We start from the raw sequence: 144,179 nt of genomic DNA, 5'->3' as shown, positions 1-144,179 counted from the left end.
CCAGATGAATGCCACACAGAGTTCTAGCAGCAGACCCATCTCTAGAACAACTGTTAAGAGGAGACTGCGCCAATCAGGCCTTCATGGTCAAATAGCTGCTAGGAAACCACTGCTAAGGAGAGGCAACAAGCAGAAGAGATTTGTTTGGGCCAAGAAACACAAGGAATGGACATGAGACCAGTGGAAATCTGTGCTTTGGTCTGATGAGTCCAAATTTGAGATCTTTGGTTCCAACCGCCGTGTCTTTGTGAGACGCAGAAAAGGTGAACGGATGGATTCCACATGCCTGGTTCCCACTGTGAAGCATGGAGGAGGAGGTGTGATGGTGTGGGGGTGTTTTGCTGGTGACACTGTTGGGGATTTATTCAAAATTGAAGGCACACTGAACCAGCATGGCTACCACAGCATCCTGCAGCGACATGCCATCCCATCCGGTTTGCGTTTAGTTGGACAACCATTTATTTTTCAACAGGACAATGACCCCAAACACACCTCCAGGCTGTGTAAGGGCTATTTGACCAAGAAGGAGAGTGATGGAGTGCTGCGGCAGATGACCTGGCCTCCACAGTCACCAGACCTGAACCCAATCGAGATGGTTTGGGGTGAGCTGGACCGCAGAGTGAAGGCAAAGGGGCCAACAAGTGCTAAACACCTCTGGGAACTCCTTTAAGACTGTTGGAAAACCATTTCAGGTGACTACCTCTTGAAGCTCATGGAGAGAATGCCAAGAGTGTGCAAAGCAGTAATCAGAGCAAAGGGTGGCTATTTTGAAGAAACTAGAATATAAAACATGTTTTCAGTTATTTCACCTTTTTTTGTTAAGTACATAACTCCACATGTGTTCATTCATAGTTTTGATGCCTTCAGTGAGAATCTACAATGTAAATAGTCATGAAAATAAAGAAAACGCATTGAATGAGAAGGTGTGTCCAAACTTTTGGCCTGTACTGTACGTCTCTCTGGTTCTCACCCTGAGGTACGTCCCATGTGAAAGCAAAAGTCAACTACAATTTAATGGAGCAACAGGTATTTATTTTAACCAAAAACATGATTATTTTCACCTTAATAATAATTACGCCTAAGCAAGTAATTTTGTTGCCTAAACCTAACCACGACCTCTTGACAATGTTAACAGCATACCACAACATATGTGTTGCATGGGTGGGGTTCATTGTAACAACCTGGAAGAAGTCTGTTTAACAAATGAATTCAATACAATTCCATCAATATACTGTAGGTTGGTAGTGTTTATGGATCTATCTGTGATAGATATCCAACCATCTGTGCATCCCTCGTCTAACCACCGATGCTGCATGAATGGAAAGATCAACTCATTGACGGATATGTAGTATATGTGGATGTTAAATACTTTTCTCTTCTCATCTTACTATGTTGACTAAAACTCTGTCTGTGTGTCTGTTCCATGTTTTTCTCCTCACTGACTTGGTCAATCCATGTGAAATTTGGCACAGTGGTAGAGGGTCATGGGAGGATGCGAATGAAGCAATATTACATCAATTGGCCAAAGGGGGGCGCTATAGCAACCGATTGAAATTGCAAATTTTGAATGGGCATATCTCATGCCCCGTATGTCGTAGAGACATGAAACTGTGAGGAACATGAGGAACAAATTTGCCTCAAGAACCCATAACTTCCGGTTATAGAGATTTTCCGGCATTTTGAATTTTTTGAAAAACACTTCAAATCGATCTCTTCCTAGGAAGTTTGACCGATCTGCATGAAACTCGATGAACATAATCTAGGGACCAATATCTAAAGTTCCCTCTTGGCAAAAGTTGGAAAACTTACTAAAACTGAGCTTCTATAAGGCAATGAATATTGCGGAGGGCGTGGCTCATCACATAAAGGTGTATAACATCTCAAGGGTTTCACCCATCACCACGCAACTTTGTAGGCATATGACCACACATAATCTGAGGGGACCCCTCCATTATTGACCCCATCAAACAAAATGGGGGCGCTAGAGAGATAATTTCTTATCTAGGCCTAACGGCCATATCGATTTTTACTAAACTTGGTAGATATGTAGAACAGGACGCCTCAAGGTGACTGGAGAAATTTAACTCTAATTGGCAACTGGGTGACGCTATAACAAGTAGCTAAGTCATGGTATGTTATGCTGTACATAATCACGTAAACTGTCAGTGTGTCATTCTGTCAGTCAGTCAGTCATTCTGTCTGTCCCATGTTTTTGTACTCACTGATGTGGTCAATCTATGTGAAACTGCACATAGGCATTAAGGATTGGCATATGTAGAAGGTGACAAAGCTACCAATGGGTATGGACTAGTTTGTGATAGATTGATGGATAGATGCATATAGATATCTATCTCTCCAGCTACATCAGGGGATAGATGGGTATCCATACAGCCATTCGTCAGTCTATCATCGATATTCAGTGTTTGGACCAATACATGTGCATAGATTGGGTAACCTACATCTACATGTAGAAATATGAGTATTGAATGTAGGAATATTGATAAGACTGTGAAATTGTGTGTCAATAAGACACCTGACAAATTAAAAATACAAAGTATAACACATTTAATTAAGGACATCTGTGAAGAATTCCCTCTGTCTCCGCTGACCGTGGCTGTGTCACAGCATGCTCCCCTTCATTGTGCGCTCTGCCCGGATGCGCAAGGCGCACTGAATACAGCCATGTATGAGGAGGAAGCGTAGGAGAGCCGTGACTCATATCCTTCTATCTTGTCCATTCCTAATATATTGACTGACCGATGATGCGTTAGGTTGTGCCCCACTCTCCTCTACATAACACATTAAAACAGGATTGATTTGGAAATCAAAGTGTTAACTGAACCATAATTAGTCTCTGCATATCAGAATTTGAAATAGTAACTGCAAAATAAAAAACCCAGGTATATAAGTATGCAATTCCTTATCCCGCATACTCCCACAGAGTTCAGCTAGCTTATATATTTAAATGGCATTATCGAATTCCTAAATTTCAGTTTTAGCTTTGATTTAACCCATCTGGCCACCCATGTGAAACATTTCTGTGGGCACCACTGCTTTTATTCAGTTGCAACAAATGCCACACTATATTATAAGATCACATAAACTAGCAGCCTGGTAAAGGTACCTGGTTATATGTACCAGTGACCTCAGTGTTTAAAGCCATAGTCTTTCCCTTCTGTTACACTGATTCTGTTCACGCACAACTAGTGCAAAAAAAAAAAAAGTGGGAAAAAAACAGCAGCTTGAGACTAATTACTACTCAGGCATAATCCATTTTCTCTGATCTCCCCCGATTTTGGTTTAATATATATATAACAGGAAGGAATTATTCAAATAAAACTGCTCAGTGGAAGTCTGTTCTGTACCTGCAGGCGTTTGGAGGGGGGCAGGGGAGGAGAGACGAGGGAGATAAATTGGAGGAAAGTATTGAAATGGCCTCCAAGGTTTCTCTCCCTGATATTTTCCCTCACACTCACTTCTCTTACTTTCTCTCCTGTCTTCTCTCTCCCTCTCTCTCTCTCTCTGCTTTTCTTTTTCCCGTATGTTGGTGGACATCTTAGCGACTTTAGCTCATATCCTAGCTAAGCCTGGTAATTGACTCTGGGCTGTTTGGGTTGATCTCCTAAATCAGACACAAGAGCAGAGACCTTCAGCCTGCCGAGCTCACACCCTGGCTTTGAAGTAATAACTGATAGGCTGCTGATAGTCAGTCAGTGCGGTAAGCATTCATTTGTAGGGGCATCAGACCAACATCAACATGGCTCAGGACTCGGGCATGTCAACAGAGATAAGTAGCTCCTGCTAAACATGCAGGTATGTGCATTATACAGGCAGTCTGCTGTGGAAGGTAAAGGTGTCATTTTATTGTGTTACCACTGACATATACACTGTATAGAAAATATAACTTAACCTGATCCTGTAGCCTAGCCTATATAGAATTATTAATAAAACCGTTCTTACAGCAGGGCCGGATTAACTCCACAGGTGTCCAGAGGCAAAAATATATAGGCCTATACAATATCATACTAAAAATAAAGTATTAATTCTCCATGTACTGCAGGTCCCACCTTAAAGATGCAGTTCAATGATCTAAAAAAAGTTTACTTACTCTGTTGAGTACTACTCAGTGCTATACTATTCCACATTAAGTCTTTAGTACATTTAACTTTCTTAATGTTGTGTTTGCCATTTATTCATTCATTGATATTTTTATTGATTCATTAATTCATTCAAATAAAATAGGGCAGATACAACAGTTGATAATTGTGGTAAGACCAGAGGTGGGGCACACCCCCTGCACGGACCAAAAAATCAAGCCCTATCCCAGCCTCAGCTCATACTGTAATACTGACACCAATATACCTTCTTCTTCTTCATTCTCTGAAGCGCTTTCTCTGATGCACACAATCACACATAAACAAACACAGGCTGCTGTGCCTTTTGCATAAACACGCACAGCGTCTCTATGGGGAGACGCACTTATCGTTTCTGCTGTGTTGGGAATGCTGCAGCAGATACAACTGCTATCTGGGCATCACTAATATACAATATACAACATGATGTTGGCTCAATGCTGGCTACAATATCTCTACCACCTGAACAGTATATATGCTGTATAGAGGACATCATCTCAAGAGCATTTTACTATGTGTTCTCCCACCTGGACAACAACACCTACATGAGAATGCTGTTCATCGACTTTAGTCCAGCATTTAACACCATTATCCCCTCCAAACTAATCACAAAACTCAGTGACGTGGGCATCGACACCTCCCTCTGCAACTGGATGCTGGACTTCCTAACCAGCAGACCCCAGTCTGTTAAGTTATACAACCACACCTGCTCAACCCTCACCCAGAACACTGGCATCCCACAGGGCTGCGTGCTGGGTCCTCTCTTCTTTTACCTCTTCACCCACAACTGCAGGGTTGGACATTGTTCTAATACCATTATTATGATCATTATTTCATAAACAACACAACAGTGGTTGGTCTCATCAACAACTAGAAGAGTGCTCTCAGAGTGTAGATCTCTGCCTCCCCTCACCTTCCTGAACAGTATTTATAGGTTATGTCTGAACTGCCTACCATGTTCATACTGTATGTATCTTAGCATATTTTTACATACAGTTGATACTGTTTATACTGCTCATATTGTAGATCAAGTGTATTCATACCTCTAACTGTTTATTCCACATTCTATTTTTTCCATATTTTATTCTACATCTGTACATTTGTCTGCACTGTACTGATTTTTGCACTTCTGGTTAGATGCTAAACTGCATCTTGTAGTTTAAGTACCTTTACTTTGTCCAATAGCAATTAAGTTGATCTGATCCAATCTAAAATAATTTACTTATCCTCACATTTGTTCGGTAAATAGTGCATTTACTGCATGAATTCAATCTGTCAGTGATCCATACATTTATTATTTAATCCATTTTTTAATCTATGGTTAAATCTATCCATCATGCTTTGATCCAGTAAATTCAGTACACTGTATATTAATTTATTAAGTCTGTTTGTAATTCAAACATTTCAGCATTTATAATATATTATCTACCATTCATTCATATACCATACTTTATTGATTGATTGACTGATTGATGAACTTCTTTGTATATATTTTTGATATTTATTTTTTATATTATTGGGTAGACAGACTTTCAAGCACACATTTACACACCAATACAATACAGCACAAAACAGTATACACCTCAGCCAACAATCAAATTTGACTCATGACAAGACTATCATATTGGAATGCCTAACTTCATACAGGTGTTATTCAGTGCGCATTTGTAATTATTTGTAATTATTTGCATAGTTTAACATTACAAAGACAAAATTGTTTTAGTCAGAGGGGAAAATACTGTATTGTGTGTACTGCGCTCTCCAACCAGCAACTAACAGTAACATATGTACACACAGCTCAACACACAGATAACTGGTCATTTAAAACCTGCAGTCTGTTCGTGCAGCTGTGTGTGAAGGTGGTGGAATGCTGCTTCTGCTGCTGCTGCTGCTGCTGGGTGCATGGCGATGATGCTGGCAGTCAGGTACAGTGATGGTACAGCTGGAGAGTCCTACATAATCCCTCAGTGTGAAAAGCCCTGCCACTGGCAGCTCATTTTGCCTCTGTGGTATCAGTTTGTGCTACAGCCTCTCTCTGTAAACTGCAAACTGTCCCTCCAAAGCTGTTTATACAGGTAAAGCAAGTGGCAGCACAGCCAGACCTGGACAGGATCGAGGCAATCTAGCTAACGGCATGTACTGTATATGCTGTCATCTTTTTATTATGTTTTATGGTGTTTCAGCAAAAATGAACAAGGAAAGTATCTGACAAATTAACTACTTAACAAGCGCTGTCCCTTGTCAGCTTTTGTTTTCTGTATTCTTAAAGCTTTTCTGGGGAAAGAAGTGAATTTTTGGAGTAACATTATATGAGATTATCTGTGTTTCATTGTGGACTGAGCTGTACAAACTGTACTATAAATCCACCATGTATAACTTTGAGATTTCTGGCTTCCACCCCACAGTGGTTGTAATCTGAAAAATATGTGGCAGAAAGCAACACATTCCACTTTTAATAAAGGGGTTTGTCTGTTCACCACGGGGTGCATGTAGACCACATTTACCCTGTGGTGTTTTTATCAGCTGCTTTTGTGATAGTGAAAGACGTTTCATACGGCCCCTACAGCTTTTTTGCAGCAGAAAGAAAAGCTCAATCTAAACCCAAATAATTATCCAGAGTGGTATTGTATGCTTGCCTGTAGACATATTTCACATTTCTTATGTTGAGCTGACCTGCAATAAGAGTCTTCAGGTTACACTAGCAATTAAATGGAAGTGATTAATTTAAGTGTAGCAGTGTCTTTTTTCCCCTTTAGTTTGTACAAAATACACAGCTCTTTCCAGGAAATACATTAGAATATGTCATATATTGTATTTAAGGCACAACCTGCAGCACTATTCGAATGCACTGCATGACACACGTCAACAACAAATTCATTGTATGTCATCAATATATGTATACCACACCTTTCTGATCAACTGACTGATTATTTTTTGTCAAGTCGGATCCTTTTTTTAATCAGTGTCTCCACATTCAGATATGTCAGCAATTACTTTGGTGAGTACAATGTATCACATTGATTGACATTGATTCACAATTGATGTTTAAAGCCAAACAAAACTTCACATAAACCATAGTTTTCATTTAACATATGTAGTTTAAACAGTGTTTACTGTGCATTTGGTTCACAGGTGAACCTTTAAGCCCAGTCGCCATAGAAAAATGTTGTCATTTTGCGTTTCTGCAAACCACGAAGTGACGCAGTATATGAACTGACTTTGTCATCGGGAATAGAATGGGATGGTGGATGATGAGACACCTAGGCAAGATGCCTGCCGAGCTTCAGACCACTGCAGACCATTGTTTGAGACCAACAAACAGCAAAACCAGTTGCCTTAAGTGCTATATCATAGGCAGCTGGCTTGAGTTTATTGAAGACGTTTCACCTCTCAACCAAGAGGCTTCTTCTTCAATAAGAGGTTAAATGACTTTAGGAAACTCAAAGTCCAGTTGCCTATGATATAGCACTCAAGATTACCATGACCTGGATGACTGAGAATCTTCACCAACAAAAGCAGTTGTGTTTGTTGCAAGTCATCGCTACATTTTTAGTGACTTTTTAGCCACCAAACATGGGTAGTGTTCTGCAACTGGTTTCTGTGTTTACACCTGGGATAGTGCCACAAAAAGCAGTTGTTTTTTTACCAAGACATCGCTGCATTTCCTGCCAGGACAGTGAGCCCGTATACATGCACACAATAATCAGATAACTAGGAATAATCAGGTAATGGTAATAATCTGATCTGATGCGTTTACATGCACTTCAGTAATGCAATAATCAGAAAACCCTGGTTTACATGATTCAGTCTGTTAGTCGGATTTCTGTCCAAGTACATGACGTAAATCTCAAATTTCCTTAACGCTGGTTGCCACTCGCCATAATACCGAAAACCACCACCATGGCAACGCTACACAAAGAAGAAGGCGACGCTAACGGTCAGGGTTGTCCTTATGTGGAAGCTGTTAAGCCTGCAAAATAGGCTACACACTGCTGCTGTCCTTCGCTTATTCTCCATGAGGAGAAAATGACGATGGGTTTATGTGTCTCTCGTTGAGCATGAATTTTGTTTCTTCTTCACTCCAAAAGTGACTTTTGTTAGTTTTGCTGATGCTCCCATCTCCGCTGCTGCTGCTGCTAGCCATTTTTTTGTTGTCTGTTGTACGTCACATCCGTTTTCTACAACTTTTCACACATGCGCAGATGTAAAAGAACGAAAGATACCAGATTAATGGTATACATGGACCGAATAAAACGGACTATTGGGGAAAAAGCTAGGTGTGTTTATCCGATTTCTCATAATCGGATAATGGCTTTTATCTGATAAAGCACATCGGATTATGCTGTTTACATGACCACTTGAATAATCTGGTAACTCCAGAAATCAGATAATGATCGGTTTATTGTGTGCATATAAACGGGCTCACTGTCATGACAAAAAGTTGTTTTTCCAAGACATTGCTGCGTTTCCTATTGGGATAGTGCCACGAAAAAGTGGTTGTTTTTTACTGAGACATTGGCATGTTTTCTGTCAGGATATTGCCACAAAACCTTTTTTGTACAGGTAAATTGCCATGATTTAGCATGAATAGTCCCACAAAACGCTGTTGTTTTTTACCATGACATCACTGCATTTCCTGCCAGGATATGGCACCAAAAGCGGGTATTTTAAGCCAAAACATAATCTTTTCCCTAACCATAACTAAGTTGTTTTTGTACCAAACCATAACCATATATTAACCACAGTGCTGATGAAACATAAAGAAATGTCACGTTTCAATGTATCCACCACATAATACACACATGTAGCTTGGTTTTTAGAAATGTACAATGCCAACATTTTTGCAGCGATTAAGTTGAGCCTTTTCCCAGATGGAAAACAGCTTCAGCTGATAAAATGAACAAAGGATAGGTTTGATTTAGAAAAGCTAATGCAAGCATTAACAATAGTCAGTATTGTTTGGCATTGCTTGTTTAACCGCCACAGCTTAATAAAATCTTTCCATTATTGGTTTGATTAGCTGCAGCTTTGATCATGGACACTATTTTTTACCCTCACACACCACCATCTCCACTGTATCTCAGCCCCAAATAACTGCTCATTCAGTGTGCTAATTACACTGGTTATTAATAATACTGCCAGCCACTATCTAGAGCTGTCTTGCAAGTGCCAACCATGAGAATTATTCCCATCACTACTTTTCATCGCAAATGGCATGAACATAGCACAATGTTACTCTCTCATTTCACATGGGAAGGGGGTGGATGTCATGTGACTACTGCAGAATGTGAATGGAAAGATGTAATATACTTAAGTAATGCTGAGACCTCGGAACAAACACAAAAGTTTTAGGTGCCCTTTTCTGTGCTGTCGACATGACACATGATTTTCTACTTTAGTTTATAATGTATTTTTCATCAGTATTTATCATGTCAAAATGAAACAAGAGGGAGGACGGTGACTTCCCAGACATTAATCTCGATGTGATGCCAGTGCTGAGAAACAAGGGAATGAACTTCCTTTGGAAGAGCTGTCTAGCAGTCAACAAATAAAAAGAGAAAACAAAGCTGAGGCTGAAACCTGCTGCCAGCACTGAGCTTTACTCAACCTGCCAATTAACTGATTGTGGGCAAGTGATCAGCAGTGGCTGGCACGACCACTTCCACCTCATCAATGTCAGAATCGGCTCAAATCTGTTCTTCCCTCTGCAAATACAGGACTCTAGTCAAACTCTATTTTACTGCATGTGTCTTTTTATTTTGGTGAATAAACCAAAGCTGCTGTTGTTACCCCCATCAACTGACAGAAGAATCTTTAGTCCAGTAATCATCAACATATGAGCATCTAATGAGTGCATGTCCTAGAAATACTGAGTAATAAGATAATGACCGGCAGGTGGGTGGTGCTCTGTTTCAGCTGGTCTGATTCTAACATGGCGGCTGGGTTACAAACTTTCTCATTTTACAGGTAAACAGTGCACTAAGCTATGTTTCTGAAAATATTTGAGGTAAGAATCTTGATTTCTGTTTGATCAGCTCTACCGAGTTTGACAGCAGTTCACGAGCAGTGACTGACATGACTGTGCTGAAGACTCAGCTCTGATGGTTGTTTTCATTCGCATGTGCTGCATTTTCGCAAATGCTACTAGAAGCACTAAGAGGAGGCAAATGAGGAACATTATCATTTTACAGATAATCTGTCTTATGTACTGATGTGTGGATGTAGTGATAGTTTCAGCAAATATGACAAACGTCAAAGTTAACACTACAGCTTTAATCAGACCTGTGTGGGTGTGGTTTTGTCACTCTGGACTAACCTACAGATTTAATTTGATTTGATTCAAAGTTTTGCTAAATTCTGATTGGTGCACTGAATATCACTATATCACTAAGCAATGACTGGCCAGCTCACTCAGAGTAAAAGTCCGTAGTATAGGCAGGCAATCCAAAAATGCATCCAAGGCACACTGACTGTGGGAAAAAAAGGGACTCTTTGCCCCATCCTTGGAGAGCACCTGATTTTCCTACAGCTAACTACACAGAGCCTTAACCCCGCGCAGTGCTCCCTATTTTTTATTCATTAGCACTTTTTTTATGCCTCTGTGCCACTGTGGCCACAGGCATTATTTTTGTGGTTAGTTCATCCATCTGTCCATCCCATACTAGTGAGAACGATATCTCAAGAACGCCTTGAGGGAATTTCTCAAATTTGGCACAAACGTCCACTTGGACTCAAGAATTAACTGACTAGATTTTGGTCATCAAACATCAAGGTCATCACTGACCTTATATCTGTCACATTCTCATAAACACAATATCTCAAAAACACTGAGAGGGAATTCCCTCAAATTTGGCACAAATGTCAATGAACTGATTAAAATTTGGTGGACAAAGGTCACAGGTCAATGTGACATCACAAAACATGTTTTGGGCCATAATTCAAGATTTATATTAGCCTGGAAATCCAGACCCAAATCTAGAAAGATTAAGGGTCTGGCTATGAGTAATGCAACTGGCCCAACTCGAGGGGCGGCACCAAGCATGCATTTGTAAATATCACTGCACGCAATTGGATAACACCACGACCAATCAGAACAATACACGGGGTGACGTATCAAGAGCGCTACCAGCGGAGCTAACTGGTAGATTAGACTCGCCATATCCGGTCGGCAAAACAGCAAAATCGTCCTTCTTGCAAAGGAAAGACTCGAGCGCCATCTTCTGTTCCTCTTTTAGAGAAAAAGCCAAGTCTAACTCGTTCATTGTAGCGGCCAAAGCCGTTTCAAACAACTGGTGTTCATCCGTAGCCATCTTGGAATGTTTACTGACTGATTCCGGACTTCGTCGTCGCAGCGCTGTCGTCATCTGTTTAGCTCGCCTCTGGCCCGCCTATATCAGATACACCGATGTGATTGGTGCAGCTCGGCTCCAAGGGCATGGGTAATGAGCATCATTACTGATTGCCAGAGTGACTCGCTGAGCAAATTCAAATTGTGCTCTCGCAAGAACTCTGGATTTCCAGGGTAGATTTATATGCTAAAAATGTCTAATCTGATAAAATGATGACATTTTATATCCAAAAGGTCAAAGGTCAGCTTCGGTGTGACATCATAACATTCTGCAGAAACACATTTCTGGCCATTACACAACATTGTATCTCAGGAACAGAAAGGGAGACATTTGGTTTAATCTGAATTGGTGACACCAATCTTGGGTGCCCACTTTGAAACTGTGTAGATTCTATAAATTATCTGTGCTGCTGGGTTAAAGAAGTGTCAGGCATCCATGTTTTTTAAATTTGCAGCAACATCCATATTTGAAGCATTGTCTGCTGTTCTAGCTACACATGGGTCTGGACAGACATGGATGTACACTGTAACTGCAACCAGACTGGTCCACGGAGGCACAAGACGGTAATTCCAGCTTTTTACTGAGTCCTGCCTCTTGAAAACCAGCAAGAGGAGCACAGAGAACATTAAATACAAAATCCTCCAATTTGAAATATCCAAAACAGTTTTAACTTTGGCAGAATATTGTGAGTTCATGCATGCTCCCATCACTTATAGTGAGAAGCTGATTGAGAAAATGTGTTCTCAAGGCCTTTAAGATGTGTGGGGGCAAAATCAGTTCTGCTCAGGGAACTAAAAAGACTTGTTAACAGAAATATAAACATTACCTAGTGTATGTGAGAAAGCAATTTGGGCCACAGATCACAGGGAGAATGACTCAGTGGGGATTTTTTATGATATTTCATGCTCTGTTTGCATGTTTTTGCATGTTAATACGATAGGAGTTTGCTCTTTATTTTCTCTGGCTTACATCAGCCCCTGTGTTTGCTGTTAGTTTTACTGCCCTCTGCAGGACAGCTGTACAGGGCACACCACATGAACACACATATACACACACACACACACACGCACACACAGGCAACAACATGTGCCCTTTTGCCCTCTTTGAAGTGGTACACACACATCCTGTGCAGGGTATTTGCAGTTGGATGACAGATTTAATATATTAAATCACCTGCATTAGTGTTTAATGACACTCTGCCGATCCTCTTACGGGCATAGATTAATAAACCAATCAACACAAGCAGCACTCCTGTACTCAGTTAACACGCAAACACACACACACACACACACACACACACACACACACACACACACACAATACACTTTCCTCTCTCTTTTAGTTAGTCTCATTCAAAGTTCTGCACAGAGCCATAACAATTAATCACACAATGCAACATAACACACCCTGCGTGGCGTTCCTTGGGCCTCTAAATGGGGTAAATAACCCCAGCACTCACCATGCAGGGAGACATTTCGTCAAACAAATATGATCAAAACAAAACTAATGACGTGTAAATTGTTTATGATGTATTCTGAAATGAGCGGGCCCGGCGCGCTGTCTGGGAGTAATCATAGACATGAGAAAGACATAATCAGGAGGAAATGAATATGAACATAGCTGGAGCGCGCTTTGACACTCGGCGCTGTGTGTTGGAGTGGTCTGAAGGTGTGTGATGCAAATGTGTGTTTTCCTGGCAGCAGGAAAACATGTGGTCTCTGCCATTTGCGCTCGCTGAGGGGAGAGGGAAAAAAAATGCCGTTTGAAGAGTGAATGACTGACACAGATATGAAAAGTGTTCCTCCATTTCATAAAAGAGCAATCACAATACTGAATGAAGTGTTATTTGTAAGAGAGGGGAGCTCTATTGAATTTCCTGAACTGGCTGCTATTGAACAGTGGTTCAATAAATGAACTTAGACGGCATCATTACGCTACGTTTCAATTAACAAACACACACACTGGTTACCAACAAAGGTTGAAACAAATTTGTACATCGTAGTTACAGACATGTATGTCCTGAAACAACCACTGTATATCAAATGCATAATAATGTTTTATTAAATGACAGTAATGAGTCATTTTCCCTTCATAATGATATTAACAATCATCATCATTTTTATTATTATTAGTTGTTATTGTTATAGTAGAAGTAGTACTATGCCAATAATTATTATTTTTAGCAGAATCTTTGCTAGACCCCCCAACAGGTAAGAGTGAGGATATGTTATATAATTTTGTTGAACTGACCCTTTAAAAAGGGCCAATATTAAGTATTGATTGGCTATGATTTTAGTTGTTCTTGTTGCTGTTTTTTACCTCTTGAAATAAAAAAAACTATTTCCTGAGACACAGTCACATTACTTAACTCGCAGAGAACAAACACGCTCAGAAAGAAGACGAATGACAGGTGGAAAATAAACCAAAACGCATTAAGACACATGATTCCCTGGAAAAAGTTTTTTTTTTTTTTTTATGTCTTAATTTATTATTAATTTTTTTACATTTCAAATTATTTTAACTTCCTGGCTAAATTTACATAATGAAGTGTTCTGTAGTTCATTCAGATTAATCTGACCACATTAATGCCCTTTTATGGAGTTCTGTCCTTTACTATACATGCCAAGACGAACCCAATATACGCAATGAACTGAAAAAGATACTGTAAATCCCTATTAACCAATATTGCATATTTCCTACTAATGAACATGAAACAAAACTCTTTTAGCTTTATTTACATTTCCTTCTTTTAAAGACCAACCCTGCACCTTTCCAGAGGGCGATATTTTAAAAAGGAAGCTGGAATGGTGTTGCATCTTTTTAGGACAGAGCATGAAGGGAGAGTATGGATATAAGAACTTCAAAACTAAAAAGAATTTAAAACGTCTGTAGAAATCTAGAGGTAACAGACAGTGCAGGCAGTGCAATTGCACTGGGGCCCCTGGGGTGGAGGGGCCCATAGAGAGTGTGGGCCCTTGCAAGTGATTCAGACTGCCACCTTGCAAATATACCTGTGTTCAAAGATAAAAAAATAAAAAAAGAATATTATTAATTTAAAAACAGGCCATTTGCTGCTATGTATCTCTTTTTTTTTACATTCATGTCTGAAATAGTCAGTAGCTTTCTAAAACAAAATGATATGTTTTTTTTTCTATATAAGCTATAAAAACTATAAATATACTATAAAAACTATTCAATTTAACCACTGATTTCTTGCTTTCTTTGATATTTTTTGGTAGATATGCAGCGATGATTGCTGGGTAATATGAATCTTGATGTCCAATGTCAAGTTTCTATTTGTGTCAAGACTATCCATGCATGATAGTGTGCACTGGGGCCCATCGTAACTTCGTAAAGCTCCATGGGCTTTTATGGAGTTAAAAAATAAAGTTTATTTCTGCACTTTGTTACATGTTGACATGAAAAAATGCTTTTTACTCCTTACTTTACACATTTTGCGTTTGTAGGAGTCAGAATGTGTATTTAACCTCTGTTGTTTATTGTTTCTTTAGGCTGCATACATTCCTTTGGTCACTTTCACATCCAGTAGTTGTAATTGGCACAGGGGTGTTGTTTCACATTATTCTATCTGCAAGTTTTTGGCTCCAATATTTTCTGTTGACCATAATATCACATCACTTATCATTTCATTTCATCTCATTTTGCCATATTTATCTCAGTTTTTGTTTAATAAACCTCCATAAAACACATCTTTTCAATTAATTTCTTGGAACAAGTCACAGTTACGTGCCTACTCACCTTCTTAGCAGCTTGCACCACTCTTACTGTATTTGGGCAAAGTTTCTTAATCTATGTGATGGCCTGAACTGTGGCAACATGCCATCATATGTTACTTTAAGTAAAAGTTAGTTTTTATTTAAAAAAAAAAAAAAAGGTGTCTATTTGTATTAAAAAGCCACAAGGTTTTAGAATATTTTGATATTCATTTTGCTTTGAGGTGTGGAGCAGATATCGGGGCACTGTTAACGCAAGTTTGAACCAAATCCAAACAAAAGGTTAAAAAAAATGACCTCCTTCTTACACCACCATCTCCAGTGTGGTTTTCCTGTGACCTTTTTCGCCTATGGGTGCAATATTTTTGTCACGACCATCCATTTCATGAAGGGAAAATATCAAAATGTACCCCCCAAAATCAAAATTCCGGTCAGTTTTAGTGGTGATATTCATTCCGTAGCCAAAAATTTAGATAAATTAAGTTCAAGAGTCAACAGTCCCCTCATGCAACACAACCCTCCTAACTCACCAGTCACCCAAAAGTTGTCAGTGCATGTCAAAACCAGTGCCAACCTTTCCCCAATAATGCCAGGAATATAATTATGTGTAATTCTGAAGGAGAAATATGTTTTATGCTCAAAACAAATGTAAACATTTTAACTCTAAATAAAGGTCATTCTGATGCTTTCCTATGATTGTAGAATGCAGACTGCACCTCACGTCATTAAAACCTCCACCATCCCTGAAACACCACTGAGGACATGTCCTCTTTGTCCTTAATTCTCGCTAAGTCCCTGGAAGTAGTAGTAGTAGCTTTAGTGTTATTTGCCAGGCACCGTGGCCAGCCTATACCTCCACTGTGGGCACCCTTCCACAACCAAATCAGTGTGGCACTGCAGCCGCTGTGCGACATGTGCAACCAAAGCCAGTCCCTGCCAAGGCAGTGCATTACCAGTGCTAATCCCACAGGCTGAAGCTGAGGATCTTACATCAGAGAACAAAAGCTCTATTTCAAAAGTCTGACGGAGGCGCGGAAACAGCAGAGGTTTAGCGGAGACCTCAGGGTGCTGCCCAGGAGGGTTTAGGACTGGATGAAGGTACAGACACACAATGTTTTTGGGAGAGATGATAAGAAAATACTTTGGACAAGGAGAGCAAAGGAAAAGGGTGGGGAAGTGGTGAGTGAGATCTGGTTTATTTGTTCTAGCTTTGTCAAGTAGTCACATTATAAAGGATTGAATGACCCTCCCAACACACCTCTGAGGGTAATAAAACTTCCATGACAATGAAAAAAAAATGGAAGAATACTTAGAAACAGTTTTAAAATAAAAAAGATGTATTCAGCTCGAAGACTGGGAGCAGGGAAAATTGTTGATTTTCATCAGAAAGTGAAAAATACAACTAAAATGTTAGCAATGGAGCTAGTCAACTGGATTCTGCTGACATTAACGTTACAGTGGTTTTTGTTTAAAGAATAAAATAATAAATAAATCCACTGCAGCACATTACCTCACTGCGTCTGTTATTTACCTTTCACAATAAAAGACTGACTTAAATTCCTCTTAGCATATCGCTAAGAAGCAACTCAACAAAATGGCTTACACAAGTCACAAAGATGAGTTGTGGAGCTCCAGGTGTCCACAGATGATGACGGTAAGTTTGTTCTCCATTTCTTATTCTCTGTAACATCAGGAGACTCTCAACCAAATCTCAATATTTGTGTGTATGCATTGACTGTGTCTGCAGTGGCACTGTGCAAAACGCTCGCTTCACATTCAGTGTGAACACACCATAAACCACAATATCTACATATGGTATACATATTAAAAAAAAAAGATGCAACATATAAATGAGAAAGCACATTTTTGCTGTTTTTGTGGAGCTATGCTTGCACTTTTCTCCTGCCTCCAGTCTTTTTCTAGACTTTCAGACTGTTCCTTTAAAATAATTGTTCAACTTTTTGGGAAATGCAGTCATTTGCACAACATTTATGTCAATTACATGTCTGTGTGTTAAATACAGAGGTGGAGTCTGGACTTGTTTAGCCTAGCTTAGCATAAAGACTATATACACAAGGCTCTGTACAAAGTTCAGAATATTCCTATCCGCCTTTTATTCAGCTTCTATAGAGAGATAATTGTTGGTTAAATAAAAGTGCTGCTGCTCTCAGTCAGTCTAGAGAACCACACATGAGCGCATGTTCAAAAAGAAATATTTGACTCTCTCTTTTTTTTTTTTTAAGATTATTTTTTTGGAGCTTTTTGCCTTTATTGTACAGGACAGTGTGAAATGGGGGGACAGAGGGAGTGAGGGGGTGACATGCAGCAAAGGGTTGCAAGCCAGGTCGAACTCACAACCGCTGCAGCGACGCATCGCCTCTATACATGGGGCGCCGGCACTATCCACTAAGCTACTGACGCCCTATATTTGAGTCTCTTTAAGCAAGAAAAGTTAAGGTCTGCCCAAAGTTGCGGGGGGCATTTCAGAAAAATGTAACTAAAGGGGTCTTAGAAATTGCCAAATGTAGGAAGTAAGGACTAACATGGCAACACTGGACCGTGTGTGGCTTCACAAAGGTTGTGTATAGAGTGTATAAACTGTCAAAAAATATCATATTTTCATTTTTTCTATTAGTTTCTTTCTTTGTGTCTCTAGATGGAAGATACAATAGCCCCTTTCCCACTGCACAAAAAACCCACTAACACCTGTTAACATCTGGCTTTCGTATTTAAGGGGAAATGGCATTTACACCCGGGTCATGGGTATTTACTGGCCCCAGCTTCAATCTGCAGTGATGGACATACAACACCAATGTGACCACGTTAATTTTAGCCCCTATACCAGCGAGATGCAACGACACACCACTACCACCACCACAACATACCGCCTGTCTCCGCCCAAGCTGCACTTAAACGTTTCTATTTAGTTACAGTCAAGTTTGAAAGAGAGACTGAATAAGTTATAGATATATATGTAAAGAAGTAACCTCTGTAAAGTTTTCACAGGCCTTCATGCTGCTTTCTGACATCGAACATGACACAACAGAAAGGCATTCTCATTTACAGCAAAGCCATGTACACAGCTGTGATTTAATTTAGCATTTTTGGAATTTAGCAGGTTTTCCCGTGTTTAAAAAAATCTGCATTCATACGATAATTTTGGTGGGAAATGGATATCTGTTAATTAATTAGCTTAAGAAGGGCTGGCAGGTATGATTTTGACTTTAAATGTCTATTTCTCCCTGCTTGCACTCTTTATTCTACAGTACGTTAGGCTAAACATGTCCTGACTCCAGCTTTAAACATAACACACAGACATGTCTGATATCCATATATCTTTTTTGCCTGTGTTTACATCTGAATGATATTTATGTATTGTGCTGTAGGATGATGGTGCATAAACATTCCAAAATGCATTGGTTAATGTGTCTGAATAATTCCATAAGGGATGGGTCATGTAAATGTCCTGACACAAAAATAAAATATTCATTCATTCCATCTGAACATCTCACTCATGGAAAGAAAGCTAATGAGCGTATTTTTCAAACATTTGAACGATTCCTTTAACACTGGCTACAAGTTAAAAGTGTCTCAGTTTCCACTCTCACAATATGGAGCCCTTTTCTCTGTGCTGCAGAGGGAGCACAATGATATTGGGTGTCCTTTCGCTGAGAATTTCAATGTCCCAAAATCCAGCTCATGTTATACTTTCATTCTCCTCTCCTGCTCATTGCCTGCCTATCTTCACAAAGGTTCGGGCAGCCCATAACAGAATAGCACAGTGTTGCCTGGCAGTTCTCAGAAAACATTTACTCTAACCCAACACAACACATTTCTATTAAATCATATTTGTCGGACGAACTCAGTGTTTCCTTTTTCAGCACTGTATAATAGAACATCCTCCTTATTTCACAGGAAATGTATCACGTGCAGCATTGCCAGAAGTTAATTTACCATGGCGCAGATATCCTGCACTGCTCTACCTGTTTTGATATCGATGTAAATGTGTTTGAGGCCTTGAGGAAACATGATTTCTCCATACAATCTCTGGGCATAACAGATGGATTTTCCCCTCCAGGAGCTGAATGAAGAAAAAGAACATTCAATATGTAATTACCTTCCATAGACATCGTCACGGTGTTGTCAGGAATTCAATATGTACCCATGACACTGGCAGTGTAACGCAAAGGAAATAAATGTTTGTTTGGCTTTGTGGAGGAGGGCAAGAGCCACCTCAGCTGTTCATCATGAGAAGCAGGTCCAACCCCCGTCTGATCCTGTGAGATGTCTCACGATGCCAACGAGTTCCTGTCGAAAAACACACACACACACATACACACACTCCCCCCACCAGCTACGTCTCTATGTGGTATTTGTAATGATTGTGTGAGACTCCGTCGCAATATATTTTTTATTCTTATTAACTGCATGGGTGCAATTTATTTTCCTCTCAGGCGATGGAGGTGGTTGGGAGAGAGGGTAACTCTGGTCAGAGCTGATAAGCCGCTGCTCACACACAGGCCTGCTGGAGGGACCAGATTTACCAGGAAGACAATGTCCACGAGGTCAGACGCACACATGCGCAAAAATACAAGCATAGACACATAAACCCTCGTTGTGTAATTATACTTGTGAGGACATCTGCTGCATTGCTACCACAACCTCTAACCTTTCCGTTAAATAAAATATGCCGTTTTTGTTTTTTTAAACTGGGTCTTGGATGAAAAACAAACATATAACTCAGCAGCTGCAGTGCAGAGATTTTGGAGATGGAGACTTGTTTCCCACAAGGAGATAACTTGGAGGAACTGGGGACAGGAAGGAAAGAATTTGGAATAAGTATCAGAATAAGTTTAACTGTATATTACTATTAAAATCAGATGAATTAGAGATGAGGGTCCTATCACAAACTTTAGTCCAATACAAGTTTAGGGCTGTAATGCACAAAAGATATGTAAATATTTTTCTTTTTTAAATTTATTAGGGTTCAATTGACGTGTCAGAATCCTACTGAGTTTGTGTTCGTTCATGAGGGTTCAAACCCTAAAGTGTAGGGTTTGACTCCAATCGATCAGATGGTGGCACTGTAACTAATGTCCAAAAATGCAATTTGGGAAAGGCCACGCCCCTCATATAGTGACTGAATGATTTGAAATTTGGCACATATATCCAACTCAATGTGCTCTACAAAAGAAGTCCACCATGATGGACTTTTCACATATTTCAAAATGTGAAAAACAGTCAAATAAATAGATTTCTTTGGATTTTAACCATACTGACACCAAATTTGGTGTACAGTTTTGCAGGATTGAGATACAAAACCCCACTAAAAATAAGCAAGGTCGGTTAAAAAACATGGCCGTCACCAATCAAAAAGTATCTGGAAAAAAAGGCGGAGCTTAGCAGAAAATAGGTCATAACTTGAGTTGCCTTGGGGCAATCCTGATTAAACTGGATGGAGACATCACACACTAAGTCCTGCACATTCCCACCAAGTTTCATTCACATGCAATATAGGGGAAGCAAAAGATGGGATACTGAGTGTGCAATTATTCAAATGCTGCATACATTTTGATGATAAAACAGCATGTGATTGGTCTCGCTGCTTCTTTAGACCAAATTAAACCAGCTGAAGTGACTTGGCTCTGCTGTGTGAGGCCTGAAACCCGCTCATTGCTCCTTGTGGCTTTGATTACAGCAATTTAGCTACTTCATTCTGCTGGCAAAGTAAGGGCTTGAACCCATGATAGCTGCTTGCTGAGACACCAACTATATTATGTCATAAAACTGTGCCATTTTGATGTGCTGCTTGGATGGCAGCTGAGATAGAGCAGTTCTTATATCACAGTGCTTCTAAGAATGAACTTGTGCAACTGGCTGGTTATGTGTAACCCAACGAATTACACAACTTTGAGTTGTATCTGCACTTTGAGTCAAAGTGCAGATACTCCTGGTTAAATTACTTTAATGCAAGTGAAAAGTTGCTGAGATAAAGTACTGGAGTACTTGCTTTTAAAAAACTTTAGTTTACAAAGTACTTTTTTTATCTCAATGCATTGTTGTGTGTCAGTGTCCTCAACAATATCCATATTTGAAGTATCGTCTTATGTCATGGCTATGTATGAGTCTGGACAGTCATGGATGCAAACTACAACTTGACTGGTTAGTGGAGGCATACAACTGCGAGGCGGTAATTCTGGTTTACTATTAATGCAGGTTTTATTTTCCGATTTCTGATGTATGGTTTGTTATTTCAGTAGATAACAACGTCCACTTTGGCGTCTACATTGTCAGTGCAAAAATATGTATGATCTGTTATTGCCCTACATCTATGTCCTGTCTAAAGACGTTTCATAGTTAAGCAAAACCTGTCATAATGGCTGTGTCTTTACATTACTGCAGAGGAAAAGTTCTATAAGCTGGTGGAGCCAAGTTTGGGTTTGACATTGAAAAATAGCCTCTGATAGGACAGACAAAGCTTTCTAGAATGAGATGCAAAGTGGTGTATTTGTTGGGGCTGAGACAGCTGTCAAGATGGAAGCACCGTCCTTACTTCAATCCTAACCCTAAACCTAGATCCTTTTTCCACTAATCCTGATGTTTACACCAAATTGTTATCACTGTTCTTATTGTTCATTTAAACTCATATACTCTTTGTTTGCTTGCACTCAAACAACTGACTCCCTAACATCAAGAACACGTTAGTAATTAACATTTCTGATGAGGCAGTGACTGATGATGATTACCTCACATGGCATCTGAGCTCCATCACCTGAGTTAAACCCTCCCAAAGTCATGATTATTCAGTTGCGCTGCTTGTTTGTTTATATGAGGAGGCCCGGAAACAGCAGTCTAACGATAAGGGAGAAAAACTACAGCTTGCAGTGCACAGTCAGGAGCACAGAGACGTCTATAAAGTAAAAGAAGCACTGCACTGTCGGAATATGACAGCCAATCCATCAGAGAAATGGAGGCTGTGTCTAAAGCGCCAAGGAGAGAGTGCCTGTAAGTTTTATAAATAGTTGCAGCTTTTAAAGGAAATTGGAAGTTGTCAGACACATGCCATCTGCATTTTTTTCAAGAATATCTCCAGAAGAGGCACTTTTTGAACATGACTGAAACATTATAACATATGAAGTGGCAGAGCTGAGAGCCTATCTGGAAACGATTGGATCTCCTGCTGCACTGAGAGCCTTCTATTCAGTGCCCAGTATCACAATGTCAAGGTGCCAGAGCTAAAGAATAGAGCTGTCGTGACATCTATTAACCTTGCTTACACTTATCATGTGTATGTGTTTGTGTGACTGAGTGTGTGTTAGTGTTTTTTGAATGACTATCTTTATGAGGACAGCTGATGAAGATCTTTTAAAGGCTCTGATTCTTCCTCTGCAAAGAGGACCAGTTTGAGACTGGGACCTTGAGGCTTGGGGTCAAAGTACTGCGAGCTTTCAGTGAAGTGGCCACTTGACTTTTATCATGGCCTGACAGGGTTAACACAGAGAATGGTTGTTTGAATTAAATTTACATGTGTTAGCCTTAAAATGGTTGTCTCATGGTTATTATCTGTCTTGTATAACGGTGTTTGTTGTCCTGTCTCCTGTTTATTTGTGCACTTGGACTGATTTTATGGGGTTTTATACATTCACTGAACTATTTCATGCAAAAATGTTCAATGGTCGGAGCCCAATATAGGGCGTAGATTACTTGTACTCCTCTTTTACCACAGTTCTTAGTATTGATTGTATGACACAAGGTATTTTTTACACAGGATACATGTGAGTACATAGCCAATAATTAAGCCCTCTCAGTGCAACACTGCTTCATCATTATCACCAATCTCTGATATTAACCACAATCACTGTGAAATGAAAGGATATTATTAAAGATTCCTCGCACTACACAGGCCATCAGGAGTCTCTCCAACAGCTGCTTTCCTCGAGCTGCTACAATTATCTATTATATGCCCTTCAGAAAATATGATACATGACCTAGTTGGTTAAGCAATTCTCTTTAGTATTATATATTTTAAATCTAATCTAAAAATGCTTTTTGTTGGCTGGCATATGGTTTTAGTATTATATTATTAATGATATGTTTTGCGATGTTACGCTTTCATGCTATGGAGACAAACTCCAGTACATATCTGTATATTCAAAGTAAAAAAAAAAAAATCTAGAGGGAAAAGACTACCACACGATCACATGCTCACAGAGGAGGCAGATATCTAATTTGACCTATCTTCCATTTTAATATAAACCCAGAGCTGGTCTAAGGAGACGCCTCTTCCTCCTGATCTCCGCTTATTCTTCTAAAAGTTGTTTCCACCATTGCTCTTATTCTTTCAGTTCTGGGGCCTTGTTTTTCACCAGTGTCTTAAAATAACCAGACTGGCGTCACTCCAAACTCGTCAAATACCGAGGCTTGGTCAGTGACCCTCGGCGTCAGTCACTGATGCGCAGAGGCACCCTGAGCGTCTGTATGATACCAACCATGCATCCATTTTCGTAACCGCTTATCCTCTTGAAGGTGGTGGGGGGGGCTGGAGCCTGGGCTGGGCTGACACATAGAGACAGACAACCATTCACACTCACATTCACACCTACCGACAATTTAGAGTCACCAGTTAACCTGCATGTCTTTGGACTGTGGGAGGAAGCTAGAGTACCTGAAGAAAACCCACGCTGACACAGGGAGAACATGCAAACTCCACACTTCATTTCAACTTCATTTAGTTCCATCGCAAAGTATTAATAATGCACCATAGCTACATACATAGCTGCATCTCATCCATATGTGTCCATAATTTTGCAATTCTTGAAACTCCAGAAGGAAAAATTTACTTAACTAACTTATTTTTTTAAACCCTTCCCTCCACTCCACATCCTGAGTGGCTTAGGATGACCTGTGATATCCCAGTCGTATAATAAAAAGAGTGACAAGAGTAGGGGAAAAAACATACAGGGATTAGTAAGACAAGACCATGATTAACTAGACTAATTATAATAATGATAGTAAGAGGACTACCACTAAAAAATCTACTAGTTGTACACATAGCCATATAAAACACATCCTCAGTACATGTATGCACACATCACTTCTCCCCCAAATGTAAAGAACATCCAGAACCAAAAGAATAATGACCAGCCTGACTCATGTAGGTACATTTTGCCTGATCTTCTCCATTCAAAGCTGAAAACTGCAGGCGTAGTACAAAGATGCATGTACTTTTGTAGCTTAAACTTAAGGAAGTAAACCTAATAACAAAGATTTTCACCTACATTGTAAGTTTATTTTGAAAAACAATGCTATGCATGTAATGAACGGAAACTTTATATTTGCTATGAAAAGGAAGTGTATTTTGAAAAGACACAATGCATGTATTGAGTGTACATTGACATGCGCTCCCTGGGCATCCAAAACTGATACAGGAGGGTAGGTAGCATGTCATATTTTGAAATGTTGGGCCACTGACTTCATTTATCCTGCTTTTATTGTCTTATGAAGCACTTTGTAACATCTGTTTTAGTGCCTGTAGATGTATTATTATTATTATTATTATTATTATTATTATTATTACTTTTAGTAGTAGTAGTGGTATAAAAACTACCTTTGAAATTTTCTGTCAGCACATCAAAATCCTACCCTGGAAATCCAGAGTTCTTGCAAGAGCACAATTTGAATTTGTTCAGCGAGTCACTCTGGCAATCAGTAATGATGCTCATTACCTATGCCCATGAAATCGAGCTGCACCAATCACATCGGTGTATCTGATATAGGCGGGCCAGAGGCGAGCTAAACAGATGACGACAGCGCTGCGACGACAAAGTCCGGAATCAGTCAGTAAACACTGCAAGATGGCTACGGATGAACACCAGTTGTTTGAAACAGCTTTGGCCGCTACAATGAACGAGTTAGACTTGGCTTTTTCTCTAAAAGACGAACAGAAGATGGCGCTCGAGTCTTTCCTTTGCAAGAAGGACGTTTTTGCTGTTTTGCCGACCAGATACGGCAAGAGTCTAATCTACCAGTTAGCTCCGCTGGTAGCGCTCTGGATACGTCACCCCGTGTATTGTTCTGATTGGTCGTGGTGTTATCCAATTGCGTGCAGTGATATTTACAAATGAATGCTTGGTGCCGCCCCTCGAATTGGGCCATTTTCATTACTCATGGCCAGACCCTAAATCTTTCTAGATTTGGGTCTGGATTTCCAGGCTATCAAAATACCATAACCTGATGACAAAAACATAACATTCATGCTTTTGGGACGCCACTTGTTCAGACAGAGCCAGGCTGGTTGTTTCCTGAATTATTCCTAAAAGAAAAAAAAACATGGAGGGAAAGAGTAAAAACCAAAAGCCCTTCAAATAAGAATAAGTTCATAACAATACCAAACACAACTAATTAAATTGGTCTGGGTTGCTTTTAAAAGACCCAGAGTTTGGAACAAAATATCTACTAAAGATTTGTGTTTTCAATTGTGCTGAAACAAACATTTAGACAATGCCATTGTATAACGTTAATTAAAATGTAACAGACCTCTTTTGTTCTGTTAAAATGTTTTGGAACAGCTTGGTACTAAAAATGTCCAAACTGGTTCAGATTAGATTCTTTTGAGTTTCACCATTAAGTCTTGTTTTGTTTGTTACTTGCTGCAAAACATCTTTTGAGAACATTTTGACTTTCGAGAAGTCATCCACTCTCTGTATTCAGACTTTCTTTGGGATTCATGCAGAAATGGGAATGCTCCTTCAAAAAGGATGCGATCGCATAAAAAGGTACTTTGGCTCATTTTGAAAATGAGCTTTGTTTCTATTGTCCTCCACTGACTTTGCCAGTTTAGCAAATAAGAGACGATTAAAATAAATGAGGTGAGATTGATCCTGATACATGGTGAGGGGAAGACTGATGGCGCAGGCAAGCAAAAGGGATGATTACAACTGTCCTTGCTTGATGACAAATGGCCCCACATTGTGCTGGAAAGAGGTAGTTTTTTATCAGCTTGCATCAAAACACTTTGGGGATATCACATTTGCCATCATGGTCATCATCACTATCAGCATTTTAATCGTTTTCTCTTCTGCCCTGATTTGATCAACGCTGAGCCGGTGATGCAGACAGATAGTGTTGGAGGGAATATGACAAGTGCTGGTTCTGAAATCGCATTGGTCAGTGTGATAATGTTACTGAGGCCAGGTGTGAATTTAACAGACTTACACTCACTGAATCAGAACGCTGTCCAGGCAGATCCAAGTTTATACAATTCCTGAGAAGTACAAATGGATCAAGGGCAGTAAAGTAAAGGCTACACTTCTCAATGTTCAGTCAAATGTCACATTTAATTCCACACAATGTGTTTATAGCCTCCACTGGGCCTCCCGAGGATAACATATTTGAATAAGCATTGTACTAAATGAACATGTAGAGACCAATTTTTTTAATTCAAACATTTGATCAGGCTCAGTGTCAATACTACCTTCCTCCCAAGGAAATTAATAAGGCTTAATAAAAGCATGAAGCAGACTCTAACAACAGAAAGTGAGTACTCTTTCTATCCAAGGTGCTCCATTTATATATTTTACATAAGGCTAGAAAAACGTTCTCCTTGCTGATTTTGGCTGCTGCATTCATAAATATGAAAACGGAGCTCACTTTGAACTTGAGTTGCCTTCATGAGACCAATTAAGCCAAACTTATCTGGTTAAACCATTAACGCTTCATGAGTCAGGATGCAGGATTATCACATTAATATGATTTGCAAACAGCGGCGCCTCCCGGGATTTTTCATGGGGTTGGTCAGAACATCTCAGGTTGGCACACCACAACTAAAAGCCATGACTGAATTTTGATTACGTTGTTGAAGTATATATATTATATGAAGACTGTGTGCTTTGGTTTCTTATTTTACAATTAATATCTGATGTGCATAGACTAATACCAGTGCACTTAGCATTTTGAGTTCCATAAGGATCCTCTCTGGGTGCGCTGACCTTGATATAGGCTGCCACTTGATCCTCAGGCTGCAAAATTCTATCACTGGAGTCCTCCACATTGGTGACAAATGTGACCATGGGGATAAAGGTTCAGGTTTGTTTCCTACCGTGGTGCAGGACTCTGTCACAAGATACCACTGTCTTTATGCTCATCAAAGAAGAGCGCACTACATCCTCTTTGACTTGTTTATATGTTTTACATGGGCCTGAACAAAAACTGCTTCTTGGCTGCAGCATTAGTTGCTACAGAGACCGAGCTTAGTTGAACCTCAGCTGTTAGAGGGAAAAACCACCTAAATTAAGAATTCTTATATGTTATTTCCATGGCCTATGAAAGTTCAATCAATATTTGTGAACATGAACTGCTCTCTCTCAAAGCCAGAAACCAGAGAAGTCTAAAGAGTATAAAGTCTGGAGCTGCTCCATAGACAGTGAATGGGAACCTGATTTGATGGACTTAGAGAATGTTTGTTTCCCTTTTTATATTCAAATCAACTTTATTCTATTGTAGAGTTCTCAGTGCTGAAACAGAAAATGCTCCCTCGTAGTGAGAAGATTGCCTTGGGTGCTCTCACTGTCATCTACATCTTTCCCAATTGATTGTTAGTGGAGCAGCACTAGACTTTACACCCTATGACATCACAAATTTGTGTTTTAGCACTCTAGTCTTAGATTCTGCAGAGAGCTATTGATGTTTCCAGATATATTTACACTGTCTTAGACCACAGGAATAATATTTTTAAATTTTGAAAATGGGCGTAGTTCCCCGTTAATGAGACCAATAAAGGCCAAATTAAGCTGACTAAACCAACTGCATTTCATGAATCAAGACGCAGGAGTATCCTGTTCACACACATTATCTGCACATGTAGACATCACATCCTGGTCACACAACACCATGATACGTTCTGTGGCTAGGAGGCTGTCTCACAGCTTGTTCACACAAGGACATGTTTCTGCTTCATTTAGCTGTCCATCTCATCTGAGTCTGATGGAACAGATACGTTTCTATTTCAAACATTACAGTTGTCTACACGGGCCACAGAATGGCTCTTGTTTCCATCACACAGCCATCACCAGGAAACGTCTTTTAAGGTATCAAGTCTTCTGTTTTGCGTGTGTAAGGACAGTGATTCTGTGTTGGGCTCTGAGTGCTGCCAAAACACAGGTAACCTGTCATCAATACAGCACCTAAATGCATCCTGTGTCCTGTGAGGACGAAGTAGCTGCTGCTGCTCTGTTGATTTGCTGCTTTCACTACAGAGCCTGTATAGACTCAGTGCTTTAGGTTTACGTGGGCTGCTCATCTGGTTGTGCAAGGTGTAAATTACAACCAGCCCTTATTGTGATCAATGGACAAATCTGATTGAAGTGTTTCACACTGTGAGACCAATTTACAATATTACAATAAAACCTTTTCCTGACTTAAATCTACCTGCAATTTTCCCCTAACCCAGGAGTAGGCAACCTATGGCTCTGGAGCCACATGTGGCTCTTTAGCACCTCTCCAGTGACTCTCTTTGGTTTTGACAAAAAGAAACATGGAAATGACTAAAGGCATTTTCAGTTTGGATTTTTTATTTCTTATTGTTGTATTCCTAAAGTGATTCTCATATTCCCCAACTGAAAAAAATGTGTCGCCTACAGACAGACTAAATATATTTTCAACATTTCGTCAACTAAAATCTGCATCAGATGCATAGGCGTCATTTAGGTATGGCGAGGTACGGCAGCTGCCATACCTTGGAATCGGGAGAAAAAAAAAGAGAGAGGTTCTGTAGTCATCTTACTCGAGGCGCACTGGCTGGTTGTTTTCATTGTATTGCACTTAAATATGTCAATAATATGCTCATCAGTGAATACGAGTGTTAATGAATATGATTGTTATTGAATCAAATTGTTCGCCACTTCGCTCCTCCGCGAGTTATTAGTTTTGTGAGTTATCTGTGTGTTGTAAAAGCATTTTGCTCTGCTGCTGTAGACAGCCTGTCTAAATGATGTCTTGAAGCCTGTCTGATTGTATGTGGGTTTTTTCTTCATGTCGGCGTGTTGAGCTTGTATTTTCGGTCTCTGGAGACACTCCAATAAATTCGCCTATACAGTATTTTACCAAATTGGGCTTTGTTTTACTGTGTTTCATACACCGGACCCCTTGGTTATCTTCTACAAATGAGCTTATAATTAATTTATTTTCTTTATTTTCTGTGAAGTTAAACACATGACTAATGATAATTAAACGTCCGCTCGCTGTCCGTAGTGCTGAAATATGCGCCGAAATAGGTCCGATGTTTTCACTGCTCTCACCAAGTCGTGCATTACATGCAGACATGAGGTATTATGAATGTGAGAAACAGCTTCATGTCCTTTGAAACAGTTTTCAATAGCATAGTATGTACTTCTGACAGGTCAAAGACCAAAGTGAAGTTTTATATAAGTTCATATTTTTGAAACTCCATCATCAGTAGCTCTGTGACGTCATGTCATATTGCCATACCTTAGCTTTTGCTGAAACGATGCCCCTGGGTTGTCTACAGCCTGGTGCCTTTGCTCTTAATTTTGACAAACCTCAATAGCAGTGGCTACTCTTGAGTTTCCCTAGGTAGGCTAGCTATGGATTCCAAATCTGAAAAGGAACAGTCTCCAAGTAAAATAGAGAATTTGATAGTGTGTGACAGATTTGCTCGCTTTAACTGCCAAAGATGCAAACTGAAAGCACCAAATAATCATAAATAGCCCACTGCAGAGTTACCACTTTGTGATAAAACATAACAATCAAGGCTCATTTAGAACTTTAAGTGACGTGGTGTGGTGGCGAAAAGGCCTAGAAATATTTGACCCCTAAGGTCAAGATAGATGCAAAACATGTTTACTTAGATTGAACAATCCTGAATGGTCTCACTCCGGGGAGAAGTCAAAGTGCAGAGTGACCTGGCAAACATTGTGATGGTGAAACATTGTGATGGTGAAACATTGTGATGGGGAAACAGATGTCGTTGGCAGAACAAAATGCGATAGAACGCCAAACACAGTTCTGGAAATGGCAGGAAATCACACACATACACACACACGGAAGGTTACGTATGATGTTTATCTGAGGAGGAGTGTAAGAATGTTTGGTGAACTGTTCTACGGTGATGTCTCGTTGTTGCGGCATTTGAAGCTGTAAGCTGTATCTTCAATAAAATATCCCGCAAGTCTGTGATTGACCCCGTGTTATACAAAGTATTTTTTCAACAGCTGACAGGCTGATTTAAACTTAGTAAGCTTTGTTATCTTTATTTTAAGCTACAGACAGATTTTTTTGGGACCGACAATGGAGCTTTTGATAGTTTAGGCTGCCGACCCCTGCCCTGACCTAAGTCTTTTAGTAGCATAACCCCAGACAGATGTGAATGTGTCAAATGGAGGATGGTTTGAGCATCTCATCTAAATCAAAAGCACAGAAAAGGCTTGGGTTGTTTAGAAGGGCTGAATGAGGTGTGCAAACATACTGTATACATTGAAAATTACCCTCAACCCATTACTCCGAGGGGTAGAATGAAATGCGGCAGACGATGAAACTAGATGGTGGTGACTTTAGTGAAGTTTGATTTAAGAGGAGCCGTAGCAAAGGCTGTGCAGGCTCAGAGTAGAGAGCTGAGATCTTGAGAAAGTGTCCTACCACAAATATCAGTCAGCTTGATGAGCCAGAGGACAGAAGCAATTACATCGAGAGCAAGAATAACACAGGGTTTAGGAAATAAAAACATTACTATAAGGACGCTCTATGACAAGTAAGGTTTAAAACCTCATTTGAAGAGGAGTAATTGCACTGCTTGTTATTTATGAATCCTGAGGTGAGATGTACCAAACGTCTGTGTTGATCTACATGCGCAGCCTCCCTCCACTTCAAGATTTTGCATTTAAATTGGAATATTTATCCATTCATATGGCGTAAATCATGTGACGCCATAGTCTTGATTTATCTTCCATGAGACTGCCTTTGCATTTCAGTCTAGATCCGCAGAAGATGAATTACAATCAGATCTCTACAGGAAGCACATTCCAGAGTCTGGGAGCCGGATCCCCTCTGGTCACAAAATTGGACCTGGGAACAGCAAGAAGTAGCTGATTAGATGATCTTGGAGCACACTCAGGCTCATAGGGTGTTAAGAGATCCATTATATACTCTGGGGTCAGTCCAAGTTTTGCTTTAAAGGTGAGTAATATAATTTTAAAAGCAATTCTAAAATGTAGAGGAAGCCAGTGCAATGATGCTAGGACAAGTATAATGTGCTCCCCTTTGTTAATGCCCATTAAAGGCCTGGCAGCAGAACTTTGAACCAGTTGTAGCCACGACTAAGAGGTAGGAACACACATTGCAATAATCAGTTCTTAAAAACAATCAATTTATACCGTTTTATGCACTTGGGTAATTTATGACAAGGAGCACTAAATGTATTCTGAAGACTCGAGGTAGAATAAAACCTTACTGAGACACTTAATGAGTTTTTTCCCTTAGTTTATCAATGGTTGTATTTACTATCTAGAACAGCACCAGACTGAAGTATAGTTAAGTAATCTTTGGGGAGCCAAAAATGCTTCTCTTTGTCATTGTTTGTACTAAGCTTCTTTGCAATACTTTTATAATTTGTCCTAATTTGAGACCATGCTTATAAAGCAGCAATTATGTGAGGTGTAATTGGTCTCAGCAGCAGATGTTGTGGGTTCAGCTGTCAGTCTACACAGCGAGGGCTGTCTTACTAAATAAATGCTTCTCCTTTAAATAGCCTACCTTGTATATATCAATGCAGCATTTATTTATAAAAAAAATAATAAACTCAATTAAAAACAAACACATAATTTGAATTCTTTTAATTTACTCCTCTTTCCTGTCTATTCATTTCTCTGTAACATAACCATCCTCATCATCTGTCCCCATGGCAACAACATCCAGTCGTCTACACGTCACAGCTGTGTTTTTCATTGTCCACATAACATGCTGCTAACAGAAGACCTTCCTTGTTCCCTATAGTAAATACAAACTACAGAGTGAGTGTTGCTATCCACGTTGTCATTTTCCTCTAAAATTCAGCATGATTTTGTTAAGTTGCATTTGCTCGCGCTCTGGTTAACCAACGTTATTTGCTGTGACGAAGTGCTAATTTTCAGCTAGCCGGCTAAGCTAGCAAGTAAGCTATGCTTTGTGGGTAGCACTTGGCGTTGCTAACAATGCTAACGGTGCTAATACTGGTTTGTTTTTAGTGCAGTTTGGCACTTTGTTCGGGCTATTATTGTCAGTTTAACCGGAATGTTACCTTCCAATGCTCGACTCACAATAATATCAGTGTGAAGCAGATTTATAATGTGATTTAACGTGAATGGCTACAGCTAATGCTAGCCACATTTAGCTACCTAGCTTGTTAGACAGGGATGTGAGGTGGCGGCACATCTGCAGTAAATGTGTCACTGAGGCTGTTTGACGGAATTACCGTCCACACCAGATCTTATTAGGTTAAAGAGAAGCTGTGTGGTTAACTACTGACCAAAAGAGCAACACTTTGTGTCGGTATTTTGTAGCATTTTGAAGCGGCGCTGCGGTGCATTTGTTTGCTAGCACTTTGCTAACAGCTAACGCAGTGTGCACGTGAGGAGCGTTCATGGGTGTTATGTTTGTCCCAGTTTCAGCATCAGAGTTGTCTCATAAAGCTGTTTGGCTGAATCCAATTAAACCTGTGTTTCGCGTTTCTGTTAACGCAGCTTGATTCAGTCTCAGTGGTCTGTGGAAAGGTTTGTAACATGTAAACAAACACCAGTCGTGGGGCCTGAACTCAGATAAATCTGAAACACAGGGTGATGTGAAGAGCAGAGCAATAGTTACCTCAGTTAACCCTCTTGAAGTGGCAAAAAGCTGCACATGTTTTTCTATTTAAGAAAATCTTACAGGTAGCATTTTCCTCTGCAATATCAACATAGAACTTAGACCAGTAAAGTGCTGCTCAAGTTGCAGGGTACAGTGAGTCTAATGTGATGGTAAAGCTAATGCCAAGATCACACTGTGACACACAGTTTCACTCCTCTGTTCGTGGCATATTTGGATTCCCAGTGGTATGTCATTATTAATGATTGGTATGCCGCTGCAGTTTTACTGGTACATAATACGTCCCACTGGCATATACTGATTTTTATGATATGCCACTACTCATTACGGTACGTGTCTGCTATGGGCCACTTATGCTGGCAGATGCTGCTCTCCACTGACATAGACTGGTGATTTGGCACTCATGTTAGTGTCATATTCTAAATTGTTGGTGGTACGCCACTTTGACAAGTGTAATGCTGCTGCTTGTGTTTTCTTCAACAAGTTTCTGATACTGGTAGAGATTGTTGTGCAACACCTCTAACATGCTGCTCACCATGATCACTGTTCTCGGGTGAATTATTAAATGTAAACATGATTACATGGCAGCAGTCCCCTCATGTAGGTAGACAAGGCAAAATAGAAGTTACCTTCCTACTGTCGATTTGTGTCACAAAGTAAAGTGAAACAGTGACTATGGGACAATAACTAAAGCACAGTACAACCTGATCACTCAGCATACACCTTTCTAGAGTTGTGGGGGTGCCATCAGTGGGTGAAATCCAACACTGAGCTAAAATTTTAAAATCTATGGCTCCTGCTAGCCCTTCGGGTCAAGCTTAAATCTGGAATCAAGCATTTAACACTTGATCGAGAGTGGTACAACACTGTCTACTTTTCAGGCTTGATGCTTAAAATTTGCAAAAACATGAAAATCGAGCTAAGCTAGGTTATTCTCCACAGTATCCCAGGCTACCACAAAAAAATGAATGAATTCTTGTTTGGCTAATATGATACATCTATAGAGTTAAAAGCTTACTCAAAGTTTTGAAATGATTTACACCTTAAGGAACATCACAAAACACACTGGTCAACCTCAACTGACACCTAATGCCTCAGTATAAATGTAGACATATCAGTTTTTGATAAGCCACTTTAGGGTGGCAGTGGTATTCTTTGGATTAATCTGCCTTTGACTGTGTATTTTACATTATAATTATCCATCCTGAGCACTGAGACTGGATCTTCTTACAATGTGTGGGTGTTGTATTCTTTACGCAACACATTAATAACAGGTTTTACATGTTGTATAACAAGATCTCTCCATTTATCTGCATTTTAAAGAATTTTTGTTGTACTGCTTTTTACTGCACTGATAAATTCAGATGTGTTATCCTGCTGTATAGACATCAAAGCACACTCAGACTTTGTTTTCATGTGTTCTATTCTCTGCTACTTTTCGTTTTAGTGGACCGCAGTTTGAAGCGCCGGCAGGTGAAACCCCTCGCTGCCTCTCTCTTAGATGCCTTGGATTATGACAGCTCAGATGACAGTGACTTTGAAGTGGGAGATGCCTCAGGTAAGCACAGAATTTTTAATGTGTGCCTTATATAATTGTACATCCTAATTAAACAATGTTAAAAAAGATCCCAAACTGTAGGATTTGTTGCAGGCTTGCTGAGGCTTCAGTGTGTACAGCCCCCAGTGTGTAAGGAAAAACTTTGTTGGCTAGTGACCTCTTTAAACAAATCAATATCTACCTGTGACCCATTTTTGGAAGCTCTGGCCTTAGTCCTACATTGTTTAATGTAACGGATTTTTGAATGCTTAAGCGCTAAAACTATCAAAAAGAGACAGTGTATGTGGAATGAAGCTACACTCTGTAGTACCACCGTACAACCAGAGTGGACTGAGTGTTTTTGTAGTTCCAACAACTTCCAAAGAGCAATTCGTCCTCTCCCTACCTGATCGCATCACATCAGTTTCAGGAGTCACATTTTCCCACTTAAACATTCCTCAATGTCATATTAGTGGGCTGATTTAATCTTAAAAACAAAATGTTTTTGAACCAAGACCTCAGGTTTTGCATTAAGATTTTCAGATTAAGTGCACTACAGCTGTTACTTCAACATGTCATACTATTTAATCAACATTTAAGTAAATATAATGAGCTGAGAGGACTCACAACATCCTTACGTCCTCCACTTCTCTAACTTGTTAGCAGATGACAAATTGCTTGATGATGGTAATCACACTGATGGCTCAGAATAAATTGAGACTAATGTTGTTCAACAAAATCAAACAAGTTGCACAACTCCTCACCATCATACAGTGCTTCATTAGGGCCAAATTAACCTTCAGGGGTGCCCTGTGGCAAAAATTACTTTTGGTTTCATACTGGTATCTGCACAGAGCCCCAGTGACTTGCTGTCAGACGAATCAGTAGGTACTGTGTGTATAAATCATTGTAATGGGGCAGTTTTTCTGCTTTTTTAAGCAGTTTTTGATTCACCACACCTCTGTTTGCATTCATGTTTATTTAAAAAAAGAATAATTCTCCTCCTTTTTAACTAAGCAAATATAAACTATAATGGTATTAAAGCACATTGTTCCATTTTTCAAAACAAGATCAAACAGTTTTTGGACTTTTTTGGAAACAAGTGACCCTCGACCCTCTGAATGGGTGTTCCCAGTAGAAACAGGGTTGCGTATCCTGTTACCACTGTTCTCTGATAATAGTCTGAGGATAACACTGAACAGTCAAACTACAGTGAAACAAGAGGACAACAAGTTAATGCTGACTACCATCTACTACAGGTCATACACTGACAATGTAGAAATACCTCATACAACCTCACCTCAAAAAATCTGCACCATCCCTTCAAATTAGGGCTGGGTGATATGGTTAATAAATAATATCTCTGTATTGATTTTCTCCTGAGAAAAACCGCTGAGCCTTCCCCCAAGGTGGCCTTGTGGTTATTTGAAGGAGTCTAGCAAGTTTGTTGTGAAAGTCTTTCCTGGTGTGTGTGAGAACACCTAGCAGCACTTTGCTGCAGTGACTTACAAGTTCGTGCTGTTAGGGGTAGATATGTTGAATTAGTCAGTAGAGTTGGGCGGTATCCAAATTTTTTTACCGTTAAACCTTCCCCACATTTTCCCAGGGTATACGGTATTACCGTGACAAATTAAAAACCACTTTAAAGGGCTCACCGGGAGTTGCCAAAATGTCGGCTTGTGCCTATACCATTCAGAAACATGATAACAAACATTACATAGGCCTAAGAATACTGAAAAAATAACAACAAAACATTTACAACAATAACAACTTTTATTAATAAATATTAAAAAAAAAAAGGTGCAAATGCAGCAGTCAAACAGAATGAAATAACAACACTGTCTGTGGGCTACAGTCCACTTCCAAAAAAGTATCAATAAATAACAACGGCGGTAACAATAATGTGTGCTATACAGCGTATCCGACCGCAGCGGCTACTGTCCGATGGTTTATTTTTAGAACCTATCAACATAAATCAAATACATTAAAAGCACAGCTCTACAGCATCCAGTACTAGGGCTTATCAAATAAGAAAAACAGAACAATAAATAACAAGGCATGACTGAAAATGGGCATATATAATCCTATCCTGAGAAGCAACGGGAAATACTGTTCGTTAGTTTAGTTTGAAAAGTTCACCCTCTTCAAGTCCCGACTGTTTTGACCGTCAGAACAGGCTACTCCTCATTGAAAATGACATAGAAACAAAGTATAATTATAACTATAGCAGCATCCTATGCTTCAAAACTATTCAAGGTTTTTTGCCAGAAAAACCAGCATGTTTACTTTTTCCAGCTGGAGCAGGGCACGTAGTGGATTGACAACTTTGGCCATAGTGCTGAATTTGCGCTCCGATGGAGAGCTCGTGGCACAAACTCACAGGTACTTTCAGACAGCCCTCGACATCAGAGGAAAACGCCTGGCTCCATCACATTTCCACCTGAGAAGGAGGCCTTCGTCTCCCTGAATAACAGGCTCACGACAACCGGCAGTTATCTCTGCTCCTGCTCGCTCCTGTATGGTGCCGACCGGACCTGCCGCCGCAACGGCTTTTCTTTGAAGGAGACTGCCCACAGTCATCTGTTTTTCAGTGGTTCAGGTTGCGCTTCTCCTTCCTCCACTCTGATGGAAACTGGACCTGCTGCTGCTGCTGCTTGCAGAAGTTGTAAAGTTGTGGGGTTTTTGGGGACCAACTCTCTTGATGCGCAGCTTGCCATCTTCTCTTTCTCACGTCTGAGCTGTCACGTGACGACGTCACATCCGAAAACTTTATCAAATGTCATCTCCCGATAACATTTATGAAAAACATTATAGCCTATTATTAGTTTTAAATTGTAATAGTATTAAATTGAAAACTCAACCACCACACATACATAAGTGCTGGACAAACAGTCATTATTTAGACATTAAATAAATTATATTTAATATTATATCAGGCCACTGTAGGCCTATATGGGCGGCAGATTTTTTTAATGACGGTAATGAAACTGATACTGTTGCTATTTTTAGATACCTCGGGATACCTTATTACCGTATTATCGCCCAACCCTATTAGTCAGCCACGTGTGTAGATAAGCTTGGGTTGCAGTGTAGAGGTTATTGAAAGGCTGTGTGTTGTGTTTGCTGCCACAAAAAAATAATTAAAAAGTCTGTGTTAATGTAACGTTACTACGGCCATCTTCTTTTACTCCTCACAGCAGATCGTTAAAAAGCTAGTTAGCTGATAGCAGCTACAAGTCAGACTGAGGTCAGTTAGAATATCCTAAAACCAATGGTCTCCCAAATAGGGCTGCAGCTAATGATTATATTAATTTTCACTGATTAATCTGTTGATAGTTTTCTCGATTGATAAGTTGTTTGGTTTGTAAAATTTTAGAAAATAGTGAAAATGTCGACCATTGTTTTGAAAAACCCAAGATGACGACCTTGAATATCTTTTTTTGTCCACCACCCAAAGATATTCAGTTTAATCTCATAGAGGAGTGAAGAAGCCAGAAAATATTAATATTTATGAGGCTGGTATCAAAAGAATTTTGACTTTTTATTCTGAAGAAATTGCTCGGATCAGTTAATTGATTATTAAATTAGGTGGCAGTTAATTTGATAGTTGACAACTAATTATGATAGAGTTACACAGATGGAGTAATAAATATGTTTGCATAATTGATTACATGACATTTAATTTTTTTGTGTAATTTTTTAGATATTGTACATGGGTGTCATGACAGCTCCCCAAAGGTGAAGCCAAAACATCTCGATCCCCTGTGATGACAGGCTGCAGTATAAGCCATAATATTATTTACACCCATGACCAGTGGAAACACTAAAAACTTGAATATGACAAAATGGTCATCGCACATTAATTGATATTTGAAAATAATGAATATATTCAATGTATTGCCCAGTCCTACTTTAAGTAGGAGATACTATCACTTATGAAAAATAAATAACATTTAATTTCTTGCATGTGGTTATTGCAGTTTTAAACAAATATGGTCAGAATTACCTTATGTTCACCTTTTTATTTTGTTTCTGTTTTGTGTCCTGATAGGATCAGACGGCACAGGCAACGGCAGTGATGAGGAAGGGTCTAAAGCGAGCGCTGCAGGTTCAGAAAGTGACTCAGACAATGCTGGTTCGGCGGAAGACGGTATAGATGAAGAGGAGGCCAAAGACCTGGCTGCTGAGGACAACTTAACGGAAGATGAAGAGAAGACCAAACAGCAGCCTTCCTCAGACAGCTCCATCAAAGACACCCCCGCTGTCTCCCCACCCAAAGGCCGACGCAAGAGCAAGAAGACGTCCGCTCCGGAGCCTGAGCCTGAGCCCGAGCCTGCTGCGGCCCCCGACACTGAAGCTACTTCAGCATCAGGGTCTGGCAACACGAACACAGAAGAGTCTCAGGCCGAGCCTAAGAAATGGAATTTCCGCAGGAACCGCCCCCTGCTGGACTTCACCACAATGGAGGAACTGAATGAGATGGATGACTATGACAGCGAGGATGATAACGACTGGAGACCCACAGCAGGGAAGAAGAAAGGCAAAGCAGCTGCTCAAAAAGGAGGGACTGAGGAAGAGGGGGGTGGCAGTGCTAGTGACGATAACGATGATGACGACGACGATGATGACGACGACGACGACGACGACGATGATGAAGACGATGACAAAGAGGATGGTGATGACAACAACAACAACAGTAGCAGTGACAGTGAAAAAGAAGCGAAGAAGCACAAGAAGAAAGTGAAGGGTACCAGTGCTTTTGATGAAGAGCTGACGAATGACAGCATGTCCCAGGGAAAGGGCAATGAGGTGAGTGCCACTCCTTGAGCTATGCATTTACACGCTGCATGTCGTGTTGAAACAGCGGCATCATGTGACTTATTTTTGAAAGTATTTCTTGTGTCACAGAAACCACTGAGAGTGAACGTGTGTTTTGGATGTCAGCATACAGTTCGTGATGTGTCAGTGTTTTGTTCTGGTGCTCTGCACAGATCTGACACCTGTCCGCCCGCCCACCTCTTCTCATCCCCATCTCTCTAAAGCTCAGTGCGCTGGTGGGGCAGCACAGAGGTTCCCAGGGACCACTTGTAGACATTATCTTGTATTTTAAGGTTCAGAAAATATTCCCAAATTTACAGATACGTAGGGTACTACTACAAACTTTCCTGTTATCTTACACCGCAACGTCTGCCGTGACAGTAGATATTATATTCACCCATGTCAGTGACAGTGGTGTTTTATTTTCCAAGGGATACGCTGCGTTTTTTCCCCTTGATAATGCTACATTATGGTAACGTGATAATGCGATTGTGTAGATGATTCTGATGCTCTCTAAGCTCAAGATAGGACAATTATTTAATGTTTTCTTCATAGAATAGTTTCCCGGTGACCCACTCAAATGAGCACCTGTGAGTCCTGGAGACTCACTGCACTGAGAACCTATTAACATCACTGCATTTAATTTTATGAATTTAGTATGCATGGGTTATTCATTGTCTGGAATCTATGTAAGCAGGGCAAACCTGTGTACTTCAAAATATGGTTATTTATCCTAAGTCATATTGTTATTGCAATGTTCCACAACAAATATCACGTTTGCCTGATATCATACAGCCCTAGTCAGGAAGCATTTTGGATTCCACACCATAGATAAATGGAAGACATTTCGTGTTTGTTAAATTTAGTTTGAACTTGATGTTTTGATGCTGAATGGTGCAGTCCGCATTCAACACCACTGCTGATAAATAACCTGGTCTTATTCAAGGCCTGGTCCACATAGCATGTTCGCTGTTCAGAGTCTGGGAAACAAAGTTGTTACAGCAAAACCGGAGCAGCAAATGAAAGATTTCTTGAAGGTGTAAGAAGGCAGGTTTTGAAACATTTTCCACTTTTAGTTGACGACATAGTGTTGTGGTTGCTGAATCATGGTTGTAAGGTACCAAAGGTTGGCACTGAATGCTTGATCAATTTCTTAGTCTTGTTTTCTTATTCTCTGTTATGACAGTGCCTGATTTAATCAGAATCAGCTTTAAGTCATGATTGTCTTATTTGTGCTTGTGTTTTTTGGACAAACTTCTTGTGAACTCTGCTTTGTGCTAATTGTCAAAAAGGCTTAGTGAGAGAACTGCTACACTATTGAGCCTCTGAGCATCGAAGCAGATCCGGTCTTCCATCTTGTACTAGTTATGTAAACCACTGCAGATGAATTAGGTATTTGGCCTGCTCACTGGCTTCTTTGTATGGCACTCCATAATACCAAACAACAATATGAGTCACAGAGTCACCATATAATCCAATGAGAGGTTTAGATGGTATCAGACTGATTCCAGGAGAATTTCTGCCTTTGTTGTCATCGACTTAGCGCAGTGTCCATGAGCATTGTATGTGGGATTTACTAACTGTCAGTTCCTGGATCTGTGGTCAGATCAGAGGGAGTGGACGTTGATAAGTGGCTTAACAGTGCCTCTGTTTCCTGATTCCCCAGGATGCACTGCTGGACCGGTCCCAACCCTGGAGCACTCAGCACATCCTCATCTGCTGCGTCTGTCTGGGAGACAACAGCGAGGACGCAGATGAGATCATTCAGTGTGACAACTGTGGGGTGACTGTGCATGAAGGTAAGATGCAGACTTAGTACAATACACAAGTATGTCACAGAGGTACAACAGACTCATTCATCTCTATTAATTCATAAATGATACTCCTCTGAACTGTTGAAATCCTAAATCCAAAAGTCCAACTAACTGAAAACAACTAGACTCACAAGTCAATCTTTAGACGCTTTGCTTAACTAAAGACTGATGTCTTTCTCCCTGATTTTGTGTTTAGATGGGCGGATACAATTTCAGAGGTTAAAAAAAACTCCCTACATTGCAGAACCAATAGTAAATCTGCAGGGCGGCCCTTCGGTGGCTCGCTGAACTCTTGTGCTCGTAAACATAGTCCGACTGCGTTAAAAGTTTTAAACAAAGTCGCTCTAAGTCCTTCATTTCCACAATCTTGTGGACTGAGCACACGTTTGATAAAACGGAGTTAAATCTCTTGGCATCCATTTTCAAGCTCTCTGTGTGTTTGTTTCCTTGCGGACGAGAAAAGGGGGAGCGCACATTTCCGGGAGGGCGTGTCCTTTTCAAAAATGCAAGAGGCGTGGCTTTGTTGCCGGTGTTAAACACACTTTAGAAAGGAGTGTAGGGTTAGCTAGCTAGCTACTGAAGATATAGCCTACTGAATGTATACACATGCTGCTTTTGCTTTTTAATGATTATAACAGTGGGAAGGGAAGCAGGGAAACTTTGCTGATATTCAGCCAGCTGTGTGTCATCACATTGTGCGCAGATGGACGTAGTTTAACTTCCCCTGGAGATCCCTGCCCATCCGGCGGCGGAGGTCCGGGTGCTGGCAGCGGCATGGGGGTGAAGCCAAACACTGTTCATCTGCACACACTGCGATGCCACACAGCTGGTTCAATATCAGCAAAGTTTCCTTAATAATTTATCAATTTATATTCATTGTCTTGTGTGGCGATCAGCAGTGATGTGGTGGTTCACTTTTACACTGTGATCTGTAGCCTATAGTTCGGCTTTAGCTTCTAACTATCTTTGTCTTTTTAACCTGTTGTTGCTCCTGAGTCAGTTTGACATCCTGGATATATCCTTCAAACACAGACTGTAGACCCCTTCTCAGGGGGTGCAGTTAGTTACAGTGTGGGCTCCGTGCTTACTCTAACAGCTTGTCGGACCATCACAAAGGGGCGGGGCTTAGTGAAAGGTCAATCGCATGACTGAGGACTGAGACCATGACAGAGAGACACAAGGATTGTCTGTGTGATAGAGACAGTTACAGAGAGATGGGAGCAGAACGTTGACCATTACATGCAGTGTTTCTGTTAGTTATTAATAACTTACTCAGGATGCTGTTTGTTTTCACTGTCTGCTGCAACCTGTGGTTTTTATACACCAGTGAATTTAAAAAGAAAAAGACAACTTTTTAATCATGATGGTGGGCTCAGTGGTCGATGACTGACTACCATCAGCGATGGATGATGGCATCCTCCATCGACCCAATCCTAGTTTAAACCTGTGTAGTTTTTTAGATTTTGACAGCACCGGTAGTCAGACAGTCAGTACTCCCAGGTTGTGTGTCACTGCCAACAAAGTCTACCAGATAAAATTCATTTTGCACTTCATTGAGTGTGACTTTATACCACTGCAAGATAAAATGTGATCACACTATTTGTTTTTAGTATCATCACTTTTTTATGTAGTGGTAGTAAGACTTAATTCATTGTAATCATCATCATAGAGAGTAGTAGTGCCTCAGTGAGTCAAATGAAGTGCAAGCCATTGACATCATGTCGCTTTCGGATGTTTTGGATGTTTTGTTAGCATTTGACAGTCATGCCTTTCATCAGCACTTTCTGACTGGCTGAGGACCATTACCATACAGTTACATTATGACTAACCAATTGGCAATCAGTATGTATCGCTGTATAACAGGCTATTCAGACAGCATTAGTCCTCAGGTACTCACCATCTCTACCCACTAACTTACCCACTGATTTCTGAGTTCTGTTGTTTTATACTGGTGTTTTTGAACAAACAATAGTTATATCCCTGGAAGCTGTGTACTCTCACAAAACAGACTGTGTCTGAAAAGAGACACATGTTTAACATGAGATCCTACACGCAGCTCATGTGATGCACCATGTGTAGATACACATATGTGTTATCTGAATAACAACAGGGAGGAAATTTGTATACGTCAGCCTTATCTGGTAACATGTAAAATTGATTCCCTTCTCAGGCATATTCTGTAGCAACCTGTAGGATCATGTGTTGTTGTATTACTACATCAGGAACTATGTCACAGGGGTTGAGGAGGTAATAAACCTCCTGTTTCAAATTTATGAGCACGGTGAGTGTGACTGCTTAGAAGCAAGATCAATGACAATGTGAGTCATCTCTTTTGGATTACTGCTGTCCCAGATAATCCATAGTTAAGGCTGGCCATGCGAGGTGGATCTATATGACACCAGTAATTTTAAATCATGTAATTTATTAACTTTTTTCTCTTTATACTAAATTCAAAGACAGATTAAGAAGAGCTGTCTTTTAAAACCCGGACAGAAAATGTTATATAGTACAATAGGTTACAATAGGTTCCACATGCCAGTGCAGCATGTGCCATTCAACAAAAAGTGTACTGGTTTTTAATTTTAATGAGGATATTAATTATACTGAAGTGATTAATCAAACACTTGACAGAAAAGGATTTAATTTAAGTCTTTGTTAAGTCTTTAAATGGCAGACGTTCACTGATTCCAGCCTCTCAAATGTGAAGATTTGCGGCTTTTCTTCATTTTGTAAATTGTAATTTCTTTTGTGTCATTTTTGGAATATGGGTCAGAGCAGAAGTAGCATTACATTTTCTTTATATCCAACATTTTGACAAACAAGGTCGTGAAAATTATAATCTCTTATCCCACATCATTTAATCAGGGGCATTAAGAAAAAAGATGACCAGGGATACTGACCATGCAAGGACATTTCAGACACTCAGCTGCTGCTACATTTTGCAGTGGTATGTAGCAACATAGCCTACTAATGCGATGGCTAAAACCAGCTAGACACTTGAGATGCAATATGCACACGACAATAACTGGACAGGGGTGTGAATCCTTAAAGTTACAGTAGATTGCCCTCAGTGGTTGACATTACCTCTGAGTCAGAGCAAACAAGCAGTTGGAAGACTAGTGATCATCACTGTCCAAAAATCTTTAGAACAAAAACAGATGACACATGGTGTCATTTGACGCCAGTAACACTGGATGTGCCACACAGAACTAGTCGTGATAGCTGAATTATGCAGGTCATTCATGTAGTTTTGTTAACACTCTTTCTTTCATTATCTTACCTTCATCAATACAGCTAACCCAAGAGTACAAGAAAAACTAAGTGATTTTCTATCATTATATTTACACTACAGTGCAACTACAGAGCAATCGTCTCCAACTTAACTCCTATACCAGCTCTCTGTATGTGTCAGAGTCCTACATTTCACCTGTATGACTCATGTTGTACTGCCTTAAATAGCATCTAACATCATCATCATCAAGGATCAGAAATAAAAACTAAAAGTTCACTAATAAAATCCTGAAACCTTGTAAAGCTCTTCTTCTGATGCACTGCCTTGCCCTCCTTTCTATTCACTCTCAGTTGTTTCCAAGGGAATTTATTTTGAATTGCCTTTGTAACCAAAGTGGAAAAATCCTCCGGTGCTGTATGGCAACTCAATGTTCAAATGGGCCTCCTTGATCAGAGATTCAACCTATTAGTGTGTAGGGGGGAAGCCGCTTTTGACAGTGGAGTATTTAAAAAATAGGTGGAGTGTGTCCTGACATAGAAAACAGAATTCACAGATGACATGCATTATGTACTTTTGGTGTGTTTCCCTTTACACCTCACCTTGTGCCACAATAATTTGTATCCTCCAAGGCAAACTAATGCACTTGTGTGGGGTCACCATTAATTGTTATTCCCCCTGACATAGTTCAAATAAGGTGCAGTAATTTATTTATTTGGCACATTTAATATACAGTGTTTTATTTGCAGCAAAAATGTTATAATAAAGTAGCACTGTAATATTGAGCACTGAATACTGGCAGATAATTAGGTTACATAATCAGCTACTGTATTTATGTACGCCAGTAATCACATATAACACACATAAAATCACATCACACAAATTCACAGCATGCAATGACACAGTCCACTATCACTGTGATTGGCTGAACTGTATCAGGGTTAAGCCTGAAGCAGCGAACACCTTTGAGGTGTGAGCAGGACTTGTTAGATTATCTCAGACACTCTCTTATGACATGCACACACACACACACACACACACACACACGCACACAGACTGTAGGGTGGGAACCATCCTAATCACTGATTCTCCATAGGCAGGCACAAGATATTAGGAGCAGGTCTTAAATTTATCTTGTTCGTTTGGTTGGTTGATATTTTCTTCCTCTGAGACATGTTTAATCTCCCTGAAAAGACACAGAAGGGAGACTAAGTGGTTTGCAGAAGAGGCTCGAGAGAGAGGAGGCAGTGGCAGCGCTTGCGGCCAGTTCCTATCTTACTCTCCAAGGACATAATGGTCTCGGGCAGTAAAATATGAAACTTAATTTGAGCACTAGGTTTTGGGTTGTTGTGTACTTTTGTTAAAAATAGATAGATCTGTTGTGCTACTGGAGGTTTAATTTAATCGCTCATATATATTTTGTTACAACATCTGATCTTATCTTTGATATTTACAGCACAGAACTTTATCTCCAGGATTTCTAGTGTATGAAATTAACACCATCCACAAGCAAATGCTGGTAAACAATGCAAGCAGCTGGGAGATTTGCTTCACTTTGCAGGCCACGCCCCTAAAAAAAATCTGAAACAAAACAAACAAAAAAACTGTGGTAATCTATTGTAAAATGTGACCAATTACAGCCATTAATTTTGCACCCTGTGTGTAATGGTTAATGACTAGATTCAGAAACTAGAATTACTGCCTCACGTTTGGATGCCTCTGCCAACCAGTCTAGATGAAATTTACATCATGTCTTTCAAGACTCATAGGCTTTGTAACAGTAGAGGATGCTTCAAATATGTTGCTACAGATAAGCCAAAAATTCTAAAACACAGATGCTTCACACATATTTAACCCAGCAGCACCGAAAATATATACAATCACCCTAGTTTCAAGGTGGACACTCGATAAGTGTCACAATCAACCAATTTATTATGTGACCAAATGTCTCCCTTTTTGTTCCTGAGTTTTGATGTTGAGTAGCAGCCAGAAAAGGGTTTTAGCAGAACATTATGATATCACAGCGAAGCTAACTTTTGACCCTTTGGATATAAAATGTCATCACTTTGCATTTTATCCTATCAGACATTTGTGTGAAATTTTCCTCATAATAAGTGTATGAATTCTTGGACAAATATATGTTTTGTAAAATAACAGTGACTTTTAACCACCGAAATCTAATAAGTTCATTGTTGCATCCACGTGGACGTTTGTGCCAAATCTGAAGAAATTCACTCAAGGTGGTCTTGAAATATAATTTTCTGAGAATAAGACGAATGAGAGATCACAGTGACCTTTGACCACCAAAATATAATTAGTTAATCCATGAGTCCAATTGGATGTTTGTGCCAAATTTGAAGAAATTCCATCAAGGCGTCCCTGAGATATCGAGTTCACAAGAATGGGATGGACGGACAGACAACCCGAAAACCTAATGCTTTCGGCCACAGCTTTTGCCGGCACAAATGTATTCCATTTTCAATAATCACACATATTAATTGAAATGTCACCAGTCATGTTAACGTGTAATTATCCAGTAATTGCTACCTTACTTTGGTGGAGGGATTTGTGTACCTATCATGACCTGGGAGCTGTGTTGTCATGGTAGAGTCACCCAAATAACAGTTTCAGTTGAGGTGGTAGAAAAGAGAGAACAAGATAAAATGTATTTAAGGAAGATTCTGTTTATTCACTATCACGGTAAACTACCCTCTTAAGGGTAACTGCTGACTTACTGATGCATGCAGATAGTGGCATGGGCTCTGTTTCACTAGAATTATTTGAAAACAGATGAAGACATTTCTCTTTGTTGGTCAAAATAAGGAAGTACCTCAAGGTAAAGAATCAGGATATTGACAGCTCTATTTTCTTATTTGAATACTTGCATGCAAAGTGAAAGTACTGATGTTGGAGATAATATCATGCACCTCTGCTCTGAAACTGTACTCATAACCTGTTAGCTCATTTTAGAGATCACAAGTACCTTGTTCAAGGTTAAGATAAGGTCAAACAAGGATAGACTTTGAGGCAGAGATGAGAGATGAGCTGTCAGTATCTGGAGCTCCTACAAGTCAGTCTTGCTGCTCGACTTCACTCCTTCTCTTTGTTCTTGCATTCACACCACTGTCCGGACACCATCACTCCCTCTCAGATGAGAGGAGAGACTGACATGAAAGGTAGGCACAAGACCTGTGAAAGAGATCAAAAGTTGGAATAAGCAGAAATCCACAAAGCAAGCATCTACACAGAGAACATAGAGGAGTCCTGTTCTTACCAGCCTGCCTTTTGATTATCAGACTCTCGCCAGTCATACAGACATCATTACCATACCAGGAGTTCCTTTTTTTATTGCCTTGACTGTAAATGCCAAAGAATACCCTTTTTGTCACATCTTCTTTTATTCAATAGTCTGTACATCCAGGCCCCTTATTTTGTCATTAAAGGGCAACAGATTGCTCTTACCAAGGATAGGTTACTGTAGAAAAGGTAAATGTTAATAATACATCACAATCAAGCTGTCATCTTTTTCTGATCCACTGATGTTAAAGTAATGTTGAATTTTACACTCAAATGTGAGTTGAATGTACTGTAAATAAAATTATTGCCTCAAATGTGCTCAATTCACTTATGCTGGCAACTTAATTGTTCAGTTAAATACTAAGGAAAGTCTGATGTTATTCTATATATTCTGAAGTAGACAGTAACCCACATGGACAGACAAAAACCAACATGTTAGGTCTTTCAGTACTTTTGGAGTTGTTGGTCTAGATTGTGACTTTGCGCCTGCTTCTGACTAGGCGTAAGATTTACACCCAGTCTTAGTGAGAAGAAGGCTTAAATCTAGATGGTGCAACTGACAGAACTATTAGGTCGTGTTTGAAACCCTAATGACCAGCTTAGCATAAAACAAGGCGTAGGCCCTATAGGTGCAACCCAAGCAGCTGTTTTTAAAGTAGCCTTCTTGACATTTTGTTTACATTGAATGAATGATGCAACAAGTATAGTAACCTCAGTTGGAAGGCTAATGACCAAGGCAAAATTTGATGATGCTGATGGTGCTTCTTTACCTTATACCGATATAAACCAGGGTCTACTGATCAATGGCAATCGCTTAGTCTGTTTATCTTTGTACCGATTAATTGTTTAGACTATAAAATCAACAAATCAGTTAGAAAACACTGAAGATGCAAATTTTCCCCAGAGTCAAAGTCTATATACAGTATTCAGATTGAGTTTACTATCATAGAAGACGCAATGCTTAGATTTGAAAAGCTGGAACTAACAATTGTTTGTGCTTTTGTTCTGTTAAAATGACTTTAAATAATTGATTAACAAAATTGTTTTTGTCTTAAAATCAACTATACATTTCTGATTTGGTGTAATAATGGACACACAAATGGAAATCCCTGAATAAAGTGTCTTATTAAGGTGTTTTGTTGCCTTTTCATGGATGATCTAACAGTGGAAAAATTCCCATAGGTTGAGAGAGATGTGGTGACTATAGAGGCTGTAAAATAGGAATCACCTCACGAATCATCCTCCATTCAGTGACCATTGTGTCCTTTATGGAAACATCTGCATTCATTGTGTTTCATCACCCGTGTATTCATCGTTTTCTTTTAATTGGTCACCTATTTGTGTTACTGGGTGTGTTGAGCACTAGCCTATGCATGATAAGTAAGAGACTGCTGCCAAGTTGAAATGATGAGCCATCAGTGTGCTGTCAGAAAAACAGATGGCTGGTTTATTTACTTGAGGTGCTTTTTTATGGGATAAAAAAACCCATGGGAACCTTCTTGTGTTACCTTTACTGTATGTTGCCTCACACACAATTCCATATTCTTACTCTGGGATGCATCCATTCATTGGTTAGCTTTTGTCGCAGGCAAGCAAACAGTAATTTCTATTAAATCTCAATACAGTTAAAAGTACTTCTCCTGGTTCTGTCAACTCTACCTTGCCCCTTCTTTTTTTCCTGCCAAGCTCGTCATTTCTGACAAGGATAATCTTTCCTTCAGGGATTATGAAGATATCCTGTAGTCATCACTTTTTGTCAGCTTAGCTCATATTAGCCAGCAACCCGTGGCTTAACAGTCTGAGCTTTGTATCTCAGTTCAAAAGGAACACCGAAGATTTGTGCCACGGTTCAGCCATAAGTCGGTTAAACCAGCATGGTGGTCGTTCACCACCCCCAGTTCCACGGTTCAAAGCCCAATCAGTGAAGATGAAGCGCCCAACTGTTGCCAGAGGTATTTCAGTAATACCTGTCTTTAAGAAAATCAACATTGAGTGGAGCTATATTGGAGCTAGCAGGACTTAGCTGCCTGTCCTTGCCACATGCTGTTGAGAAAAATGAAGGTAGGAAAAGGCAGTTGTTATGTTCACACCATAGGTAGTTAGATTTTGAGTAGTTCTTCCATTTTTGAGGTCAAGATGAATTCCAGCTGTAACTTAATTGCCCCAGTAGAATAAAAAAGTAGCTTGATTGGTCTATCCTGGCTTTGAGTTGATCTCAAGAAGAAACCAGAGGCCTGTAAAAACAGTGGATATACCCCACCAGCCTCTGAACAGCAGTTCAAAATTAGTGATTCACCATGACACACAGCAAATGGTCTCGCAATCAGAAAGGACATGGACCTACCAAACAAAGTGTAGAGCTGAATAAACAACTCCATCTGCCCCAGTGTTTGCTTTCGATGGGCGCCCGACTCCCCAGTGTGGCACACAGTGATGGGCATGCAGAACATTGAGCTTTTGATTTGTGAGTCTTTCCCATTGCTCAAAAAGCCCGAAGGCTGGTTGACTGAATTAGGAGTTAGAGTGTTATCTCCCCAGTGGAGGCAGAGTACTGATTGCTGCCCTCATTGGTAGTGAAGAGCACGTCTGCCTGGTGTAATAGCTGCCATAGAAACCACATCAGCCAAGTAATTGTTTAGGCAACCTCAGAAAATTAAGAGGACAACATTAAAATTCTTTTGCTTGGCTTCTTCTTGCTTCTCTGGGGCTACATTTTTTATCAAATGTTCAATTTGAGGCGTTGCAGCGTTACAGTAGATTGACAGCTCTGGACCAGAGCAGACCAGGTCTATTTCTTACTTTTTGTCTTATACTTGGTTCTCAGTGTTTGAGCAGCAAACTTCAGGCTTTGAATGAAAGAATGACATCACTCAAGTCTGCATAATATTTCTTGAATGTGTGATGCCCCCAAAGAGGAAAACCTGCAGTTGAATAGTTTCTGTCTGTGGCAAATAATTAACTTCCTACATACAATTTGTAATCAACTCAATTACAGTGGGTTTTATAAGTTGTCCGTTATTTCTTGCAGAAGTACCTTTATGTTTACTATCTGAATTCCAGTTTATGACAGCCTAGTTTTTATATTTGTAGATCTGGCCATTGTTTCTAGTCTTTTTTTTTTTTTTTTTTTTTAGGGCATTTTTTGCCTTTAATTGACAGGGCAGTGAAGTGTGAAGGGGGGAGAGAGAGAGAGGGAGAGACATGCAGCAAAGGGCCACAGGCTGGACTCGAACCCAGGCCGCTGCGGCATCGTTTCTAGTCTTAATAAATTTTTACATCATGTGAATTACTTAGAGCTTAGATCTGGAATGTGGCCTCGTTGCTAAAAATAAGTCTGACGGGGCAAGAAAGATGAGCAGTAGACGGTGAGAGAGGTTTTAAAAGGTTGTTAGCCTTGGAGGTGAACATATTCGAGAGGGAGATCGAAGGTCAACTTTAAAATTATTACCCAAATTGTTTGTGGACAACATCCATCAGAGATAACCCACTTCCTCTGGACCCTATGCAATAGTAAATCATTGGTGTAGCCCTTTAAATGCTGTAGCCTAAATGGAATAATTGCAATATAATTAAAAAAAAGGATTAAAAATAGTTGGAATTATAAACTTTACAGAATAAATAAACACTAACTGAGCTGTCAGCACTGAGAGCCATGAACAGTGTGTGATGTTTACACCACAGCCCTTTATGAGAGGCAGTGACATGGACATTATTATTATCTTTAATGAGCAATATAAAATTCCATACTGGAAATCTTTTTCTGTGTTTCCAGGATGTTATGGCGTGGACGGTGAGAGCGACTCAATCATGAGCTCCGCCTCAGAAAATTCGACAGAGCCTTGGTTCTGCGACGCCTGTAAGAACGGAGTGACTCCCAGCTGTGAGCTGTGCCCCAACCAGGATGGGATCTTCAAAGAGACGGATGCTGGGAGGTGGGATACAGTAACACATTGACCCAGTGCGCTGCTGCCATTTACGAGAGGCAACGAGTGGAACATGTTCAGAAACAAATAATGCCCAATGACCTTAGCTGGTTGAAATGCTGAAGGCAATATATGTACAATTTAAACAGTACATATATTCAGTAGTGGAGAGAAAAGGAAGTTGGATTAAGGAGGAGAGAGAGAGAACTGGCAGAGGAATGAGAGAAGAGGATGGAGGGAAGAGAAGAGATAGAGGAAGAAAAGGAGTGAGAGAAAAGAGTGTGTTATGTGAAGCGTGGAGACTTGAGCCACGTTATCGCTGATAGTGCTCCTCAGCCAGGCTGCACCCGAATTTACTACTTCACTAGAGCATGAAAAACACAGCAAATTAAACTGTGAAGCGGTTGCTTGCTAGAGATGGATATCTTTATATTGGACTTCGGATTCTCTTCCCTAAAGTCCGCATTTGAAATTGTGTCACACCAAACTATAGCTAGAGTCTGGGGCTACATAAATCTATGAATCCATTTCTTTTTGATGTGTCTGAGCAACTCACTGCAGCCAATTTCATGATATGAAGTTTCTTATTGTCTGCAGTAATTCACTACACTAAATGCAAAAATAACTACAGCCATAGATTTTAATCAATTTGATGGCGCTGCTTGAAGTCAGTGACCGGAAATCAATACATTTTAAATGTCACCTTTTTTAAAACTACTTTTCATCTTGAAACATTCTCAGGGCATGATCTTCATACTAATGTGTTGTAGTTTTTGTTTTGTTTTTTCTCTTTAACAAGCTAGTTTATCAGCCAATCAGATTTCCCTCCTCTTCATTTCCAGATGGGTGCATGTGGTTTGTGCACTTTACGTTCCCGGAGTAGCATTTGGAGACATCGATAAACTACGACCGGTGACGCTCACAGAGATGAATTATTCAAAATACGGGGCCAAGGCAAGTACTCTCTTTACATATTGATGCAGGCTGGATTGAAGGTTCATGTGGATTTAGGTTTTACTCACATGATGAACACCCTGCAGGAGCTACTTTTTGGATTTTGTGTTCAATCAGTGTATCCTGAATTAATATCCAAATATACTGAATATGTTTCATCATCATTTCTGCTTAGTTGTAGTCAGTGAGAACCAGGGCCGTAATACCCTTTGTAACATTTTTGGGGACCATTTTTAATGGACGCCTTCTTTCTCCCAGGAGAAATGTTTTGAAACTGAACAGCTAAACAAACCATTTTTGAACATTTTGAAACAAAATGCCAGTTCTCTGAAGGAAATTTAGGATTCTCACTTCCACTGAAAACACTTTAAAGTGTAACTTTACAAAGACTGTTTAAAAATGTTAATTTTTGCTTGTGAAACATTGTATAAAAGATGAATTTGAAGCTGAGGCACTTTAGGAATCAAAGCTCTGAAAGGGTTCGAAGTGTCAGTGGAAGTGTTAGGATTAAAAGGCGTTAAGGTGTCAGTTGAAGGTTAATCACCACAATGAGCTGAAGTCTCAGGTGAAGTGAAAGTGCTGAAAACACTTAAAATCCCCGAACACAGTTGAACTCTTGTTTGAAGAATGAGATTAAGTTGAACTTTAGGTGAAGAGTAAAAGATAAAAGCAGTTGAAATGTCAGTGTGAGAGCCTCAGGAAGTGGGATTGTCAGTTGACGTTAAAAGCGTTGAAGTGTAAGCGATGAAAGCAGTTGAACTGTCATTTTGCCCTTGAAATAACGGTTGAAGTGTAAGTGCAGGAGAGTTGTTTTGCATTTATAAGTGTCCAAAAATAATTGTGTAAGTTGATATGCAAGTTTTGACAGTAGTTTGTATATAAATAAGTGTTGCTTGATGTTGTTGTTTGATGCGATGATGTGAAAGCAGTTGAAATGTCAGTCAAATGTTTTCAGAAACATATGTAAGTGCATCGTTTAGCCGTAAAACGAAAAAGTTGGTCCAGCATGTGGGCAGTGTCTTGTGTTAGCTTGACTGTTTTCAACATGGCAGCCAGGTCACAAACTCTCATTTTACAGCTTTACAGTACACTAAAATATGTTCCTGAAACATTTGAGACGAGAAATAGATGAAACAGCAACAGAATCTTGATTTATATTTGATCTGCGCTGCCTAGTTTGACATTTTGACCACAGTTCACAAGCAATAACTGACCTGACTGACAGCTGCTCTCTCTGAAAATGACCTGTAATTAGAGTTTCATAAGTCTGAAAAACAGCTAAACAGAGGTACAGAGGTCTAGTGTTCTCTCAGACCTCTTGAATAACAATGAGCTCAGTGTTAATTGTTAGAATTAAACTGCCTACAGGAGCTTTAACACACTGTAGTGCCACTGGAAATCATTGCCTTCAGTGACCAGTGTTCGCTTTCTCCTTAATGCTGCTACAACTTTAAGTTATCTTATTGTATTCTGTTGCATTTAGGAGTGCAGTTTCTGTGAGGACGCTCGCTTTGCAAGGACCGGTGTGTGCATCAGCTGTGATGCAGGAATGTGTCGCTCCTATTTCCATGTGACCTGTGCACAGAGGGAGGGACTCCTGTCTGAGGCTGCAGCAGAGGAGGTGAGTACATTTCTAAGGGGTGAAAGACCAGAGTTGTGAACTGTGGATGGCACTCTTACACTTATCCTTCAAAAATGGCTGACTCACTGTCAGTGACGACACATTCCCATCCCCTTTAGCTCACCAAGCTAGGTAGGTAGCTAACTCAGTCAGCTCAGGAATTTTGAGTGAAGAAATTGTAATTTTATGATACCCTCAGCTTCATTATTTTACAGGATGACTTGTGATGTATTGTGTGAGTATTCAACAAGAACTGGAGCATTGACAGTGTCATTTTGCTGGACAGTTCATTTATGCACCAGAAATCACCTGCCTCTGCCCAAATAAGCATCCAGAGAAGTGCCTGCCCACTGCAAACCACTTAATCCACTCAGTTGCACAAAAAGCCTCCTATCAACAAGTCAACATGCTGATAGCATCCATAGCAACAAATTAGGTTTAAATGTTTCCAGAAGGCCAGCAGCTGGAAAAACTGCCTCTGTGTTTTGTATTTTTTCCTCCTGCGACAGAGCGAGGGATGGAGAATGCATAGTTAATGCATGCGTCTGTTTTTGTCTCTTCAGGATATTGCTGATCCGTTTTTTGCGTACTGCAAACAACATGCAGACCGCTTTGACAGGAAATGGAAAAGGAAGAATTATCTGGCCTTGCAGTCTTACTGTAAAGTGTCTCTGCAGGAGAGAGAGAAACAGCTTACACCTGAGGCTCAGGTAAGTTAAATAGCCTCATATCTATAACTGTTAACATGTTATTGTGTCTCTATTCAAATGTGCTCATGTGACTTAAAAGATGAGCTAATGTTTACTTCTTCAGTCTTGGATTACAATTAGGATTATATTTAGGGCAGGAATGAGATGAGTTGAGCGGCACACAGTTTGATATATAAGTATCACTATTTATTATTTGATTCTGTTGGGAGTACGTCAACATGCATGTCTCCCACCGGCAGGCCCGAATCACTACCCGCCTGCAGCAGTACAGGGCAAAAGCAGAGCTGTCCAGGAACACTCGGCCTCAGGCGTGGGTGCCCCGGGAGAAGCTGCCACGGCCACTGACCTCTAGTGCCTCAGCCATCAGGAAGCTGATGAGGAAGGCAGAGCTGATGGGCATCAGCACTGACATTTTCCCCGTGGACACATCTGATGCCAACGCCAGCTTGGACGGACGCAGGAAACACAAACAGCCTGCCCTCACAGCAGACTTCGTCAACTACTACCTGGGTGAGGGAACTTGTATTTTCAGCTTCAGTCACTGCAACTGTGTCACTTTATTATTCTCAGAATATATACAAATATATATTAAACACTTAAAGAGGGAAAGTGAGTTAAAGAATGACAAAAAATAAACTAGTATTTCCAAATACTGTTGATCTAATCTAACCTTTAGGATCAACTAAGAACCATTAACTCTTTTCCTGCCGTTATTTCTTTACCAGTTATTTTTGTGTAACAGTTGGTAGAGACACATCCATGTCTGAATGGACGGGGAAGTTCTTCCAGATTAGTCCAGAATACAACAACTTGGAAGCTCCTTTTGAGTGAAATCAATGTGTATAAATGAACAAGTATGCGCTACGATCAGAAGCCTACAGAGCCCCCCCAGAGGTCATTAGTTAAATAAAATGCATGCACATCCATGTGCTAGGGCTGCAACTAATAATGTTTTCCATTGCTGATGAATCTGCCCATTACTTTTTCAATTAATGGATTGTTTTGTTAATAAAATGTTAGAAAATAGCGGCACATGCCCTGTGACATTGTTAAATGGTGTGTCTTATTTGACCTACAGTCCAGAAATCTAAAGCTATTCAGGTTATTTTCATGTATAGAGGTATTAGTTTTGGTTGATTTTGCTTGAGATAGCCTAACACTCATAAACTGGTACTAACTGCTGAAATACAAAAGGACGCTTTCCTTTTAGTCTGGGACTGAAACTCACCAGATGGAGCACCAGACTAAAATGAAAGCACCTATTTCAATGTGCTTTCCATTTAGAGATTTGGATTTAGAGATTCAGAGGTTTGTCATGTAAATGTATTGCCTTTTATTTTCTAACACTTTGCTGACAGACAGCCGGCAAGCCTTTTAAACATGTGGAAACATGTTGCCCACTGCTCACCCTCCAGTCCTCATTAGCTTTGGCCGTTCTGTACTGTGCACCACAGTTGGGGTGAGCTAGCAAGCATTGCCACTCATTCAGCTTTAACTGCTGGTGACGCCATGATTGAAGAGTTAACCCTGATCATGTATGACAGAGAAAAACATCAAATTCTTACATTTAAGAGGCATAAAACCAGCTCATTTGGCTTTTTTACTGAAAAAAAAAAAAAAGTTTAAAATGTGTGAATGTTGTGTGTATTTTAGTCTATTCTATGTTATGATCATTTCTATAGTGTCTCTGAGTACTATAATAAGCAATATATGAATAAAATGTATTATTCTTAAAATTATTATTTGATGATCAAAATAGTTGCCAGTTAATTTTCTGACGATCGGCTGATCTATTAATTGACAACCATTGCAGCTTTACCACGTGCACAAATTGGTGAAAAGAAAAAAGAAAATGAATGTAATTTACACACAGCAGCTGAACAAAAACACAGAGTATTATATGTGATATAAGTAATATAAAGCCTGGGGGTGGGGAGTTAGAAAGAAGGGAGATTACCACAACTCTGTAGCCCACTCCTCCTCTCTGCTAGAGGCTAGCAGCTCTCAGGCTACATCAGCTGCTACTAACAAACCCAAATCTCCAACCGAACTGTCAGCAGTCGTGTTGGATTGTGGGAAATGCAGGCACCAATTTTGACAATGAACAAGAACTTGTGGAATAAGACCGCTGCATTGAGAGGCTTTCACTGAGGTTTTCTTAAATAAAAAAGCAGTAGGTTCAAATGGTATTTTCATGCAGTTCTTGCATACAATATTCATTAAATATTTCTTTAATGTACCATATATACCAAAAGCAGCAGTGACACTAGCAGCACTGTTTTTCTTTTCGCTTCCTTCATTCTCTGTCAGAGCTGCCTGAGGAAGAGCAGTGAGCTTAAGATATGATGCTTATCTGTATTTGCGAACATCCCCTCTTATGGGTGTCCTCTGCTGCTGTAATTTATAGATATGCATTTAAAGCATCAAAAGAAATTATAGGAAGAAACTTTATATTATCCGGTTTTTTGTTTTTTTTTTAGATCCAAAGTGTAGTAATGATATGTGGTATCATGATTGTAACTTCAACAAAGCTAAAAGGGTTTTAGTATTTACCTCCACACTGGTGCACAGGGTGCTTAAGTTATTGTGTGAATGCTGTGTAAAGGCATTTTCTCCCCAAATAAATGATTGTGATGCCAGATGTGTGAGACGCCACACCAGTAACCTTGAGCGCATACTCCATTAGCCTGCAGCGGAGAGCCTATCTGCCATCAGTATACTCTCTCATGTGCTTTTTCCTGTATATAGATTGTGATCGTGCTATTGATTTTCCTCCCATTGATATTCAGAGCGGAACATGCGAATGATCCAGATCCAGGACAACATCTCCGAACAGAAGAACTTAAAAGACAAGCTGGAGAGTGAGCAAGAAAAACTGCACGTGGAGTACAACAAGGTGAGCAGCACAATCCACACTCACAGAGAATGGGTCGTTTCTGGGGACGGGCTGGTTCATGAATGAATGAATGAATATATATTAGGTTATGTTTCAGGCTTATTATCTTCAGTTTTGTGTTAAAAAAGGGGTTTAATCTTATTTATCTAAAGTTAGTAAATCTGAAAAAAATCCATGATGCAAAATCAGGGTGACAATAGAATTATAGCAAGACTAAAGGCCTTTGCACACCACGTATGTGTTTTTCACACTGAGTCCGATGCATTTATTGTTTAATTGTTGTGAAAATTTGCAGTACGAGGCAAAATGGAAAGACATATTTGCTCCCTTACCTCTCTGCTAGGATGTTGCCACTCTCTGCCAATCTTTTCAGCACCACGGCTACCTGATTTATGAAATGATACTGTGCAGCTATTAAACTGCGCTCTGCTCTGAGCATCATCATTGCAGTTGTGCATTTCTGGATAGGATAACATCACCATCTCTTTGTCATGGAGGATTTCAAGACGGACATACCTCCTTATATTTTCACTTCTTTTTCTTTCTAAAAGATTCGGTTGGATGTGAAAAAATACATAAAATTGAACCTGTTCTAAAAACTTAAATGATGCGTGAATGTTTCGGAGTCAGTTTAAAAACGCATTTGATGCAAAGTGAGGTCGAATTTTTATTTAAACGTGCAACAGTTTCAGTCGAAAAATATGGACTTGGTGTGCGAAGGCCTTAAGAGTCTCCAGCCATGCTAGCAGCTGGTTGAGGTACAGTAGTGCTTTGAGCTAACTGCTAACATCAGCATGCTAACATGCTCACAGTGGCAGTGATTTTTTTTAGCAGGTGTGATGTGTAGATGCTATGGGAATGGCAATGTTTTCACTTTGCATTGATGGTAATGGACCATTGATCATTGAATTGATACATCGATCCAAATCAATTGATCGTTACACCCCTACTGTCTTTACATTGACAGTCGGCATGTCTTTTGTAATGTTTCTTGTTGCTGTCAGCTAGCTGAACTACCTTTCAGCAGTGCAACAGTGTCAGCATCAGCAGTGGTTTTTACATGTGTTCAGTTGAAAGTGCAAGATTAAAGCAAATAATTTAGTGAGAGAATGTGTCAAAAAATGCAATCAATATGTGAGTTTCAAGTTGTATTTCGTAAAACTGTACTTTTTATTAAGTAGGTGACCCTCCTACCGCATTTATTTTTTTATGGACAGTGTTCACGTTAGCTTGTACAAGTATGTCACCACATTAGATATGGACTTACCATGTTGCGTGATTGAAAAAAAAAAAGAATCCTGTGTGAGCCTTTCTCTCGTCTCCTCAAACATGTGACCTCTGAAGAGGCTCCCGCTCCATCTGTCAACACGAGGAAGGGAATACAGCAGCAGAGTAAAAGTCACAAGAGTTAATGTCGCGTTCAGTCTTCTACCGTGCGTGTTAAGCGTTATTAATGGAGTGTGTGTTGCTAATTGCACTGCATGAGTTGCTCTTACATGACTTTGGCCTTGGAGAAAATGCCAGTGGGGGGATGTCATTACTAGTCTGGCTTTGACTGCCAGTAAAGGCCAGTACGAGGTTTACTTTATGACACAAGGCTCAACTCTTGCAGATCATGTGAAGTGTTAACATTAGCCAGTTGCACTGACTGCAGAATTGAACCTACGGCAACATTAGTGGCACAGCCGTGCACATTGTAATGACTATAAGGCTGGGTTATAGTCATCCAAACTGTGACCTGTCCCACTGCTGTTCCACCAAAGCTAGGGAGAAGCTGTTTATTAAATATGATATTGATTGACCGTCTTTACATTGCATACACAAAATAAGAAGGATCAGTGCAGTGTGTTTCTCCACTGTCTGGATGGTTAGCAAGTCTAGTAAACTTAATTGAGCTCTAGGAAGCCAAAGTGAAAGCAGAGCTTCCAGGTTCTGATCCAGATGTAAGAAAACCTAATTTAAAGACACAAAATAACAGAATAACATTACTGTTTATTTAACATTTCTGCTTGCTGCCTTTAACCCTTAATTTGAAACCTGCGCAAATTGGCTTGATTTCTTTCAAACACATGGGAGGAAGGCAATGAGCAAGGAAAGAAGCAATGACCCAAAATAATTCCAAGTAATTATTCAAAAGAGAAAATTCAAAACATGAAATTTAGTTAAAAAAAGAAACAAATATGTCATAATAGTAATTATGAATATAGTTTTTCCCTAGCTTTTTCCTTTTTTCCCCAGTTGTTATTTTGTTTTTAAATAATTTTGTAGTCTATTATTTTTTTGCAATTTGTGGGACATTTCTTTCCAAGTTGCTTATTGCCTTTTTTTTCCCATGAGTTTGAAAGAAATCGCACACATTGGCTTAAGATTCGTAGGTTTACATACTTGCGAAAGGTGTCTGAAATAGGGCTGCAACTAAAGATTATTCTATCGAAAAATGTGTTAAAGTGCTGAAAAATGTCGGTCTGTCTCTCCCAAACCCCAAAATTATGTCATCTAATGTCTTATGTCGTACTCACGCCAAAGGGTTTTAGTTCACAGTCATGGGAGAGTGTGTAAAGCTGCCAATATTTGAAAGTAAGAAGCTGCAATAAGAGTATTTTGGGGTACTTTTATAGTACTTAACTATGACTCAAACCGATTAGTCGACTACTAAAATAGTCTATGATTATTTTAATAGTTGATTAGAACAGTTGATTGAAAGCAGCATGAAAAAAATTGATGCCGCTCCAGGTTTCAAAGGGAAACAAACAAACACAATTTACCTTTTTCCCTACAAATCCAAGACAGTTGCAGGTTACAGGAATTCTGGAAAAATGTGTATTTGCTTTAATTCCAAGAATAAGACAAAGGATTGATACCACTTTCATCTCAAAGCCAGAGTCTGGACGAGGTTGGTTTAGCTCAGTATAAAGACAGGGAGCGGGGAGAAATAGCTAGGCCGAGTGTCTGACATTTAAAGATACACCTACGACACCTCTGAAGTTCATTAATTAAAGCGCCATATCTCATGTGTTTAATCCACACACAGACAGAACTGTTAAAACAATGTGTTGCAGCTGGTTGATGCACATGTGCAGCATCTTTGGCCACAGTGTACACAGTGAGCACAGGTCTTGTTATAATGTAGGTCACTGTACAGACAAGGTGGTAACCAAGCAACATACTGTGACTGTTGTTTGTCAAGAAATTAGCTCCAGAAAGCATCCTCCACCAAAACCACACATATTTATTTTGATATTTCTGATAGCTACAGACTAAAGCAAACAAGAGACAAATTTGAGGACTTAAGACTCAACATGACAAAATCAAAACAGACACAACTTGACTTGGACTTCCAACAGCAATGACTCATGACTTCACTTGGACTTGCGCCTTTTGACTTGAAAGTATTTTATATCTTTCTCAAATGGGTTTGAGTAGAGACTTGTATAATTTATATGCTGTAGAAGATCTGTGTGTGTGTGTGTGTGTGTGTGTGTGTGTGGGTGAGTGGGTGCTACGGGGGCAGAAACTGTGATGCCTTCGCCTTATGTTGTCTCCTCTCCTCTTCTCTGCCGCAGCTCTGTGAGTCCCTGGAAGAGCTGCTGAATGTGAACGGAGAGCTGCGGAGTGAGGGCCAGGCCATGTGGACTCTGCTGGGGGGCATCCTGGGCCAGGTACCACCACCATTACTGCTTCTTCACACACACACCATCTCCTCTTTCTCCCGTCACTTCCAACCATCCTGCTCCCCACACGCAAATTAGCTGTTGAGAAAGTTTACAGAACATTCTTGCTTATAGATTTCCTTTTTTAGCGTGGCAATGATTTGTGATGGAGAGTTATCCAGATTGCGAGTAGCAACCCACGCGGTGATACTGCGGTCTGTAATAACCCTGCTTTTTATAAAATCCTTTCATTTAGCACTAACTGATTGACCTGTCATTTGCAATGAAGTCAGACCTGACTGTGGGGAAGTAAAAGCTGTCTACCGCTTCTCGTTCCTATGGCGACCAATTGCCAAGATGTGCCACTAATGCTGATGGGTTATTCAATAAATGTGAAGTGCAATCTACAACACAGGACTGAGAGCACTTGTTTTTTTCTTGAAACAGACTAAAACTTGGATTTACAAACAAACTCATTGTGAGAATGTCCCCCAGAAAAAAGTAAATCTGTTTTTTACGTTACACTTTTGTCACATGAATATGGAGCCCTGAAGTGTTCAGTGTAAAGTAAAAGAGACATCATGAAATAAATAATCAGATTAATAAATTAGGTAAATACATAAATTAATTAATATGTTGTTTAAGTAGCTGTATGCTCTGTAAATAGCACTAACAACAGCAAAAGTGCTGACAGAGTAACATTATTACCTGGCGGGGAACCAAAGGATGGTTGCTACGCTTCCACGACCACTCCGCTCTGATATCAGCAGTAACAGTTCCCCATTAGCTTCCCGGTCACAACAATAACTTGTGTCTTGACCTCAAAGATAAAGGAAGCAGCTAATTCTGACCCTTCACCTAAATTATTCAAGAAAATTTATATCATACCCAGTGTGGCGCCTGGCACAGCAGAGTCACTCCTTTGGGGTTTTATGTATATAAGTACCAGCTAAATCCATAAAAAGCCTTATTAAAAGTATGGTCGTGGAGAGAATGAGCCGTGTAGATAAATGGTCAAATGATGTTAATGCAGTGGCGAGGCAGCAGAATGGACAGGAACTAGAAGGAGACTGGCAGTGAATCTGCAATGACCACCATAAATCACCTAATTATGAACACGCACGATTTAAGTAGCAACATCAGTCACAGCACCGCATGCTTTTGTGTCATCTATCTGCCACATTTTCATCTCCTATTTGTCATCCTGCCCGCGCATTTGCCGAAATTATTGATGTCCCCAACTGGGACTCTCATCCCTCTTCCAGTACACAGTCAGTGCTTTTGTTCCTGATGCTCCTGGAAGTTTAGCGCTCTTGGCAACTTCACAAGAAAACACTCCACCGGCCTCTATAAAATGCTGTGAGGCTCAAACAGCTACTTGTTGGCAGCTGTTGTAACAGCGATAAATGTCACAGTTTAGTGTCAATCAACAGAAATGTAATTGACAACTAGACCTGCAAGCAGATATCAGGGATCCAAGCTCATGGCATAGGGGATGCACTGATTGGAAAAGCCTATACAGATGCTGAAAATAACAATTAGGCCAATGGCCAGTAAGCCAATATTAGTGTTTGTTTTTGTCGTTACATATACCCCATTTTGTACCAGGGAAACAGACACTTCTTCATTATAAAAAAAAGATGCATGAGATAAGGTTTCATGTAAATTTTCACATGAAAAGCATCTTTTTAAAAACTGCTTCGAAGACCTTTTTACTGTTTATAATGCATCATATTTCCCTCTTTAATATCTGTCTTATATTGCTGTGTAAACATCAACACATTTCTCCTTAAACATCTGTATTTATTCAAGTTTCTCGACAAAAACGACATTTTTATTACATTTGAACACATCATGAGAACGTTATAATCAATGCATACTCATACTCCGCGCAACCTTTGTTAGCTGTTAGCTCCGGCCACTGGCTGCTAACACCTAACACCTAACGTTAACAAGGTTTTGTTGTTTAAAATGTGTCATAATTAGGGAAACAACAGGAAACTGATGCACCGATAGTGAGTTTACTGCATCCTGTGGTCCTGAAAGCATCACGGGGAAGATCTCTGTTTATAACAAAAACATTTTCTATTGTCCCTGGGATGTTGTTACTCCAGGGTGTCTGCGGGGTCTTAAAAAGTATTAAAAGTTGATAAATCAAATGTCGGAAAATGAAGGCCCTTAAAAGTATTAAAAAGTCTTAATCACAATTTTATTAAGTATTAAATTTTCTTGGCATTCAAGCTTTTTTTTTGGGGGGGGGGGGGGGGGCATTTTTTGCCTTTAATGAAAAGGACAGTTAAGTGTGAAAGGGGGAGAGAGAGGGAGGATGACATGCAGCAAAGGGCCACAGGCTGGACTCGAACCCGGGCCGCTGCGGCAACAGCCTTGTACATGGGGCGCCTGCTCTACCACTAAGCCACTGACGCCCCGGCATTCAAGCTTTGACAAAAAGTATCCATGAATGTATAATTTATTTTCCTCCTCGCAACTATTACAAACAATGATGTGTAGGTAGGCACACTCGGACTGCCACCCAGCGCTGTGCGCGTACCTGTGCGAAATCACGTGACAGCGCACCTCCAGGCGCCAAACAGAGGAGCAAAAGACAATAAAAAAAATCCTTCTCATCTTATCTGAGTTCTTTTGTATGTTTGTGCTCCATAGATTTAATTGCAAAGTACAACTGTTTAGTAAGTTAAAGATGCGTTGCTGCTAACGACAGCTTGAAGTGGCGATGAGGTCTTAAGGTTTTTTTGGAAGGTCTTAAAAAAGTCTTTAAAAGGTATTGAAATTAATCTCACGATTCCTGCATATACCCTGTACTCTCAAGCCCTACTTTTTAGCCTGCACAAAACTAATGTGACACAACAGAAAACATCGTCCACTGCCATCATTTAGTGTCATCTTGTTTGCTGTTAGGCCAATGGCAGTCAACAAGGTGAATATCAGCCGATACAGATGTTGTCAGATAAATTGGTTCATCTGTCTGGCACAATTAGGAGCTGAAGGTGCTATGAGGGCGCTAAGGGCGACCAATAGGCCAAGAGCGTCACTGAATCAGTCTTAAACAAGTGATTGTTTGTAGGCTTGGGCAATGCACACAGCTGGTTTTTGTTCCAGCATTGAAACATCGAAGGGCCTTGGCCTTGAAGTCCACAGCTGCACTAAAACTATCCTCAATAAATCATTCTGCACCTGAGTCACAAGTGTTGAAGTATCTGTTAGTTAATGTTCTGTTCTCTGCTACACCTTTACCACAGCATTATGTACAAGTATGGTTATCATCTCCAAGATAGAGTAAAATATTATAATGTGCAGAATGGAATGTGATTATGCAACAGTATAACCAGGAATTACACAAAAGTCACACACGTAATCTGTTGCATGAAATGAAGGGAATTTAATAAAACAAAAAGGAATACATACCGGTCTCTGAGTGAAGCTGAAGCTGAGTGGTAATACCAGATTATGTAGTGGAATCAGTGGATCACATCTTCCCAGTAAAATGGTGGAACATTTAAATAATCTCTCAGCCCAGAGAAAGAATAATGCACTTCAGCTGATGTTAGCACACTAACATGGCTGCAGGTTACGATTATTTTCATCTTCATTTTACAATGAATCTATAAGTTGGCCAGAAAACAAAAATCAGAAAAACAAAACATGCCCATTATAATTTCCAGGCATAGCTGCAATACTAGTTAACCTGCGTAACAGTGGAGCACTAAGGCTCCGGATTAGAAGCTAAGTTAGTGACATGCAGTTAAGCCAATTTAGTGATATGCAGTAATAGGACGTGAATGTTGAAACGCAAATAAAGAAGAACCAACTTTTCAGAAACTGACGAGAGTGAGAGAAAGAGAAAAGTGGCTCGGTGTATCATAGGAGGTCCCCTGGCAGACCAGGCCTATGTCAGCCTGACTAGGGGCTGGTACAAGGCAAGCCTGAGCCAGCCCTTTCATTGGTCAAAATGGTTGACAGCTATTTTTTTTGTGAATCAACTAGTCGATGAATTGACTAATAGTTTCAGCCCTAAACTTTGTAAGTCTGTGGTCTGCTTGGTTGTGAGCCTGGGCCCTTTGAGGTTTGAGTTGTTGGAGACTGGTAAGGTTGCAAATATGAGCGTAATGACAAAACGGATGGGCTTCCTTCAGTTGTTGTAAAACTTATGCTGAGTGAATGTGGCTTACTGAACATAAACATCATGACTGAGTTTAAAACAGCTGGCTGTTCTGCTGACTGGTGGAAGGAGACAGCCTGCAGAAGGCTTTTCCTTTAGCCAAGACAAATCAGAAACAAAAGTCTGAGATAAGAGGTAAAAAAAATGGAATCACGACGCACCACAGCTCCGATTGATTGTGTTTAGACTTTGTTGAGAGTGGCTGCTGTTATTATGAAGGCTCTTACCTGCCTTTATAGAGCTTTTACAAACAATGTTTTGTGCCACAACTTCATTGTTTTACTGTATTGAATATGAGGAAAATGCTCAGCAGCAGAAAGTGCCCCATTTGCTCCTGCGCTGTAACGTATTGATGCTTTGAGTTTCCCCGGAGGACACAGCAGTGAGGCAGGGAGCCAGAAGCTTGTCTGTGTTTCCACTCACTATTTATAATGTGCGCCTTTAAACTTCTTCATCTGTCTGATAAAGCATGTTAACAATGTTGAAACTGGCCCTTATCGGCAGTAGAGACACTTCCTCGTGGTCAGATGCAGGCAGGCTGCAGTCCAGGTTGAGGAGATAGCCCCAACAGCCCCTTGTGCCTTGGTCACCCTGTCCCCCCATCTATCAGGCCTCCCCGCAGGGATGCTCCCTCGGCGCCGCAGGCAGAGTGAGCACGCCCAGATTAGAGCTTCCTCAGGGGAAACCTTGTCTGTTTAGTGACAGACTCGGTCCCTACGAGATAAGTTTTCTAATTAACCTGCGTGGCAGCAATGCACCTGAGATACAGGGGAGAATAAACTGGCTGTCTGATGCTTCTTTTCAGCTGCCACATACAACAAGTTCCCTTTGCTTCTCCTCACAACTCTGGTGTGAGGGAACTTTTACAGCCCTGCTTTGGCTCACCTTTTATTTGGACAGTCTAAACTCTCAGCCGACACAAAGCAGGTGTTCAATGTAGTGTCGCTGGTTTTCAAGCTTAACTCTGGCTTCAAAACTAGCCTACAGTTTCACTTCTCTCTCTGGGATGTGTTAGATTTGGTAAAATTGGACAGACTATTAGATGATTGATTGTTTGCTCTTTTACTGTAACAATGAAATTAAGTCTTCCTAAACCTTATTGGATGAACAAACAACTTGCTTAGATGTAATTGCACTGTACTTTCAAGAAGATGGCAGCTGTCCCCAAAATGTTTCTATTACACTATCCACCAAATTGAGTTGAACATGAACACTCAACCATCCAAGAACAGAAGAGCTGATATGGTAACATACTACACTGAAATACACTGAAGTATGCTGGTTTTAAATATATGAACGTTTGATTGTAACACAAAGTCATTTTTAGCTCAAATTAAAATGGCTACAGTAATTGTTATTAACAGATTAACACAGATGTAACTGTGGTCTGCGCATCACTAGTTCAGAGGTTATGTGAGTCGGCTAACCAAAACAGATCTGTGAGATTTTGGGATGTCTTTCTAAAACTGCGATAAACTTGAAAACCATTCTGAGCCTGTAAGCCAGTAAATGACTTTTGAAATGCATAATCTCTTACCTGCTATATAGGCATGTGTCAGCACAAAAATGAGAGTGGGATGTCAGATACTCTTTTTTGATTTAAAAAGCACGACATTCAACAATATTATACATTAATATTATTTGTATTTCTTGTTTTTAACTTTCTCTAACTTTACTCTGAAAGAGGGGGCAGCAGTAGCTCGGCCCATTGGGACTTGGATTGGGAACTGGAGGGTTGCCGGTTCAAGTCCCCGCACAAACCAAGAATGGAGTGTGGACTGCTGGCCGGAGAGGTGCCAGTTCACTTCCTGTGCACTGCTGAGGTGCCCTAGTGTAACTGTGCGTTCAAACCAGAAGCTTCCAAAAAGGCAAAGTCTCTCGCGGACACCCAAGAAGCAGGACTGTCAAAATATTTGTGGCAGCTTTGGTTGCTCTAGTCGCTCATCACGTGAGTCATTCGAACGTTCGATCGTGCTTGCTAATATAAAGGAGCTGCAAAGTGGAGTACTGGCTTGAAAGCAGCGTAGTTGCTGCTTGCTGTTGTCCAGTCAGAAAGCTCATAGTTGGCCAACAGAAAGTTATGTTTGGTCAATGAAAACAAAAAACATGTCATCCCATTCACCAAGCAGGGAAGACTTTTGTGCTATGTCGCAACATTAGCCTGCAATTCTCTCCTCTATTACTAACATTACACACTTTAAAACTCACCAGACCAACCAACTACCTCTGCGACACGGTCCTAAGCCTCGTTCTTTTTATTTTGGTCTCTGTAACTGAACAGCGACACATTATAAAGGACTGAGTGGGTGCGAACGCAAATAATAAACTTCTCGATATCCATTGTCGGAACAAGTGTGCTGTAGGAACCAAAGTTACATAGCTTGTTCTCTGGGACCTGCTTCATCAAAGCAGGTCAGCATTCTGATTGGTTGTCGCCGAACCGCATCAGAGCTCATTACCATAAAGTTAAACGAGTTTTAACTCCCCTCCGGTCGCTTTAGTCGCCCAAGATGCGCGGCTGACGACCAGGTCGCTCAAGATGCTGGGCTCTCATTGAAAATTAATGACTTCCGCCATTTTGGAAGCACTGGTCGCTGTTGGTTTGAACATACCGTAAGGAACCAAACCCCTAACTGCTGTGGCAATCAGTCATTCTAACATCTCTCTGCATTTGATGCATGTGCCTGTGTGTGTGTGTGTGTGTGTGTGTGTCTGTGTTAAATATATATAACAACAGACAGATTTACCCAAGGGGGAAAGAAAGCACATTATTATTATTATTAGCTCTACCATCTTTTGTGTTACGGTTGTAATGAAAGCTACTTCCTACAGAAGGAATCGATCCCTGTAAAAACTGTCTTACAGCTGGATTAAGGGTACGGGTGTAGGTTGGGACAGAGTCATGTTCTTTTGGTAAGACATGTTGCTGCTCATAGCTGAAACATTTATGCACCTTTTTTTTTTTTTTCAGAAACTAAACACCCCAGCTGTTCTGAAAGCCCCAAAGGAGAGGAAGCCCAGCAAGAAGGAGGGAGGAACACCAGGGAAGTCATCCAGCCTGCCAGCAATCCTCTACAGGTGAACACTCAGTGCCCTGAGAGATGCTGAGGAAAGATTAGGATGGATTAAAGATGGAGTTAAATGATAAAGATAGAGAAACCAGGGTGCTGTTGTGTTGATTATGTTGTATTGCAGACGTCCATCACTGTTTTAAGACTATTTGGGAATGAGTGTGTAAGTTTACATCTGCTGTAAAATTCTTCTGTATATTGTAAGAGAAAACATAGAAAGTGTCTCTGTCACACAGTTTCTCAGACACCACTGAATTATGTAACTAACCAATGTGCTTCAGCTGTTTCTCATTCCAAAATCACCAGTAAGTTGTCTTTCATATGTTTTCCTGCAGCTGTGGCATCTGTAAGAAGAACCAGGACCAACATCTGCTGGTGCTGTGTGACACCTGTAAGCTCTACTACCACCTGGGCTGCCTGGAGCCGCCATTAACACGCATGCCCAAGAAGACCAAGAACAGCTACTGGTGAGAGACACGGAGACATGTGGGGGGTGGGGAGCTGGGAGCTGTAAGGACACATACTGAAACTATGGAACCATAAAGCTCTCCACTGAAAACAAAGGAGAGTAAATTAATGTCAGTGGCTGAGAAGTTACAACAAGGTATATTGTCTGGACTCATACAGGCCACAAAATCACTGTAAGCCTGACAAACAGGCAGAAACTCAGACTGCCTTAGGGCCGTTAGGAAAGGTTACACAGTTCAAGCTTTCTCAGGAGGAATACCTGTAATTCAGTGTGCTACTTTCAATCCTGACCGCCTGCTGGCTGCAGAGGTTCCACTATACATGGCACTGTGCCTCATAACATGACTCAGTATGATGGTATGAGAGGAACAAGACAGGTAGAGGCCACTGAATGTATCTTTTTTCTGTCAGTAACTGAACATATGCAGCTGCAGTAAAACAAAGACTGTATTAAATATGGGCGTAGCCACAGTGACGTCACCCATTTCTTTATGGACTCCCATTTTCGAGTTTGGGATTTTGGCGTTCGCCATCTTGTTTTTTGGTGCCAGAAGTGACCGTGTTTGGACAAGACTTGCAGAGCAGCCCCGCCCTTAATTTTGCATAATTTTAAACCTTTGCAATATTTAAACATCCAAGGAGTAGTTAACCAAATTTGGGTGATGTCTACTCCTACGTGCTGTGAGCGTCCTCATTGTAAAGCCCTATTCTGGCAGGATTTGTTTAACGTGGAGAGGTGGAGTAAAGTAATTTTTACCAGGGATTTTAGTCCCGTCCGAACGCGCCATGTCTGGGAGACCAATCAGAAAGGTTGAGAAGAAAGCACTTTTCAGAGCCACAAGACTTCTGGTTGTGTTAGGTAGGCCTAATATAAATCCATATTGCTAATCGTTGTGTACACACAATCCTGATCATGGGCAATATTTCATATTAGGCTAATCATTAATTATTATTATTCTTCAGCTGATGCTTACAGGAAGCAACGTAGCACACACATGCCGACAGGGAGGTGACGCCAGGGCGCAAACTGAGTTACCACTCCCATCTCTGGTGGAATTACAGAGTTTTCTTGTCCCGTGCGAGTCGGACATTTATATTACAGACATCCTGTGGTAAACTGACATTAGTCCACATCCCTATGTAAAACTAATCCTGTCTGAATAGTACTTAAGTACAACCAAATGCTAAGCAAGAGTTTTTTTGGTGACCAAAATATTTGGTTGACCAATTAACTTTCATGAACATAAACACACTGAAATAGCGACAGCTACGGCTACACGATACTCTGTGAATCTGGGGTCACATTACCTAAACAACATTGTCACAGTGTTCGCCCTTAATTTTACATAATTTTAAACCTTTATAATATTTGGATGAGAAGTACTTCACCAAGTTTGGATGATTTCTGCTCCTATGTGCTGTGAGTGTCCTCATTGTACCACGTCAGCTACGTCAATGTAATGTAATGTAAGTATTTCAACTTAATTTCTGAGAAAGCAGTTTTGTTTCTGTCAGTTTGCTGTGGTGCGCAGGTCTATGTACTACAATAAACATGAGCCTCGACTGCCATTGATATGTAGAAGAAGCTAGCCACAGGCGTGAATCAGAAAAGCTGAAAATTCAGATATGCTTCATTGGTGCAGTTGAGAACAAAATATGGCGCCATAGTCTCAGAATTCTTCCAAGAAAAGCAGATTGTGTTTTGCTTGGCGTTAGTGGCACCTGTAACAGAATTTGAAGCTCTGTGATTGGAGGTTTCTTCCTGAAATGGACCTTCGGAGCCATAATTATTGTCTTTCCCAAAGTTTTTATGTACACAGGCTTTTGTCTGTTACCTTTTATCAAATAACAAGTTTAACCAATTATTTATCTTTTGTACCAGTGATTTAACTGGGAGAGTTCAATGCTGAAACAAGATGTATAGGTGCTCCAACTGTGAGACACACAACATTGTCTGTGGGAATGATCAGTGGGAATTTTACTTCCAGAACCACAGGCAGCATAATAGCTCCACTTGGAAAATCAAATTGTGAGAGATGGGTAAGTTTGAGGACTCTGTAGGGCCATCACAGTATGAACTGTGCAGCAAACTGCTTATCCATTTTTTCATAATCAGAGAACTAATACGTAAAGAAAAATCAATACTTATGACAGTCCTACTTGACAGTGACCTCATAAAACACCTTCATAATGTGAATGAACAGGATTCCTTCTCATATTCATTCTCTGCCTGCTGCGAGCACTAACACATTCAGATCCAGAGTTTGTTTATTCATATTAGTTCTGGCATTTGAGGCCAGTCTGTGGCAGCAGGATTATCAGATGACGGATGCGAAGATGGTGGAAATGTCACAGTCTCTTCTCTCAACTACTGCAGTTGCTTATCTAGAGAGGAGATTTAGTGCATCTGTTTTTTCACATATGATAGTTCTGAGATATTTGCTGCATGCTTGATGAAAAAAAAATGAAGCTTTTTCCTTTTTCTCTGGTAAATGAAAGAATTGCAGAGATTCAGCTGTTGTTACAACACAGGACGTGTTTGTGTTTGTCTAACACAATCTGTCCGTGACTGGAGTAATTCATTTAGCATTCATTTTAAGCATGAAGCTCTTTTGCTTTATTGGGTGAAAATTAGAAACCATTTGAATGATAAAAGTGTGCGAACGCAGAGTCCTCACTAATTACACAGTTGTGCACATAGGAAGCCAGAGAGACTCCAGGGCTTTTGTACAACATGCAGTGGAGGCAAAAGCTGCTTGTTTTTGGAAGCTGAACCCGTCTCAGGTCTAACTTTGACCTGACGCAGTTAATATCAGTAGCATCTAATGGGATTGTGTGTTGTCGAGGACTTGTGATAAGGACTTTTTCAAATGCTGAAACAATTCCAGAAGCTGAGGATTTCTCTTCACTGAGTGTCAAACTCCTCTTGTCTGTAAATGGGGATGTGTTTTTGCCACATTGGAATTTACAAGAACATTTTTTTTTTTTTAATCAGAAATAAATCAAACATATCCCTCTCTATATATTTTTTATTCAGCCCTCTTGTGTTGCTTATATTTTTCTCCTTTCAGTTGAAACTATGAAAGCCTTTTTTCTTACAGTAAAGATTTGGGTCTATGATAATAAAATCGATACAGTTCAGTGAGAGGAGCTCTCTCCCTTCTCCTCAGGCAATGCTCCGAGTGTGACCAGGCCAGCAGCGATGAGGCCGATATCGCCATGGAGACGCTACCCGACGGCACCAAGAGGTCCAGGAGGCAGATCAAAGGACCGATCAAATTCATCCCACAGGAGATGTCGCCGGAGCCCAAGAAACATCAAGTGAGAGGCACGGTGTGTATCGACACACTGGAATTTTATATTGTGATCAGTAGAAGTGTATTTTAAAGAATTGCTATTGATACTGCAGGAATAATACAAAGTTTGTGTGCTGAACAGTGTAATGCATGCAGTTAAAATGACAGGTTTCAATAGAGCTAACATCAAAAGCAAGCTAGCAGCAGCCATCGCCATATACACAAATGACAAGAATTGAACACAGTTTTTATACGCACAACAATATTTTTCTATGATCGGGCTGAGAAGCTAGAGAAGGTAGAATTAGCAGTGGGCGGAGACAAACTGCTAATTATACATACGTAACTGGATGTCTTTGCTAGTTGACTGAGAGCCGTGATGACCAACAGAAACAAAAAAATGTAAATGAAAGCCAGAATGAGAAAGGGTTGACCTTTTCAAAATTCATACTTACCTTAAGGTTATCAGAGAGTTGCTCAAGATGATAACGTGTTCCTGTGAGCAGAGTATAAACATCTGTAACTGAAAGGACTTTAGTGCAATCACACACTCCAGAAGCCCTTACAGTTTTTTGTGAATAAAGCGAGCCTTTAAAAGTGATTTATGAAAATGGTCCACTGCCCTGCAGAGACATTGTCTCTAGACGGTGTTTTAGTTTTAAAAGTAATTTAAAAGCTAGAAAAGGCCAATAGAAATATGAGGAAGCAGAAACTGCTAAAATCTCCGCCTGCAGCTCAGTGAGGTAACAAAGCATCAGAGCATCAGAAAGAGCAGAGTCAAAGCACTGATTGTCTGCATCCACTGTACAAAGTGATGTGGAGGTTCTATGGTGGAGTGGTGTTATGAAAAAAATTAATGAAGTGTGCACTTGATGGTCATTAAGATAAAATCTCTAGAAAAATTAGCATAAATACAAGATACAGTCCAAACTTAGTAGCAGTTAAAGGCTACATTTTTATCACCCATGAACGCACTAACTAAAATCAAACAATAAATAAAATGAGAACATCAATAGCACAACCAAATTTTAGTCTCTTGTAGGGCACTCTCTAGACATTGTGAACAAAATAAGCATGAAATATTAATCTTTTTTAAAAGCACTTGATTGTCAGAATTATTAGCATCAGTGCTAATAGCATGGGAAAACAGTTATTTGTCCAGAACTAGCTATAATTGTTTTATATTCTGTCTTTTAATTGTCGTCTTTTAAATCACAAACACAAAGATGTAGTTTTATAAAAACAGATTAATGCCCAAAAACACACAGACAAGACACAAAAATAACAGACAGTATCCAAAATAAGGAAGCCGATGCCAAAAGCTGCACATGCATGTCTTACAATGTGTCTATCTAAGGTCTAAGGAACGTATGTTGTGTTAAATGTATACTTACATTGAATTTTCCATGGTTTGAAATCCACTTCCTTCCAGTATTCAGTGGTCATGGATAATCATAATTTATATAATTTAGCAGACGTAGCTAAACATTCTTAAACTGAGTTTAATGGCACCCTACTGAGTAATATTAATTCAACATTAGATACAAGACGCCTTTAGTTTTTTTCTCATGTTATTTTATCATAGAATAGATTAGGGCAGGAATGCGTCTTAAAATGTGGAAATTAGTTACTATTTTTACACTTCCAATTCCCTTGTTGTGAAGTTGGTAATTGCTTTTATGACTTTTTTGTTAGATGCCTGAAATAAGGTCTGCTGTCGACACAAGCTTAAGAGATATTCAAGTTTTGTTCTACGACATAAAATATGTCAGTAAATACCTTGCTTGTGAGGTTGCATAGTGTGGTTCGTTTATAGCATAACATAAGCTTTTTACTTTCAACTGCAGTAATCCAAAATCCAGTGGAAAAAAACCCATTGGCTTTTTGGCGAGGGAACCAGGCAAGGTTAAATTCGGATTGGCCTACAGAAAAAACATTATTCCAGTTCAGGATTGGATAACCCTAACATATGACTTGGTAAAGCATGATGATGAGACAACTAATAAACAATAGATGTGTGTATTGTTTCATTAACGCCCAAGATTAATGTTCAGATGTTAAGCACCAATGACAGAAGTCGATCTTCATGCAGGTCGAGAGTTTTAAGGCTGTGTAGGTCACGACAGTGTTGCCATAAACCTTCTAGCTTTTTTCACCACCTCTTTTTCTTTGTCTATAAAAGCGCAACAGTATGTGGACTGTGTCAGCTCGTAGTGTAACATTTTGTGTCAGCTGTGAGAGGGAACAGAACCCTCTCACCATCCCTCACTGGATCCTACTTATCTGTACCGACCATGCTCTGATCCTGCGATACAGAGCAGCCTCCCCGCTCCCTCAAGAAACACTCCAGATTGATATCTGACAGCTTGGTGGTGTGGAGGGTGGCTGGGGCTGTCTTTTACTTCCCTTTTGTTTTTTCCACTGTCAATATGTGACCCAGTGCCACTCACCTGAGACTCAGGGGAACTTTCCTCTTGTGGCTGTGGATGCTCACAGCAGAGTCAATTCCACCGAAGCTGCTCCTGACTACAGTCTCTGTTACAAATAGAGAAATGAACAAAGAAAAGGAGGAGTGTCTCGGCTACTTCTCCACTCTCTGCACTCTATCTGTCTTAGAGGGGAAATAGCCGAGTGTCGGAGCACAGTGGCAGTCTGGGTTAATGTGTTTTTCTGTTCAGGTTTGGAAACCCTGGGCCCAGACATGTGCCGAGGACCCTGCTGGAGCTCTCAGGGATTAAGCAGATTTCTGATTTTTCTCGCAGCCACAGCCACTCGGGCGAGGCACTTCAGTGCAGCATTTATCTTCAAATGCAAGGCATGCAATGGCAGACGCTAAAAGGGCCCTGCTTTGCATTTTTAATGCTTTTACCAGGGCACCCAAGCACTGGCACTTCTCTAAAGCCATATTTCAATTTATCAGGACTGGCTAATCAACCTCCTACTGGCCTCTGAGACTGGGGTGTGTGTCTGTGTGTGTGTGTGTCTGTGTGTGTGTCGTTGAGTTTGCATGTCAGGAAAGAGCGTGCACATTTACATTTGGCCAAAAGGGCTACCGTGGCCCAGCACCACCTTGATGAAGCTGAGAGTCTTGTGGCTGTTATTCATAGCCTGTAGTGGATGCTGCCTACTGGAGGAAAACCTTTTAAAGTCAACCTGTGAGCGGAATTTTATTTAGCATGTACATAATGTCGCAGCTGTAAAGTTAATGCTCCATAGCACACTGCCTGATTTTACACAGCCCTGCTTAAGACAGAGACCCTCTTAAATATTCTTCTCTTCAGATATAGTGGAACTAGATGGTACATTTAAAAAACTCATAAGCAGTCTCTTTCCATAAATCATGACCTGGTTACTCAAGATAATCCACAGACCTTTTTGTGAGCAGCTTCATGTAGGAACCATTCTCTTTTTACCAAACGACACCCACTATAGTGAAGCGTGCATCTACTCATGGACAAGAGGCTCGTGCTTGTGACAGCTGGAGACGTGAACATTAATGCCATCCTCCTCGACTGAGCTGTGACGTTAGCTAGCTCGGTGGTGCCAGGTGAGCTAGCAGTAGATGGAGCTGTGCGATCATACAGCTGACAGGTGTAGTGCAACTTAAACATCCTAGTGACAGTGGTATCTCTGACCATGCAGTCCATGTTCGTTGTTAATAAAAATCTACTGAGAAATTATATGAAAAAAGACACTTGTTATTACTTTACATCTTGCCTAATAATCTTCATCTTTCATACGAACACATCGACGTTCTCTCCTGTCCATACATACACAGATATGCACATAATGCTGTTTATTATGGGCAAAAAACAATTTAAATCAAAGTTTTTTAAACCTTTTTGACAGCTGTAGTACCACTTACATGCCAAATCATCTCATATATGAGTCGCCTAACTTACTCTGCAAATAATGGGATATGGCATGCCTAGCTAAGGCATGTAGTGACTATGTCATGGACGTTAGAAAAAAGGGAAGGAGAAGGAACAAGGTTAACATTTGTGGAACCCATTCCATTTACAGCAGCCACCTACAGTGCGTGAACATGCAGTTGGCCTATATTTGAGCCAATTCAGGGGCAAATGGTAGTTATGTCAGAAAAAGTGGGGGTGGGCGATATAAAATAATACCACGATATTTCAGGGTATATTTGTGATAGCGATATTCTTCATGATATGACAAATTAGTAAAAATATTTTTTTATTATTAATGTAAGAAAATAGAATTGCAACAAAATAAGTGATACAGTTTTACAGTTTGCCTTCAAATATTAAAAATTAAAGAAAAATGATCTCTCATTTCTTTAGTTTGTGAACAACAGTAACTCAGAGTGAGATTCAGATTCTGTTACAATATTAACAGTTCAACAAAATAAAATCTACCACAAATTACACATTTAAACAGCTCCTAAATACAAAAAATGTCCACTGGGATCTATATACTGTATATATAAATTAAGAAAAAAAAATTTCCCCACCTGGACCTTAATGTTCTGCCATTTCTCCTCTAATCATCACACTGTAACCTCTGACAGGCTGTTATGACATCAGAACTACATTATGCAATTTTTTTTTTTTTTTTGAGCCGTTAGTGTCACATAGGTTTACATTACCATTTATGACAAAATCACTTGACAACACCGACTCCCTTGTGCGCACAATGAGAGAGGAGAGGGAGAGACACTGTGCTGCTGCCAGAGGAGCCGCTGAATGAGTTCCCTCTGAGTGGTAAGTCACTAAAAGAGTCTGAGAAGTCCGGTTCATAAAACATTCAGGACGCCACAGTTTATTCCACACTACTGAAGCTGCTCCTCTTTTTGGAACCACCGTGGAGTCAATAATAATTTCACTTTCAGCCATGCTTGTTGTCGTGGGTAACAGTGTGACATCAATATGTCAACAAGCCGAAATATCGCAAGTATTACGATATGAATTTTTCATATGATATTAAAAAATATACTGGTATTATCTTGAATGAGATGATATGGTACAGCTCTACTTGACAGTTACCGCCAAATGATATGGAACACAGGTATGGCACGATAGGTCAGCCACGGCATGCTCCCATTGCTCAACTCTATTTTTGTGCAACTCTATTTGACCCATCTGTGCGCAGCTCCACAGCCTCCAACAGGTAAAAACTGTGTAAACTGTGTAAAAAATAAGCAGAATCTGTTTAAATATGATAAAAATGAATACCTCATTGTACTAGAGGCAAGGTGACACAGCAGAGCAACACTGTGTGTTTTTACATTAAAGTGTATTAAAATAAATCAATACATCCTGTTGTTAAAATGATCTGGTAATTAATTCAATAACAGTTACTAAAGCATATATGCTTCCAAACCCTCCGTAACCAACTGCATCATCACTCGGCAAAACTCAATACACACAGTGAAGCTGGCAGCAACCACCGGCTGCAGAGATGGAGACATTATGGCAGGTAAAATCCCCACTCCCCTACACCTACGTGATGCTTGGTGCTCCCAACATCAGAATTTTTCTTCAAACAGAGAGAGCACTGGAGTAACACCAGAGTCTTGCATCATGCGTTGTTAGTAGCCTTAATGATGTTAAGCGCTAGTTTCAGTCATTATCTAAGGGGTTGTTTACACCTTGCCTTTTTGGATTCTTTCAGTCTGCCAAAAAGATCCTGATTACTTCCACTGTAGTTATATGTTATTAAAAATAATACGCCAGAAAGTGCTCTGTATTTATTTGATGTAATGATATAGCCATTTTCGATCCTTAAAGCTAATTAAGGGGAAGTTTAAAGGGGAATTCAGGGTCCAGAAGCTAACTGAAGGCGGTAATAAAATGCTGCTCCTAATGGGACATGATTTACTGCTGCCTGCTACCACCGCAGTGCTAACATTAAAACCTCCAATATGAACATATGCCATTAATCAGTTGGAAATTATGAGAATTAAGTTAATATATCTAGTTACTACCACTTCCTATGCTCTGTTAATTTCTCTAATCCTGTGTGAAATGATTCATGGTTGTTAAAGATGCACTGATGTACTTAATTAAAAGATTGATTTTGCCTGGGACTTATAAACTGCCTGCAGTTTTAATTTCCTCACCTGAGCAGAGCCTGAGATTAGCAGTGCTGTACGGCTGAGTGTTTTTTAGCTGAACCAGCTACTGAACTGCACCCCTGCTCTGCCTGGCCTTATAGATTACTTTTCAGACACTATGCAGATATAACTAAATAATGTCAGGCCATTGTTTGGTGGTGTAGTCGCAGGAGAAATAGTGAAGGTCTGTAGAAGCCAATTGGCAGCATTCTTGCAGTTAGCATTCTTAATGATAAGTGCTCCATCTGGTGAGTGGTGGCGAGCCAAAGGCGACAGATGGGATTGTTTTCACAATCTGTTTAAATATGTTGTCGATTTTTCTTCCCCTTTTAAAGCCTCCCCAGCAGCTCCAACGCTCACTTGCTAGCAACAAGAAGGGGATGTTTGATTTTTCTTTCCTTTCATGCTCTGCTCAGTCTCCTGCGAGGCGAAGGCACACTTCAGACCTGTGTAGTAGATGGGAATGTTGCTCGACGTTCATCCGGCCTCGTTTAGCTTCCATAGAAAATAGATTGGTGTCCTGGCATGTTCAGCAGTCACATTTACTGCCACAGCATGACTAGTCCAGGAAGTGGGTAGCCAGTATTGCTGTGACTCATGTTGTACTGAAATGAAAAGATTAGTGCTTAGGATACAGAGAGGGCACTTAAATCGATCCACTCAGCCCCCTCCCAATCCAAGCTACATCTGTACCGTGTTTCGAACCCTCTTTACACCTTACATTTAAATGCATTTTGGGTGACCAGATTGCAATCGGATAGAGCTTGAAACAAGTTTAAAAGCACCTGAAACACATGAGGGACAAATGCAATATGATCAACATGCGAGAGATGGTCAGGGACGCATTGAACACAAGTGTAAATGCAATTGCATTTTGAATCCACGTACAACAACAAGCATGTGACTGATTCAAACCAGCAGAGTAGCAGCCATTAACCAGTTAGCAAGCCAGAAAGCAGCAGGAACACTTGTAGATATAAAAAGCTTGATAACCAGTCTTGGTCCATAAAGGTTGCCAGGTCTTGATTGCGTTCCCACATCCAGATCGTCCTCTGGACAGTGGCGGCACTGACCACAGCTGAAATAAAAGCAGCTGCATGATACTGGTTTCCATCTGCTTTCCTTTTTGGCATTCCACTTTGGGAAGACAGCTTCTTCCCCTGCTTTGATAAGCAAGAAAAAGTCCATACATTTTTGTTGTTGTTTTGTTTTTTGGACCTGCAAAAATGAGAGGAGATACATGTTGTTGTTTGAGCTGGACTGAAGACACATATTAACATTAGGGAAAAATGTTACTAGGTTAAATCACATCTAGATCTGGATACGAGACCCATTTAATTCGAAGTGTAAAGGGGGTCTCAGTTGTTCTATAACTGTTCTTGTGGACAAAATTCCTTTCGCCTTTTCCCATCTATTAATTGATTGGGATGAGTCCCCCTGTGCAAAGAAGTAGATTTGGTTTTGGGTGTCTTTAGTTAATAAAATTCTCAGACTCTTATTTAAATGTCAAATTGGGATCGGTGGGGAAAATACACGACATCGCCTTCTTCCATCGATGCCATGATTAATTTCAAACCAGTGAGAAAAGCAAGGATAAAAATAAATACGCATACATCTTTCATGTGAAATAAGCAGAACTGTTTTAGTGGCAGAAAATTGTGTTTTCAGTCATTTAACTAACAAAGATGTTAGTGAGTAAAAAAATCAAACTGAAACTTTAAAGGCAGGAAATGACACTGTTGTTCTGATCTCAAGAAGTTGTTGAGCCTCTCAGAGGAAAGTTGACTGAAAACGTGCATTGTGTTTTTGATCACAGCTTAAAAGTCAGGTGTTTCTGTTCTGCAGAGAACCAGAGGGCAGAAGAGGAAGAGGGTTCCCATCTGTGAAGACAGAGAAGATAAAATTGAGGTTTGTCACTTCATTCTGCTCCAAAAAAAACTGTTACTGTTGTTCTAGTTTACATGCTAATGACATATTTAAATTCAGCTTTGCTCTTAGCCTTCACTGATATTTACTATTTTGACCCCTTAACTTGTTTTAGTGAGTCCTGTATCAACTTTTTTTTATATTTGCCAGTATTGTTGATTTTATTAAAATTAAATTATCACTTAATGGATTTCATCTGCCGCTGACATCTCCATGCTCACCCTCCTCACAGTGTGGATTTAAGTCTAGAATTTATATGGATGGTAGGAGGCTTGATCACGCTGGCAAGAATAAACTTCTAATAGAAAAAACAATCAAGAGATCCATTTATTTTTACAACTCTGTGGTAATAAATGGATTTGAGAATATTTCGTTCAGTCAGCAGGAGAGTTACCACTAATTTTCTTTAAATCATTTAATTCATTAATTCTCAATATTCATTATGATTCATTTGTTAATCGTTAAGAAAAAAACAAAAAACAATAGGATATGCCCATCAGAAGTTTCCAGAATTCAAAGTAATGTCTCACTTTTTCCAGCCAGCAGCTAGTGTAACATTAATGGAATAAAATGACATTTTTGTCACTTTTTATGAAGATATACAAAGCAAATGTTTGGTAGTTTTATCTGAGAAATACTTTTACTATTTCACTGCTGATGTGCTGGAGTGGGAAGAAATAATTCAACATTTTGTGAACTTCCTTTTGTTGTTGTTGTTTGGCACCATCTTGCTCCTTTCAGAGACCAAAACCAAAACTTGTACTCTTTGTCTGTATCTGGCAAGGTGTATAGTCTCTAGCCTGAGACGTACTCAGGAAGTATTTTCAACAAATAACTCAAACTAAAACCATAAATTGATGTTTTTACCCTTATCTTTTTGTAGAGGTGGAACACATGAGATACAAATTGTTAATTTGTGAAGTGCAGAGATTTGATAACCTTTTGAACAGAGTCATGCTATCTGTCTTAATGCTAAACTTGGGTCTCCACATCCTGACTCCAGATATGACATAAATGTTGCTCTTTTCATCTCTCTCTCAGAATAAAATCACAAGTTGAACAATTCCTTTTAAGCCTTTAACTGACGTTTCACATACTGGGACAGGTCTTATTGGGATTTTTTTTCCGAGAAAGAAAAACTTAGAGCATGTAAAAGATGAGAAAGACGCTACAGTCCCATATTTTACACAACTCTAAGTCCAGAAATGTCACCTGTGAAGAATCCACATTGGTTTAATCCTCAAAGTCACTTCAGTTGTACTCAAAAAATGTTGCTCTTGTGTATTCCCCATCTCGCCCCAGTTTAACAATACATTCCTTTTTAACATCCCAACGACCAACAAGTGCCCATACAGCGCTTGATTCTAATCAGCCGTGTTTCCATAGGAACCACTGCCTCGGGAACGCCGACAACGCCAGTCTGCAATGCAGAAAAAACCCAAAGCTGATGACACGAGGACTGAGTGTACAACCTGCAAAGGACCAGGCGACAATGAAAACCTTGTGAGGTGAGGGAATGTGTGTGTATGTGTGTGTGTAGCTCAGAGAGGAAGCAGAGGGGGTGGGGTTATTAGACATGCTCTGTGTGTGTGCGTGTGTGTGTGTGTTAGGGGTCTCGTGAGGCAGCCATATCCTCCTGATGATTAAAGTTCAGTCTTCATTAGGCTCCGGCCGCCTGGGCTCTGCAGAATGAGGGGGCCAAGGGTATCTTCTCCATAGGCCCCCTGTATTGACCTGCCACATACATTTGCACAGTTCATTAAGGCGTAATGAATAGCACAATTTATTCTGCTCCTTTCCTGGGATTTCAGGTGTCAGGCATCTAATAACCAGGATTTCTCTTTGACATTGGAATTCTGTGAGAAAATAAAAAGGTGGATCACAGCAGGCGTCTTGTCAGAACATCGTCATGTGATGAATCTCTTACATAAAACATTTCTCCATTCTATTATGACCAGTATTCTACAGAAGCCCTGGGAGGCAACACAGAAAAAAATGCACGCAATGTTGGCCAAAACCTAAGTTTATCTCCTGCACAGGAGATATTATTGTACAAGATATTATCTCCTATATGCAGCAACTTCCCTCTCATAAGATGCTAGGACATTTCTCCATAGAATGTTTCCATAAACGGTCTTGGCCGGCGGATTGATGCATGATGGTTTCCACGTCAGAGCAAGCTCCCATGTGGCAGTGCGTAGCTACTCCGGCAATGACTGTGTGCCATGACAGCCAGACCGGAAGGTCACCTGCTGTACAAAAATGAGCCAGCAATTGATAATTGTATCTTGAAGAGTTCATTTCCCAGAACATATCGCTCTAATTGTATTCATTTTTATTAGTCATGTCTCTGTTTTCACGTATTTCAGATGAATCAGTCAGACTAGTGGGCTGATGCAATCCACCGGCGAACAGCCATAGAAACAGTTCAGTTCATAGAAACATTTTATGGAGAAATCCATCATGTTTCACACAAACGTTTGTTCTTCTTTTAGTTAACTAAAAAGGTAAAACCTTTTGTTTATACCGCATACAGCTGAACTCTCAGTGCCCTTTGTTCGTAAAGTGCTTCACTCTACCCAGTGTCTCACTCTCAGAATAGCTGAATTTAGTCTATCCTAGTATCTCTTGAGAGGAAAGGAAGAATGAAGTTTTAAACAATATATCCTGCATAGCAGATATAAGCCATTACGTAAAAAGATTTCATCCCAAACAAAGGAGGTATTATCCTGAACGTAAGAGATAACATCTTGTATGTAGGAGGTGATATCCCATACATAGAAGATAATATCTTCTACGTAGAAGATATCCTGTATTTCTAAGTGCTGTATCGTAGGCAATAGGGCTGTCAACAAATATTCTAAATTCGAATTTAAATTCGAATTTGAAAAAAAAATGGACCTTCGAATGTGAAAATTGATGTTCAATTGTGGAGGAAAAAAAAAAAAAAACACCACCGCAGCTGTCCTCTTTGCGAGTGGGCGTTGGCATCAGACGCGCATTTCTCCAGCCTGGTCGACAAGCGGTTCTGCTCCCAGCTGTTGTCTCCGTCACCCGGCTTGACACAGTCGCTCGCGGCTCGCGCAGAAAATAGACCAGACGCCGAAACGATCGCTGCAGGGCGCGAGCTGGTCATGGTCCGGCGCTTCGAGGCTATTCGCAGTGCTTCCGCGGGCGGTGTGGCCACGGGTCAGAGAGGGGGGACGAGTGAGAGGTCCGCAGTCGTTTATAACGTAATGTTATAGATAATTGTTTTATGTGTTTTAATGTGTAGGTATGTAAATGTTTTCAAAGACGTTTATGTTGAAATAAAATACCTACAAGTAGTTATGTTTCCTTGTATTAATACATATACAAGTATGTTTCCTTGTATTAGTTTGCCCTCTTGTGGAAAAAAAAATATTTGAATGGTTCGAACCTATGAGTTATTTTTAGAAGGAATATTCGAACGTCATTTTTGAGCAATTTTGACAGCCCTAGTAGGCAACTGGACTTGCTTTAAGACATTTCACGTCTCATCCAAGAGGCTTCTTTAGTTCAATCCAGTTGCCTACAATATAGCACTAAGAATTACTATGACCTGGATGACTGGATATGACGAGAAAGCCTGTATGTAGGAGGTAATATCCCGGATGTAGAAGATATTCTCCCATATATCTTGTACGTATGAGATAAACTTTTGCCCAACATAGCCTGCCATTTTTCACCATGCCTCTCAGGGCTTCAGTAGAATTCTCTCTCATTTTCACTTGAACCAGTTTGCGACTTTTTGAGTTGGCATGTTGAAACATAGCTTTCCCCCTTTAAAGCGTAACACTCTTTCCATCTTTTAACATTCTACCAATTCCTTAACTGTGTGTTCTCAGATAGTGGCTAGAAAGACATTCATTTCAGATTGTTCTTGTTTCGAACCATATTCCATCATTTTAGTTTCATCTCCCTCAGCAATTTTTCTGCTCCTGCTTCAGTTTGCTGTTGATACAAATTCAACACTTCCTCTGTCTTTACCTATTGTCTCCTCATAAATTCAGATCCAGAGTAAAGTATATTCCATCGCACTAATTCAATTACTACAACAACAGACTCTGCCGTACTCACCACTTTGGTGCTAGGTTTTGTTAAGGATTTGCCACTCCCTGCCTAAATCAACATCTTCTACTGTACTTTGCTGTTTTTTCAGTTGCTGTTCAGCTATTGTCTGTGAAGCTTAACACTTCCTGTATGGGTGTTTCACATTGCAGAAATGTAAATAATACAGTCCATCTAGAGCTTTTTTAACAGTTATTTAACGGGATCCATCGATTGAGAAGCAGTTCTCATTTACAATGATGACCTGGCCAAGAGGCAGTGACAGGAGGCAAGTCGATGCAATTAGTCAGTCAGTAGCAGATTACTTTGCAGCTGTTTTGATCATTGTGTAATCATTTGTCTTTTTAAAGCCAAAATGCAAAACATTTTGTGAAGATGAGCTCGAGATTTTATAATCCAAACAGCTCATCAATTGACGAAGATAATGATCACAGCTCTAAATCCCTCACTCTATTGGTAGGATTTGAATGTAAAGCATGGGCAGGAAGTGTTGCTCTCCATTGACTTTGACATTTTTTTTTATCCCTCAACAGTGATAGAAAAAACAGCAAAGTAGATGCTTTTTGAATCATAATGTATTCTTATTAAATAGACAAACTCAGCAGCAGAGTGGTGAGTATGACATGATTCAGTTGTTGTCCTGGTGCTGTCAAAATGACCAATATGCTGAATTCACAATATAAGGTAGGTCATCTCACCACCCACCATACCCATAGTGTTTTGTATCCACCCTTATTATTTGACGCTATTGAAGAATTTAATGTATTTTCTTTTGTTTACAGACCAATATGTGTAGACCAAAAGCATCACAAAAAGCCAGTGTAGAATAAAATCAGCACAAGAAAATTAATGCTTTCATTTACATTAGTGTAGTGATCTTGTACAGCTTTCTGGAAATGATAGTATGTCCATGGCACGAGCAGTATCATGGAAATATATGAGAGAAAAATCTCAACCCTTCAGTACCAAAGTGTCACTGTTTTATCTGTCGTGCTCTTGAGGCAGCATTTAAGTTGTAAGGGATGCTGGTCGGGGTGTGAGGTGTGCTGCCCTGACTCTTTCTATCTTTGCATTGCACAGGTTGTGAGAGCCGGGGCAGCCACCTCACCTCCCATAAAAACTCGGGACAGATGACCGTTGGCTTAGAGACAGAGAGAGGCAAATTGAAGCGTTTGAAGAATGGCGCTCGAGTCAGGCTGAAGAAAGAGACCGTCACGCCACCCCGCAACCACCCCCTGATCCAAACTGGACCAACAACTGTCCAACGAAAAATTGAACGGAACTGTCTGAATCTAAAACATGGACCATAAGTGCTTAAGTGTTGTTGGAGTCAGTATTTTTTTGGTTAATGTTGGACGTTCAACTGCTTTTACACACTATGAGTAACATGGTTGACTCTTTTTATGACCAGTTGTGGCTCAAGTTGCATCTATGCAATTGTCAGCATCCACAAAGTTTTGACCAAGAAAAAAGGAAGTTTGGATTTATACAGTTTATGTTAATTTATGTTATTAACCATTTCAGGCTATCTCTTGTGCTAGTTAGGTAGCATTTAACAAATATAAGTCACAGATGTCTGAAGAGTTGATCATCGAGCCCACTGATCGATACGACTGTTCTGAATTTAATTTGTAAGACAATGAGTCCTTGTATCTTTAAAGATCCCATGAAATGGTTTGATTACTTCCTTAATGTGATGTATTTTCTCTATAAAAAGGGCATTAGACAGTGAGGGATGTATCTGCTATGGAGTGGAAATCAGTATGATTTTATAGGACCAGCAAAAAGACAGGATTTTTAGTTTTCTAATGATAACAGTACGCCCACTAATGAACCATGAAGACCACTGAAGAGGCGCTGTTTTCCACCAAGAAGCAGTTTTCTAAAAAACTCAAGTGCCCGTTTCATGAGATCTTAAAGATTGGGTTCAAATCTGGCTTTTGAGTGCAAGAACTTCGTCCAAAGCCGACAAGCTTCTTGATTGCTCACATGGCAGCTGAGCGTCCCTCTGTTGGAAATGAGTGGAAGACTCTTGGCTTGTCGATCATGTTGCTCGCAGTGTGGAAGCACAGTAAAAAGCTCAAAGTGCAATAACAGGCAGAAACCTGCTGCACTCAGTTGATTTGTGCATCATCTGACTTAGGACGCTATACTTCCTCTCTATGCCTCTAGGTGCTCACCTGCATCCAACATGTATGTGGATTATTTTAGATCAACTTTTTTTTCCATTGGTACCAGGCTTGTGCCCATACAACTTCCCATCAATACCAACCAGTCTTATTTAATGAGGTCATTCAGTGTGAATGTGGTTAATTCCAGACACCCTTGGACCCAGGCTTTCCCAGACTTGAATGTTGTGTTGTGTTTTCTAAGTAAATAGAGGACCAGAAGTAATAAGACAAGTCAGTGTTGTATATAGAAAAGCCAACTGTTCCTGGTGTACCAAGTGTAGCAGTAAATACATGCTGCTATACAGCATCTGTAGTAGAAACAAACTAGTGTAGTTAGTGGTAATAGCACTTCAATATTAGTCCAAGTGTCTTCAGGCATTTAGAAGTTTTCCTCTGTCTCCATATCTTGAAGTGACAGTTAAACTGACACGTCCTCAGAAAGAAGCCCAGCTTTGTCTCCATGTCCCTGGTGGCCCGTAGTCAGTGCTGTCAAAACAACAGCTGCTTGCTGCTCTGTCAGGGCTCATGACAAGTGTCACATTCTGCCCTCATATGTCAGTCTGTTGCCTGTACGGGGCCCTATATGCATGCTTTTGGGAGCAGTCAAACCCATGCAGTTTACTGCTTTTTTGCTTCTCTGGAGTGTGTCCAGAAACAGCAGCACACTGGGTTTGTCTTTAGAGATGAGCTCTCGGAGCAGAATGACTTGCTGACTCCTGACCAGTCCTTTCCCATCACTCAAGACTGCGTGTCAGTTTTACAATGCATGTCTATATCTACTTATCCAGACCTGTACAGTAATTTAAAACTGAAAACACGTGATGTGGTCCAGTAGAATTTGAATGCCAGGTAGCTATGTAGTGTGACAATGTGTACAGTATTTATTGAAGAGGCCAAACTTACATTTTTGTGCCTGCATACTTGATTATATACCATAAGCTTGTGTTGTGAACAGAGTTGAACTCTGATTTGTGACGTAGTCTTAAAGTGACTACCATATTTTTTTTTTTAAATTGCCAAACATTTGTTCTCATTTGTTTACAGCCATGCCTTTAAGGGAGTATTTCTGGTTAATTGTGTTCTGTATTACTGTGATAATGTATGAAGTAAGAATGTGAATGTTGCTGCTGTTGTGTATGTGAAGTGTCTCAGCCTCTGGCCTATAGCTCTTGAGAATTAAGCGGAGCTTTAATAAACTCTTGACTTTTTCACCTTATTGCCGCAGTGATAAATGAGTGTCAGCCAGCTAATTAATTGTTCTAAAGGTGCGGCAGCGGCAGTCCGTTTGTGCGTGTAATGCCCTCTGTCATCTGTGATTTATCACCTGGGAAGTGGCCTTCTTGGGGGAGGTGCTGGCTCAGACGAGATATTCCTTCTCAGCCCACACATAGCACTGCCTACAGCTGATCTGCTGGATTCCCTCACCGCAGTCACTGACAAGGTTTAATAAGCATTTTCTTTAACAGGGAAAACTGTTAGCACAAAGTATTACAGCTGCTAATTGCTAATATCTTGACCTTTAATTTGACCATTTCACGTCTAAACATACAGAAATTTCCAAATTCTCACATCTGCTAAAGACCCAAGATCATGTGCAGTCTGGGAAGCTGTCAACCGTAAGATAACCAATGAAGCTTTGACTAGTTATATAGTTAGAGCTGGGTAATATATCAATATGGTAATATAATGAGACTAAATATCTAAATATTTTTCTGGTCTTAAAGGCTGCATTACAGTGAAGTGATGTCATGTTCTGAATTATTTGCATTTACCCACTTAGTCATTACATTCACATTACTAATAATTATTTATCAATAATCACATTGTGTAAAAATTTGGTTTAAGTATCACTTGTTAGCCTTAAATTATCATCACAATATTGAGGTATTTGATCAAAAATATCTGTATTTGACCCAGGGGTGGAAATCCCGGGGGGGGGCAGGGGGGACATGACTCCCCCTTCAGTGAAGCTGTACCCCACTAGAATCATTTGAGACACAATTAATAATTATTGAACAATGCAGTAGTATTTATTGAAAGCACAATGTAAGCGGTGCTCATTATAATCACGCAATAATGTGCTATTTAAATCTTAAAAGATTTAGTCTCCCCCTCCCATTCCTAGTAGTGGTATATCCCACACTCTTTCCAACGGACGGGGCTACTTGGCAGCAGTAGCAGTGTGTGGCTGGAACCGCTACCCACATCGCGCATTGCAGGGTAAGATGTTCACTTACACAGACACAGTTTAACATACACAGGTTACAACACATCCCATTTACTGTTGTAACAAGCCCCAGGCCCAGGCTGATAATATAAACTGTCTGCAACATTTCTCCTGCATTGTTCAAAAGCCTACTCAATTACGAGTGCTGCTAAGTTAATAGCTAATGATTAAGCTCAGAGTTTAGTGATAGAGAGGATAGGAGAGAAAGAAGAGGGAGAGGACAGGACAAGAGCAGTCAATGGCGGAGCAGCTCGTAGCTAATGGGTACCTGTCTGTAGGCTCTCCACCTGTCAGTGAGATAAACATAAAAGACGTGCAGTCTAATTGACGAGGAGCGGTCATTACACGTGACTATTACGCACGGTTGTGGCGGAGCGGCTCATATGGGTACCTGTCTGTAGGCTCTCCACTTGTCAGTGAGACAAACATGAATGACGTGCAGTCTAACTGACAAGGAGCGGTCATTACGTGTGACTATTACACACGGTTGTGGCGGAGCGGCTCATATGGGTACCTGTCTGTAGGCTCTCCACCTGTCAGTGAGACAAACATGAAAGACGTGCAGACGAGGAGCGGTCATTACGCGCGACGCAGCAGCAGATCTCACAGCGCACTGTTTATAAACCAGTTTACCAGTTTAATTGCAGGAAATGTTTAGTTTTAGTTTAGTTAGTATAGACATTCACTCTGCCTGTTGGAGAGATAGAGAGAAGATTAAAGTGTCAAATTGCGGTAAAAGATGCTGTATAAAAGACAGGCTACAACTTTTTTCCTTGCCCCCCCCCCCCCCCCCCCCCCCCCGGAATTATTCTCTAAAATTTTACTGTTTATTGTCCCCCCACACTATGAAATGGGATTTTCGCCCCTGATTTGACCTTCTTCATATCGCCTAGCCCTATGCATAACTTCTACACATATAAATGGTTTCAAATACTTCATATCAGAGCTGAACTGCACTTGGGATTTTTAATAAAAGAATGAAAGTTAAAAAAAACAGTCATGAAAAAGAACATGAAAGGGTTCATAGCTTCAGCAACATGAATATGCTCAGCAGATTTCACCATGTCTCAAGTTGACATCTTGGGCTCAGATTGGTGCTAGAAATGTAAATGGTTCATCATGGTTCACGACTGTGCTGACTGAATTTCATTAAAGCCTGGCATGTAGATTTTGTGGCCTCCATCAGAGGATTAAGTAGTTGTGATGTGGATAGTTGACTTGTACAGTACTTCGTGACAACTGAGAAAATTCTATCCACTGATGAAGGCCACAAGTTGTTGGTGAAAGCCCTAGGAAATGTCCAGTAAAGCTGAGTTCACTGCTGCTGTTCTCACTACACAACTTGCATTCTTGTAATCCAGAGTCTTGAAGTCGTTGTGGTTTTCACCCTACATGATTAATCAGCAACAGCAGGTCAAACTACAAGATCTGGCACCAGGAGGAATTCCATCTTACTTGAAAATACCAAAGTCAAAAAGTGACAAAGCATCATTCCAAGCAAGGTATACAGAATCATTGCGTGTAACAGTCCACGTTCCACTTCTCTCTTTACTTTTTCCCTCTTCACACTTGGAGAGTGCCACATTGTCCCCTGTCTCCGTCTCATTGGCTTGTAGCTTGCTGACAATTATCTAATCATTTAGGCAGGTAGATATTTGTGGAGCGTCTGCAATCCATTGCTGAGCCTCTCAGCTTGTGTCTTTAAATAGTTCACACGTAGCATTCGGGCACCAGTTTGCGAGCACCAAGCCAACACCAACTGGCCTCTGATATGGAGCTTTTGTCAGGGAGCTCCAAAAATTGTCAGCGAGTGGAAAATCAGGGCTCAAGTTGTGTCGTCTTAACTAGGCATAAGTGGATCTTGTGCTAAGATCTTTTTATGCCTCTGTGCCCGCAACAGCCACAGTTGGAGGCATTGTGTTTGCGAGCTGTCTGTACAAACGTCCCATTCTCTTGAACCCAATATCTCAGGAATACCTTGAGGGAATTCCATAACTCAGGAACAGATTGTCTACTGTCAGTGCCACAACTTTGTCTTCCATCTTGTTCCTTTGGTAGTCAACCACAAGCTCTTGGTTCTGATGATATCAAGCTTGGGGTGATTATCGTTGCACCATGTGAGGAAGCTCTCTATCAGTCCTCTTTACTCCTCTGTAAAAACAGTCTGTAGGTAAAGGACATAACTTTCATCTCTCCAAATAATACAGTCAAAGCCGTAATTAAATTTATTCAAAGTCTTCACTACATATGTTATAAAAGTCTGGACAGACATGGATGTAAACTGCAACTTGACAAAGGTATAAAATGCGAGGGGTTAGTTCTAGTTGTCAAATTGCCGGTGGTTCTTGACAGACAAAAGAGCAGATACTGCCGTCCCCAGTCGTATGAAAAGCTCACATAAAATATAGTAACATACTCCAACAAAAGGCACTTGTCTGAAGGTGGATGGGCAGCCTTTGTTTTTTCAACAATTGTAGGAGAACACAGAAAGAGACACATTTTGGTTTTCAACATGGCATCTGCGAGCGATGGAACCAACTCACTGTGGTGAACTGTAGCTGCCCCAATCCCTCATCCTCGACCCCAAGGGTCCTCGGGGACCGAACAGCAGCCGGCAAACCAGAGATCAGCTCAGCTACAGCTGGTTTCTGGTTAGGGGATGAGACTGGGGCCAGGAGGCACAGGAAGGGGAGGGGCGAAGAGAGAAAAGCTAGCAGGGAGGTTTCTGGAAAGCAGTAACCTTTCCGATGATGAGTGCGTTTCCCATTACTGCTCTGACACCGGATCCGGGGAGATGATTTAATGGCGGCATTTTGTTTTTGCTGACTTCACCCTTTTTCCCCCCTATTAAAACAGAAAACACAAGAGCTGGGACTGGGGCTGTGTGGGAAGTGTGGCCAAGCAGCTAAAATCTATTACTCCCCTGCTTCTTTCCCTGTCTCTTTATCCCACTGATTCCGCCACAGTGTGGGTCCGCTCCAATGCTTCCTGAGGTACACGCTTTTCCCTTTCCTCCTCCCTAACTGGTTTCTGTCTTATCCTCTTTTAACTGCAGTGTTGCCTCCTACCCCATTTTTTAATCATTACACACTGAACACGAGCCACAAAGCCCTATGGGTGCCTTATATCTTTATTGATTACCTCGTCATAGACTTGTTTAATGGAGTTGCACTTGGCTACAAGCTGTTCGCATCTCTAGTGGAATTTCCGTAGCAAGGTACCAATAGAGGAGATGGAGTTTCTGGCTGGGTTAGATGCTACAAGGCTCGAGTTTCTCCCACAGAGGTGAGAGCGCAGACCTGCAGCTGAAATTGACTCTTCTCCAGGGTTGTACCCAGTTCACTGGGGCCCCCTGCTGGAAATAAAAGAAACATGCCCTCAGCCACACACAAAGCACCAGGTGAGAGTGGTAGAGCTCACTCCCCTTCCCTTTCCATCCTAGCTGTGAATGAGTTGTGTCCAGACGAGCTAATAAAGGCAGCTGCTCTGACTTGGCTTTTTCCATAGGTGCAACTTCAGCAGTCCATTCATTTCTTCCCCCCTCTTGTAAAACAATGGCTCTTTTCTAATGTTGCAGTGACCCAACAGTTAATCAAAAAAGTAGGAGGCTGGCAAAGTCCAATAATCTACTCCTTTCTATGGGAAGGCACCGGCGCACTTTGTCATGGATGAGAGTCAATGGCCGAGCGCTTTGTGTCATATTGATTTCTGTCACGTGGCCACTCCCAAGGTAATTGCATTGCCCACTTGTGATAAATTCATTGCCTTGTTTCAGCCACTTGGGCTCAGACAGCAGCACTACTGGAGAGAAAAGAAGTTTCTGAGGCCACAAACCCACTGTCAATACTGTGGGTACAAAGCAGGTGGGAAGCAGCAGCCATCAATAACCCTGCAGGTTCTGTCTCATCGTTAAGGTTATTTAGCTCAGTGCTTCATTTGTGTTTTTGATTTTTGTCATTGTTTTAGTAGTCTGGTTTGGTTTTGATAAGGAGAGGAGAACATGGAAGCCAATGCCTTCCTGAATATCTACTTGTCGAGGGTTAAGCCACAAAAGAGGCAAATTTATGCAGAATGACAATGTCCTAAACAAGTAAACAACACAATATATCAACATTTAAAGCCCGACTATGTCACATTTAAAAGAAGTTATTTGTCTTACAAATGAAAAGTGGAATTCAATTTTACCTGCACATTTTTTTGCCGCATCATTTGCTGTAATGTTCCTTGTTTCTTGACACATCAACCGCTGCAACATTTTCCTATTTATGACACTACAAATACATATGATATATCAATGTTATACTGTAATTAATGTTGACTTTCCCTTTAATTTTCTCCAAAACTGTACATTAAAACAACTTCATATTTGACATGGTCATAGTCAGGGTTATCCAGGATTGGGTTAAACATTTTATCAAACCTCTGAAAAAACATGTATTCTTTAATTAGTGAGAGGTTTAAAATGAGGCCATCCTCAGTACATTACAGTACCATTCTGTACATTAATACAGTAAAACAAATTTAAATTGTGTATGGTCACTTTCAGCAAGACTCATTTAATATATGATATGTAATTCTTGCTTTAACGTAAGTCTTTATGTATCGTTTGTGGCCGCTCCAGCTACAGGTACTGTCCCAGCACAAATAGACATTGAAATTCATGAAAATAAATGACAAAATTTTGATGTCATGGCAGAAGTAGTGCAGGACATTTCAAAATCTCAACAACAATTCTATAAGTGTGAATCTATGGTTTCTCACTTGGTTGGTGGTTCAACAAGATCAAGACTTGGCCTTGGTGTCTTGACACATTTTGACATTTACTATCAGCACATAATTGTTGAATGTGGCCTCAGTGACAAAGGGTCAGAGTTAAGGCCAAGGTATTCTTCAACTAAAGTAGTCGTCCGGGCATGTTATGTGAAAATGTGTGAAGACAAAGTATTTAAAAGGGCCTGCCATTGTAGAGAGGGCCAAGGGTGATAATCCTCTACCAACCGGCTAACAATTTTGGACAGTCTTTGGCGGACATACAGTACTTGTTGTTGCACTGGATCGTACGCATGGAAAGTGATGGAAGTAGTTGTGTGATGAAAGGAAAAGACCCCCTCTACTTTCTCATACCTGGCCAGTCAGTACAGGAAGTGAGCAGATTGATTTTTGGACTCAGATGTTGGTACCACAAAGCGTACTGACCCTTTTGCTTGGTCTGGTATGACCTATGTTTGCTAATTTTACCCAGCTTTATGGAGATACAGCTGTATAGGCAGACATTATAGAATTAGTTTGCTGACCCTTGACTCTTGTCAACTTATACTGTAATGCTCGTTTTGCCATTATCTCATAATTGCCACATATTCTCTCAGTGACAGGGTTGGGTCAGGATCAGTGTTGCTTTTGCAAAAGTTATATAGTTTTGCTTTTGTGCTGGTTTCTCCAGTGTTATTTACAAAGCACAGAGCTTTGTGCTGATCAACTGCCAGAAAATTCCACACTAAAGAAATAAAGGCTTGAGATAAATTAACACAGATAAAATTCTGAAATTAGCTCACAGACGTAACATAAACAGTTATATTATGTGACATTGTATCTTGGTCTACATATGAACAAAACACAGACTGTTTTTGATAGATAAGCTTCACTCTGTTAGACACTACAACACAAAACCCAGCACGTTTATACATAAATCCTTTTGGTTGGAGTTCTGGCTACGCCTTCGACATGGTTCACTTAAAGTGAATTATCTCACTACATTCCCACGTCCAAAGAGCTCATATCTTTTCACATAATTTTCTATTCTATCCAACTGACTCAGTCTAATATTGTGTCACCAATGTTCTAGTTAGTGCGATTTATTTAGTTGTGGCCATACGTCGTGGAATATTTCTGCAGCCTCTGTGGATGAATTGAGGCTCTTTGCAGATCGTCGAGCGATGAAGCTTCCTCTTCACAACACCTGGACAGCAATGTGACAGCCATTTTAAAGAGGTGGATGAGATCAAATGAAGTCCGTTTAGATTTGTGGGCCATGAGGCCCCGCTTCGCGAGGACGGGTCGTAGCGGAGCAGGGGAGGGAGGGGGGTCTGAGAACTTCACACAGAGATTAAATACCAGATGAAAGTGGACACGAATCGCCAACCGAGAGCAACATGTGTAGCAGACAAAAGCAATCAATCATGTCCCCTCCACAACCTCACCTCCAATAAGATTAGATCAATCAATAACCTCTCTTATGAGTGATTGGATTTTGTCTGCTTCCAAAGTGCAAGGGAGGGGGAGGGGGGCTGCTCAATTTTCCCAATGATTAAAGCTGGGCCAAATTGCTTTGATAACATCAAGGACCTTGCTGTGGCGGGGTGTGTAAGGGCAGTGTTGGGAGCAGATAGGCTGGTGGTAGCAGGTGACAGTGAAGAGACTGAGAAGAACACTGGCTACATTACGTAGATCAACCAGTGACGGTCCAGAATCATCTTCCAAGACACCAGTGCTGCTAGATTTAGACTTTAATGGATCAAACACCTGCAAGAACATCTGCTTCCTCACTAGTTAATCAGCCTAACACTGGCTAGAGTCGCAGACTGAAGGGAAACATGGATGGTCTGTGATGTCACAAATAGTGTCTAAATAGATGTTTTATTGATTGACAATTTGTTTGTCATTGCAGTCACTCCTAATTTGGGCCCTTTCCCAAATTAGGAGTGACTGCATTGAACTAAAAACTATGTAAAGAGAGCAGAAAACAGAAATCTTGCACACTGTGGCCATTAGCACTTTTTGGAATTTAATGGAGTAGAAGTAAACAACAGTGTGGGAGACCTCAGATTTCTTTAAATCTGAGTTGTCTGTGGCATCTTAAGGCACTTTGGCATAACCCTCAGTGTCAGCCATAGTGTCATAGTAGTAGTCGAGTATTCTATCGCTTTTTCTGGCAATTATTCGAGGAATCAGATAAGAAATACTGTGTGAGAATGTGCTATTGTGGTATGCTAACTCCGTTTTGCAATACACGCTAGACTTTTTTTAATTTTAACCTATAATGATTCCACACCCTTGACACTTTTTGGTGTGTTTTTTTGGCGTGTCTCTCGCTCTTTTCTTGTACTTCTTCCGCCATCATTTTGCAATCCGCATCTCACATCCATGTTACAGCTGCGTAGGCTATCAACAGTGAAAGTAACATAAGCGCCTTTTGTAATAGAAGCAACCATCAAAAAGCCTCAAGGCAAAAAATTACTGGAATTATTCGAGTTACGCGAGGAATCATTTCAGCCCTAGTTGTCGGGCCATTTATTTTTACCAGCCACAGCAATGTTGCAAGGCCTGGTATTGTTTTTAATATGTGTGTGTGTGTGTGTGTGTGCATGTGCGTGTGTGTGTGTGTGTCATTATGGTGAAATGTGGTCCAGGTGACGCAAAATGTAGCAGGAAGTACCAAAGAAGCTTATATGTCTGTCTGTAGCATCACAACCATACAAGATGCAGTCATGAAACTTAACTAGTGGGTAATTGAGATCAAAATGAAGAAAGATGGATGTGATCCGAGCAAGGGAGCTGAAAGAGTTTCAAGAGAAGAAAGATACCGAATGCTTAAAGGAAGAGTCAGGCATTTTGTGAAATGGAGAGCAGTTAAAACTAGGGATGTCCCGATCCGATATTCAGATCGGTATCGGCCGCCGATATTAGCAAAAAAACGTGCATCGGATCGGACTGCATGGAAAAATGCTGATTCAAGAACTCCGATCCAGTTTTTCATGGAGTCCAATCCAGCCCAGCGCTCCGCGATTCAAGCAGTCTATTCCAGTGATCCGCTCCAGCACTTACTATCAATCCACCAGGCCAGCAAGCAGACACACAGGAAACAGCAGCACCAGGCTGGCACTGACACTACAAAAATAACTGAAAAGGAAAGGCTGCATTGTTTGTTAAATGTCAACAATGTCTTGTGGTGTTAATCTACTTTTTATTTATTAGGGGGCAAAGCACAAGTGTGTGGAGTCTTGCTGCTGTTTTAATTTCAATATTAGACATTTTAAAGATTTCTTGTGTTGATTTATTTTCTATTTATTAAGGGGCCAAAGCAGCCAAAGCAAACCAGCTATATACTTGGATCGGATTGGTATCGGTATCGGCCAAAACTCGAGGCTGTAATATTGGTATCGGATCGGAAGTGAAAAAGCTGGATTGGAACATCCCTAGTTAAAACACTTATGGATTTGGTTGACTTCCTTTTTTTTGGTGGCTATTTGTAAGATAAAATTGTTCTGTATCTACTTGTGTTACAGATGAAATTAATATCAATCGAAAGACTACTGGTTTGAAAGCAAAAGACAAAATTTCAGAAAATGTTGGAAGGTTCCTTTAACTGCTCCGGTCACTTTGTGCCCTTTCACACCATGAACTGATGTCCTGTAGTGTTAGGTAGCATGACACAGCTAATGTTATGATAGCTTCCTCCATTTGGGGCTCTACCTTTCCCTCAAAGGTCAGCGCTGTCAGGATGTTTTGCTATCTGTCAGCAGAGCAGAGTACTGCGCCAAAGTTCACCAAAATGCAACAACATCAAAACTCCTTGTACATTTATATTGACTCCAGAAGCAATTCCTCTGACTGCACTGAATACAATGTATTTCTGTCAGAAACTGATCCGTGTTACCAGGCCCTTACAGCAGTGGGCTGGGGCTGTGTTGGTCAGCTCTCAGTGTAATTGTGTGGAATTCTCCGAATGTGAAGCTCAGTTTTGCAAGTTTAAACTCACCTTTTGTGGATAAATGAAGATTAAAAAGCACATTATCACGCACACAGAAAACAATGCATCTGCATCAGTGAGCAGTGCTTTAATTCAAAGATCTTCCCCACGATACACAACAAACATTAAAAAAGGTTCATTAAGGTAAAGCAATTAGGAAAGCGTGTGTGCAGTCGTCACAGTCTTGCCAAATAAAAAGAGCCCTCCTGTGAGTTTGGAAGGTCTTCAACAGTCTCCAGCAGCGAAACTGAAGATTTTGCGCCTTCTTTCTCACCTTACTTGGAGATTCATGTGAAATCAATTGGCGGTTTGTGTGCGACATAGGAGAATGCTCATTAGTGGAGCACACACACTTTGGTCATTTGTCTTCTATTCACTAGGTGGCCGGAGGGCACTTAAAATTCCCATCGTTTCCTAGGCAGATATGCCTGCTCAGCCCATCCCAGATTCTTTACAGTGTGTGTGTGTGTGTGTGTGTGTGAGATCCACCTGCCTCTGCATATTCGTGTTAATGTGCAGCAGCTGTTAGCTTATGCCCCTACAACTCATAAGATGCCAATTATCTTTGCCAATTAAATTTCTACTCTGATTTTAGTAAATCTACCACGCTTAATGTGTAAACACTACAGGTATATTATTAGACACATTCACAGCTTTTCTGAGCCGAGTGCCAGAGGGCTGCCTTTCATAACTTAACACTTAATAGAGTTTGGCTAGTCTCCATCTGAATGGAGGTCCACACTGTTTTCTGTTGGTTGCTTAAAGGATAATTCTGGTTTATTACAAGTTGGGTCTTGTTTTTGAGCTCAGGTCATCATACCTAGTGACATCAAGTTACCACAAGAGCAGTCAGACATCACACAGGTTTTAGAACAAAACCCACAGGTTAGCCAAACTTCTCTGGACGAAGAGAATGAAGGCCAGCTGTAAATTTATCACCTTAACCTGGTTCAACTTCCTAAACTTTTTATGGTATTGGCTGATCTGTCACTATGTCCTGGCAGAAGTACATGAGACAAAAAATCTGTATGAAAATTAGGGGTGGGAATCTCTAGGCACCTCACGATTTGATTCAATTCCAATTCCGAAGGCAACGATTCTCGATTCTAAAACGAGCCAATAAACAAGATTTACACTAGATATTGATAAACATTTTTGTAATAAAGCTGGGAATACATATCCAGTGCATACAAACTGTATTACTTACTGTGGTTGAGATGACTGCACTCCACCGGTCTCCTCCGGTCCATCCTCCTCATCCACAAATCTCAAAACACGAACGATGGCAAAACTACGAACTATGGTGAAAACACGACGAAAACACGGCATAAAAAACTCAAAAGCTCTCAAAAAACCACAAATACTATTATTTATAACACTAAATATTATTTACAAAGAAAACGCCACCCAAACTCCACTAAAACTCACCAAAACGCCGTTAAAACACAGCTAAATCACTCCAACTTGCACTCTCCTCATCAGCTGTCGCTCTCCTCCTGCTGTGCCCACTTCCCTCCCCTCCACCACAGGTAATGACGTCACTATCGAATATCAGCTCTGCTTCTCAGCTTTCAGAATCCGTTGGAATTACGTCGATAGCATGAATGGTCAAGGAGTTACGGTAATTTGAAAAATAAATATAAAAAACAAATTTAAAATCGATTATGAGTTTTCCAAATCGATGCTCGCATTGTTCAAGACAGAATCTCGATGCATCTAAAAATCTTTTTTTTTCCCACCCCTAATGAAAATCGTGTTTTTCCTCCTCGTAGTGCCCCTTGTGGTATTTGCTAGAATCTACCTCAGATGAAGGAAAATCAAACCAATCGGAGCCCAGGAGTCTCTAACGCAGCTGTCAATCATGTCAGTCAAAGCCCATAAACTTTGGTCAAACCAACATTGTTTTACTGTTTTGCCTATTTCTCACCTCAGATGTTTTTAGAAACATATTTCAGTGTACTATTTAGCTGTAAAATGAGAGGGTTTGTGACCCGGCAGCCATGTTGAAAACAGTCGAGCAAAAACCAAGCACTGGCCACCGGTGTGAGCAGACTTTCTCATTTGTGTTGGTGATGGCACGGTTGGGTTTAGACACCAAAACCACCTGGTTAGGTTGAGAAAAAGATTATGTTTTCGGTAAAAGTAATACATTTGCAGGGCTCGACAGTGCGAGCGTTTCACTCGCATTTGCGACTAAAAATAGGTGTGTGCGAACTGTAAAGAATATTTAGGGGCACATGTGCGCATAAAAAAAATCAGCCGAAGCAGCCTATATTTTTGTCAGTAAAAACTATGATAATCTAACCACAAATGTTGGAGGAACTCCAGCCGCCTTCCCTCTTCCCTCTTCCCCGAGCCACACTGCCCGCGGAAGCGCCGCGAATAGCTTTGAAGCGCCGAGAAGTGAAGCCAGTTTCCTTTCGGCGCCCATGTTAACCGATTGTGTCATCCACACCGGCCGCGCTGCGCAGCTCCGCCACCGGCCCTGCAGCGATCATTTCGGCGTCTGGTCTATTTTCTGCGCGAGCCGCGAGCGAATGTGTCAAGCTGGGTAGTTACCCATGATGGAAAAACAGCCCCAAATGTGACGGAGACAACAGCTGGGAGCAGAACCGCTTGTCGACCAGCGTGGAGAAATGCGCGTCTGATGTGAACTGAAGTGTGCTGGCTCACGGGAGAATTTCAGTGCACTGCGCTTCGCAGGCAGGGCAGGCCCTGGCGTTATGGCCGGTTTTCCAAGCCACTGTCGACACAATGAATATAACGGCCAGGCTCCACCGGGCACGTCAGCGGCACGACACGTCTGCAGCTCGCCCCCCTGTTAATCAATTACAGCAGCTCCACCGGCAACAGGCCCCGTATGTCGCACGACAACTCTCTATTTTACGCGGCTCTTCTATTTTTGTCGCGCTACGCTCCCCTACGCGACCCTCCAGCAGATAAAAACTACATGAAATAGTGTGCTAAACGAGCACAATGTGTTTTTAAATGAATAAACATTACCAGAGGTGATATGTGATGATTTTTTTTCATGCATTTACCCATGTTTATCCGTGACATTGTGTAAATGTCCATGGCGGACATTTGAAAGCGAGTAGATGACAAACAGTACAGTAAACTTGTAGATAACTCAAATATATGTAATAACTTAGGTGGAAAATGCTTTAACATTTCATGCAGCCTACATGCAGCCTCTCAGCTCGGCGGTAAACAACCTGGCTGGCTTCTCTACGTGTCGCTTCCGTACGCAGTCAGTGGAGCCCCAATGAATGCAGCCGGTGGAGCCCGGCCGTTAAGTCCCACTGTCGGCAGCGTGGAAATAAGTCAAAGTGTGGAGGAGACGGACCGGGAAAAGCGGCAGACCTCCAGGGAGGCCTGCTCCTTTCTCCCCGCAGTTAGGGACCGTTCGCCACTGTACCGCTTGCCACAGTACCGCTGCTGGGCAGGGTGGAAATAATCCTGCAGAGTTTCAGAGGACCTAGAGAATGTTTTAGGATAGTAATAACATTATATAAGATAATCATATTGCAAAGATGATATATATAAGGTAATAACATTAAAGACAAAATTAAATTGCAATACTTTTTCAAAACTTGATGATTTTACCTTTCTGTACATTTTGTATACAAATTCATTAAATAATTTTGCTTGTAAATGTCTATTTGCATCACGTTTATTACGGAAAACACATTATTTGATCAATTTACGTTGTGCCCCTAAAGTTCTTTGTGCGCTCCTTACTTTTTCAGAAAAAAGTTAGCGTCAAGCCCTGATTTGTTAGGTAGGCGATGTAAGAACGTCGCTAAACGTGATGTCACTACATAAAGGGTATAAGTACGTGAAGTTTAAAGAAGTCAACACTGACTTAGTTTCTCATGGGACACAAACAGCCGTGTCCTGGGTAAAAGTTGTGTGCTTGTTTGACTGATCCACCACCCCGACCTCTCCACTACGGGGACTTTCTCGCTCTTTATACTACCTATGGGGTCGTTACATTATTCACTGCCCATTGTGTGACGTTGCTGAACCAGGGAATATGTGTCTCCATCATGACAAAGGATCATAATTGACTTTCCATTGGCATTGTGTCAGTGGTGCTGGCATGTAATATTAACACATTACTTGCTGCCACCATGTAATGCGGTGTAAAGAGGTCATTTTTTTCAATTCAGTTTGGTTGCTGTCAGATAAGTCACTGTCTTCAGAAAATAACTAACTATATCCACCTAATGCATTTTGAACCTCTTTTGATTGTTGTAGGTGTCAGAAAATTAATTGTTAATACATCGTGAAATTAATGGAATGTCATTAGAACATTTGAATGACAGCAATTCTCTATTGGTTTGATCACAGCCACTATCCTCATAGACACAAATTTAACATGAGGTGAACAAAAGAATGTAGAATGACCCTCAGCAAGCTGTGATTCCTTCATGTTCAGACTGGACGTGTTGTCAGCACTTCCCGTGAAACGTCAGACTCAGACAAAGCCTGAGGCACAGTTGCCATTTGCCATATTGAACATGTCTGCAGAGCCATCAGATCTGATACCATCAAACTGCCTAATTCCTTTCAGCACACACATCCAACACAAAGCTGGCTTCATTGTTGAGGACTCATAATTGATATCCAAACATTGGCTGCCATAAATCATGCACAGACAGCTTCTTGGACAGAGTGTATAATGTGATTTCATGATATTCATCCTGAAACCACAGCATGAAAAGACAGAACAATCCCAACAAAATGAAACAGAATCAGTGTGGAGGAGCAGTGATCACCCGCTGATTCAATAAATCCTGTTCATTTTATTGACTGAGGCGAGGAGAGTGGATCAGCAGCTTCCTGAATGCCTCAACGCTGCAGGAATGATAGTGATGTGTTTGTTAAGAAGAAAATAGAAGGCATTCCCTTTAAATCATCTAGTATCTCAGATATAGTTTGAGTCTATTGTTTAACCACTTTTCTAGATTCATGTGATATATATTCAGTGTAATCACTTACATTTACTGTGTTTCAAACCCATATCATTAACAGCAGGTACTGTAACAAAGACAACACTCGCTGGCTGAACCATTCATAGGTGCTAGTTAAGCTGATCACTCTGAGTGAACTGAAGGTAATCAACCCTCCTCTCTCCTCTGAGAAAAGTGAGGGGAACAAAAGTATGACTTTGAGTGGTGAGATTGATATGTCCCCGTCAATACTGTGTTATATTATATTACATAGTATAATATTACAGCCTCGTCCCTGTTAATCTGGATAATTTGCAGACCCCAATGTGAGTTTTTACTTTTACAAATATCCAAACACTATAGGCTACCTGTAACATTGTATACAGTGGTATAAAGTTGAAATAGTGACCAGTACTCTTAACATCAGCCTGCATAGCATGCACAAACAATATCTGGGGGCAAAAATTATGCACAAGAATTGTTAATTTGTGGGTATAAAAATGCTAATTTGTTTTAAAACAAAGTAACTACTAATAGCCCACAAGTGCAATGCACAGTGTGCTCAAATTCAAATGTGGGTATTGGGACAAATTGGCAGCCCAATATTTATTTAGCTCTCTTAATAGACCCATGATTTCTCAAATGCGGTGTTAACATGCTGATGTTTAGCAGGTAAAATGTTTACCATATTCACCATTTTAGCTTAGCATGTTAGCATTAAAACCAAACACAAAGTACAGCTGTGGTTGATGGGAATGTTTTACACCTTTTTGGTCAGAAATCAAAGTGTTGCACAAACTGAAATTCTGCCCACATGTATAAAAATAATAGACTTAGCCCTTGTGACATCATTGTTTTTTGGACTCGGATTTTGAAGCCTCAAGTTTGACATTTTGGCCATTACCATTTTGGATTTTTGGAGCCATTATTGTCCATATTTGGACAAGAGAGTGAAGATAACCCTAGCTGCTAGCATGATTAGTATGATGCATTTACAACTATGGTTAACTGTGATAATGCAAATGCTAATGCTAATTTTTGCTTGCGAAATAAAGGCTGAAACCATTTAAGCAAAATGTATGTACCCGAAAAACTGAACATCCAACTTCTTAGAGGGTTTTTAGGACAACAAAACCCGGAACAAGACTTTCCTAGGCAACCAAAATGTTGAAATATAATTTGCATGCACTGAAAACACACTGACATAGCGACAGTAACAGCTACGTCTATACTCTGCTAATCTAGGGTTACGCCATAGGTACTTCTCCTAAGTGATGTTGTTGGCATCCACCTGTCACTCAGAGCAGCAACGTCTCTAATTGTGCAAAACATTAAGCCTTAAAAACATTAAATGGGTGAGTTATATAAACATTCACCCCCCATAGTTGTCATGAAAGGAGAATTTAGCCATCTGACCAAAACCTTTTTTTGCACCAGGTTATAAAAATATTTACTATAAACATCTGCTGTAAAGTCAGGCATATTTAACATGGCAGTCCATGGGTATTGAGCCAGCCTCAAGTGGCCATTTGAGGAACTGCAGTTTTTACACTTTCTTGTTGGCTTCACTTTCCAGCCCCAGACACTGCGGCTTGGTAAAAAGTCAAATGATCATCAATGTTATTACAATTCATCCTGAGGAGATCATGTCTGTAATACATTTCATGGCATCCATCTTGTAGTTTTTGAGAGATTTCAATTAAATCCCAAATATGAACCTCATGGTAGAACTAGAGAAAAGGTCAGGAGATCATGAAAGTCAGAAGTGTTTGTCCTCTGGTAACAAAAAATCTGTTTTGGCCAATTCACCCAATAATTGTTGAGATATCTACAGAATAAGTAAAAACTCTGACCTGCTGGTGCTAGAGAAACAGTCAGGGGCTCACCAGATTGTCTGGGTGTGTACAAAATGTCACAGTAATTCATCCAATAGTCGCTGGTATATTTTAGCCCGTACTAATGCAGTGAAATAGACCTCATACTGTAGCTCACACAGCTGTTCCTTTTTCCTTTCACTCACTGCCTCTTTGAGCAGGAACCAGGCCCATTCTGCCTGCCACTTATAATCACTACACCATGAGCACCTACATTCATTAGAAAGTGGCTGTACTGAGCAGTATGTAATAAGTTTGACAGAAATCCACCCTGCAGGAACTCTGACAACTCCACTGCCTGTATACACTGTGACTTTATTTTGCTCTCTAACCACCAAAGGCCAAAGTCATTTTGTGTGCAGTATAACGGCTGCAGTCCATTTTCTCTTTCATAGTTTCCACATGTGCCTGTTCACACTCATTGTACAATATAGCCTATTTATGTGGAACTAATAGCGTCTTTGGCCACATATCAATGCAGGACATGAGTCACACCTTTGGACACCTTCATTATACTTTGTGTTTTTTTAACTCACTTACAGGACAAGCAATTTAGATCTCTTCCTTTTTATTAACTCTATCTCCATGAATCTCACTTCCGGTCAGCAGAGCTAGTAAACAGCTGAGGGAAGTCAATACTGCATTGACGCACAATAAACTACATTAAAAGCATGGTGGGTGTATCTGAGCCACGAAAGATTGGCCTGTGACTGCAGCACAAAGAGGGCAGACTTTCCTTTTTAATCATTTATGAGACTGACTGCCCTTCAACAAGCTCCCCCTGCCTGGTAAACACACACACACACTCCACAATTAGAGCCAATTATGTCCTAATCAATGAAGGAGATTCACATTCTCCAATGAAAATCTGATAACAGCTTAACAGCCTGGGAGGTCAACCTGAACCCTCTCTGTTCGTCTCCATTACTGGGGGAAGAATGACAGCATGAGGGGTTTGATGACAGGGGGAGAAACACAGCAGGACAATAGTGACAAGTGTATCTGCAGGGTTCAGAGAGACTTTTTAAGACCTTGGTAATCATCAGGTTGGAGTTTGAGATCAATTTCTAACCTGTGAAATGACAAAACATGTACTATAATCACATTACATTTGTCAGTAATACAGTACTATAACGTGGTCCTAAATTCAGTAATCAAATATTCTTAATCTATGCAGCATCTGGGTAAAACCATGGTACTCATCTCTCTGTGTCCTCCCTGTTGTCTGGCCCTTGTTACTTTACCTGAGGACACAGAGTCGGTCCAGGTGTAGGAGACCCGACAGGCATTTATCTGACACTAACAAGGCCTGTATTTATCTGGCTGCTGATATGAACCATTGGACAGTCAATGGCTGTGTAAGGTCAAGGGAGTGGAGTGATTAGAGGGACTTAGGAATGCATTAACAAAGTCTCATGACTGACAACTAGCTGCCTTGTCATCATCCATCATCGCTCCCGAGCTGGCCTCATCATTACAGGAAGACGGGGGCTTTTATTTATGTGAGGTGTAACACGCGCCCTTCCTGTCTGTGCCTCAGGTGTGATGAGTGCCGGCTCTGCTATCACTTTGGGTGTCTGGACCCCCCGCTGAAGAAGTCCCCCAAGCAGACAGGATACGGCTGGATCTGCCAGGAGTGTGACACATCCTCCTCCAAGGTGAGTGTTGACTGTATGTGTGCACGCCTCAGAAAGCAACAGAGGGAGGGGGTTGCAATTGGGGTAGGATTGGCCTGCTTCGACATGTCGCCTCATCAGTGTGTTGTGCTGAGATATGTATCTGTGTTTGGTTTTACTTGTGAACTTATTTGGGCAAAATTGAAATTACCAAGAAGAAATTTAAGCTTTTTACTTTTACATATCGTTTGCACCGCCTGTGTTGCCGGGTTTTTTTAGTACCAGCTGATCCTGACTGATTTCCCTAATGTTTAAGCATTAGTTTAAATTTAGAGCAGTCGACTACGCTAAAAGTAAGAAAACACTCATAAAACAGATAAAATTGAGCGCAGTTTTATCAATTAGGTTAAACATTGTCCAAAAAATATCGAGTATAAGAGCCATATAAAATCAGTAATCAGTTTTTTAAATTTTAAATGCCCTGGGAATCGTCTACCAATTGGACGGTTGGTGGTTCGATCCCTGGCCTTTGCAGTCTACATTTCAGAGATACACTGAATCCAACATTGCTCCTGTTGGCTATGTCATTGGTGTGTGAGTGCATGTGAATTTTTATCTGATGAGCAAGTGTGGTTGCCTTGGCTACCAGTGTATGAATGTGAATGGATGAATGGCGCCTTTATTTTAAAGCGCTTTGAGTGGTTGCTAAGACGAGAAACGTGCTACATAAACACAGTCCATTTACCATAACAACTCAGAACTCACTGTTAAAAGATAACAAATTACATTTATTTACTGTGTATTTAACATCTTGACTCATCTCACGCGTTACCTCTTATGCATGAGTGTGATTCTCAGGATTTCCCATGCGCCCAACCAATGAAAAGCCTGAGCACTTCTCTCGTTCAGCCAAGCAACAAGACATCCAGGCAACGTGAGTGTGTGAAGGCTCGGTCATACTTTCCGTATTTGCGGATTTGTACCATGCACATGTGTACATGACTCTGAGAGTGCCTGTGTGTTTATGCGTGTGTGAAAGAGAAAGAAAGAGATCGAGAAGTGTTGATGATCAGGGTGAGTGGTCCTCCATTTCTTTCTGGGTTACAGAGGGCTAACTTCTGGTGCTGACTGGTGAAGGTAGCAACGTTTCCTCAACTAGTTGTCCAATAATGCACATCACTAGTACCAACTGGCATTGTTGGTACTGTCATTTGATTGGCGTAATATTTGTGTGGACGGGCACTAATAATTCATCATTCCAAGATGGTCATTGCCAGCCTTGTTGTGAAACCATGTAAATCGCCTACATCAGCTACTTAGCTGTAAAGACAGATACACACAAAGCCAGTATAGCTCCTTTTATTAGCCAAACTAACCAAATTAGAGTAAATATTAGATTTTATTTCAGTGCAACTGCCAACGGTGGTGGCTTTGCAGCCATTTTGCCACAGACCTCTAAGTATGTCTGTTGTTCCTTTCACCATTGGTCCTTTTTTTAAGGCAGACATCTTGACATATCATAGTAAAAGAGCACAGGCATATTTAATAACATTAATTATAGCTGTGTTCCACTTACAGGAGGCCCTGGTATTGTGCATGCAGGCTCACTGGAATAGTTTACTGGAACACTTAATGGAACTGAGCCTTTGTTAATGTTGTCAATTTTCACCCGTGCTGTTCCTGCCATCCCTACCACCAAGTCAAAATGTCTGAGCACATTTTAAGCATACAATTTAAGGGGAAGATACGTCAGTTTCAATTCAAACAAACAAAATTCCCAAATTTTCACTGTTAGGCCAGGATTTATGTTTACTCAGCTTCGAAAACAGCACGTAATAAATGTAGCGATGTTCCTTCATATGGTGTCATGTCTTTCCACTCTTGACAATCGGTGGTGGTAATAAAAGGTCAGAGGAAAAGAACCAAGTGGATGTAAACCATGCAGCTTTAAAAATATTCCACAAACTGACTGTGTAAATATTTCATAAGAATGGAAAATCAATGTGACACATTTGTCAGACCTCAACAAACTGTGTTTATTCACAGGAAAAATCCACAAGCTACCTTTGAGTTCTGATAATGAAAATTGGCCATTGTCAAAATACAGAGTTGTATTTAATCACTAAAATACATCTGCTTTCTGCTTCCCCACTTATTGTTTAAATATTTCTGTGAAACCCAGCTAACACTGCACAATTGTCTGGTAACTGCAAGGGTCTTTTCACTCACTGTAATTCTGTGAAAATTGAAAATGAAGTAAAGTACAAAACAGTTGCTGTCCATCACAAAAAATAGATCCTTAAAAGCAGGATTTCATTTTCATAAAGGTACAAAAAATGCCCTGCACAACTAGTGTCTTTTTTGTTTAGTTGTTTGCTTGTTTTTATTAAATTATATTGACATAAAAGGTCACATTTGGCCGCCTCTCAACCTAATTGATAAATGTATCCCCATTTCTGTCTCTCTAGAAACCAGTATTCTGTCCTGCCCCATCTTTGTGTTAAATGGGGGCTGATTGATGCTGGTGCAGGAGACGTGAATTATAAAAGCCATAGTGAAAATGCTGAATCACAGGAATAAAACATTCAATTATCAAGAAAAGCAAAAGGTTAAAGAGCTCTTTAAATGTTAAGTGGTCTTGATGCAAAAGTCTATAGGAATCAAATTTGTTTTGAAATACTCTATTAGTAAGTTTTTACATGAATCTACAGTTTTGATACCATATACAGTACAGGCCAAAAGTTTGGACACACCTTCTCATTCAATGCGTTTTCTTTATTTTCATGACTATTTACATTGTAGATTCTCACTGAAGGCATCAAAACTATGAATGAACACATGTGGAGTTATGTACTTAACAAAAAAGGTGAAATAACTGAAAACATGTTTTATATTCTAATTTCTTCAAAATAGCCACCCTTTGCTCTGATTACTGCTTTGCACACTCTTGGCATTCTCTCGATGAGCTTCAAGAGGTAGTCACCTGAAATGGTTTCCACTTCACAGGTGTGCCTTATCAGGGTTAATTAGTGGAATTTCTTGCTTTATCAATGGGGTTGGGACCATCAGTTGTGTTGTGCAGAAGTCAGGTTAATACACAGCCGACAGCCCTACTGGACAACTGTTAAAATTCATATTATGGCAAGAACCAATCAGCTAACTAAAGAAAAACAAGTGGCCATCATTACTTTAAGAAATGAAGGTCAGTCAGTCCGGAAAATTGCAAAAACTTTAAATGTGTCCCCAAGTGGAGTCGCAAAAACCATCAAGCGCTACAACGAAACTGGCACACATGAGGACCGACCCAGGAAAGGAAGACCAAGAGTCACCTCTGCTTCTGAGGATAAGTTCATCCGAGTCACCAGCCTCAGAAATGGCAAGTTAACAGCAGCTCAGATCAGAGACCAGATGAATGCCACACAGAGTTCTAGCAGCAGACCCATCTCTAGAACAACTGTTAAGAGGAGACTGCGCCAATCAGGCCTTCATGGTCAAATAGCTGCTAGGAAACCACTGCTAAGGAGAGGCAACAAGCAGAAGAGATTTGTTTGGGCCAAGAAACACAAGGAATGGACATTAGACCAGTGGAAATCTGTGCTTTGGTCTGATGAGTCCAAATTTGAGATCTTTGGTTCCAACCGCCGTGTCTTTGTGAGACGCAGAAAAGGTGAACGGATGGATTCCACATGCCTGGTTCCCACTGTGAAGCATGGAGGAGGAGGTGTGATGGTGTGGGGGTGTTTTGCTGGTGACACTGTTGGGGATTTATTCAAAATTGAAGGCACACTGAACCAGCATGGCTACCACAGCATCCTGCAGCGACATGCCATCCCATCCGGTTTGCGTTTAGTTGGACGATCATTTACTTTTCAACAGGACAATGACCCCAAACACACCTCCAGGCTGTGTAAGGGCTATTTGACCAAGAAGGAGAGTGATGGAGTGCTGCGGCAGATGACCTGGCCTCCACAGTCACCGGACCTGAACCCAATCGAGATGGTTTGGGGTGAGCTGGACCGCAGAGTGAAGGCAAAGGGGCCAACAAGTGCTAAACACCTCTGGGAACTCCTTCAAGACTGTTGGAAAACCATTTCAGGTGACTACCTCTTGAAGCTCATCGAGAGAATGCCAAGAGTGTGCAAAGCAGTAATCAGAGCAAAGGGTGGCTATTTTGAAGAAACTAGAATATAAAACATGTTTTCAGTTATTTCACCTTTTTTTGTTAAGTACATAACTCCACATGTGTTCATTCATAGTTTTGATGCCTTCAGTGAGAATCTACAATGTAAATAGTCATGAAAATAAAGAAAACGCATTGAATGAGAAGGTGTGTCCAAACTTTTGGCCTGTACTGTATGTTTTTTTTATTTTATTCAGTGGATGAACTTACTCCAACTTCAGCTGACCTCTGATCTGTGCTCCTTGGCATCATTGAGCTATAGTTTACACTTAAATGAACACATGAGGAAAAGCTGAATGTGAGCATCGATCCAGGCAGTATGTTTCAGTAAAGATGTGAACATCTGTCTTTTTATATTTAGAAAGGGATTTAGGTTTAGCACCAATCCAATGGGATTCCTCTCTAACGTCTAATGAATCCCAGCACAGGTTTGTTGAGAAAAGTTTTGAGGCCGTTTTACTCCTTGTTTTAACACAGTGAATGTTTTGAGTCGTCTGACTTTTTGGATCTTAATTTAACTTTGCTGTCAACTGGATGTAGCTGACCGGATTGCCTCGACTGCTGCTAACATGAGCTGAGTTGGGTTTGTTTTTGGCTTGATGGTTAAGCTTGACAGCCCTTTTTATTGAGGATTTTAAGCAGTTTTACCTGACTCCTCACTGTACAGTGATGCTTAGCCATCAAGGCAGAATGATGTGCCATTGAGTGCATGCTGGATGATATTCCCCGACGACAACAGCTCCTTGGGTCAGGTTTTGCTGATCTTGAATCTGCCGGCATCATCTTCCTCCCTGGTCCTGGCCATGACTCCTCCACATGGGTATTAGTGGTTTAAGAGGGGCAGATCCAAATGAGAAAACAGCTGATCTAGCTGTTTTGCTTCATGGGACCCGTCTGTGCCAACCTCTAAATAGGTGCAGGGAGCGTCTGTACCCCCCACCCAGCTTGGTCCCCACTACCTTTCTTAAGGTAAGGCGTCCTTGACTATTGACTCCAGCAAAGCCTTCCTTAAGGTAAGGCGTCCTTGACTATTAACCCCAGCAAAGCCTTCCTTAAGGTAAGGCGTCCTTGACTATTGACTCCAGCAAAGCCTTCCTTAAGGTAAGGCGTCCTTGACTATTAACCCCAGCAAAGCCTTCCTTAAGGTAAGGCGTCCTTGACTGTTGACTCCAGCAAAGCCTTCCTTAAAGTAAGGCGTCCTTGACTATTGACTCCAGCAAAGCCTTTCTTAAGGTAAGGCGTCCTTGACTATTGGCTCCAGCATAGCCTTCCTTAAGGTAAGGCGTCCTTGACTATTAACCCCAGCAAAGCCTTCCTTAAGGTAAGGCGTCCTTGGCTACCGACCCCAAAGAAAGCAAACCATCCCCCAAACTCTGCCACAACCCACCCTCTGCCTTTGCTACAGCCACCAGACACTGCTGTGGTCATCATGGATTTTGCATCATAACCAGCTCGGTGTCTCCCGGTGTCCCCTACAGCATCGCCATCTACTCTAATGGCTGCAAAAACAAACACTGTCTGAAAACAGACTGTTTGCTGGTGCAAAGGTCACAGACATTGTTGAACACAATTCAGCGTTCACTGACCTCCACTCTGTGGCTCAAACGATAATTGTGCACATCTGCACAAATGACATAAGCCCCAGACAGTGGATGAAGCTCAAAATGGACTTTGAGCTTCTCACTGAGACAATTTTGTGGCCCCATTCCCACCCTGAAAAGGGGCAATGAGGGTGTAGCCACCTATTCAGCCTGCACCAATTCACCAGTTGTTGTCCAGCTTCTGTACAGCCAGTGGTCAACAGCTATATTAGCAGTTTTGATACCTTTTAGACTAGAAAAGTCCTATATAAGTGTGACAACTTCTACCCAAATCAGAGGTGTACCAGGTACCAAACCTTCCTCTTGCTTTCACAAAGGGACTTCATCTTATACCAAAAAGCTCTCTGACGTGGGGAGGAGAGGAATTAGCAGCCATGTATTCCCTCCTTCTGCTGACCTGACAGATTATTTCTCAATCTACAGTTCCAATGACTCTCGCCAATTCCCCTTTCCCATGACTATGGGATCATGAATATCAATAGCAAATGTAATGGCATATTCAGCCTGTTATTATTGGAAATACCTTTTAATGCACCGAAGTGTTGCTCAAGGGGATCATTGTACTGGATGAACACATAGACCAATGTTAAGTTGTAATCACGCAAGCACCATTCTCTGCAAATATCTGCCCCATCTCCCAGTCATAAAGCACATGCAAGGAATGGAGAGATCCTTTCAAGGATGTGTTTAATGTTGTGGTGCAAGCCTTGACCAGCCCGAGCTGTTGGTTGAACTTTGATCTGACTTTGTGCAGTCAGCCAATAGAAGTTGTATTCAGAAATGTAGCAGTCAGTATTCTAGTGGTAGTTCCATTCAATATTCATTTTTTACCCTGTTACAACTCAGTGTCAAGGATTTTCAGTGCTCGGTGCATGTAAATTTAATTCAACTGAACTGGGGATGACTCACAGACTTTTGACTTAAGTGCCACAGCAATCTGTAGATTTTTTGTTACCGTACATAAAAAAGATCCCTCTGAGTTCCATGCACAGATTTTTAAATGAGAGGAAAAGAGAGCAGTAGTTTTGAGTCGGCATCAGCAGACACCTTGAATAAGGATAAAAGCTGGATTGGTGCACTCTTAAACTTAAGGCTAATATGACTGTTCCAAAAGGCCTGGTTGTTAGTGACGAAAAAACTAGATCTTGTATGGAAGAAACAAAAAATCGTAGTCATTCCCTTTCAAGAAGATCCATGTTAGTGCTTTCTGATCGGAGCCAGACATCATTCATCAGGTGACTTTAATGCCATCTCTAAGGCTGTTACAAGCCCACACTGTCTGAGAGTTTTTTTATCTGCCCCCTCGATGGTTAAGGTCTGGTAAAGTTGTTTTTCTTGTTGTGGACAGTATCAATCAAGTGCAGTTTACTAGAATCCAAGTCCCTATGTCAGATGAAACCTGTTCTACACTGTATTTTCTCTTTAATCACTGGTTCACAAGTACAATCTTTATTCACATTGTACTTTTGTGTTGTAGACCTTTAGCAGTAAAAACACATAGGGGGTATGAGGTCCGTCTCTGTGGCTTTCTCCCCCTAAACTCTGACATCTCCCTTGTTCTGCCCCCTTTTAGACTTTCCTTTCTGTTTCCTTCTGGAGTATCCTGTCCCTAAGAAGTTGCTCCCATCCTCCTCCCCTCCCTCCTACTTGTTAACATCAAATTGGAAACCCTATAGGCTTTGGTGACAGGAGAATAATGTTTCCTGTGTTGACATGACAAATTAGCACGAACGTTTTTCTCTCTATTCCTTTAGCAAGCGAACATCAGTCGTGTTCAGTAACTGTAAGCCTGTTCAAAGCATTGGTTATATCTGTTTATGTTCTACTTTGGAAAGTAGCTCATAGAAATATGTAAGGGGTAAATGGTTTCCGAGTCTGATGGATTTTTAATATTCGATTCAAGTTCGTCCGGCACATTGAAGAGGCATGTTTAAGCAACAAATGGATGAAAGAAGCCAACACGTGTACGCCACTTCTAATGTTGCAGGGTCTACATTTTGAGAGGCAGTTAAAAATGTGACATTTTTGAGAAAGCATGGTGTACAGACCTTTTAAGGCGCAAGGTGCTCAGAGTGTCTCAGTAATAGCAAGGGTGGGGAGATAATTGACTGCACTAAGGGCATCTAAAAAGCACTCTGAGATGAGAGCTGTATTTAAGGAAACTTTTATTATCTGCTTTTAAATGCCAAGTCATGCACCGTTTTTGCCTGTGGGGGGAGAATGTTTCTTAAATGCCAGCATTAAGTGCAGAATATTACCTGATCATTGCGACTGAGATTCAGCTGCTGGCAGAGATAGCGGACAGTCGACCCCTCTGCCTGACAGCCTGCTACAAAGAATGGTGCAGGAAGTGATTTGTCAGAGCTCCCCGCAGCCACTGCTCTTATCTGAGAGGAAGATGTATGACATCTGAAGGAAGAGGTACGCAGGAAGAGGCGCGGAGTATCTTACAGTATGTGATGTGACCACAGTTTTGGTTAAATGTCTTGTTTGAAAACCAGCCTGTTTGTGTATTGCACTATAGATTCTAGAGGTGTATGGTGGTATAACATGAACAGCATCCTTCTGTATTTGTACTGGTAGAGTTTCAGAAATGAAGGTCTCAGTCATACCAAGTGTCAAGACAAAAGTAATAGTGGCCATACAGTACTTGAATGTGCGTCAGTAAGACTGCTGTCATGAAGAAAGGCAAGATGCATTGGATGATTTAAATGGACATAACAGCTCACTTGTTGTAGTTCAATCATGGTATATGGAATTTTAGATTAAAGTGGCAACAGATAGCATCTTTTCCAAAATATATCATTATGAAAATAATGTGGGTTGCACAGGGTAGTGGCCACAGTAAAATCAGACTATCAACATTTACATAGGTTACTTAGTGGCTTTGCAATCTTTGCAATAAGCTTCTGCCACCGGTGCCGAAATTTTGCGGAAAAAATCTGCTTTACGGCAGGAAACGTGCCATGTATTGCGAAACTGGTCGGTCAGCCAATCAGGGACTGGAGCGAGTCCTTATGAGGAGTTGGGCATGAGATAGTTGAGTCACGAGCGCAATGGCAGACGGACAAAGTTTGGAAACAAGTGAAAAACGGCCTAGCAAAAGAACACAAGCTCCTCTGTGTGAGGAGGCAAAGAAGAGCAAAAAGGAGAGTGATAAAAGAAGAGGAAAAACAAGAGTAAACCTCAGTCAGGCGTTCAAGAGACGGAGGTAGCTCCGTGACCAAAGACGCTTCAAAACCCATGTCCAGCTAGCTTTCTTTCTAATGGATCAGTAAGTAACACGGCTAAATGTTAGCTAGCCGAGAGAGGACTGTACTGTACTGGCTGCTAGTTCATTCCTAGCTGGCCAGCATCGCAAATCGCCTCAACCAGGGACCGGGTGGCGAGTGTTGGTCGGCTGACATCCTCGTTGCCATTCTATGGCAGCCCTCGGACAGTGATACCCCCCTCCCTTCCTTCTGTTCTCTTCTCACGGAGGCAGCTATTGACGGACATCGCCCAGCTAAGTTATGTCCAGCTAAGTGAACACTGGACTTTGTTTCCCATTCAATTTGAGCTCCAACCGGCGGCATCGTTTCCATACAGTACCGTTTATTGTAGAATCAGGACTGTTTACATGCGCATATTGGTATAATTCCACGGTGTCTACTGTTGTTTGTACTGGTACTGTACATATTGGTATAATTTACTGTGAGTTGTTTGTACTGGTACTGTGCATTCTGCTATAATTATTTGCATTACTGTTTGTTTTTTCTTCAGATAAATCTGATAACTGTTGCTCGGTCTCTTTACTGTGTCCACACACCTTCTCATTCTACATATACAGATAGGTATACCGGTGGCTTTACAGCCTACATTTTATTTAATTTAGAGAGTCTAATAGAGTCATATTATTGATTATCTCTGATTCCCACGGTCAATTTGGTCTTTGCGACAGTGCAACGCAACACCACTGACGCTAGGTGATGCCAAGTTAAAAAAAAAAAACGAATCCTTTATGTTGCCTCTTTAACTTAAGTGTTTGTTTATTTTTTTTTTAACAAATAAAATACCTGACAGATCACAGAACTTCATCACATTGATGCAAAAATCAAACAAGAGTCTACAGCTAAAGTCAGCAGGCGAACACGCTCATGATGACAACATGCTGATACTGGCCAGGTGTTATGTTTACCATGTTCACCGTCGTAGTTTAGTGTGTTAGCATGCTAACATTTGATAAGTAGCACCAAACTCAATGTATGTCATTGGTTTTTTGGTCAAACACCAAAGCACTGGACAAATTGTGTTGACCCAATGATGTCACTAGATGAAGGGTCAGAGAGTCATCAGTGTCATTACAATTCATCCCGAGGGGAACATGCAGGTCTGTACTAAATGTCATGAAGATCAATGCAATGGTTGTTGAGACATTTTATTTAAAACCATGAATGTCAGCCTCGTGGTGACGCTTGAATAATAAGTCAAAGGGGCATTAAAGTCAGGTATAATCGTCTGTGAGCCATGATTTTGTGCACCAAATTATTGCGCAGATGTGATAATTTACAGGATATTTGAAAACTTTGACCAAACTTTGATGTGTCAATCAATCTAGTAGATGCTGAGATGTTTTACCTAATAAGTAAGTAATAAGTGACCTACTGGCGGCACGGGAGGAAAGGTTAGGGAATCATCTAAATCACTAGGTTATTCTAGCCTCCATGGATGTCTGTACAAAATGGCATGGCTCTCCACTGAATTGTTGTTGAAATATTTGTCTGGACCAAAGTGGTGGACTGACAGACTGACTGAAACGGCCATCGTTTAAGCCACTACCATGGTTAAAATTCTAATATGACCATACGATAGTATCAGTGGTATGACGAAATATCTGATGATATCTGATAGTTTATGTCCAGAGTGTTTCGCTCTGTGACAGTGACACTCAGATCAGGCGTGAAACATAAAAGCACTTCACAAATACTGAACGGTTATTTAAGAGTAGATGTGCGGCTTGATGTTGGTGCTCAGGGAAACAAACAATCCCTCAGTTCCTCTTGCCAACAGTCTTGACAGATATTTATTCATATTTGGTTGTTACCATGGAGATTATGTTTTTAGCCCTATATCACCATTTGTCTGGTAGTTAGAAGAATATTGGAAAGATACTTAAGAGATATTTCTAAAGATGATTTGAATGTTAGACCAGAATTATTGTTTTTTTTGTTTGTTTGTTTATTTGAGTAGATAGAGCCTTTGTGTGTCTGTTTATATACCACTTTAATTTTGAAAGCTGTTTGAAATGTACAAAGCTCCGAAAGGACGAGAAGGTGATATTTATTTGACTTTTGTTTTCAGAAGTTAACGATCTCATGGGAATAAGTTATTATTTTGTGGGAAAAAGATTTTTTTTTTTTTTTTTTTTGCAAACAGGTTTGTATCTAATAATTTGTTCCCAAAAGACAATTAGCCTGGAAATCCAGACCCAAATCTAGAAAGATTAAGGGTCTGGCTATGAGTAATGAAAATGGCCCAACTCGAGGGGCGGCACCAAGCATTCATTTGTAAATATCACTGCACGCAATTGGATAACACCACGACCAATCAGAACAATACACAGGGTGATGTATCCAGAGTTTAGCTACCAGCGGAGCTAACTGGTAGATTCTTGCCGTATCCGGTCAGCAAAACAGCAAAAACGTCCTTCTTGCAAAGGAAAGACTCGAGTGCCGTCTTCTGTTCCTCTTTCAGAGAAAAAGCCAAGTCTAACTCGTTCATTGTAGCGGCCAAAGCCGTTTCAAACAACTGGTGTTCATCCGTAGCCATCTTGCAATGTTTACTGACTGATTCCGGACTTCATCGTCGCAGCACTGTTGTCATCTGTTTAGCTCGCCTCTGGCCCGCCTATATCAGATGCACCGATGTGATTGGTGCAGCTCGGCTCCAACGGCATGGGTAATGAGCATCATTACTGATTGCCAGAGTGACTCACTGAGCAAATTCAAATTGTGCTCTTGCGAGAACTCTGGATTTCCAGGGTACAAGATAATAACAAGTTATTATCTTGTCGAAATAAGTTACTATCTATTTCCCCCAAAATAATAACTTGTTCCCACCAGATAATATTATTTTCTGACAAAATAATAACATGTTTCTGGCTTCTTTCCACAAGATAATACGTTATTTTCTTCTGAGAACAAGCTGTTATCTTGTGGGAACAAAATATAATCTCGTTCCCTCAAAATATTAACTTTTGGGACTTTAGGGGCTCCATAGAGACGTCCTGACCTCTGGCTTAAGACAAAAAAGTTTCACAAAAGTAAATTGGGCTCTCAATTTTAATCCAGTTGTGGTGGTAATTTTCAAAATCATCTTCTGTTTAGGAGATGATCAGATTTCCTTGCCGTCATGTTCATGTTAATTCACATGGGAGTCACACAACCAAGCTTTTCACTAACTCTGGGGGAATATTTTGGTCACTGTTTTTCATGGATGTAGCCCAGCTGGCTATATGTTGGAAGCCGTGACTGGCTGATTATTTCTCCAACCACTGGAAGTGGTCGTTGATGAGCACAGCACCAAATGACACATCAGAGGTTTGGTCAGTGATTCAGACGATCCCAGACACACTGTAGGAAGCAGCCTTGTCACACAAGTGCCTCTGTTACCGTCTGTTTTCTTTTATGGTCTGGGATTCTCTCTGTGAGGTCCTGATTAATAACAGAATATCTCTCTGATGATGATTGGTCCTTGTGATTTGCTTGTATTGTTGAGCTGTTTGTGGAGCAGTAGTAATTACAGAGAAGCTGCTGGTTTACAGTGTGGCACGAAAATGCAGGAGCTGACCGTTGGTGCCGTTGCAGGCATGTTTCTGTTGTGCAAAGGGGCAATAAAAGGCTTTATTAGACAGGCTTGAGTTCATTATAGACGCTGTGTTTCTCTCGGCCTGCTCGGCTTAGATAAACCTCGCCCCGACCAAGGCCACATCCCTCCCGCTGTCGCCCCGGGCCCCTAACTGAATTGATTTCAGTAGTAAAGTGACAGTGTTGCCGTAATATACGGATGGCCTTTAATTCAAGCCTGTTACCGTGCCAAGGGGCGCTTGTTTAAGGCTTTATTTACACCCTTGCAGCGCTGCCTGGCATGCTGGGCTCCACGGTGAATCAGACCAGAAGATTTGGATAAAAGGTTTGAAATGCCAAAAGCTCTTAAAGTTGCTCAGGCAGTGTTTAAAGTACTCAACTGTGAACTTGTGTGGGATGCAGTACTTTAGCTGCACTCAGACTTGTTGTCATCAAAAGGATTGCAACTGTTGAAATTACTGTCCGTAAAAGTTTCATTTTCCTCACTTCCTCCGCAGCCATAGGTCTACTCCCACTCAGCAAACTGTTTGTATTTGATGTTCTTTCATGACCTCAGAGTATTCAGCTCTGTTTATGTACATATGGCAGTTATATGTGTTTAAGGGTAGTGTTTCACCGCCGGGTGTTTACGAGGCAAATGTACCTTAAGTGTTTGTAATTTTCGATGATTTGTAGCAACTAATGTTCATTTTGATGTCATCCCCAATTCAGAGGAAGATTACCTTTACACACTGGGCCATCAATCAGAAGCTTCATCGCTTGACCTGTGAGAGACTGTAATTAAGTTAGCCTAATTAACTTAATGAAGTGTCACACTTGGCTGCCTTTACTATATTGAGTAAATTGAAAGAAAAAATAGGCATCATTACTCATCAGATGTTATGGTATTTAGACTGAGGCAGAGGGAAAGCATTTTTTTTTACCAAGCGGGTGTCTATCTTAGTGGGAAAATCTAACCTTTAGCCTGTTTTTAGTTTCTCAATGAGGCATTTTTCATTAGCAGTCTGATTGGTTTAATCAGTATCATTGGTGCATTTATGGAATGAAGATAAATCCCAGAGTGTGATTTGAATATGTTGCTCTCTACATTCTCTTATCTGTATTCACGTTGGATCTAAATGCCGCGAGGAGCGCGCGATCAATAAGCCCAACAGTCGAGGCTTTTACTCAAGCGTATGAGGTGCTTACAGCATGATAACCTCATCAATGACGGTTGTCTTTTAGACATGGCCAAAGTTTAACCGCAGTTTAATGTGATTTAAAGGCAAGCAGGGGCAGCTAAACTAGCCTGCAGGGAGCACGGGACATGGTCAAGGGTGGCCAGGCGGGACGCCGAAGACGAAGGGAAAATCAATGGTTAGGAGTCACCTCAATCACTTTAACTAGGCGCTACAGACGCCCATGCCCCTCTCAGGGGCCAATTTGTGGAGTAAACAGGAGTGTGTGATTGCTGCCGGGGTCCCCAGTGGCCCCAGCAGTCCATTTCTCTGGACCTGGCTCATTCTAATAACCCTCTTAGCGGAGAGCGTACATGAGGCCACTTTTTTGGACCCCCTCAGTATTTTATGGTCATAAACAGTCGAGCAGACAGTTTTTATCGGCATTCGTTAAGATAACATTCCCACAAGTCCCTGGCTCCTGCTGCGTGGGCAGAAAGCATGCTATACCCTGCAATAAATATACAAAATAAACTTTAGTTTAACATTTCTTTCTGTGAGACCCCCGCAGTTTGGTACTTTGGATATATTTTTGGCCTGTACTTGTGTAAAGGGCTGACATAAAGTGGATTAATGAGCGTAGGACTCACACTAATAGACGTGAGACTGGAAAGATACTGTTATATGTTGTTACTTTCTTTTTTTAAATGCATTTATTTCAGTGAGAGCAGTTTCTTTTTCCTTATAAATGATCTTCGGCCAAGGACAGACGCTGGCTTGCAAAGTACACATTACCCAAACAACAGAAGTTTCGTCATGTAGTTTGTGGCATTGTGAGACAAGGTAGAGGACATGAAACACACACAAACTCGAAATCTTTTATTAAATTAAGCCATTTATTGTATTGATTATAAGGGCATTTCATAATAATGAATCTAGAATATGTTAAAATGTGCTGGTTTTGTCATGCAAGCATGTGTTGAGCCACTTCTACTGCACAGACACAAACATTTAACAGAATGAGAACAGGACTGTGTTTCATCTGTGCCATAAATAACATCGGCAAAAAGCTTCCTGTTCATAACAGAATGGCTTCATAGTTTTATTTTCTCATTGCTACTGTACATGTGTGTCACTGCTGTCTGCTTCAGGTCGTCTTTCCCTGCTCTGGAACATTCAGCATCACTAACTCACTTTACATAACTATATGAATGCAGATGCTTCAGTTTAGGAAAGCTTGGTTACATAATTTGTGACTGAATTTTTTTGACATAACACAAACTGCAATTTGAAGTGAGGGTCCTGTAACAGCCAACAACAGGATGAAGTCTCCCTTAAATGTCATGCGAGCTCATTTTGAGACATCTCTAGGGAGATTTTTTATAATTCAGTGTCTAATCAATTGAAATTACAAGTATCAAATATTACAAATTACTAAATAAAATATGTTACGTCATCTAAAGTTAAAGGGAAACTTCAGCAATTTGGAACATATGTTCATTTGCTTTTTTCATGAGGGTAAGATGAGTCTAAGATATTGTCAACAAACAACAAAACTGGTTGTAATGTAGTGAGTCACTGCTGTTTTTCTAGTGGGTGTTTAGGCATCAAATGTGGGTGTTTTTTAGGGAGACATTGATGTTTTTCCAGTGGGGATTGTGCACCCAAAACTAGATATTTTAAGCCAAACACGATCCTATCCTAACATTAACCAAGTGGTTTTTGTGCCTTAACATAACCACACTGTAACCACAGCATAGTTGAAACATAAAAGTTTAACATATTCGGTACATAATAATGTAGAAATGTGACTTGTGTGTGGTTTCTAGAAACATACAGTGCCAACATTTGTTCTGCATTTGGTTTGGATGTTGTTGGCCTAGCTTAGCATAAAGACTGGTAGCATGGGGAAGCAGCAAGCCTGGCTCTAATTAGCACTTCTAAAGCTAACTTACTGAGGCATTACATCTCATTTAATTAATCTGTACAGAATTTAAAACTGAAATGTAAAAAAAAGAGCGTTTGCAGTTTTATTTGGAGCACATGCTGGAACTTTGGGAAGCCAGTGAGGGATCATGTTCTCGTGCCTTGGCCTTGTGATCAGGGTGTTAAGCTGTGTACACCCGTCAGAGTTAAAAACGACATCTTCCGACATCAAGCTCACCAATTAGAGCCGTATGCTAACCAAAATGTAGACACAATAGTTTACCCATGTTTTTTACAAGCAAAGAAATTGATATTACATGTTTCACAAGTATGGACAAGAGAGCAGATTGAGAAAGTCCCAGTGAATGGATTTAATGTTTCATGATGGATTTTTATGTATTCATAATTGTATAGATGCTGTGGTGGAATTTGGTGTAATACGCCACATATGTCTCCATGCAGGGAGAGTATAGTGTTTTGCCTCTGTAGTGTTGTGCATAAAGCAGGCCTGGTCATTAACAGTTGTGTACTTGTGGACTATAGTGAACATTTGGGGGGAACCTGCATCAAATATTCAGTGTTGAACTCATTATGCCATGTAGAACACATTCACCACTTAGTCCCAAGTCTTGTCCTCTTTGTTTTCATCTTAAGAAGCATTTTCTCTTTGACGTGTTGTGTGTTCTCAGCCTTGTTCAGAGATAAAGCAGAGATACACAACCACTTCTTCCACAGTGCCCGAGCACTCAGACCCATTTATGATTCTCTGCTTTATTCTAAATGCTTCAAATTGGAAACAGAGAGAAAGCCGCTCTTCTTTTCCCAACTGTATATCCTCTTCCAGGAGGCATCTGTGGTTATCTGACGAGACGATAAAAAGAAAAACCTGCTTGTGAATTTTACCTCTGATTAAATTAGGCGTCGCCTGCTAACTTCACCTCGGTATCAGTCATGCCTCACTAAAATGGAAATACGTTTCTTGTAGAAAGAAAAAAAGTGGGACATTATAGAATGCCCTTTGTAATAAATGAAATGGGAATTGCAAATATGCGCAGTCATGAAATTTAATTGTGCTCTCTGGTGACTGGTTTGTGAGTGCTGAGGAGCAGAGGTGCAGGAGAAGTGCTGGGGGCAGAGGTGGTTAAATGTAGCGCGTAACGCACTGCCTGAACAGGCTAATGAAGCCGCTGTTTATGACCCACTGCAATTGTGTCATCTCTTGAATGGCAACAAGACGCCAGTGCACACGTACAGGCACTTTTACAGTTACATGGAGCTACACACACACACCCAGAATGTGGATCTATCTATCAAAAGTGGTATTGTCTTTAATACATTTTATTAATATGTTAATGTTTTTACAGGAAAAAGGGGAGATATGCTCAACCGAAATTATTTTTAGTGCTGTTAAGAGGCCACATTCCTACAGTACAGTACAACAATCTACAGTATCACAGTGTACCACATTAAAAGTCAGTTACAAGGACTTTATAATGTCAATAAAAGGTGAAGAGAAATCAAAGCAATAAGAAAAATACAATTAAAATACAGTGACACATGGAACAATGTTGGCAGACTTTTTTACGGAACATCAAAATGGCCAATATTTAAATCAATGAGTAAGACTTTGGCTTTCGAAATCTAAATCAACATTTAATTATTTTTATTTTATTAATTTTTGCATGTCTCTTCACTCTTTTTTAACCTGTATTTCTTCACAGCTGCAGATAAAGATTAGGGTAATCACACTAACATAATTAGTGTTATACTATTTGTAGTATTAGATTCCAGAGTTGGCTGCGTGTGATCCAGACATTTCCAGTAACTCCAGTGTCAGTTCAAAGTGTAAAGTTCAAAGGTCTACAGTTGTTGAATTTTTTTTTTACATTTTTACTAAACAAAATTAGCCTTTCAGAAACAACATTTTCACTGCGGTCACAAAGACAAACAGTTTGCTCTTCCAAAGCCGCACACAAAGGGAAGCACCTGCATTACAGGCAGTCTAACAGTGATCTAACAGGACTATATGTTACATTTATTCATCAAAGAAAGTTGATTTAATTAAAATCATTTAATATGATGAATCACTTAATTCAACCTGAGGTTTTTGTTAGGGGATTTTTAATTTGTGTTTAGGTTGATGACACCAAAAAATATGACGGCAGATATTCAATGCTTGATTTGAAAACCTCAATAAAAACTTTAAATGTAATAAAACAATATTTGGTACAGCCTTAATTAATTCACTAGAGAAGCATTTTCTTAAGAAAATTGGCATGATTTTTAGAGAAATTTATAAACATATGAAAATGGTGGCTTAAATGTAATATTGTGTATAACTCATAAACTGTTCATCATAATGAGCTCATGTACAGATGATCAATGTGCAGTGCTGAGTGTTTTAATGAATCTAGGTCGTACTCAATACGTGACAATGAATGTGTGGGATTGAATTTAAAAAAATTGCTCCAAAGTGATCAATAATAGTTTGAGTATTACACTTAGAGAGAAAATTAATGGATTCAGAAATATCTTAAATATGTCCATTATAACATGAAAAAATGTTTATAGATATTCAGCCTGTCAAAATGGGCATTTTTAACAATAAATAAATAAATAAACTACAGTGAAATGAATAAGTTTAATAATACTTTGTTTCTATAAAAAAATAAAATAAAAATTCCTGAGCTGACTTTAAAAATTAATACATTACTTACCTTTTTTTGTTTAATTTATATATTCTTACTATGTAATGTTCTTATTTTAGATGTTCTTTGCTTGATATTTTAAATTTCCACATTTCTGTTGTTTTTTTTTATATGACAAACATAAGATTCCCTAAGAAAAACACCCCAAAAATGACCCTGTTATTATTCTGACATGTATTCATCCCCTTGATAACTGAGCACACTGAGGAAGACCATGAGATGTGGATGAAAGCCCTGAAACACAAATAAATGTACCACAAGTTAGGATTACTTTTGTTCCTCTTGCTATAACTGCTAGTTCAGATGTAACTGCTTGTACATGTGCAATTATTTGTTATTTGTTGCCTTAAAAATCACTTAAATTTATATACGCGATTCATTAAACTGATTTATTTATAAACTAGAGTTTAATTCATATTGTGCAACATGACTGAGTCTCAGTTCACCACTGATTACATTATTTAAACTGGTGTAACCCCGTTAACAAGGACCCCCCCATATGCACGTAGCGTTGCACGAAAATGCGCACCACTGTGCTGCTATCTGTGCAGCTGAACATTCATCTAACTGCGAGGGCAGTGAATCCATCAAAGGTGAGAGGACACTATAAAGCAGAGCCTCTTCTGCATACAGACATTGTGCAGTGTAAGACACACTCATAAATAAATACAGTGAAAGCCGAAAACATGATAAGAAAATCAGTCACACTAATTAACTGCTAATTCTTTTGAGGACTGCATAAGCTTGATAAAGGGAGGCAAAGCTTATTAAAGTACATGCTGCGTTGTACATTATGATTCCTTTACAGCGTAAATTTAATCCAAGTTTATGAGGTTGATTGGTGTATGGCTTGCAGATCTGTGTGTGTGTGTGTGTGTGTGTGTGTGTGTGCTCAGGGGGGTGCAATTAATGGTACAAGCAGCAGGGATGTTTGACTGAGGAGTGTTAGCGCCGGACTGTTCTTTGTTGCCACCCAGGGCTAAATCCGAGCCGCCCTCCTCTCTGTGCATCACATGACGGAGACGCTGCTCCGCTCCTGCCCTTTAAAACGTGACCGCAACTCGAAAGAAAAATGTGGCATTTCATTATCATATATGTATATGTTAGTGCCAGAGGGCCTGCCAGCCTATGGAAAGTTCGCAGTGAAAACAAACCTGCCCTCCCCTCCTCCCCTCTCCCTCGTCTCCTCCCAGAGGGAATTGATGGAGATATCCCACAATGCCAGAGCCCATCAGCTCCTGCAGACCCGTCGGAGGGGGAGCGTCTGCCTCTTCGCTCTGCACAAAGCAAACGTCTCTAGCAGGGGCCACTGATGCTAAACACAGCTCCATAGCTCAGCCTGTACAGTCCACAGTGAGAGACAGAACGTTGCTGCTTCAAGTCTCCTCCGTCCTCTGTCTCTGCACCAGTGGCTGCAGCTGCACTTTAAAATGTGATAATACAGGAACAACTGCACGTCTTCAAACACAGACAATATCAGGTTTAGAATAATGATTATGGTTACATGTTATTAATATGTCTTCCACCACTGATGTGATGGATATAATGCAGTTTGATTGCTTACATAATTCCTGTAGTATATCCGTATATATCCATATAGTATTAGTATTATCCATGTCATCAATCCAAGGTCCTGCCAGAATATTTCTCAGTCAGTGAAAGCTGATCCAATTAATGTGTAGATCCATCACGTGAAAAGAAAATGTAAAAATAACAAAAGTTTAAATAAAGAAAAACCAAAAATAAATACACATACACATAAAAAATCAATGCCACATGCTCACTGTAATTCATGCACTATAGAGGAGATGGTTCATCACTGCATTTTGATTTTACAACATATTTTACCATGAGCTCTGTCAGCATTATTTTGGTTACAAATACCAACTTGCAGTAATATGACAGTGTGAAAATATTAAATGATGCATCACCTCGCCTGTTAATACAAACATCTGTATGAGACATACAGTGTATACTTATTTTTAAGTTAAAAATTAAACATGTTAAAATAAGCTTAATTAATAAATGTAAATTGATAGAATTTACCATAAATAATTAAAAAAAATAAACAATTAAATTTTAGTTATTACAATTTAGTTTATTGTTACACATATAGCATTTTCTGTACTATATTAAATATTTGTTAATGGTTAATAATTTGTTAACAGTCTATAAACATTTTTAGGCGGCTATTATAAAGTTGCAACTGATGATCATGATATCTTGTTAAATGGTTAATAAATACTGTGTATTGCAGCTACAAACATTAATTGGGTGGATGTTATAAAGTTGCAGTGTTTATAGATGCGCTACATTATTTATGAACCATTTAACACAGTTTATTATTATCAGTTGCAGCTTCTTAATAGCTGTCAAAATAATGTTTATAGACTGTTCTGGTAACCAGTAACAAATACTTATAATATATAAAACATAATATACAATATGTGCAACAATAATAATACAATAGTATTACTGATAATTAGTAAAATCACTAATTACAGTGTGATTTTTAACAGAAAATAAAACTATTACATTTTTTTCACTTAAATCCTTAAGGAAATAATTTTTGTGACAACAGCATAATGAAATGATAATATAATTGAAAAAAAAAATAAAATAAGAGCCAACAAACAGAAACTGCGACGGTAAATACATAATTTTTCCACTCTAAAGATCAGCGAATCTATTAATTATTATTCCACTCCAGTGTCGTCATATTGAGTCCTGTATAGAGTCAATTTTTCCCATTTTTTTTCTAGCTGTGTTTCTTGTAGTCTCAGGATGTCCCAGTGAAAAGATTGCTTCCACAATTTCAAACCATCCGTCTTTGATCCTTCGTTGGTGGTGTTTCTTAACCCCAGTTCCTAGTGAGTGAAAACTATTAACTTAGTTTAATTAACTATCAAGTTACTAGCTATTAATGATTGTTATCGTGTTACCGAAACCTAAGTATTTTATTTCCCACCACATATTTTATTTTCTTTATTTTTCTAAGATCCTGTTTTCTCGTTGTCTTTATGGGGTATTAAGTAAACTTAAAATCAATGGAGCGCTGGAGGAATGAGTCCGAAAATGCAGAAATGAGTTAGCATTTTTACACTTCCGGTTCCCTCGTCTCAGAATCAGTGGGTTTTTGGTAGGATGTCTGAAACAAGGTCTGTGTTTAACCAAGGTTAAGAGATGTTCACGTTTTGTTCTGGGGTATAAAATACGTCAGTAAATACACCACTCATGAATGTTGAAGCTTTTACACGTCTTTAAAATGGTGGTGGCGAACAAGTCACTAAATTAGACTACAGAACTTCCTCACGCTAAACACACGTTTACAGCCTTGTTGTGGTGACGACATAAAGTCATGCAACCATTTAAGCTTAACGTTAACTTTTCACTTTTGGCGATTGCAATTGCAATTAAAAAATCTGGAGATTATCTGCTGAACAAAATGTGGAAGTATCATTAAGAGCTAATTTTCTGCAATAATCCAAAATCCAGTGATAAAATCCCATTGGTTTTTTGCCGAGAGACAAAGGGCGATGCTAACTTGCGGCCTACAGAAAAAAATTCTCCCTGCAGCATTCTGTACTGATGTTGCTTTGTGTCTGTCTGGAGTGTGAACAGGAAATTGTTTGCCAACACTGGGCCCATATTCATAATAATACATCACAATATAATGTGTTTACAGCTTATTCTCGCGCCCCAAAGTGGCCAGGAACTGAGTGGATGCAGCTTTAAATAACATCCCCATTATCAAAAAGGTTTAGATCATCTTTTAATTGCAGTGTGGATATTTCAGTGCAGATTAATAATGCTGTGACACATATAATGACTGACTGCTCTGTAGGTGCTCTCTAAAAGGAGTTACACCCCTCCCCAAACAACTCTTAAGATACTCCCCAGGTGACGTGTGCATTTCAGATATGACTAACGGCTCCTCTTCTCCATCTCTCTGACACTTTAAATTGCACGCTGCACAGGCAATTTCTGTAGACTCACTCCATAAGCCCGACTATAAGGGCAGATAAATGAGGAGAGGGCCCTAACGGAAGGCAATCTTCAGCTGTAGTATCACTTCCAGCATAGCGTCTCACTGAAATTCAAAGAAACATGAAAACAGATGAAGATCGGGCCGCGTCTCTCCCCGCCGCTGCCCTCCTACCCAGGCTGGAGGAGGAGGCGGCTCCGCAGGCACACAGACAGCAGGATAATACCAGCAACAGCGAAGCTGTGGAGCGCCGACACCCGTCTGCCTCCCCTCAGGCAGAGACAGGTGTGATAGGTGGCTGAGGGGTTGGATTGGGGAGGATAAAGAGCACATGAGACTTCCTGTGAGGGCCCTGAGAGGCCGAGAGGACTGGTGTCACCCTGCACCCCAGGGACACACACTAAATCATTTGAGGAGGCATGGGAGGCACATCTCTGGCTTTATGAGATAGTTAGCATGCGCTGGCCCCTCCTCCCCTCTTGTTTCCCATTTAAGAGCTGACTGGCCCTCCGATAACGGATGGCGTCACAGGTAATTGGAAAATTGGCAGGCTTGTCAGGGAGATTTGGTGGATGGCACGAGTGTATACGATGGCGGAGTTCATGAGGTGTCACCCCACAGCTAGATTTATATCAGCCCTATGGACCGGCACCAGAAAGTATCCAGAGTTCAGGAAAAAGTAGCACATTTTTCTCCGGGGTGGGACTGCATATCAAGACTGCTCCAGAGGCACCGACAAGGTTCCTGTTAGTAAAGAGATAATATATTGGCCGTCCTTTGCATTAACCCCAACCTTAATTTACTGTTTCTACACATGCCTTAACAACTGCTGCAAATAGCTCCACAAATAGCTCCGTACATCCTACACTGATTTATTCACACCAGGAACCAGGAAATACATGACTTTAACTCATCTTCATCTTTTATGACACTTTAAATTTCAATCTGCATTATCAAACGGTGGTTTGCATGATGGGCCCCATGTGTATTTTTACTTCAGTATGAGAAATAACCAGGAACCTTCATTTCACCAGTGAAGACAATCTAGTGAAAGTCATCCACAGTTTGCTCATCACAGTTTAGCGTGGGAGATGGGAGGATTTGGGGGCTACACCCCCCCCTGCTGGCCAGAGTGGAACACAGTGGGAATATTATTTTTTACCATTTGAAATCATCTCCGATAACAAACCATTTCTGTTCAAGTAGAATTAGAATAAACATGTATCTTGTCTTATTATCCTGACAAGACGGTTTACCTAAACTAACAGTATAGAGGAGTTGTGGATCCTAACTGACCCACACAAATGAAAAGCACTGAAACATAAAACAGCATATTTCTTTGATTTATACAGTCCCAAACCATCACCACTACAAAAAATACTTCATCTTGTTGTACTACTGTGATTTGTGCACATGATTAAAAAATATATGTATCATCTCTCCTGACCGTGAAGGCTCCATATTGTAGCACTCTGAAAGGGGCCATTTTGCATTGTGAGTACTTTTACTTCTGCTACTTAAACTGACCTTTGCCAGTAATGCTTATGTTCTTCTATTCAAGTAGAATTTCTATTGCAGTACTTTAACTTTACTTTGGTAAAGGATCTGAGTACTTCTTCCATCACCAAGTTCAAACAAAAATGATTATTGAATGTTGGATGGATTGCCAGAACATTCCTGGTTCCCAAAGGATAAGTCCCTTTGACATTGGTGATCTTCAGATTTGTCCTCTAGCGCCACCATGAGGTGTTTTGAGGGAAATGTGTCATGACTTTCCATCTGGTGAGATTTTGGTTTACCTTTTTTGATCAAATGCCAGTAATGCCTGGTTCACACTACTCAATATCAGCCCAATTATGGCTCAACACAGCGACAATGAGTGTCGTACAAGATAATCCATCGTTTCATCTCATGTAGTGTGTCATAGTAGACGACAACCGATACCTCGTCTGGGACGCCTCACAACGTTCCAACAGAAAGTCTAGCATGTTTGATTTTCTTTTTGTCGTTCATGACTTCTCCCGTCACAGCCATCACTTTGACCAGTAGAAACACAGAACGATCTGCTGCTGTAGACAACTGTACGACAACAATACCCCAGCGTTTTTAATATTTCCTCTAGGGATGTTACCACACAGAGTAAAAGGGGGAAATGATGGTGTGAAACAGCAGAGGCACTTTGTCAACCCGCTGAGTTAACGTTACTGTCATTAGCATCAAGCTAGCAAACAATGGTACATCCTCACGGTCGGACATAAAGTAATAACATTAACAAATAGCGGTGGGGCTTTTACTCACCACAACTGCAGAGGCTCCCAGCTTCATTTGAAACAGACTACATTATAGACGGTCCGTTATTTATTAATCCCTCTGTGTGTTTATATATTTACTTTTTATCCGCTCCGTTGTCTTTATAAGTTAACACATCGCGCCGTCATTTTAAACTCAACACTTCCTGTATCTGTTTCAAATTAAAAGCCCCTTATAACTTAGGTTGAGAGAATCCCTTCATTTTCTAAAAAGGCTTTTATTGTGAAACATTTGCAGGAACTTGTTGTGGAGGATTCAGTGACTTGCATGTTTGTGTATGGTACTTAAAATGTAGCTCCTGCCATCTGGTGACACACTACAACATTTCAGCTGGCACATGAACAGCCACAGTGACTGAAATAATAGTAGTAACAATAAAAATAGGACAAGAATAATCCGATGACATCACACATGTCGTGAAAAACAACCAGGGTGGACCATCATGTAGTGTGTCATGTCTGTCGGCCAAGTCACAGCACGATTTCATGACCCCACAATCGCCTAATCTGACATAGTGACTGTCCGAACAGAGAAAAATGTGGTGTAGTGTGAACCAGACATTAAACCAGTGATTCTCATCAGCCTCAGCTACTCTTTGTGGTTAGTGCTAATTAGCAAATGTTAGCATGCTAACACCTTAAACCTAAGATGATGAACATGAAGATTGGTGAACTGGTAGGCATGATGATGTTAACGTTTAGTTCAAAGCAGCACAGTGGCTGAGTACAGCCTCACAGAGCCAGGATGCTACTGTTGTGAAGTTGCAAAGATCATTTTTCAGACATAATTAAAACCAAATTAGACCAAATGTTTGTGAAACTGCAGTTTTTAAAGATGAGAAAATCTTTGTTGTTATACAATATGGACAGCTATGTCCTTTTTCTGCCCGCGAGTCTAATGTTAAATGTGTCTGCCAGTGAAATTCTTCTTCACAGTCTATTGTTAAAAGATGTTTTCTGTTTTTTAATTAGCGCACACACAGTCGGGACACTGCAGTATTAAAAACTGCTTCCCCAGTGACTGGCCTTGAGGGGCAACAGTTTTCTGTAGGCATGGACCAGATTGTGTGAGGATGATCTGTCAGGGAAAGTTTACAGTGTTTAAGAAATAATATTTATACATTTATATGAGTACACAAAGAGTCCGTGTGGGAGAGAGGCCCCTGGGTGATTGACAGAATTAGAGCCGAACAGCTAGCTGGAGCAATGTGGATTCATGAGGTGCTGTGGGCTGCAGGTCCTAACCTGTGATCACACATTCTGGTGTGTAGATGTGTTTATTAACCTCTGGAGGGGGATAATTGTATCTGTCAGAGTCGTTTAATCACCGCTGCAGCTCTCACCACTGTCACTTTCACTTTGTCTGTTTTACTAAATCAGCTGGCTCCTCGGTCGGCCCACCGTGACTCCTGCTCTCTGTGTCACTTTCTTTTTGTTGGCTGTAAAACCTGCGTATACATTTGGGAGCTGTTCTGTTATTTATATAAAAAAGTTAATGTTCTTTGTGTAACTCTGTGAGGTGATACCACAGAGCAGAACGATGATAAAAACACTGATTGTACCATCAGAGAGACATGGTTAAAGGTGCAGGCTAACCCGATTAAACACTCATTCTGCCACCTGCCGCCACACTAAATTGAGTTTTCAGTTTTAGTTTCTTTGTATATTTATCGATTCTCCCAATATTTATCAATCCACAGTAACTACTCAGAGAGCTTAACATTCACTCTCACATCAAAAAGAAGGAGATATCAGAGGTAGTGAAACAAAAGCCTGGTGCTGCAGCTAGATTTCTTTCAAACCCCCACAAATTATACATCAAAATAAAGCACAGAGCCTGTAGGTTTTAGTTGTATGTGTTCATTTCCTCCATTTAAAAACCCAGTCAAAGTATACACACAAAAACCTTGACATTTCATCTCATATCTCAGGCAATATCCATGCATTTACCAAGTATTTCATGGTTATTTACAGGTGCAGTATGCAGGATTCAGGGAGCTTTATTTGCAGAAATGGTATATAATATAATGAGTAGGTTTTCTTTTGTGCATTATGACCTGAAAATAAGAATCACTGTGTTTTCATTATCTTAGACTGAGTTGTTTATTTCTACATATGAAGCACATCCTTGTCCTAGGAGATCGGCATGTTCACCGCCATGTTTCTACAGTAGCCCAGAATGGACGAACTAAATGCTGGCTCTAGATTGGGCCATTCATGTTTTTGCACTGGCCACCGTAGTCAGCAGCATCGGAAAATGCAGATTTTGTTTTAAATCGAAGTTTCATCTCGCTGCAATTCTCAGTCCTTACCACTAGATGCCACTAAATCCCCCTAAATCTTACACACTGTTCAGTTTTCTTGTCCTGCTTTCAGACACCTTTCGCAAATATTTAAACCCTTGAGCTTTGAGCAAATTGGTTTCTTTAAAAAAAAAAAAAAAAAAAACATGGGAAAAAAGGCAATGAGCATCTTGGTGAAAAAAAAAATTTGCAAAAAAGAAAAAATAAAGAACTTTTTTTATAGAAAATTATTTTTTAAAAAATACGGAAAAAAGAAAAAAGCTAGGGAAGAAACTAAATTATTTTACAGAATTATTATAATATTGTAAATATTATAATATATTTTCTATATATTATATATGTATATGTATAATACTTTTAATATTTTTTATAATATTTTTTATTATTTAATAATATTTAATTTTATTTTTTATTACAATTTTTAGCACTCTTTGCGGGTCATTCTAACTCATTTTAACTTTATTTCATCCTGTCTTTCTTTCTTTTTCTTTTTTTTTACTAATATTGTTTTTAATTTTCTCTTTCTACTAATTTCTTGCTGTTTTTTGGGGTCATTTTTTCTTCTGTTGGTCATTGCTTTCTTTCCATGTTTTTAAGAGAAATTAAGCCAATTTGCTGTTTGCTCAGGTTTCAAAGGGTTAAACAGATGACAATAAAGAACAGCTGGGAAATAAATGTGGCCTAAGGAAATAAACATCCCCTTAGATAAATGAAAACAGTCCATTGAAAATGTCCTCTTTTTAAAAAATAAAAACGTATTTATTTATTGAACTATATACTTATTTATATATTTATTCATTTACTTCTTCATTCTTTTATTTCAGGATTTATTTCACAGTGTTTAATATTGATTTAAATGGCATTTAGTAATGGTGGGGTTCAGACAGAGTTAATTGTATGCCCTCATTAATTCAAACTGATGCTTTAAAGACAAAGCAGTTGCATTACCAATGAATATTAGTTTAGAAAATACAACATTTACCCAATTTAATGTGACTTCTGGTATAAATCACACCCACTCCTGGTCTTCTGTCCGAATACAGATACCGAGACAGATGATGTTGTTGGTCAAAGAGATGCAGAAATAGCGTCTCTGTCTCCCTATGATTGTCTGGCATCCTGTCCAGGGTTTACCCCGCCTCTCGCCGCCCCCATAGTTTGCTGGGATCGGCTCCAGCCCCCTCACGACCCTGTAAAGCATAAGCAGTAACACATAATAGATGGATGGTGGTTTGATTGACAGGTATATGGGCTTATCAGTGCCCAAATCCAGGCTTCAAATGTCAGTACAGCCCCTAACGCAAGACAAGAACTTTGAAATTGGACGATTCAGCAAAACCCTTAAATGACCCTTCAGTGATCATGTTTTTTATGTTTTTTGGCAGTGTTTGTAGAATTGTCACTTTCTAGAATATCTGCTTATGACCAGTACAGTAGTGTTGAGGTGAGAGAAAGTTTGTGGTCAGTTCCATTATATGTCCATCCACTCTCCTGACTCCTGACCTTCAACGCCACCACATGAAGGACATACTGCTTCTTACATCAGCACCTACAGTTGGCCCTGGAAGTCAATTGCGATGAAGAGTCAGTTTAGTTTTTACTTTCTGTTCATTGCTAACACTGACATGACTGTATGATGTGTCCTGTGTTTCCAGGAGGAAGAGGAGGAGCAGCTGGAAGAAGAAAGCTCCGTTAAAGAGGAAACGGCAGAGCAGGAGATTCCAAACTAAACCCCAAGCGAGAGGACGCAAACACACCACTGCTCCGTGGCTTCACCTCCAGTCTTAGCATTTCTGTTCAGACTATAGCACACGTAACTTTCTACTAGCCTCCCAAAGTTTCTAGACAGCCAGCAGTTAGCTTCCACTCCCGATAGTTTAGCAACCAGAGGTGTATTTTAGAAAACACTATTTAAAAGGTGACATCTTTAGATTCAAGGGTAGAGTTTGTACTTTTTATGAACGAGGCTGGACAGACGGACAGACATCTCTCAGATTTGGGGCATCTTCATGAAGCAGCACATCAGAGCATCCAGCCACAGGAGCACACACACACACACACACACACACCACTATGCTTCTTCTACAGCAGAGATATGTGTCTGACTGTTGACGCCCAGCCACTAGGATGTATTTATAACACTTTCCATGCAATCTATTTTCATACACTAATGACCAGACTGTCCACACAGAGTATCCTCAGTGTCCTGTTTACAAGATGAAGCTAGCAGAGCGGGGATGAGCTTTTCTCTCCAAGTCCACAGAACACTTCCTCTTCCCTGCCGCGCACGCTCACGCCGGTCTGACGTCAGCAGTGAAGTGCTTTCCACCGTCTTCGAACGCATTTCACTCGACATTTGACTGGAGGATTTTATTTTTATATTTCAATCAGTTTTCATTTGTCACATGTTCTCATATAAGGTACAATTCCAGTAAAGTCATTACTTCATTTTCCCCCCCATTTTAATTATCTACTTATTTTCTCACTTACTTATTTTGTTTTTGGTGTTGCAAAGATACTTTTTTATCTTTGAGTTACAGTATCTTTAAGTGTTACATACCTGTTTGTTTTGTCCTTGGATTTGTAATAAAATCTTCCATATTTAGGACGTGTGTCTACTCAGAGATTGTATTCATACTTTGTAAAGTAGGATTAGTTTTGGGCTCTTTTTCCTTCCTCTTTTATTCTGGTTCTTTGACCTGCGATTCATCTGTGGTCCAGACTTGGTTTCTAAGCTCTTTGGGAATTATCACTCACTTGTCGGCAAAGTTTGGCAACTGAAAATTAATTGAAGCTACAGAAGTGTTCACACCCTAATTCCCTTAAATCCACTGCCAAGTGTAATTTGATAGTAAAGATGACCCAAATGTTAAGTAATGTAAAGCTGATTTGAAGTGATGATTACATTCTGTGAGAGCTAACAAATCATTAGATTAGACCAGAGACTACTGTCAGGCCAAAGCACCGTCACACTCTCACAGTGAATCTGGAATTATCCCTTAAAGTGCCAATAAATCTGAACTGCGAACGTATTTTGCTACTCTATCACTGACACTTAATGCACATTAAATGTCGGAAATCTATCGATCAAGGTGGTTCTTGGCCTGTTTGCTGAGTGGCTGACTGCAGTGACACAACAATAGCGGGTAATAATTGTCATATATCTTAACCCTGTCTGGAACATACGTCAGTTCTCCTGTTTGGGGGGATTTAATTTAAGTCCAGTCCACAGAGACACTTAAAATGTACCTCTGAGGTTATAGTTGTACATCTGCATTTTAGTGTTGCATGTTGCATCATCTCAGCTCACAGTGTGACGAGTGAGAAAGCAGAAAAGGATTTTGTTGTTCTGACTGAATACTCATCAACATCGGTCAACCCATAAAATTAAGGTGGGTGCATCAGTATAATGTTCCAGGTGGTTCTGTCTCCTCTGGTCTACCTATGTGCATTCAAACTGATTTGATGAATAGCTTCATGTATGTAACTCTGTTGCAGATACCAGACTCTTTCTTTTCATTCAGAGGGAGACATTTAGGAAGTTTTCAACTGCTTGTAGAAATTAAAGGGGCTCTATGTGATACTCAGAGCGCATGAGTTGCCTGGAAACAGCTTTCAACATGGAGAATGCTAAGCTGGTGGCTAGCAGCTAACAGTACTAACTCCATAAACAGCCCTAAACAACAGCAAAAGTGCAATCAGAGCTAACCGGGGGGAACAAGAGGGGGGGCAACGTGCTTCCATAATGACGCCATCCCGATATCAGCAGTAACTGTCGTAAGATGGTAGGGATGCACGCGATTAGTAGCTTTGATTAAACATCCGCCCCCTCGCTAGTTGGCGCCAGGAATATTAGCAGGTTTTATTCATGTACAAGGCAGTTTAACTGTCATGCAGCCGTCTGCCACTAGTGGGGGCTACAGAGTCGTCAGACAGCAGTCCCTCTCCCCGCGGTAATGCTCGAGTAGACTGGAGTTTTAAAACAGCACGGTGGGAATTTGGAGAGATGTCCTCTCCCCAAACCATCGCAATTTGGCAGTACTTTGATCTAGAAAATGAAAACAAGGTAGCATGTTGGCTGTGTCAGAAAAAAATGACATATAATCACCAACTGGAGCAATGCACAACCACATTCAACTCAAGCATTTGGATGTTAACCTGCATGGAACGATGGCTACTGCTGCTAGCAGTTCTAGCCACATGCAGCCAAAATTTTCACCAGGAGTCGATGTGATCCCGCCCAGTCTGAGAAGATAACACAGCTCATCATGACAATGACCTCGCAAGATATGAGTCCACTTAACTTTGTTGAAGGTAAAGGCTTCAGGAAGTTAATGGAATATGTTGAGCCTGAATACACCACACCGAGACCTTTGTTTTAGACTGGTCGACTAGTCGACAGGGAAACTAGTCATTTGAAACACCCCTATATGATGGCAGTGCAAAGTGGCGATGATGGGCTAGTCAGGGGAATAAACACATGTACTAACATGCATGCACATGACCGGCTTACCACAACAAACCACAGAGACGCTCACATGGCAACACACAGAGAGGCAGCGTGACTTCATTCTCTGCTCAGGACGCCATTACTGCACCACATCTTAACATAGCAAATATTGGTTTGCTACTATATTAATGCTCCAAATGTCACATACAGAAACTTTAAAATTACAGCAAAATAATTACAGGTTAATACTGCTAATATTTAAAGTATGCCATTGCTTCAAATGTGAGCAATGTCAAGATAGTTTGGCATTAGATAACAGTATTATCTCTGCTTTGGTTTGAGGGTTACAGATGTTCAACGGAGAGTGTTACAAAGCTGGGGTGTGTTGTCTGAAAACCAGAAGTGTTTACCAAGCAAGGATGGCGTCAGTCGGCATTATGGGAAATGTAGCATTCAGAGACTTTGGAGATTTCCACATAGTGAGAGCTAAAAGTGACGATGACTTAGCCTGTGCTGCATCAGTTTTGGCCATTTTTATTAAAATATTATAGAAATGCAATGCTCAATTACTGGAGTTCTCCAAATTTAGAAAAGAACAGTATATTCTGAATAAAGTAAATACATATTTTCCCCCTGACTTATGGTGCTATTTATCAATCTAGATTGTTTTGGTATGAGTTGCTGCTTTCTCTTGCGCTGTGATGCCGTTGATGGACGTGTTTCGGTAGAAAGAAAATAGTTCCTGCATGAAACTGCTCACAACAAGGTCTGTGGATTATCTCGAGTAACCAGGTCATGATTTCTGACAAGACATTTCTGTTAAGTATTTCATATGTATTTTTTTGGCGCATTGAGCACTACTAACCGAGTGCCATCTAGTTCCGCTATATGGGAAGGAAGGCAGACATCTCTATGGCCAATATCTCTAACACTCGGCAACTCACACCAAAACAATCTGGATTGGTAATTAGCACTGCAGACAACAGAAAGAAGTCCCTCTCACCAAGAAAATTCAGTTTGATTTAGATAGAAAGGAGAGACAACAGTATGCTGAAGAGAATCCATCCTCAACCCAACAGTCAGAAATGTCTGTAAAATGTACAGCATTGAAACATGGTGCAGGATGCAAAGGAAGAAAATAAATAAAGATTTCATTCTATGCTATTAAACAGTTCGCTATGCAAACAGCTGTGTAAAAAATGATATCAAATCAGACGGTTCTGTATAATGTCTGGTGAGATTATTCAGTCTCACAGTGTTTCACAAGGCCGAAGGGTTTCCCTCTTAATGCTGAGGATTAAACACTTCCAGCCTTCCTTTCACACACATCACACAGTACTGTACAGGTCCATGCTGAGCAGGGAGGGAGGAATATGTGCGTGTGAAGGGGGGTCCTGCATATCTTTACACCCCCCTCACACTGTCCTCCCCTCCAGTGTGTTCTTCAGATCTTCATATTCCATCAGCAGTCAGACCCGGGATGTCAACGCTCTCGCATTCTGACATTAAGGCATCGAGGGGTGTAATTCCAATTTGTTTCAAAGGAACTATTAATTTGCCCATTTCAAGGCCAAGCAGGAGGGAAGCCCTGTAAGACTGCTGAACCGTGAAAGACATTATCAGGAGGTCTCAGATTTTGGTGAAGAGACATGTGGAATTGATGACGGGAGGCGTTGGCGCCTGCAGACGTTTGAGCCGGGCTCCCCGCAGTCAGGCTCCCAGCATGCCATCTGAGAGCGATGTCATTAGGCGTATGATAACAGCGATGGGCACATTAATGACAGAGTGGCCCCCTCTGCCACCCAGTGCCCCGCCAATCTCCCATTTACACCCGCAGCATACTAAACAGCTCCTGATGATGAGAATAATGCGCAGAAGAGGAGCGGTGCTTACCAGCCAGCTCTCACAGCGACAGAGGAAACACTGCTCGCTTTGTTGTGCCTTCACAGCCATGTTGCATCCCCACCATCACATAACACACACTTCTAATGATGCTGATGGTGCCATTGTAGTGCAGCTGCATATTTACTAACACATTGGAATTGTGACTGAATAATACTCCCCTCAATGTTCCATTTGTATCTCTTATCTCCCTCGTCCAGTATCACTAGCTATCATCTTCATGTTTACTGTTAAATCAGTGACTGTGTCCTGACCAGGATATCCACTGGGCTTCAATGCCACAGCAGTATTAGCAATAGTAGTAAAATTAACATTTAAATAAAGACAGAATGTTGTTGTCAAGACATTATCTGTACCACTGCATGTTTTTTTTTTTTCGTTTTTTGTATTACTTTGTTCATGTATACTTGTTAAATAATAGTGTATCGAGACACTATAATGAAACACAGTTTAAGTTGTTATTGCTGTGCAGAAGAGGCTGGCCAGTAAAGAGTCAGAGGCAAAACACATCCAGTCATAGTTGCCAGATGACACCAACTGACCCAGAATCTGAAAGTGATTAAACTGCATAATAATGAACTGCAAATGTTTGGATTATGTATGAACAGGAACTCAGTACCAACCGAAATCGCTACTGAGCGGACTATAGTGGCCATATCTGGAATATTATGGTTAGTTTCATGTTTCATGATTTTTGACGACATACCATACTATGGCTTGTTTTCAGGATTTTGAAGGACATACTATACTATGATGTTTCTTCATCATTTTGGACGACATACTATACTATGACTTTTTTTCATGATTTTTAACCACATGCTATACTATGACTTTTTTTCATGATTTTTTTTAAATGATTTTGGACGACATACTATACTATGACTTTATTTCAAGATTTCGGACAATATGCTATACTGTGACTTTTTTTCATGACTTCTGACTACATACTATGCTATGAACTTTTTTTTCATGATTTTGGACGACATACTATACTATGACGTTTTTTCATGATTTTGGACGACATACTATACTATGACTTTTTTTTTTTATTATTTTGGATGACATACTATACTATGACGTTTTTTCATCATTTTGGACGACATACTATGACTTTTTTTTCATGAATTTGAACTACATGCTATACTATGACTTTTTTCATGATTTTGAATGACATGCTATACTATGACTTTTTTTCAAGATTTTTGAACGACATACTATACTGTGACTTTTTTTTCAAGATTTCGGACAACATGCTATATTATGACTTTTTTTATGATTTTGGATGACATACTATACTATGACTTTTTTTCATGATTTTGAACAACATGCTATACTGTGAACCTTTTTTTTCATTATTATGGATGACATGCTATACTATGACTTTTTTTCAAGATTTTCAACGACATACCATACTATGACCTTCTTCATGATTTTGAACGACATACTATACTATGACTTTATTTCAAGATTTTCAACGACGTACTATACTATGGCTTTTTTTTCCAAGATTTTGGACAACATACTGTACTATTACTTTTTTTCAAGATTTCGGACAATATGCTATACTATGACTTTTTTCATGACTTCGGACTACATACTATACTATGACTTATTTTTCATTATTTTGGACGACATACTATACTATGACCGTTTTTTCATGATTTCAGACAATATGCTATACTATGACCGTTTTTGATGATTTAGGACGACATAATATACTATGACTTTTTTCATGATTTTTGACGACATACTATACTATGATGTTTTTTGATGATTTTGGACAATATGCTATACTATGACTTTTTTTTCATGATTTTGGACGACATACTGTACTATGACTTTTTTTTTCCAAGATTTCGGACAACATACTGTACTATTACTTTTTTCAAGATTTCGGACAATATGCTATACTATGACGTTTTTTTTTCATGATTTCGGACAACATACTATTCTATGACTTTTTTTCATGATTTTGAACAACATGCTATACTATGACGTTTTTTCAAGATTTTGAACGACATACTATACTGTGACTTTTTTTTCAAGATTTCGGACAACATGCTATACTATGACTTTTTTCATGATTTTGAACGACATGCTATACTATGACTTTTTTTCAAGATTTTGAACGACATACTATACTGTGACTTTTTTTTCAAGATTTCGGACAACATGCTATATTATGACTTTTTTTCAAGATTTCGGATGACATACTATACTATGACTTTTTTTCATGATTTTGAACAACATGCTACACTGTGACCTTTTTCATGATTTTGAACGACATACTATACTATGGCTTTTTTTTCCAAGATTTCGGACAACATACTGTACTATTACTTTTTTTCAAGATTTCGGAAAATATGCTATACTATGACTTTTTTTCATGACTTCGGACTACATGCTATACTATGACTTTTTTTCATTATTTTGGACGACATACTATACTATGACGTTTTTTCATGATTTCAGACAATATGCTATACCATGACCGTTTTTGATGATTTAGGACGACATAATATACTATGACTTTTTTCATGATTTTTGATGACATACTATACTATGATGTTTTTTGATGATTTTGGACGACATGCTATACTATGATGTTTTCTCATGATTTTTGACGACATACTATACTATGATGTTTTTGATGATTTTGGACGACATGCTATACTATGACGTTTTTTCATGATTTCCAACAATATGCTATACTAAGACATTTTTTTCATGATTTCGGATGACATGCTATACTATGACGTTTTTTCATGATTTCAGACAATATGCTACACTATGACGGTTTTTGATGATTTAGGATGACATAATATACTATGATTTATTTTTCATGATTTTTGACGACATACTATACTATGACGGTTTTTGATGATTTTGGACGACATGCTATACTATGACGTTTTTTTTATGATTTTGGACAACATACTATACTATGACGTTTTTTCATGATTTCGGACAATATGCTATACTAAGACATTTTTTTCATGATTTCGGATGACATGCTATACTATGACATTTTTTCATGATTTCAGACAATATGCTACACTATGACGGTTTTTGATGATTTAGGATGACATAATATACTATGACTTTTTTCATGATTTTTGACAACATACTATACTATGACTTTTTTTTGTCATTATTTTGGACGACATACTATACTATGACGTTTTTTCATGATTTTGAACGACATACTATACCATGACGTTTTTTTCATGATTTCAGACAATATGCTATACTATGACCGTTTTTGATGATTTAGGACGACATCCTATACTATGACGTTTTTTGATGATTTAGGACGACATGCTATACTATGACGTTTTTTTATGATTTTGGACAACATGCTATATTATGATTTTTTCATGATTTTGGACGACATACTATACTGTGACTTTTTTTTCATTATTTTGGACGACATACTATACTATGACGTTTTTTCATGATTTTCGACGACATACTATACTCTGACATTTTTTCATGATTTTCGACGACATACTATACTCTGACATTTTTTCATGATTTTGGACAACATACTATACTGTGACTTTTTTTTCATTATTTTGGACGACATACTATACTATGACGTTTTTTCATGATTTAGGACGACATACTATACTATGACATTTTTTCCTGATTTCAGGCAATATGCTATACTATGATGTTTTTTCATGATTTTGGACGACATGCTATACTATGACGTTTTTTCATGATTTCAGACAATATGCTATACTATGACCGTTTTTGATGATCTAGGACGCCATAATATACTATGACTTTTTTCATGATTTTTGACGACACACTATACTATGACATTTTTGATGATTTTGGACGACATGCTATACTATGACGTTTTTTCATGATTTCCGACAATATGCTATACTAAGACCTTTTTTTCATGATTTCGGATGACATGCTATACTATGACGTTTTTTCATGATTTCAGACAATATGCTACACTATGACAGTTTTTGATGATTTAGGATGACATAATATACTATGATTTATTTTTCATGATTTTGGATGACATACTATACTATGACGTTTTTTCACGATTTTGGACGACATACTATACTATGATGTTTTTTCATGATTTTTCTTGACATGCTATATACTATGACTTTTTTTATGATTTTGGACGACATGCTATACTATGACGTTTTTTCATGATTTTGGACAATATGCTATACTATGACGGTTTTTGATGATTTAGGATGACATACTATACTATGATGTTTTTTCATGATTTTGGACGACATACTATACTATGATGTTTTTTCATGATTTCAGACAATATGCTATACTATGACCGTTTTTTGATGATCTAGGACGCCATAATATACTATGACTTTTTTCATGATTTTTGACGACATACTATACTATGACGTTTTTGATGATTTTGGACGACATGCTATGCTGTGACGTTTTTTCATGACTTTGGACAACATACTATACTATGACGTTTTTTCATGATTTCGGACAATATGCTATACTATGACGTTTTTTCATGATTTCAGACAATATGCTACACTATGACGGTTTTTGATGATTTAGAATGACATAATATACTATGATTTATTTTTCATGA

The 144,179-nt window shown here is 40.1% G+C and overlaps 1 protein-coding gene across 4 annotated transcripts; it reads left to right on the top strand.

Annotated features, from left to right (window-relative positions):
- Positions 1-32,125: 32,125 nt before the first annotated feature.
- On the top strand, positions 32,126-136,311 carry phf14 (PHD finger protein 14). 4 transcript variants are annotated; one of them, XM_033637092.2, is made up of 18 exons: positions 32,126-32,237; positions 34,514-34,624; positions 38,655-39,412; positions 41,088-41,220; positions 51,534-51,693; positions 52,527-52,638; positions 54,122-54,259; positions 54,823-54,969; positions 55,209-55,479; positions 57,759-57,865; positions 61,429-61,524; positions 68,667-68,773; positions 69,102-69,233; positions 72,405-72,555; positions 80,455-80,517; positions 81,922-82,043; positions 106,138-106,255; positions 134,883-136,311. In XM_033637092.2, coding segments are annotated over exons 1-18 (2,802 nt in total). In that variant the 5' UTR covers positions 32,126-32,236; the 3' UTR covers positions 134,958-136,311. The 4 variants fall into 4 exon arrangements, with proteins under 4 accessions (XP_033492983.1, XP_033492982.1, XP_078031624.1 ...); XM_033637091.2 differs by having other exon boundaries at positions 72,405-72,567; XM_078175498.1 differs by lacking the exons at positions 106,138-106,255; positions 134,883-136,311 and adding an exon at positions 85,705-86,411.
- The last annotated feature ends 7,868 nt before the right edge of the window (positions 136,312-144,179 follow it).

Source organism: Epinephelus lanceolatus, chromosome 16 (assembly GCF_041903045.1).
Source record: "Epinephelus lanceolatus isolate andai-2023 chromosome 16, ASM4190304v1, whole genome shotgun sequence".
NCBI classification, from domain to species: Eukaryota; Metazoa; Chordata; class Actinopteri; order Perciformes; family Serranidae; genus Epinephelus; species Epinephelus lanceolatus.
This window is presented reverse-complemented; position numbering and strand designations above follow the sequence as displayed.

Excerpts from the sequence above, each read along its gene's own strand:
- phf14 (XM_033637091.2), top strand. Across the intron at positions 52,639-54,121 it reads ATTCAAAATACGGGGCCAAG|GAGTGCAGTTTCTGTGAGGA; the intron begins GCAAGTACTCTC and ends TGTTGCATTTAG. Across the intron at positions 106,256-134,882 it reads GTGACACATCCTCCTCCAAG|GAGGAAGAGGAGGAGCAGCT; the intron begins GTGAGTGTTGAC and ends CTGTGTTTCCAG.